The sequence below is a fragment of the Cololabis saira genome, chromosome 13, assembly GCF_033807715.1.
Source record: "Cololabis saira isolate AMF1-May2022 chromosome 13, fColSai1.1, whole genome shotgun sequence".
NCBI lineage: Eukaryota > Metazoa > Chordata > Actinopteri > Beloniformes > Belonidae > Cololabis > Cololabis saira.
The window spans coordinates 8,873,833-8,995,728 of NC_084599.1; the positions used below are offsets into that span (position 1 = coordinate 8,873,833).

The 121,896-nt window shown below is 41.4% G+C and overlaps 6 protein-coding genes across 10 annotated transcripts; 5 read left to right on the plus strand and 1 right to left on the minus strand.

Moving 5' to 3' along the window:
* Window positions 1-7,839: 7,839 nt before the first annotated feature.
* Window positions 7,840-21,884, plus strand: sap130a (Sin3A-associated protein a). Its single transcript, XM_061737584.1, has 21 exons — window positions 7,840-8,105; window positions 8,616-8,743; window positions 9,591-9,856; window positions 10,197-10,364; window positions 10,456-10,567; window positions 12,061-12,176; window positions 12,274-12,395; window positions 12,506-12,653; window positions 12,756-12,846; window positions 12,940-13,044; window positions 13,154-13,295; window positions 13,379-13,494; window positions 13,685-13,975; window positions 14,296-14,467; window positions 15,100-15,198; window positions 15,285-15,646; window positions 16,456-16,701; window positions 16,788-16,913; window positions 16,995-17,098; window positions 18,912-19,025; window positions 20,658-21,884. Exons 2-21 carry the CDS (start codon window positions 8,632-8,634, stop codon window positions 20,814-20,816), a joined length of 3,171 nt encoding a protein of 1,056 aa, XP_061593568.1. The 5' UTR covers window positions 7,840-8,105; window positions 8,616-8,631; the 3' UTR covers window positions 20,817-21,884.
* An 800-nt stretch (window positions 21,885-22,684) lies between these two features.
* On the plus strand, window positions 22,685-61,934 carry LOC133458067 (unconventional myosin-VIIb). The gene is made up of 48 exons (XM_061737585.1): window positions 22,685-22,755; window positions 23,073-23,110; window positions 23,216-23,317; window positions 23,407-23,559; window positions 27,337-27,521; window positions 28,654-28,775; window positions 29,495-29,637; window positions 30,545-30,658; window positions 30,739-30,892; window positions 30,981-31,057; window positions 31,138-31,257; window positions 31,469-31,608; window positions 32,221-32,431; window positions 32,516-32,651; window positions 32,733-32,908; window positions 33,494-33,634; window positions 33,727-33,885; window positions 33,973-34,065; window positions 34,186-34,280; window positions 34,362-34,446; window positions 37,938-38,156; window positions 39,246-39,455; window positions 39,532-39,744; window positions 39,840-40,004; window positions 40,457-40,741; window positions 40,830-40,990; window positions 41,735-41,861; window positions 41,950-42,069; window positions 44,048-44,221; window positions 45,294-45,521; window positions 45,602-45,769; window positions 45,879-45,996; window positions 47,009-47,135; window positions 47,234-47,400; window positions 48,146-48,327; window positions 49,337-49,458; window positions 49,546-49,700; window positions 54,985-55,138; window positions 56,104-56,259; window positions 58,064-58,169; window positions 58,281-58,394; window positions 58,502-58,589; window positions 58,682-58,788; window positions 59,102-59,287; window positions 60,002-60,118; window positions 60,297-60,380; window positions 60,479-60,598; window positions 60,685-61,934. The coding sequence occupies exons 2-48, from the start codon at window positions 23,093-23,095 to the stop codon at window positions 60,778-60,780; spliced, it is 6,693 nt and encodes a 2,230-aa protein (XP_061593569.1). The 5' UTR covers window positions 22,685-22,755; window positions 23,073-23,092; the 3' UTR covers window positions 60,781-61,934.
* Window positions 61,935-68,761: 6,827 nt separating this feature from the next.
* Window positions 68,762-70,191, plus strand: gpr17 (G protein-coupled receptor 17). Its single transcript, XM_061737011.1, has one exon. It carries the CDS (start codon window positions 68,762-68,764, stop codon window positions 69,776-69,778), a length of 1,017 nt encoding a protein of 338 aa, XP_061592995.1. The 3' UTR covers window positions 69,779-70,191.
* A 3,572-nt stretch (window positions 70,192-73,763) lies between these two features.
* inpp5d (inositol polyphosphate-5-phosphatase D) lies at window positions 73,764-96,545 on the plus strand. 2 transcript variants are annotated; one of them, XM_061737586.1, is made up of 27 exons: window positions 73,764-74,097; window positions 74,597-74,660; window positions 77,373-77,508; window positions 77,604-77,745; window positions 78,688-78,828; window positions 78,920-79,010; window positions 79,123-79,200; window positions 79,847-79,924; window positions 80,014-80,137; window positions 84,529-84,635; window positions 84,750-84,852; window positions 84,934-85,130; window positions 86,281-86,398; window positions 86,481-86,577; window positions 86,948-87,086; window positions 87,208-87,316; window positions 88,888-88,976; window positions 89,082-89,163; window positions 92,678-92,767; window positions 92,849-92,959; window positions 93,045-93,124; window positions 93,217-93,304; window positions 93,381-93,527; window positions 93,628-93,691; window positions 95,156-95,356; window positions 95,445-95,875; window positions 95,946-96,545. In XM_061737586.1, exons 1-27 carry the CDS (start codon window positions 73,958-73,960, stop codon window positions 95,984-95,986), a joined length of 3,288 nt encoding a protein of 1,095 aa, XP_061593570.1. In that variant the 5' UTR covers window positions 73,764-73,957; the 3' UTR covers window positions 95,987-96,545. The 2 variants fall into 2 exon arrangements, with proteins under 2 accessions (XP_061593570.1, XP_061593571.1); XM_061737587.1 differs by having other exon boundaries at window positions 95,445-95,857.
* Window positions 96,546-99,664: 3,119 nt separating this feature from the next.
* Window positions 99,665-105,674, plus strand: smx5. The gene is made up of 5 exons (XM_061737012.1): window positions 99,665-99,727; window positions 99,899-99,966; window positions 102,351-102,381; window positions 102,473-102,532; window positions 105,149-105,674. The coding sequence occupies exons 1-5, from the start codon at window positions 99,725-99,727 to the stop codon at window positions 105,272-105,274; spliced, it is 288 nt and encodes a 95-aa protein (XP_061592996.1). The 5' UTR covers window positions 99,665-99,724; the 3' UTR covers window positions 105,275-105,674.
* Window positions 105,675-106,969: 1,295 nt separating this feature from the next.
* Window positions 106,970-121,076, minus strand: bcl6aa (BCL6A transcription repressor a). 4 transcript variants are annotated; one of them, XM_061737589.1, is made up of 10 exons: window positions 120,598-121,076; window positions 114,499-114,591; window positions 110,918-111,089; window positions 110,585-110,806; window positions 109,546-110,505; window positions 109,160-109,341; window positions 108,878-109,045; window positions 108,652-108,782; window positions 108,341-108,478; window positions 106,970-108,253 (listed from the first exon to the last, which is right to left on the minus strand). In XM_061737589.1, the coding sequence occupies exons 1-10, from the start codon at window positions 120,623-120,625 to the stop codon at window positions 108,110-108,112; spliced, it is 2,238 nt and encodes a 745-aa protein (XP_061593573.1). In that variant the 5' UTR covers window positions 120,626-121,076; the 3' UTR covers window positions 106,970-108,109. The 4 variants fall into 4 exon arrangements, with proteins under 4 accessions (XP_061593573.1, XP_061593574.1, XP_061593576.1 ...); XM_061737590.1 differs by lacking the exon at window positions 120,598-121,076 and adding an exon at window positions 119,795-119,850; XM_061737592.1 differs by lacking the exon at window positions 114,499-114,591.
* Between the last annotated feature and the right edge of the window lie 820 nt (window positions 121,077-121,896).

Here is a 121,896-nt window from a genome sequence, read left to right on the forward strand (position 1 = left end):
TTTACAGGGGGGATGATTTTTATTTCAACGTGGGGGATGCCATCCCCCTTCATCCCCCCTCAACTCCAGTACTGCCAAAGCTACATCCAGTTCAAACTCCTCCTCATCACCTAAAGGCCTAAATAACTTGGCTCCCTCCTTTTTCGCCGACTTTCTGCACCGCCATTACCACCCGATGTGTCCGATCTGCTGATTCCAACCTCCTGACACCTCTCATCATGACCGAGATGACCTCAGAGCCTTTACCTTTACATGCTTGACTACTTTTATTTTTCCCGATGTCCTTAGACAGCTCTGTCCTTTGTGTTCTCTGCTCCATGATCAGTGTGGTCAACACCATCATATCAAACAACACACTGACCACTTTTCAAGAGATCAGATTTGATTGCAAGGTTAAAAACACCTGTGATGCAATTTACAGTAACTTTTGTTTAGATTTTTCATCAGTAAAATTCCATTTTCAAATAATTTCAGTGACTGATGAGGTGATGAGCTGGAAACTTGAGTTGCTTAGCTCAGCTTCACCTCAAGCCAAAGGCTGCGAGCCACGAGCTCTGGCTATCACCCTGGATTCCTCCAGGCGTACTCCAAACCAGATGTTTCAGTCTAATAGTGCAATCAATGACAAGTTATATTAGAAATAATTAACAAGGATGATCTCTTTGCTTTTAATTCACAACTAAGAAGTCATTTAAGTGACCACTGCTGGCTTTTATTTCTTTAACCGAAGGCTGTCACATTGAGTGCCTTGTTCATTTGTTCCATGTAAAATAATCTGAGTCACAAGCAATTGGAGATTTTTGTCAAAAATAATAATGGATTCACTTATGTCAGTTGCAAGTTATTTCAGAGAAATGTGTGGGTTTGCACGTTTTTTTTCTTCTTTCCAACAAAAGTATCCATGTCTGTAAGTACCATTACTCAGTCAGCTGGCGTTTGCTGATGTTACCAGACTGAGCACATGATTTATTCTGATATGATGATGCCAAATTTAGCAATGCAAGGTTCATTCAACAGGAGAGAGTTTGTTTATATTCCATGTTTCAAAAGTTGATCTTTATTCAGTCTTATAGTCTCAACCAGAGATTATTTGAGAGAAGAAGAGGAATTCATATTTCCATCAAATACTGAGAAAGGATGGTGGAGCCGGCTTGAATCCAGGATGGACATGATAAATGAAAGCAGATGTCTACATTTCTATACTGGAAAACTTACCATGTGCAGATGTACCCCCAAAAACCACTCTGGCAGCCAGAAATTCCTCCACAGGTTTATACTTGCATGAAAGCTCCAATGTGCTGCTGCGTATCTACCGTTTTCCTGAAATAGTCAGCTAATGTTAAATGTTAGACTATAACTGTAACTATAACAACGTAGATAGGGGACTCCGTGGGGGACTGGTAACCTGTCTGGAACAGGGCTGAAGTGTAGATGATGGATGGATGGAAGGAAGTCAAGATCATTGCCTGTCAACTGAAACGTTTCAAAATCATACCTGTCAGTTTTATGAGTCTTGTATTAGATTTGTCTCAGCCAGGCCAACACAAAAACGGGTCCATATGCACTGTGGGATTCCAGCATAGTTCTTTTATGACATAGTTTTAAAATGTTCAAAGCTACTCTTAAATGTTATATAACCCTCAAATGCATCTGTTTAAAAAAAATAAAAATAAATGAAGGGTGACAGAGTTTCTAATGACTTGCTTTCATATAAAACACATCAGTTTTACAAAACGTCTTTAGAGACATTATGGTGTGAAATATAGCTTGTCTCTGCACCGCACGTATTTGCTGTTCATTCATCCTTCGACTCCAGTCAGGTTTTTCATTATTTTTGTGTGTGAATGTCCCAGAAAAAAGAAAAGCCCATCCATCCATCCATCCATCCATCCATCCATCCATCCATCCATCCATCCATCCATCCATCCATCCATCCATCCATCCATGCATTTTCTATACCTGTTGTATCCTGTGGTCAAATGGGCCAAAACGGTATCAATGTAAAAAATACAGTTACATATCTATAAAAACATACTTGTAACAATTTTTTTTTTGATTTTTGTAACTTAAAAATGACACAACCTCACTGCAGTTTTATTAGGGATACACAAAAGGTAAATGTATGAAACTATGAATACTTTTTGACAAATGGCCGCATCATTTTATCGAGTAATTGATTGCATATTTATAACCTTATGCCATTGTCGAGCATTAACATTAGTCACCCCTTGTTACCCTTTTTGACAACATTTATGCAAGCAAACACTTAAGAAGAGCCTTTTAAAAAACACTTGAAGTGTTTTCCTGCGATCACAATGTCTCCATGACGTTCCCCAGCCCTGAAGGTTTGCATAAGCATAGCATTGTTTTATTTTATTTTCTACTTGTGAGCCAAAGTTTCTTATGCTTTTTTCATACGTATTTACAGTGTTTCAAGTCTGAAACTCCCTCTGTAAACTTTGACTTTTCAGTGTAAATATTTTTGTCTTCCTCGTTCCCCTAACGAGCTCGGAACGGCATTCCAGGGATGCCACACATTTTCCTACAGCTGCCTCTTCTTGTACCCGAGTGGCACTTTTCTCCTCTGAGAAACGCTGGGATCATAAATCCCCATCTGTTGACTGCCTTTTTCAGCAGAGACACATGTGGCACCACGGTGTCTGTGATTTACCAGTATTCTGGTCCCGTCTGTGTTCACAAAGATCACGTTTCAGATATTTCATCCCGTGTCTGATGTCAGTACATGTTAAACACGGACCCCCACCTAACCGTGAGTGACGTGAGGGGGGCCCCGGAGGGGAAAGGTTAGGATTATGTGACTCCAGATATTACCACGTTTCAACTGCTACAAAGATTCATTCTTGACTGAATGTCCGCTGTCCTTAACTCGCAATCAGTCAATCAAGATGATGAAAAATTCTAAATAAGTTGCATTTCACATACATCTTGGCATTTTCTTAAATCACAGTGCCTGCTGCCAGGTCAGATGCATTTATCATCTTTATTTCATCACCGGCAAAAGTGATTGGTTCTCACTCAACCACAACATCAGTCATGTAGATCAAGAACAGATATCAGACCACAAAGTGATGTTTTTTTTAACATTTATACACACACTCACCCCTTTATTAGGTATACCAGGTGTACCTAGTAAAGCCAGTGAGTGTATATGTACTATGCTTTTTTACACCTAACGTTGAGTTAGAATATAAGTTAAAAACACTATACCAGTATGTGAAATGCATTTAGTTAATGTGGTTTAAATGAATGTGGAGGAGACAGCTGAAAATCGTCCCACTCCTTCTGAAACTGCTGAAACGAAGTTACTTCTTAAAGCCTGTGTGCAATAATAGGAAAATAACTCTGCAGTTCTTTGTTTTGTCTTAATTTCCATGGAGATTCCAAAACTTCCTGCCCTCAGAGGTTATGGAATTCAACCCCCACCTTTTCCACATAAATGAGAGCACCGTTTCCTAAGTTTAGGATCGTCATTTAGACGTTACTATTGAATCACTGATGAAACTAAAACTGATCGTTCAACGTCTAGGATTTCAGCAAAGTTGTAGAACTTTATGACCGAACAATAAATATTACGCCTGAGAGCTGCGGAGGAGGACGGGAATATGACGGCCAGCTTCATGATCAACCCCGAAGTGCCTGGGATATTTGTCAGGCAACAGTCTGGGTAACCCAGTGTTTATAGTGAATCAGCTGGGCAACACAATCTGGACAGACTGATTCACCGTGTGAAACGAAAGACGAGATGAGTCAAAGGAATGGGTGTCTGGAGTAAAACTGACAGTGGATTACCTCCAGACCAATGAGTCCAATGACATAAAGTCACTGATGAGTGTCATGTTTCTCTACAAGAAACAACACATTCTTCTTTATTGTCTTTTTAAATGCTTGGTGTTTCTAAGCAACACTACAACTTCAGCGCCTATGAGTAATGGCCAAAAACCACAAATGAGTTGGTGCTAAATGAGTGTAAGGATAAAAACCATTAAGAGGCGGGATAATAATGACAAAGTGAGAAAAAGGCTGAGTAATAGATGCATAAAACCTCATAAGTATAAAATTCAAAGGCCATGTGGCTTTCCTTTTTCTCATGAGTCTTGAAAACTTCAAGTTAACATTTTCCTGTAGTTACTTCTCAGTGAACAGAAACTGCATATCGTCTACATCATATGACAACCCACGTCATTTTCCTAACAAGTAAGTAATAACATCCGAAGAATGATTGTCATGAGGGTTTCACAAGCTCCAAGTCAAAGCAACATACCAACAGGTGAATGTCTGGGAGTTTGTGAGCAAGGCTGGGGAATTTACTGGGCATGCTCCGGCCTGCAGGAATGCTTTATATAACCCTTTATGGCCCAGATGCATGTAAATGATGGCCTGCTTCACGTGCACGGAGGGATTATAGAGGGAACAGTGTTCACCCAGCTGAAAGAGAAATCACAACAACTTGCTTGGGAACTTGGGGTGCAGGACTTGAATGTTGACGTTTAGCAGCTGTATTTACTATGTATACCAAGTTGGTATATTAACTCTGTGCATCATAAGAATCTAGTTGTTTTTTCAGTTATTTTGTGACACCGTCAGTCAAAAGCGTTGTTCCTATTGTGGTGTTAATAGACATAACAGCCTCATTTGAGTTTAGCTTTAGTTTATTTGTTCAGCACATTTCAGCAACAAGGCAATTCCAGGTGCTTTACATGATAAATATATGTAAAGTGAATAGGAGGGTGAAAAAAACAACAACTATGGGGCTATGGACTTGATAAGCAGGCTGGGATGTCAGAAAAAGGCATCTAACACTGAGTAAAAAGATAAAAAAATGAGAAAAAAAAACACAAAACTGTAAATGGTGCGTTGATAATGTAATTAGTGTTGATGTGTTTCCTGAAAATCCTTTTGCATTAGTTGGTAAAATGTGGACAACACAAAAAGTCACTCCATAGAATGTGACGTTTCATATGGGCCATAATATTATAATTCTTGAAATGTGTGCCGTTCAGCAAGAAGCAACCAAGATCTCACGTTTGTATGATTTACTGTTGGTGACAAGACTGCATACCATCATAAAGTACATCCAAGTACAACTTGTCCAAGTCACTCTGTTGATGTACTGGTGTGGCGTTCCTCTTGATAGCATGCAGTCTGTTACGAGTTACAAGTGGAGGTATTTATGTGAAAGTCTGAGGGCTGTTTCTAAAGTGAATTCTTCATTCTTTCAAATATATGAATGTAGCAGTGTGAGTGCCACGGGGGCCCGACCGACAGGATGGAGAGACACAGAGTTTTGTGCAGACCCTTTTTTATTTGTCGCCCAGATCACCGCCACACGTGCAGAAGCACCGCATCACACATCAGCATGCCAGCAGCTCCTCCGGACCCCTTGCTGCTGTCCAGCTCTGCCTTATAAAGGCAGGCAGGGTGGAGAGCGGCAGCCACTCAGGCGGATGGGACACAGGTGCGTGTGTCCCATCAACCTCTCCACCCTGCCACAATGAATATTTCATTAATATCTTTAAATATTCTGCAAATAAAAGTCTACCATATTTTAATTGTAGACCATAACCATTTTAGTAACAGAAAAAAGAGCTTACGCAGTAATTGTGAATGCAAATTTCCATTTATCATCTATACCTGCTCCTATTAAGGTAACTAGGATCTGCCTGAGCTTAACCCAACTCTGTGAAGGAAAAAAGGCAGTGGTCGACCCCAGACACCAATTAACCTAACACACATGTTCTTGGAAAGTGGGAGGACGCCAGAGAATCTAGAGAGAACATACACAAGCATGAGGAGGACCTGTTGCTGGGATGGCAACCAGGAACCTCTTAGCTGTGAGGCGACAGGGCGGACCACAAACTACATTAAAGGTGATCATAGTCGGTTTCTTTAAAACCATGTGCTCTGAGAAAAGATATAGTGCACAAGGCATCTTCTAAGGGTAATATGAATTAAATTGCACAGGAATGTTGATGCAGTAGTTACTGAGGCGTCTTAGTAAATGAAGTGGTCTTCTGACATTTAGAAAAGACAGCATCACATGTTTAACTGACTACTATAACCTGAAGTCTACAAAGGCACTGTCTCTTCCACAACACCATAAATCATATATCTTTAAGACTGGGTGGATGACTTGTTTTAGAAGACAATTTATATTTCTCTATGTTTTTTAACACCTTAACTTAAGTACAATGAACATATTTTTTAATATAAAACTTGTTTTATTGGTACCATTTCAAGAGCCGTGAGCCCAAAGTAAGTGTACATCCTGAATCACTATATATGTTTTAGTAGAAACAAGTAACAATGTGTTACAAAGGTTTCTAACGTCTGTGGGAGAACGGTTAACCCATGTTTAACATTTATTTGACTAGTAGGTTCAAATCTTCTTGGCTTATTTCAGTGGTTTCCAAACTTTTCTGCCATGCAACCCTTTAGGAAAACAGATTTCCAGTATTTTTTCAGTAATTTGCTTTGTTAATAATATTAACAATAATAAACACTTTTGGAACCCAGAGATACATAGGACTTATTAGGTTCTGACATCAGCATTATTATTAAACCTTTGTTTTACAGGGTAAAAGTATGAGAACAAATTCTCATTTACTAACCAGACTAGTTCAAGAGGCTGCTGCCCTCTAGTGCTTCAGTCTGGGAACTGCACCAAAAACTGTCTCGCAGTTTTGGTCCGCGGGTTCTTGTGACCGCCTTAAACCGAAATAATCTAGTGTATGTTGCACTGCACTATAATGAATAATCAAATTTATTCCATGAAAATGTGTGATACTTTATTTTAAGTTACTAGTAATATATGGCTTCTTTGTGTCATTTTGTTTTAATTGTTTGCAATGTAGGTAGGCTGTAATGCCTTTAAACATCCGTAATATTCAAACTAATGCACATTATTATTTTACATTGCTCTGTGACTGGCTCTTTGTGTAATAAAGTTGTAAAATTAAACGTTTTAAAACTTTAAATGGGATGCTTTAAACGCTGAGGACACCCAAAGTGTATTTGCAGAGAGATGTACCTTTAGATAATTTACGGTACATATTGGGGAACAACATTAGTAAAACATTATAATTCAGGGATATGTTAAATACTTTCCAGAGTTGTACTGGGGGTAATTGTACCCATTTAAAACATTGAAAATGTATTTTCTCTTGCCGTGAATGTCTCGACATCTTGCTCTGCGGTGTTCTGCCAATTTCTGCTCCTTTGCCAAAAAATGCTCCCTAATGGTTTTCTACCTTTGTAGAGCTACAATTAAACCACTTCCTTTTCCCCTCCAAGTGGTCCTTGTCTCTTGCCAAGCCGTCATTGTAAATAAGAATGTGTTATTAATGACCTGCCTGTTTAAATAAAGGCGAATGACTGAATGAATATCAAATTAAGCGATAGAATTGTAGTCTTTTTTTTCTCTTTATCTCTTTATGTAATGCAATTCATGTCATGGGTAGTGTATTTTGAAGGATAAAATACTCAACATCCCATATTATCAATTTTACATCGTTATAGAAATGATTGGCGTGGCAATCAAACTTTGAAAATTCACTGTGCGCATGCGCAGAACCACAAAGTAGCATTTCTCGGCAGGTAGCAGAAATTGGCAGAACACCGGACGTTTCGGTCTGACTTGTACTGAACGCTTTTTGATCATATTGAGTAAATGTTTGAGCTAAAAGAACCAGCTAAGTTTAATTGTAAACCAAATACAACATTAATTTTATTGAATTAAATGACACGTATTTCCCTGTCGCTGGCCTGTGTGAGACGGGTAGATAAGGTTATTGTGATGATCATCTCCACTTTTCCCTCCACAGGGCTGGTTCATGCTCTAACCTGGAGGCTGGACGGAGCATTTCCAGAACTCTGATTGGCCACTGATCTGTCTACGTCACTCGGATGCGTCTCCTCTGATTGGTCACCGATCTGACTGAGTCTCCTCTGATTGGTCGAAAGGAGCAAAGCGCTCCGATTTTCCCCGAGCGTCCTTCCGGTTTATGTGTTGGTAGAAAAAGACACGAATGGAAAAAACAATACTTGTGATCCCCGGACCGTCTACTGCCTAGTTATTTAGTGATACGGTAATGTTTGCACACGCACATGCACGTGTTTGTTAGTTTAAGCGTGTGAAGTTTGCGCAGCCGCACTCTCCAGGAAGTAGAAACTTTAAAATGCGGCGGTGGCGCTAGCTGTTAGCAGCGCTAGCCGGCTAACGAGCTACCGTCTTAGTTTTAATGCAGAAAAACCAAAACTAGAAACCCTAGTGAAATATATCTGGCGGTGGCCAGTTCGGGTTTGGTAACTTGGATCTCTGAAGGCAGGAAGCTTTCAACGTACTGCTACCGGTACTCAGTGTTTGATCCAGTAGTGTCGGGTGTTTTGTCTTGATAATTGTCGTCCAAGAGTCGCATAATGTGTTGTTTCTGTCACTGTCACAAAGGTGTATTTGTCTTGGAGAGTTCTGGTGTTACTCCTGGCTGCTTTGCCGGGCTGTGAAGGCGGTTTATCCCGCTGAGTCCAGCTGTTTGTCTTCCTACATGTTGAATACAGAGACTGCAGCCATTCATTCACTTTCTTAACATCATTTTCAGGTCAGGAACAGTTGAAATGAGCTCGCAGCAATTCCCCAGACACGGGCTGCCTGCGTCCAGCGGGGGGACCCCCCAGATCCCTGCTGCCACCAACCTGCTGCCCGTCAACCAGCCACCAAATGCTCCTGGTAATCTATCACTCACGATGCTCATTTGATGTTGGACATTATTACATTATTATTATGGATGTTGGTGCAGAGGTGTCAAAAGTATTCACATTCATTACTCAGGTAGAAGTATAGATACTAGAGTTTAAAAATACTCCTGTAGAAGTTGAAATATCAACTCAAGTTTTTTACTCAAGTAAAAGAATAAAAGTACTGGTTTCAAAACTACTTAAAGTATAAAAGTAAAAGTAATGTAAGGGGAAAAAAGCCATTAAGGACAAAAGCCATTGAAAATGAATGTATCTTAGTATAATGCAAATATATTAAAGAAGCATATATGTGTACTATTGAGCATTAACATGTGTTTCAGAGAGCAGCAGATATGATGACTAGTTGCCTATAAGTATTGTAATGGTGCAAAAAGTCAAACTTCAGAGGCATGTTATCATTTATCCTAACCTTTATTGGAATGTACATCCAAGTTTAGTTGCAGGAATCTTAGGGAACGGATGTAAGAACAAAACTGGACAAGAACATCTGAAACAACCACAACCAAATTCACTCTATCCAGATGGAGCAATTTAACTGGATAGTTTATTTTTAAAGGCTGAAATGAAATAGAGTAACAAGGCTGTTTTTAAAATGTAAGGAGTAAAAAGTACAGATAATTGCGTGAAAATGTAAGGAGTAAAAGTAAAAAGTCGTCTGAAAAAAATTAATTACTCCAGTGAAGTATAGATAACCAAAATTTCTACTTAAGTAAGGTAACGAAGTACTTGTACTTCGTTACTTGACACCTCTGATTAGGTGAAAAAGTAATCTGTCAATGTTAAATCTAACATGTTTTTTTTTTTTGTTTTTACATCAGGTGGTGCAGATGGAGAGGGCAGTCGTGATGCTGATCATAGTCAGCAGGACCATCCACCTGTGGGAGGGGGGGCGACTTTGGCGTTCAGAGATGACAAACAGGAGACCATGGTGGTCAGACCTTACCCACAAGTACAGACGCACGGGCAGCCGCAAGCTGCTCCCCAGACCGTGTCCATACAGCCTGGGACATCTGTGACCGTACCTACACCCTCTGTCCACCTCCCCCAGGGCCAGCCTGCAGTCCTCACCGAGGGACAAATGAAGGTGATGCTACCGCTCTGTTTCTCTGGGAGGTGTGAATGATGTAAAACTATGCGGTTGTGATGCTCTCTAAATTAGGAGTTTGGAGTTTTTCTTGCCACTGTTTGGCTTAAGGTTTTTTTACCTCTACGGGAGTTTTTACCTGCTGCTGTTTATGTAATAATTGCTCGGGGGTTTATGTTCTGGGTGTCTGGGAAGCGCCTAGATACAACTTCTGTTGTAGACACTATATAAATAAATTTAACTGAATTGAATTCCTATATTAAAGGAGATAAAAAGTCTACAGAATCACAACTGACTTTGTTCTTTGTCCATTTTTTTTGTTTGTTTTTCATTTCTTTAGGCTGTCTTGAAGTCCCCAATGCCAAGTCGTCTTATTGCTCCTGCACCAGCTTCTAACCAGAGTCATATTCCCATTCCTCCCAAGGTGCCTAGTCACATTACTGTCACTTTAGAGAGTAGTATTGCTCCCTCCCCCTCAATCCCCGTGGCAACCATCAGTGGTCAGCAGGTAAGAGCACTGTACCTTACTTCCATGTCCACACCCCCACTGCTTCCTTCAATGATTATTAAAGACTTGTGCTGCTTTCTTGTTTTCTCAGGGTCACTCCAGCAACCTGCATCATCTGATGCCGGCTAATATTCAGATCATTAGGGGCCAAATTGGTGCCCCAGCGGTCCCTCCCCAGACCTTCACGTCTCATTTACCTCGAGGTATGAATAATTGATTGAGATCAGCATGTTAGTGTTTTTGGTTCTTCTTGCACTGATTTGTTGGAGTTAATTTTGCTAGATCAATATATACTAGTGGGGAAACAGATCATTGTTGACCCCTGATCAGTACGGATCCCTCTCCACGGATCGGCATGCATGTGGTCCGGAGGTGGGGGTGGGTGCGTGTTCACGTGGAGGGTGCTTGTTCAATCCACACTAGTCCAGCATCTAAGTAGTCGTGACTAACAGAGGAGCTTGATATACCTGCATCATTTAAGTCGCATGTGTGGGAGCATTTTGGCTTCCCTGTAAAATATGATGATGACGATCGAAGGATGGTGGACGAAGCCATTAGGGTGTGTAGGCGTTGTGGCACAAGAGTCATATGAGAGTGGAAATACATTGAACATGTCCACCCCTTCTGAAACATCACCCTGGCGTGTCAGTGACAGGAGCCAAGACTAAGGCTGCTCAACAACCTCTTATTACTGCAGCATTTACACAGCCCTAAGCAGCAGAATCCAACTGGGCTAAAGCTATTACAAAAGCTATTGGGGTGTTTATATCTGCAGACATGACGCCAGGTTCCGTTGTGCAAAACGTGGGTTTTAAACATGTTGAATGTGCTTGAGCATTGTTATGAGATCTCATCATGCACCCACTTCAGTGAGGAGATCCTGCCAAGTCTTTATGAGCAGGAAAAGACAAAAAGTTGTTGCTGAATTATTCCAGGCTTCCTCTGTTGCAACCACCAGACTTGTGGACCTCTAGAGCAATGGAAAGCTATGCAACTATAGGCGTTTTTAAATTAGAGCCCACTATTATCCCTGGATGATGAGTGCGTTACGTTATGTAAAGGCAAGGAGCGTTATTGCCTCCCTGGCAAATGAAGCCGAGTCCAGGGGAGGGAAGATGAGTCGAGAGGCATTAACGAGTCGTACTACTTTAACATGGCGACCCACTATCTGTTCAGTCGGTCTCCACTCCTCACTACGTCACACGACTTGAATTTTTTTATTTAATAAGAAAAACAACCCCTAATATTAAGTGTTCTACAAAATAAACCGAGAGAAAAATTATGTATGTCTTGTCCTTTTTTTGGTTGATCCGATAAAGGAACTGATCCGCGACTCAAAACGGTGATACGATCCGAACCGTGACTTTTATTTATTTAATTTATTTTTTTATCCCTTGCACTACCGATATATATATATATATATATATATATATATATATATATATATATACATACTATACCAGTGATTTACACCCACTGTGCTATGGCACACTAGTGTGTCGGGGGAAACTTTTCTATTTCACTTAATATATAAAAAGAGCATGTATAAAGCTACTGTGAATATTTTGTCATTGTTGAGTTTAACACAATAGTAGTGCATTCAAGAGGTGGACGTGGCTAAACATGCATTTTTAGGTGGCGGTGCTGTGCTACATGCCTCAAAAAATGTTTTAAAACATTGTTGTGTACTCTGCAGGGGCTGCAGCAGCAGCTGTTATGTCCAGCTCCAAAACTGTGTTGCGGCCAGCTACCGGAGCAAGTGCAGGTCCTGGCCAGCCCACAGTGCAGCACATCATTCACCAGACTATTCAGGTGCTTTTAAAATACTTAAATGTCGTAGAGGTGTCATTATTTTGCCATACATACAGAAGCATGTTTTCTAATAGACTCAACCCCTTACCGTTTTCAGTCCCGTCCTGCTGTAACGACTTCAACAGCTGTGCTTCCAACGGTGGTGGCTCCGATTTCAGCAACGAGAACTCAGTCACCGGTGATCAGCCCGACAGTAACACACTCTGAGGTGGCACATGGGTAAGTTGACGTAGCAGAGATGCTGCCGTCTCATTGGGTCTTTGAGGGTTATGGAAGTTGGGCTCTGAACCATGATCCTGTGTGATGGGGTCAATAATTTACTGTTTCAGGCGACCGGCCCTGACTATTCACCCCCCTCCTGCTACCGTCAGCATTCAGAGGCCTCAGACGTCCCGCGACACTGCCACGCGGATAACTCTGCCCTCACACCCTGCAATAGGAGCCCAAAAGCCCCAGCCTCCACACACCATGACACAGGTTACTGCTTCATGTGAATAAAGGAAAAAGTAGCTTCATGCAATGATGTAAATAGAACATCTTTCATTATTTTATTTATTTTTTAATCTCTGTTCCAAACAGAAGCCCATTTTTAGCACTGTGACACCGGTGGCTGCAGCAACTGTGGCACCAATTGTTGCCACTAACACTGTGCCATCAACAACTGGAATAGGTACGATATTTTCAGGTCACAAACTTTGTAACATCAATGCAGTTTCGTTGTTTCACACTGAATTATCCCCCTCCCTTCCTTATTAATTCTCAGGTACTGTGCCACATACTCAAATGACTAATAACACTATAGTCACCATGACGATGGCGTCACACTCTTCTCATGCAACAGCAGTGACCACCTCTACCATCCCTGTTGGTAAGTTTTCCGTTTGTCTCAGGTATTTGACAGCCGGTGTGTGATTTTGAACTTGTTCGTTCTGTGCAGCGTACAGTTTCACGTAACCGGTCTGTGGTGTTGTTTGCAGCTAAGGTGGTCCCTCAGCCCATCGCCCATTCTTCATCCCGCGTTCAGCCCGACTACCCAGGAGAACGAGCCAATCTCATCCCCATACCGGGTCACAGGTCTTCTCCTAATCCCGTCACCATGGAAACCAGAAGTGACAACAGGTGAGCTCAAAAGCAATGTTGTGTTTGTACATTATTTGTTCTTTGCACTTGATGACTTTCTATACATTTTCCATCTTTTGAAGGCCGTCTGTACCAGTTCAGTTCCAGTATTTTCTACCAGCGTACTCCTCGTCATACCCGCTGACACACACTTACACCCCCATAAGTAGCTCCGTCTCCACTATCCGCCAGTACCCAGGTAAGGACCACTCATCAGTTTTTTCTCTTGCTGGCTAACAATGTTAATCATTGTATTGTAATGTTAATCTGTCATGGTTAGAGGTGGGGAAAATGTACAATTTAAAGAAAAATAAATAAATATAAAAAATATTAGTTTTTCAAGACGTATGTATTTATTAATTAATTAATTTATTCCTAACTTTTCTAAGTGACTCCTCAAGCCCCGAGTTCAGCCCTGCCCACCCAGGCTGGAGTGGGCGTGGCCACCACTGTCCACCTGAACCACATGCAGCTGATGGCCGTGGATCGGATTGGTCTGCCATCAGCGCAAATCAGCACCCAGGGGATCCAACCAGCACCCATTGCTGCGCAGGGCATCCAGCCTGCACAGATAGGTGTCCAGGGCCTGCACACGTCTGCGCCGATAGCAACGCAAGGACTACAACAGGCCCCGATAGTTACACAGCAGCAACAGCAGCCACAGCCTGAAGCAAAACCAGGTAGTGACTGAATTCATTAGACAGGAACGCGGTGCATGGAGTGCTGCTTGGGTATTAGCAAAAATAGTATCCCTCAGGTGCTCTTCAGTCAAGGGAGATCCATAAATTGTTGAAAACAGAGAACTGAGGCACTCATGAGGGTAAGGTTAATAAAATGCCTTTATTATTGCATGGCTAGTCTCTTAAAAGCGTGTCTACGCGTTTCAGCCAAACTGGCCTTCGTCAGTGACTGAATTCATGTTTATGAATTGAAAACTCAGTTTTCTTTAGTATTTAACTGTATTGTAAGCTGTGGTTGATCCGTATTTTATTCTCTTCAGGGGTTGTATTGGCCGACGGGTTTGTGGCGAGCCCCATCAGCAGCACTTTCGGCACAACGCAGCCAGTGGCTACGATGGTGCAGGCCCACACTCAGGGAGGAGTAGGGGGAGCTCCCACGCTGGTCTCCTCCCCCAGACCCAGCATCCTCCGCAAGAAGCCTGCTAATGAAACGTTAGTGGAACACCAGCACGCAAAAAAAAATGCAACATGAACTTCTCAACATTGTTTAAATTAAAGAAAAAAGAAAAAAAAAGCAATGCTGCAGATTTAGTTTTTTATTATAGTCTTGAAAATATATCAACCAGTGAGCCACAAAGATCTACAGGTTTCCATCAGGTGAAAAGAAATGTATAACTTCAACAACTTCAGGTTATGCGCCTTCGCGGTACCTCTGAAGTAGGAAGTTGAGACTGAGACTGAGCTGCTACTAGCAGCAGCTTCTAATCAGCAGTCGTGTAGTTCACTAAACATAAGAAAAATTATTGGTTGGTGAGGCTTTGTCAGTACTTTGTTTATCCTGTCTAGGAAATCAGATTTTTCATCAGTGTTGCACCGAAGCCCATTGTTACATGCATGAATGATTAGAAACACTGGTGTGTTCATCTAAAGAACAATTATTAACATTTAATGAACGGTTCCCTCTTGAACAGACTGTTCAAAAGGGGCCTTATGTACTGAGATGTCTGTTTTTAGAATTAATTATTATCTACCAAATTATCTCTTGGATGCAGTTATAGAGTCTCCAACAGGTTGGTGAAATGTTTACTTTAAACAAACAACCGTTATCTTCCCTGGTGCTTCAGGTGTGTCCGTAAGAACCTGATCCCTGCCCAGCCCAGCGAGTCCAGCAGTGGCAGAATGGAGAGTAGTGTGAGAGGAGCAGGGTCTCCCCGACCTGCAGGGTGAGTGTCTCGCATCAATTCATCCTTGTTCTCATCCTCCTCTACTGTGAAACACTGAGGTGACACTGTTAATTCCTTTTTGTCAGTGTAAAACCCAAAGCCGAGGTGCACATGGCGATGACCCCTCCGGTGATGGCGGCTGTAGAAGCGTTGCCTGCTCAGGGAGGAGAGCAGCAGAACGTGGCCTCAAACCCTCAGCATCTGGCCCAGGGCATCCCAACGGTGCTGGCCAGCCCCGGACCGGTTCCTCCCTCCCAGGCCTCCACCGTCCTCTCATCCCTGCCCTCAGCCATGGCCGTCACCCCCCCTGTTCCTGCTTCCATGGCCAACACCGTGGCGTCCCCCACTCAGCCTGCGGCGAGTAGCACCGCAGCGTGTGCTGCCAGCTCCACCTGCCCCGACGTGAAAATCAAGCAGGAAGCAGAGGCCATGGACACTTCTCAGCCAGGTGGGGGGCTTGTTTGTCTTCCATGTGTTATCAGTAGGAATGGGCGTTATTTTACCGTTCATGATATACCGTTAAAAAAAAATTACCCACGGTAAGAATTTGTCATCTTGCGGTAAAAACGATAAATTCCCGTTGATGACGTTTTTGTGTAAAGCTGATTTATGGTTCTGCGTTAAATTGACGCAGAACCATGCGACGCGCAACGTACGGTGCGCGTCGCCGCGTACCCCACGCCGTAGGCTCTGCGTCAAATTAACGCAGAACCATAAATCAGCCTTAACAAATATGGCGGAAGGCGGCTCTGAGAGAGAGGAGCTCGTTGTTAAACGAGGCTCGAGCTCCATTATCTGGAACTGGTTTGGATTTAAAGAGTGACGAGGAGCAAACATCATCTATTATATGCAGAGTCTGCGAAAAAACAGTGAGTGCAGAGGATGGCAATACAAGTAATTTATTATATATTTTACATATATATATATATATATATATATATATATATATATAACATGTTATTATATATAACAGCTGCTGCTGAGGTCTCCACCAGAGTGGTGTAATAATTGGTGTAGTTTAGTAGCATTTAGTATTATTTTAGAGCAGTGTTTTGGGGGCTCCAAAGACTGAATGTGGTGATAGATTTATAGTTAAAAAGATGGAGTTGAATTGTTTTTTTATCATAATTTTTATCGTTATCGGGATAAATGCCAGAAATTATCGTGATAAATTTTTCAGTCCATACTGCCCTTCCCTAGTTATCAATCTGCTCTGAACATTCAGTGAGTCCTAAATGAATGCTTGTATCCCCACAGATCCCAATGCAAATATATCCTCGGCACAGAATCTCCCCACCCAGCCCTCCACGCTGAACCCTCCCGCCACGGGAGATCTGATTCCAGGAGCCTCCCCGAGGAAGAAGCCCCGAAAACAGCAGCATATCATCTCAACGGAGGAGAGTGAGATGGTGGAAACCAACAGCACTGATGAGGAGAAGGTCCTCGGCAGGCCCATCACCGGCAGGGCAGAGCGACGCGAATCTCCACCAAAGGAATACATCGGTATGTTTGACATCATAAACAACACAGTTATGGGTGCTGTTTGCTCTATCACTAGTTTAAATGTGGGTGGTTGTTTTGTCTTGAAGATGAAGATGGGGTGAGATATTTGCCCGTCAGGCCTCGCCCACCCGTTACCCTCTTGCGGCACTATCGCAACCCTTGGAAAGCTGCTTACCACCACTTCCAGAGATACAGCGACATCCGGGTCAAAGGTGAGGCTCATTACAGGCTCTAACAGTTATTGTATAAATTCACTGGCATTTCCAAATAGCAGCTTGTTTTGTCTCTTTCAGAGGAGAAGAAAGGAAACTTACAGGACATGGCCAATCAGAGGGGGGTGGCGTGTCGAGCACAAGGCTGGAAAATTCACCTGTGTGCTGCTCAGCTCAGACAGCTGGTGAGTCCTGGATCCAGACGTTCACTCTGATTAAAACTGGCATTTTATATACAGGACTGTCTCAGAAAATTAAAATATTGTGATAAAAGTTCCTTATTTTCTGTAATGCAATTTAAAAAAAAAAAAAAAAAAAAAAAAAAAAAAAAAGTCATCCATTCTGGATTCATTACAAATCAACTGAAATATTGCAAGTCTTTTATTATTTTAATATTGCTGATCATGGTTTACAGTTTAAGATTAAGATTCCCAGAATATTCTAATTTTTTGAGATAGGATATTTGAGTTTTCTTAAACTGTAAGCCATGATCAGCAATATTAAAATAATAAAAGGCTTGCAATATTTCAGTTGATTTGTAATGAATCCAGAATGTATGACATTTTTGTTTTTGTAATTGCATTAGAGAAAATCACAACATTCTAATTTTCTGAGACAGTCCTGTATTTGATCAGAAAGAGAACTTATTAATAATCCTCCCAAGGACGGCCTGTTGGTTCAGACCCAGAACCTTGCTGGGTTAGATACATTACATTAAAGGCGAGAGGAAGGGGCACCTTTCCAACCAAAACACTGACAACTATTGCAAAAAGCCCATCATTCCCCTGTACTATGTGACAGCAGCGGCAGAAGTTTTAATGTTTTCAAACTGGCGATCTGAACGTTCCTCAGTGTGTAGCAGAACATAAGGTTCACAGTGGCTTGAATTTATAAACTGTTTGCATCTTCACTAATAGACATTGCTGGGTGTTTCAGTATCACCAGCTTGTTTTTATGGATGAACTGTTCAAAAATGGCAGTCAAGCGTAATTGATCGCTGTCCAGAGTCTTCTGCAGCTGGAGAGTCAAAATCTAAAAAAATAGACTAAAAAAAAAAAAACAGCGTTTGAATTGTTATTACATTGCTGGATATTTCAGTATCACATCCTGGTCTTTATGGGTCTTGTTTAAAGAAGCCGATATAAATCATGTTTTATAGCAGTGTCATAAATAAGGTCAATATTTGTAAATGGTGGTCAGCCACAGCAGTGAGCCTTCACAAACACGGCTACAAAAACCTTTTATAAAGGCCAACTGGCTGGTTTTGAAGGAAAACGCTGTTATCAGTGCCCTTTTGTGAACTGTGGTCCTCCTAAAGAAATTCAGAGTACAGTAAAGAGATTGAAGCTCAGATGAGAAGGAGGGATGTAACGATGCGGCTCTGTGCAGACCGGGGCTTAAAAGGTTTCAAAGTAGAACCAGCTCTGAACTGGTTGTAGCACCAGTTTCAGTTTGGTAGAAAAAGGAACCAAGCAACTTCCGGTGCGTGTGTGTTTTTGGTCATTGTCCTGTTTCATTATCAAACAAATGCCAACTATCCAGAGATTAACTGCTGCACTGAAAATCTCCTACAAAAAAAGTTAAGGAAACTTCCCCAAACTTTGGGTTGCAGCTCAACAAGAGTGTAGCGTTTGCTTTAAATGCATCATTTGTATTTTGTACACTTACTTACCATGCGTTCTTTTGTAGACTTATCTTTGTTTTCTCTGCATTTCCGTAATCTTTACTAGTTGTACTTCCAGACTTGACTTCCAAAAATTTTTAATAGAAGATGGTTTGCACACTTTTCTTTTTTTTTTTCCACCTTACTGTTAATTACTCTATTTAATAAAGACTTAAATCTTCCTTTTTAAAATAAATATGTTATTGTTCCGTCCTGATATGCTCTATTCACTCACACTGCTGACTCACAGTAATGATGAAGGAACATGAAGATATTCAGATCATTCTGTTCATTCATGTTTTGACTAATCTTGTCTTTTGTCCGTGGTTCTGTAGTCTAATCTGGAGCATGACGTGTACAGCCGCCTCTCCACTCTCCAGGAGGGCTTGATCCCAAAGAAGAGGGCGGGTGCAGACGATGACCTTCATCGAATCAACGAGCTCATACAGGTATTGCCGTTACCGTCAGTGGAAACTACACATGCAGGCTTCAGACATCTGAAGATAGTTTGTGAAACTTAACAGACATCCTCCACAACAAAATGATCCAACATTGTCCTGTTTTCTGAGCAGTTGTCTGAGACTCAGTGTGACGAGTTACTACACCGTCGTAAATGTTAACGGCAGTTCGTCTCAGATGACTGTTCCAAAATAACCTGGAGTCAAAGTCACCGGTCACCCACTGAAGGTGTTATTTTTGCTCAAGAAAGGAAGGAGGAAGTGGTTAACGGTCCTTTTTTAATGAAAGGTCTTGCAGAAAATCGTGCATGCGTTAGTTGACGTTAGTTCATAACTAGTTAACTGTTTGTTTAACCCGTGCACGGACTGCAGATTTCTTCCTAAACTGGAGAAAGTGTCTGAACTGTCACAATAACAGAAGGAAGCGCATCGTTTATAGACAAATATATTACTGCAGTTTAACCTCACAAAACTCTATCCCACAAAGTGACAAAAACTGTAAGGTGCCCAACCAGCCAGAGTCACACCAATGTCTATCTTTCCAGATTTTGTAAGGTTAATTCTGGACACGCAACCCTTTAAAAAGTTGAAGGGCAAAAACAAAATATGTGTACTCTTTGTGTTGGGGCCCTCCGTTTCCCAAAATATGCACCAGTATGCAGTATTGTCAACGTGTCTGAACGAACTGTGGCGCCGGTCGGACCTAAAATGAAGCCGCGCCGTCACCCTTACACTATCTGACCGTTCTGATCCATCTCACTTCATGTCTGAGTTCATAGTAAAATAAAAGTACTTTTATGATTTTTCTTTGACTGTGATGCAAAACAATTTTTATAGCTCCAACAATAACACTGTCACATTCAAAACGTTTTTACATATTACATTTTTGAGTAGGGTTGTAACTCAAAGGTAGTTGTCGCATGTTCACTTCAGCGTGTGAAAACACCATCACACCAGAACTCTGTGTGTGTTTTTGGTGTTTAAACCAGCGGGCCTCGGGGGAGGGGGGTCATTTATTATATTCGAGTATTCTTCACAGCAAACTTGAGGACACTCGGAGCAAATAAATGAGACAACATTTTTTTTGGAACTTAATTTTTATTTAGTTTTCAACAACAACACACCATATACATTTTCTTCTTTCTTTTTCCCTTTTTCAGCTGCATACAACATTTGTACACATTATGCTTAAGTATTAAGCAAATAAAACAAGAGAAAACAACAACATAATTATTCACTCCAAAATATACGTATATAATAACAAACCCATAAATTAAAATACTAATAATTGTCCACTCCAAGGTACAACGGTGTGTATAGAAAAGCAGGCACCATATTTACTCTAGGAAAATGAGACAACTTGAAGTCCCGTTCATGATGATAGTGTTAAAAAGAAAAGAGCGCCAGTTTGTCGAAAGTTGAAATGAGTTGTTGAATCTCCACTGCAGAATATTCAGAAATCTGTTTTTAAAAGAGGAGACTTGAAAAGCACGTGCTACATGACTGCAAGAGGAAATAATTGTTTTGTACATCAGTTTAATGTTGTTTTTCCACCTTTTTCAGAGTATTATGCCCTTGATGATGACATCCACAGTGACGCCAGTCTGCTCCTTTTGTTTCCAGGGTAACATGCAGCGCTGCAAGCTGGTGATGGACCAGGTGACCGAGGCCAGAGACACCATGATGAAAGTGCTCGACCACAAGGAGAAGGTGTTGAAGCTGCTCAACAAGAACGGCGCCGTCAAGAAGTCCTCCAAACTGAAGCGTAAAGAACGCGCATAAGTGTGACTTTCTCATCAGACAAACCACCTCTGGCCCCTTCCTGAGGGGGTGAAGCAGCTGCTCTTATTTTGGTGCTATGATTTGCTGCATACAATCGTGCGCACCCTCCCAACTGCCTGAGAGATGTGACGGGGAGGATTCAACAAGCTGAGACTCCCGTCCAGAACAGGCTCTTTAAAAACAAAAACAGACACAATGCAGGCATGAGTGTGGAGCGAATAAGGCTGCATTCATGTGGCCAACCGAATGATCGAACCCCCCTGCCCCCTTTTTATTATTTTATTTTCTATGGTCATTTTAGTGACTGAGATTCTGCCTCTTCTCTTTGGACCATTTGAAAGTGACTGATTTTGAATCTCTTGCACTAAATGCAGGTGAAGTGAATCTGAAACTGAGCGTGTCCTGTAAGAGACGAATGAGTGATGGACTGACCGTGTGTATACAGACTAATCTCAGTTGTGCTCTTTGCATCAGTCTGTGCCTTTTTATTTTGTGAGAGTACATGAAAACAATATTCCAAGTTTAAAATGTTTTTTCCCCCTATGTGGCACATTGTTAACTTTATCAGCCACATGTTTAGGAGTAATTAATCACTTCAGTGGGTTAGCCAGAGAACCTGAAAGTGATCATTTTTTTTAATTGGTTTATTGTAGGAAAAAAAATGCTCTAAAAGGAGAACTAGTCTTTAGATGTGAAAGTGGGAATGCCAAGTTGATGTTGAACTTCTATCTTTAACCCACTTAAACAGATGTTTTGATGGTGATACACTGCTTTGACTCTGACCGAAGGTACCGCGCTCGACACAAACGGGGAGACTATATTTGTATAATCACAATGACGGACTGAATTAATGTAAATCACTGTAAATGTGCGTTTGGTTTCCATTGACCTGGGTCTGGTTCTTTTCAAGTTTTGTACTCGATGTAACAACCTGTGCTGCGTGTGCCGTGCCGCTTCGTGCTGCATCGTGTAACGATTATAACTGAGCAGGATGAAGTGAGCCTGAAACGTCTAGTTATTGTATATTGTTTTTGTCTGTGTAATTATAGTAAAGATACTGAAAGATTACCAGAGACATTGTTGTCACTTTTTTTCATCATCTCTGTTTTCAATATTGTTAACCTTTTGTTGTTGTTTTTCTTATCTCAATGCAATCTGTGTGCTCTCAAAGATATAAACGGGCCTCGCTGGAACTCAGTAAGATTAGACCGGTAATGTTACATCACTGATCCTCTTTAGATGCAAATCAAGCAATATATTTCAGTTTTTCTACATATTAGAAATAAATGGTTCAGCCCAAAAATATACCGGTTGTTCAGTCCTTTTTTTTGTAACTATGGCCTGAGGCACAGATTAATTATGTGTAAACGCCCATCTTCATTCCTGATTTCTGCTCTTTCCAGCGTTATCTCCGGTTGCCTTTACGAGGTGTTAGAATTACAGCCACCACCTCTTTACTATCTACTCTTTACAACATAATTGTCTCCATGTACATGACGACACGTTGGCAGTTCTGGACTCATGACGACAGTTCAGGAATCAGGAAAAGGATTTACTGGCACTGCAGTAATCGGCCGCTTGTGGCACGCTTATCAGCTGATGTTTCGCTTTGAATACTGGGAACAAGAAAAATGTAGTTAAAACAGTTTTCTTAACAGTGGGACTGTGTTTTCTTCATCTAAGGTGCCAAAGACAGTGAAGGTCTGTCAAGCTGCTCAGCCTCATATTGAATAGAAAGCTGGGTTATTACCGTGTTTGAAAACAACAGGTGAAAGCTCTGAGGTGATGGTCGGCGCTGGGCGGCTCTACGTTTACAGGAGCAAAGTCAAAGGGCCATAAACGGAGAAAACGCTGGGAAACCTTCCAGTTTCATTGTGCTTTAAGGAAGTGTTCCATCAGAAGTAGCGAGGACTGCCAGCAAAGACACACCTGTTCTCAGGTAAGAGCTGGCATAACACGGATTACAGAAAATTATCAGATACTTTGATTATTTATTAATTTTTTTAAAATTATTTTATATAATATTTTGCCCGTTTTAGGGCTTGATATGGTCTTTGTGACAATAATCTACCTAAGCATCAAACATCCTCATACAAACCCGCGTTAATTTAGTACAATGGTGTTTTTGTGGTTACTTTTTAAATAAGTGGGCTACAATTCAGATTTTAAAAAAAAATAGAAATGGGCTCAATAAATATAAACTATAGTAATGTTGCTGAATCCAAATGAGAAGAATCTCTTTCGTTTCCTTTTCAGACTTCATCCACTCGTCCGCCATGCTGCATTTCAGCAAGGTATAAATGTGCTTTTCCTGCACATACTGTAAATCTTGAAGTCACAACGTTGAGACAGTCTTGTTGAAACCTTCGGGTCTTTACATGTGTGCCTTTGTAACCCAGGGGGATTTCGTCTGGCTGGAGACGGGGGCGGGGGTGCCGCTCGGGGCAGAGGTGCAGGTCACCGACACCGGGCAGCTCCAGCTGCTGGATGATGATGGGAAGGTACCACACCTAGAAACATTTACCTCAGTCATGTTGGAGACATTTAGGATCCACCCTGTTGTGTAACTGCTGTCCTTTCACGTGTGTAGAAGCACAAGATCAGCAAGAAGACTGAGGGTGGGATCCGGCCCATGCACCCCACTTCTGTGAAAGGAGTGGATGACATGATAAGGCTGGGCGACCTCAACGAGGCCGGGCTGCTCAGGAACCTGCTGGTGCGACACAGAGACGGCATCATCTACGTAAGTTTCTATTCCAGTGATTCACGCCAGATGCACCTTCTTTTATGACGTCCATAACGTCCATAACCTGCTGGAAAATGCTTACTCGTCCATGTTTTCTCCTGCTGCAATCAGCCTTCATTCGTAGACTTTGCCCTGTGGTTTATCACTGAGGCGTTTGTCTCCATAGAGACGAATAAGCCTCTGTTGATGGGCGTCCCGGTGTTTGTGTCACTGCATCAGTGTGTGGTCGGACATGAATCAGGCCTTTTTATCATTTTCAAACGCAACACTGTTTTAAAATGTAAACAGGGGCAGATGTCAACGGTTTGCAAAGGATTTAGACTCCAAGATCAAGTTAAACGAGGATAAAACGTTCATATCAGATGTTAAAACTAAGATATGCATATATTCTTTTATATTTACAGGACTGTCTCAAAAAATTAGAATATTGTGATAAAGTATTTTATTTTCTGTAATGCAAAAATGTCATACATTCTGGATTCATTACAAATCAACTGAAATATTGCACGCCTTTTATTATTTTAATATTGCTGATCATGGTTTACAGCTTAAGAAAACTCAAATATCCTATCTCAAAAAATTAGAATATTCTGGGAATCTTAATCTTAAACTGTAAGCTATAATCAGCAATATTAAAATAATAAAAGGCTTGCAATATTTCAGTTTATTTGTAATGAATCCAGAATGTATGACATTTTTGTTTTTTTAATTGCATTACAGAAAATAAAGAACTTTATCACAATATTCTAATTTTCTGAGACAGTCCTGTAGTTCATTTTCTGTTTAAGTCAGTGATGAATAACATGACAACGGACAGCTGAGGTCAAGTTTTTAGTGGTATAAAGTTAAAAAAGATTCAGAGAATCTCTTGATGCATCAAACAAAGTAGAGTATAAACATTAAATGGCTTTGAGGCTGCTTTGCAAAAAAAAATTCGATTGAATCCTATAACTGCTGTTGTTGGTGAACACAGTTGTTGTTTAACCACACCCTGAAACGGCAGCGCCCGCCTGGACCCAGGTTAAAGAGGGAAGTAGGAACTTGAACTTTGAGAGTACACAACCCACACGCTCAGCCTCTTTCTTCGTACGCACAAACTTCCACGTTGAAGCCAAGAGAAGTAAGAAAAGCTGCAGTTCATCCACTCACCACTGGGGGCAGAAGCAGCTTAGTCTCCACTGTTAACAGCTTGAGCCCACATTTTAACCTGTCTCTCATGTTAAAATGTCCAACTGTGGCAGAGAATTAAAAACATATTTAAAGTCTGTTTCAAAAGACCTTTTAATGTTTATATCCGTGGCCAGAGGTGGGTAGAGTAGCCAAAAATTGTACTCAAGTAAAAGTAATGTTACTTCCGAATAATATGACTCAAGTAGCAGTAAAAAGTAGTCATCCAAATAATTACTTGAGTAAAAGTAAAAAAGTACTTGGTGAAAAAACTACTCAAGTACTGAGTAACTGTTGAGTAACGTCTGATTTAATTTTTTAACACAACCATTCAAACAGAATAAATGACAAAATAATCATCTTCAGGCAAATTAAATCAATAAAATAAATTAAAATTAAATTAATAAAAAATAAAAAATAGCTTAAATTAAAATAATCTTAAAGTAAATTCAAGTACTTAAAATAATAACAGAATAAAAATAAAAAATAAAAATAAATTAAGCACAAGTAGCACAAAATTTCCAGCCTTTGTACTTTTCTTTTTTAACCAGGCAGAACTAGAACAAACATGAACTCATAGAAACTCTGTGTGTGTTTGAGTCTGTGTAAATGTGACAAAACATGCAAAAACAAACATTTTTCCCAAAGAATCACCCAGTGATGTCATGAGATTGACGCGTACGTGGATAAAAGGGATAAAAGAAAAGTAACAGCTCAACGTGGCCTAATGTAGCGGAGTAAGAGAAACAGTTTCTTCTTCACAAATCTACTCAAGTAAAAGTAAAAAGTATAGTGATTCAAAACTACTCCTAAAAGTACAATATTTCCCAAAACTTACTCAAGTAAATGTAACGGAGTAAATGTAACTCGTTACTACCCACCTCTGTCCGTGGCTATAACAACTGTACAACGGGGGAATGTCTGCCTTCTGACCTCCATAAAAATGTTGCCTTCAGAACATATGAACATATGGACACGCATTACCAGCAAAGTACCTGAGGCTGCTCGCACTTCAATTCAATTCAATTTTATTTATATAGCGTCTAATACAACAAAAGTTGTCTCTAGGATCTTTCCAGAGACCCAGAACATGAACATAAACCCCGAGCAATTATTACATAAACAATGGCAGGTAAAAACTCCCCTAGTGGGAGAAAAACCTTAAGCCAAACAGTGGCAAGAAAAACCCCCCTTTAGGGGGAAGAAACCTGGACCAGGACCTGGATCATAAGGGGGGAAGAAACCTGGATCATAAGGGGGGAAGAAACCTGGATCATAAGGGGGAACCTCCTACTGAAGGCCAGACTGGTGGTCAGGGACGAGCACACAACAGACATTACATTACTGACCCATTCTACGTGAGCGTGGACTACCTGCAAGTTATCCATGACCTCTGTCCTCATTTCTCTGACTGTCAGGAATCACAAAACGTGGATGGTCTGGAAGGATAAAAACAGTTACCTGTTCAACAGAAATATCACATTCATGGCATCGCTTTTTTGAAATCACTCATCGCAGTGAGTGTGGATTTTTTTGTCCATATGTGGCCCTGCAGTGAACTGTCCAGGGCGTCCCCTGCCTTTACCCCGAAGAGAGCTGGGATAGGTTTCCCCCGGTAATGACTGAACGGATTGCATTCTGCTTTCTGATCCCTCAATCGTTGCCATCAAAGAAACCCTGCACTGTCATTTTACTTTCTGCGGCATGAAGTTTTGTTTGTTTGTTGTTGTTTTTTTTTGGCTGTAGCTGTCTCAAATACAGACCTTCATTCTTGACTGATCACCTGCTCTGCAGGCAAAGTGGGGATCTATCCTGTGATCTGATGAACACCAATCTTAAACTTTTTTTAAAATGTATTTATTTTTTTAAATCATGACTGTCTCGCCACATGATTCAACCAGGAGAAGAACTTGTCAGTATTTCTGGGAGAATAACCCGATGGTATTAGTGGACGTGGTTTAGCTTCCACTCCTGTCAAAGCACCATCAATGCTAGAATGATGCATAAGAGTACTGGAACCACATACAGTATGCTGCCGTCCACGTATCCTCTCTTTGAGGGAGACCTCCACATTTGAACGGGACGACGCCAGACTGCTATCAGCATGATTTACAACAGCAGCATGTCTCAGTAGTAAGAGACGGGACGGTGAGCTGGCAGGACTGCAGAGCCGACCCGTTACCGTTACAAACATTTGGTGCATCATACAATGAACAATGTAACTGTTGTGCTGCAGAAATGGGAAAATGTTTTGCTGCGTTTAATGAAAGCAGTCATTCGTCATCCATATCCAGACTTGTTTTGAGACATGGTGCTGCCATCAAATTAAAATCAGCATTTATTTCGAACAAAAAGCAGTTATTTTACTATTTCTTTAAACCCATAAATGCTGAAAGCTATATTTACAGAGACAAACACTCCTCTGTCTTGCATTCATCAATCATCTGGCTAGTGTCCGTGTGCAGCATGACTACGACGAATCAGGGAAATGTTTGAACCCTTTCAGTGAGGCGTCAGTGCTGCTGTGACTAACAAGGGTCATGCTTGCTCCGTTATAACACTCATCAAGAGCACTGTTGTTTGATAAGCATGTTCTCTCTATCTTAGACGTACACAGGATCGATCCTGGTGGCGGTGAACCCGTACGCGGTGCTGCCCATCTACACCACCGAGCAGGTGCAGATGTACACAGATCGACGGCTGGGGGAACTGCCGCCGCACGTCTTTGCCATCGCAGACGCCTGTTTCTTCAACATGCGCCGCAACAAAAAGAACCAGTGTTGCGTCATCAGGTGTGACTTACAACAATGTTTGAAATGAAAACTTCAGGTCTTTTGTTTGAGTGGCCTGATTATTTTACAAGCAAGAACTGTGACAAGTAGTACTTACATGGTAAAACAAAAACAAAAAAAATGCAACTTTACCACAGAAAGACACGGTCTGTTAGTTTGGGATGCATGCTTTTCTGATTTCTGTTGGAGAGTTTGATTAGATGATTTAACCCTTCACAGAAAATATAAGATGCATCCAGCAGCAACTTGGCTTAATTTAGCAGCAAGAAACCACCAGTTTGTTCAAAATGTGTATTTTTCTTTTATTTATAGATATTTAGATATAGATATATCTAATAAATCTAGCTCTTTCTTTAGATGTGTATCACAAACATGAAGGCTGTCATCTTCAAATATTCTCAGACCTTTTATTTTTCAATTTTTTGTATAAATGATTGCTTTTAAAGGGAAAAATGGTAATTCTTCACAAAATATTTCTTTTTGTAAGAAATAATAATGATTTAAAGTTTGAGAGTCATACTTTTACCTCTGGGTATTAGGTGAATATGCATTTGTGTGTATAGTTCAGTCCATTTCAAACTTATTTTTTTATTTATTTATTCATTTAGAGTCATATATATATATATATATATATATAAAGTATATTCTGTGTAAAGATAAAAGGGTCCTAAAACTGATCTCTGTGGAACCCCTTTTTCTTTAAGAGGCTTAGGTTATTATGCCCATTCAGCCACAGCAGACTGATAATAATAAAGAAAGTAATACGCCAAAATGATTTGAAAGAGAGAGAGAGGGTGAGAGTAAGAGATAGATTGTGAAAAAGGGCTGATACCAGGAAATGAGACAAGAAATCAAAAATAAAAGCTGGAAAGCCACGACTTGATGACGAGAAGTCACACATTGGAAATCAGTCAGTGGAACAATCAGGCGAAATTAGTTTAAAAAAGTGATGGGCTTTTATGGAAAACACACAAGACAATCTGGCAAATAGGAACTGGAGGGGAGAGAGTACTTAAAAAGGGTTTTCTAAATAAATAAATAAATAATAAAAAGGGAATCATGATCACAAAAGCACAAAGAGCATGAGTGAACACATCTCAACAACACTGCTCACGTCTGTTTCCTGCATCAGTGGAGAGTCCGGAGCAGGAAAGACGGAGAACACCAAGCTGATGCTGCAGTTCCTGGCGGCCGTGAGCGGCCAGCACTCCTGGATCGAGCAGCAGATCCTGGAGGCAAACCCCATCTTAGAAGGTAAGAGAGTATGGAGGAAGATTTGTTTCTTAATTATTAAATTAAAAAAAAAGATTGCTTCAGTCAAAAAATATATTTTCAATTTAAAAAAAAAAGATCATTTCAATCAAAAAAATGTATTTCAATCAAAGAAAAAAGTGTTTGAATGCAAAAACATATTTGAGACTCAAAAAAATGCATTTGAACACTGTTTTTCTTTGATTGGAAATGTTTTCTATGATAGAAGTGAAGTTTTTTTTTGTTTGAAGCAACTTTTTTGATTGAAGTAGTGTTGATTTTATTTTATTGAAAATATTTTTTTCTTTTTGAAGCAACTTCTTTTTTGATTAAATGATAAAGACACAAATGTCCTACCCATAATATGACCAAACACAAAACAACACTACTTCAATCAAAAAAGTTGCTTCAAACAAAAAAAACTTCATTCTATCAGAAAAAAGAAAACATTTCCAATCAAAGAAAAACAGTGTTCAAATGCATTTTTTTGAGTCTCAAATATTTTTTTGCATCTGCACTTTTTTTCTTTGATTGAAATCATTTTTTTTGATTGAAGTGAATTTTTTTTAACAGAAAATATATTTTTTGATTGAAGCAATCTTTTTTTTGATTGAATAATTAAGAAACAAATCTACATCCATAAGAGAGGACCGTCCATATGAGTTCTCTTCATCAAATCCACATCCATGTTCCATCATTCTGCTTCATGTTTTATATTCCAGCCTTCGGTAATGCCAAAACCGTCCGAAACGACAACTCCAGTCGGTTCGGAAAGTACATCGACATCAGCTTCACCAAGGACGGGGCCATTGAAGGGGCCCGGGTGGAGCAGTACCTGCTGGAGAAGTCCAGAGTCATCCGTCAGGTGAGGAGATGAGTGGTCTCGCTGATGTGGGAACGAGGCCGGGCAACAAGTCACGTTTCTACAGAGGTGTCTTCAGTATTCACATTCATTACTCAGGTAGAAGTATAGATACTAGAGTTTAAAAATACTCCTGTACAAGTTGAAGTATCAACTCAAGTTTTTTACTCAAGTAAAAGTATAAAAGTACTGGTTTCAAAACTACTTAAAGTATAAAAGTAAAAATAATGTAAGGGGGAAAAAGCCATTAAGGACAAAAGCCATTGAAAATGAATGCATCTTAGTATAATGCAAATATATTAAAGAAGCATATATGTGTACTATTGAGCATTAACATGTGTTTCAGAGAGCAGGAGATATGATGACTAGTTACCTATAAGTATTGTAATGGTGCAAAAAGTCAAACTTCAGAGGCATGTTATCATTTATCCTAACCTTTATTGGAATGTACATCCAAGTTTAGTTGCAGGAATCTGAGGGAACGGATGTAAGAACAAAACTGGACAAGAACATCTGAAACAACCACAACCAAATTCACTCTATCCGGATGGAGCAATTTAACTGGATAGTTTATTTTAAAGGCCGAAATGAAATAGAGTCACAAGGCTGTTTTTAAAATGTAAGGAGTAAAAAGTACAGATAATTGCGTGAAAATGTAAGGAGTAAAAGAAAAAAGTCGCCTGAGAAATATTTAATTCAATTTTTAATTCAATTCAATTCAATTTTATTTATATAGCGTCTAATACAACAGAGTTGTCTATAGACGCTTTACAGAGACCCATACCCAGAACATGACCCCCGAGCAGTTATTACATAAACAACTCCAGTGAACCAAATTTTCTACTTAAGTAAGGTAACGAAGTATTTGTACTCGTTACTTGACACCTCTGCGTTTCTACTTTCTGAACAGGCGGCGGAGGAGAGAAACTATCACGTGTTTTACTACATGCTGGTGGGCATGTCTGCGGAGCAGAAGAAGACCCTTTCCCTCGGGACAGCTGAAGAATACCAGTATCTCATCATGGTACTATCATTGTTTTCCCTCTCTGTTTCTTTTGAAGAGGATTTGATATGTTGTGAATGAGAGGTGTAACGTTTCTTCAGGGTAAGTGCACCAGCTGTGAGGGCCGTGATGACATGATGGAGTACACTCACTTCCGAACGGCTTTGAAGATCCTCATGTTCTCGGAGGCGGATACCTGGGAGATCTTTAAACTTCTAGCTGCAATCCTTCACCTGGGCAACGTGTACTTCAAAGGTAACAGCAACGATGCTGACACTTTCTCAAGTGCTACAAATAAGTGCATCTCCATAGCAACTCGCTGTCATCGTCTGCATTATTTCAGACACCACAGAGAATAACCTGGAAGGCTGCGAGCTCCTCCCGTCTGCACATTTCAACATGGCCAGCAAGCTTCTGGAGGCAGGTGTCATCTGTGTTTTCAACAAAGACATGACTTGATGAGATCACATGACCTGACCGCGTGACCTCTGTGCTTTCAGGTGGATCCCAAAGCTCTGCAGAAGAGCCTGACTCAGCGCACCGTCATGACCACCAAGGAGTCCGTGTCCAAGCCGCTGAACTCAGTCCAGGCCGTGGACGGCAAGGACGCCTTCGTCAAAGTAATACATGGCACCAATGACATGCAAAATATGAGCGGAAAGTGGAAAGTTGACAAAATGAGGAACAGAAGGGAAAATAAGATGAAGACCTCTCATGTCATGTCTTTTCACTTCCGTGCTGCCTTTTGCTGCCTTCTCTTGCAGTGTTAAACTTCCCAGATCACTACTGTTTGACTGCCCGACATCACTGTTCTCTTTAATATCTGTCCAGGCGCTGTACGGGAGACTTTTCATTTGGGTGGTGGATAAAGTCAACGGTGCCGTTCACAAGCCGCAGGAAGAGGTGATGGAGTTCCCACAGGCGATAGGCCTCCTGGACATCTTTGGCTTTGAGAACTTCACCAAAAACAGGTAGACAATCCCACTTTTGATGACTTTAGAGCCACTCGACTGCTGTTTCTAGGCTCACATGTAGGGCTGGGCATCGATTCAAATGTCAAGAATAGATTTGATTCCGATTCTTAATATTCAGAATCGATTATCATGATTCGATCCGATTCGATATTGATTTGGCTTAGTGTTATTTAAAATGTTTTTTGAGCTGTTGCCTGAATTATATGACTGTAAAATAACTAGTGACATAATAATTTCACAATAATTATTGTGAAATAACTAAGAAATAAATAACTCAAACAGGCCTTTCAATATCCATTTAAAGTGCAAAAAAGAAAGAAATTGCAACAGTTCATGCAGTAAACAAATCATTCTAGCTTATCTAATTTATTCTGTCACCACGCACACATATTGCCATGAAGCACCTGTCATTTTTCAGAAGTGTCGTGACAAACTGTGTGTCCGACTACTGGGATTAAAGTTCACCTGGCAAAAATGATGAAAAAAAAAAAAATCGATCTTTAGACATAAGAATCGATTTTTTAGGAATTAATATGAGAATCGATTTAGAATCGGAAAATCGATTTTTTAAACACAGGCCTACTCACATGGTCCCACCTTCCTCTGCAGCTTTGAGCAGCTGTGCATCAACTTTGCCAATGAGCAGCTGCAGCAGTTCTTCGTCAAGCATGTCTTCAAGCTGGAGCAGGAGGAGTACACTCGTGAGAACATTGTTTGGAAACACATCGACTATCAAGACAACCACCACACTCTGGACGTCCTGGCATGCAAACCTCTGAACGTGCTGGCGCTCATCGACGAGGAGAGCAGCTTTCCCAAGGTCTCTGTTCTCTCCGTACCTCATCAAGTTGTGCTGCAACGCAGAAAAAGACGTTTTTAATTGCGTTGTTTGATTCATTTTCAGGGAACAGATGCCACCATGCTCCAAAAGATCAATACGATTCATGGCAAAGGGGACATCTACATCCCCCCGAAGAACTACCACGACACCAAGTTTGGAGTCCGGCACTTTGCGGGAGTGGTCTACTATGACTCCATAGGTCCTGTCAGACTTTAACAAGAGCAGATCACGGCTTTGCAGAACTGTCTGCAGTGTTCTCAAGATGTCTGTCTGGTTCTAGGCTTCCTGGAGAAGAACCGCGACGCCCTCAGCCCGGACCTGTTTCAGCTGGTGGAGACGTCGGCCAACAAACTCCTCAAGAAGATGTTTCACAGCGAGCTGGCCGCCAGCTCCAACAGCATCAAGAGGACCGGCAACCCCAAGATGATCATCACCGCATCCAAGAACACCGTCCGGGTCAGTGAGATTTAGGGACTAAATTGTGGAATGATTTTTCCCACTTGGCAAAGAGCTCTTTCTCTTTGACATGTTACAAAAGACGATTGAAGGATCACTTGACTGCTGTTTTGTAACTGTTTTCCCAAAGTAAGGTTGTACATGTATCCATGTTTTTTTTTGTTTTTCTTTTGTATTTCACTCATAGTGACATGTACCGTGTCAATATAAGTAATATATAAGTTGTAAAACCAATATCCCATGCACACTTACACACACTTATTTTTTTTGTCTTTATTCTTTATTATTTATATATTGCATTATTAGTTTTCCATCACTTTTGTGTAGTTATACTTTTTGTTTTTGTATGTTAATCTTGTGTTCTTTATAACACATTAAATTTGAATATCTTCGGTGGAGGCTTCAAATAAGCCCTTTGGGTTTTTTGCCTCTTCCTGCACCTATAGTATTTATATTTGATATTTCCTGTATATTTTTAAAACTGTGCAAAATAATAAACTAAACTAAGTGTGGCCTGAGAAGACTTGCACCTCTATTTCTGCACACTGTAACTTACACAATTTTTTATTTTTTTTTGTCTGGCAGCAAGCGTCTGAGGGCAAGAAGCTTGTGGCGACTTTGAGCGGCCAGTTCCGTCAGTCTCTGGACTCCCTGATGAAAACCCTGACAGCCTGTCAGCCTTATTTCATTCGCTGCATCAAGCCTAATGACTTTAAGAAGCCCGTGGTGAGGAGACGAGCTCCGTTCACTTAAGCAGAGTAAAACAAAAACACGAGCGTATCACACCTGAAATCACATATGTGGGTTCTCTGCTTCAGCTGTTTGACAGAGAGCTGTGCTTGCGGCAGCTCCGATACTCCGGCATGATGGAGACCATCAAGATCCGGAAAGCCGGGTATCCTGTGCGTTACACTTTCAGCGAGTTTCTGGGCCGCTACCGCGTTCTCCTGAAGTCTTCACTCTGCGATCCAAAAACAGTGCGTTGAGCATGAGAAAATCATTATTTCCACCTTTTCTTGACTCCCTTTTGCCTCTATGGCTGATGATTACTTTGTTTTTAACAGGAAAGCAAAGAGAAATGCTGTGAGAGCATTTGTGAAAGTGTGCTTGCTGGAGAAGGCGACTGGAAGACGGGCAAGACAAAGATATTCCTCAAGGTGTGCAGCCTTGACAATAGGCACAACAAGTTATTTGAACCCTCATTAATCTGTGGATACCCTGAATGCCGTGATATTTAGCAAAATAATAAAATGCTGACTGCTTCTGATATCCCTCAGGACTACCATGACACAATGCTGGAGCTGCACCGAATGACGGAGCTGAACACCAAAGCCCTTTTGATCCAGAAGGTCATGAGGGGTTTTAAATACAGGTACAGGACTCAAGTCTGCAGAATGAGCTTCTGTGTTTTTAGGTTGTTCTCAGTTTAATGGCTGTGTGTTTTCTTCTGAAGGAAAGAATTTCTGAAGAAAAAGACAAGCGCGCTTGTTATTCAAAAAACCTGGAGAGGATACAAAGGCAGGAAACTCTACCGAGTGGTGAGGGATCTTCTTCTTTTTTAAATTTAATAATTCAGTTGGTTATTGAACATGGACATGTGATGTAAACCAGGGGTTCCCAACCTTTTTTGTGCCGAGGACCAGCAGAAGTATAAACAAAAAGCTCAGGGACCGGTTGACAATTTATGTCAATTTTAATAAACATTTTAGAAAAAAACAATGCATTTTAAAATGCAGGCTATCATTGTTTTACTAACTTTACAATGGTTTCAGGTGCATATATTTATCCACCAACAGGTGGCGACTCATTTTACGAAAATAACAGCCTATTTCAATTGCCAGACCGCTGCGAAACTTTGCCAGCTGCTTTTTCCCCCAAAAGTTCGAGGCAGATGTCTTTTGCAGCGGGCAGTATTAGCTCCTCTCCAATTGTAAAGGGCTTTTTAGCTTTTGCAATCCGGTGAGCAACGAGATATGAAGCCCTCGTTGCAGCGACGTTAGCTGATGTTGTGGCCTTTAAAACTTGCTTCTGCAAATCTAACTCACGTTTTTTCCTTTCGAAAAAATCCACTGGTTTGTCTTTGAGAGAAGGATGTTTTGTATTTAAGTGTCTTTGAAGCTTGGATGGCTTCATTGCTTCGTTGCCGAGCGTTTCTCCACATAAAATACATAGTGGGTTTGGCGCCTCCAAATCGCCAATTGCAACAAATCCATATTTTATATACATAATGTCGTACTTGCGATTAAAGCTTTTGCTTTTCTTTTTGGTAGGATTTTCCACTTGTTCATCACCATTTCTTTTACTCGAACAACCAGTAAAGAAACGGCTCATGGAGGTTTGCTGAGGTGCGCTCATCTCTGCAGCTGACTGTACCTAACCTGCATACAGCACCTGTGCATGGCGCTGTTCAGTCCAGTCGGGTACCAGAACTTATTGTCCGCCAAGCCATGACAGGGCTGCCACTCAAAGAAACACATTTAGATTTAAACAAGTTTTGGCTGAAATTATATGACAAAAAAATGCTTCAGGTGAAGAATATGGTGTAAAAGTTAACTTATTTCAATAATTTAACTAGAATATGGTGTAAAAGTTAACTTATTTCAATAATTCAACTAGAATATGGTGTAAAAGTTAACTTGTTTCAATAATTCAACTAGAATATGGTGTAAAAGTTAACTTATTTCAATAATTCAACTAGAATATGGTGTAAAAGTTAACTTATTTCAATAATTCAACTAGAATATAGTGTAAAAGTTAATCTATTTCAATAATTCAACTAGAATTTGGTGTAAAAGTTAATTTATTTCAATAATTCAACTTAAAAGGTGAAACTAATATATTACCTAGTCTTATTACATGCAAAGCATGATATTTTGAACCTATGTTATAATTTTGATGATGGAATTGTTTATTGATTTCATAAAATATTCTCTAATTATTTTTTTATTTGGGGCTTTCATAAACTGTGAGCCATAATCAGAGCAGCGTCTTGCTGCTGCAGGTAACTGCTGCACGCAGTGACGGACACTGGCTGATTTATGGTTCCGCGTTGCACCGACGCAGAGTTTACGGGGTAGGATACGCGGAGACGCGAACGTACGGTGCGCGTCGCACGCGTACCCATCGCCGTCGATTTAACGCGGAACCATAAATCAGGCTTAACGATTTTTTTCTTTTCTTTTTCTTTTCGTCTTTTCAACTGAGCACGCAAACACAAACTGAGGGTGCAATGCTTGCTTATGCACCCTCGTAGAACCGGGCCTGGCATAATATATGTCCGTATTGGTTCAATACGGAACTTTTAATTCCAATTCCCAACCCCTACCTGGAAGTGAAGCCCGATTCCTCCCCGCAGCGCTGTCTGGCACATAGAAAGATCTGGGCACAGACGTGGCGGACCTGCTGGCGGGTCCGCCACAAAGATTTTGCTGGCCTTAATGTTTCCTGTGTTTTATTTGTGTTATTATTGATCAATTTAGTGTTGATATGTGTGTGTGACAGACGTGTGTATGGGGCGTTAATGAAAATACGGGACAAATCGCAACATTTTCTTCTCAAATAAAGGACAATTCCGTATTTTACTGTAAGGGTGGCAACCCTACTTGCAAGTGTTCTTTTATTCGCCGTATCCAGGCTAAAATGCTCCCGAACATTTGAAGTTTTGTTACCCGCAGCTGCGCTGGGAGGGCGCAAAAAAAAAAAAAAAAAAAAGGCTCCGCTGAGACGTCCTGCAGCGCGGCTCTGGGCAGAGATTGTATGAGGTGAAGTGAAGTGAGATGCCTCACTCCATTGGGAAAAAAAACGTCTGGTGACAATTTTGATTATCGCTTTTTTGTCGACGAATCGTTGCAGCCCTAATTATGATCGGAACACAAGCCATTCCACGGCCCGGTAGTAATGGCTCTACGGACCGGTACCGGTCCGGGGACCGGGGGTTGGGAATCACGGATGTAAACAATCAATATATGCAAATATATGCCTCTTTGGCTTAGAAGGATGTATTTGATTGTCTGTAGTGTCTTCCAAATCAGACAAACATTAAACGATCCTATCTCTTTGTCTGTGGCCAATGAAGTTGGGAAAGATGCTGTGAAAGAGTACAGTGATGTCACAGACCCACACTGAAATAAAAACGGTCTAAATCATCCCCCTCTGTAAAACTGCCATCCCCCCTTTCCATCCCTTATGTCATTTCATCAATGAATGTGGTTTTACTGCTATTTCAACATTTAGAGTCATCACCAGAAAAATAACTTATTTGACAATTTTCACTTGTTTCAAGTAAATTTTCACTTGAAATAAGTAGGAAAATCTACCATCGGGACAAGATTTATCTTCTTATTACAAGCAAAAAAATCTTGTTCCACTGGCAGATTTTTCTACTTATTTTAAGTGAAAATCTACTTGAAGCAGGTGAAAATTGTTGTTTTTTCCAGTGATGAGTCTTGTTTTAAGTGTAATGAGATTTTTTTTACTAAAATGAGACATTTTAACTAGAAATAAGACAAATATTCTTGTTAAGATTGTGAGTTTTTGCAGTGATCCATGTTACTTATCCTGTGAAGGACAGAGTCATATTGATAAGTTCAGAAAACTGTTTTTTATTGTTGTGTTTTGATGTATTTGATGTAAGCCCAGTGGATATTTAAAGCTTACAGAAGGCTGCATTTAACTGCTGCTATGTCATTCCTGCAGTATTTCTGCAGGTGTTTTGGTCACTGCTATTATTTGTAATATATTATATTATTTGTAATCAGCACAAATTATCTCTTCCCATATGATAAAATCCACCATCCCACCTGATTTTTTTTACAACTCGAGTACTGGGCACAAGTATCCAGTGTTTCCCTTGTTTCAACTTCATCATATGATTTAGTTTGGAGGTGTACGTTGTAACATTGATTTCAGAAAAATGCACACAAGGTGATGTGGTCCCAGAGCCGTGTCCTGGTTAAAAAATATGTCTGTCCCTTAAATGGACCATGGGCCTGGCTCGCATCAAACCTTTGCATGCTGTTTGATCCAATAGGTGCAGCTGGGCTTTGAGAGGCTGCAGGCGATTGCTCGCTCTCGTCAGCTCCATCTACAATACAAGAAGAGACGGGAGGCTGCTCTCGTGCTGCAGACTCAAGTCAGAGGCTTCCTGGCCAGGAAGGACTGGAGACGCAAGAGAGATGCAGTGATCCTGCTGCAGGCACAGACCAGGGGCATGCTGGCAAGAAAAGCCCTCAAAAAGAGGAAGAAAGATGTAAGAGCCCGAGATAAGCTGTTTTTTCTAGATGCCACTTCTTACTTAAGTCTTATAATAATAGATTGAACTACTTTTAGCTGATTATTCCAGTTATTTATATACTGACTTTACTGTTGTCGGTTATTCAGTCGCTGCTGATCTACGTTTTATTCTCGTTATGTTCTTCTCCATGCAGCAAACCCCAAACTGGACGTTGCAGTGATTGTTGACGTCATGCAACCCCAGTCAGGGTGTTTTTGAGCAAGACAAACATGTTAAACTCCTCTCATACGGCCACTTTGCAGCCAACAGCAGAAAACTACCGTATTTTCCGCATTATAAGGCGCTACAGTAGAGGCTGGGGTTACGTTATGCATCCATTAGACCAAGGGTCGACAACCCGCGGCTCTTTCATCCTTATACTGCGGCTCCGAGTGGCTTCGGAAAATAAATTACAAAAAAAACCAAAAAAAAAACTAAGTATTTAATTGAATAATTGAATTGTGTATTTTATTTGTGTTAGTTCTTTAATATTTTAGTTCTAAATTGGAAGATTATTGTGATCTTGACATATTAGAATAAATATATTTTATTGTTTTTCGTTGCTCAAAATAAACGTCATACTTGCAAAAGCCGGTATTCCCGCCAAAACGCCATCCATTCATCGCGACTTTCAACCCCAGCAAGGCCAAGTATGGAGAAATGTAAGAAAAGAAAAATATCTGAAGAAAATGGAACATTCAATGATACCTGGGCAGATTCATTTGCATTTAGCTCTGATGAGAGTGGCCTACCAGTATGCCTCATTTGTGGAGAAAAACTGTCTAACAATAAACGGTCAAATGTCGCAAGACATTTCAACAATACACACAGAGCCTTTGCTCAATATTGATCCATATATAAGGCTCACCGGATTATAAGGCGCATGGTCAGCTTTTGAAAAAATTGAAGGCTTTTAGGTGCGCCTTTTTATGGCGGAAAATATGGTATTTAAAATGTGTAATTCTCCACGTCGAGTGTGATACAATATGTAACTTGGAATTGTGCTGTTAATCAGGACGAGGTGTGTTTTTCTTTCCACTGATCCCTTGTCTCGTGGTCTCTCAGATGTACCTGTCTGCCAAAGAGAGGGAGGAAGAACGGCGGACCATTTTGGAAAAACAGAAACATTTGGAGGAAGTGTTGAGGCAGAAGAGAGAGACGGAGGCCAGAGCGCAGGTTGAATCCCGGACCGATCAGGAGCTGGTGGACGACGTCTTTGGCTTCCTGCCCAGTATTGTCGGAGGGCAGGAGGGGCAGGCGCCAGTGGGATTTGAGGTTCGGGAATAGTTCTAGTCTGGTAGCATTGTCAGATAAAAACACATTAGTTTAAACATATTTCTTCTCTTTGCAGAACATCGAGGGGAAACGGACGATAATTGAGGAGATAGACATTGATGAGATTCCCATTGAGGAAGATCTTCCCAAAGAGGACTACGATGACCTGGATGAGTACACCTTCTCCAAGTTTGCCTCCATGTACTTCCAGGGCGCTGCCACCCCCACCCACATCCGTCAGAAGCTTCGAGTGCCACTTCTCTACCACGAAGATGAAGGAGATGTTTTGGTGCTTCTCCCGGACCTCTTTAGTTTCTGATTCCCACCGTCATCGCTTCACCAGCTCCACGGTTAGCAGTAACCTCCGTGTTGTGTTTTCACCAGGCTTCTCTCACGGTGTGGTGGATCATCCTGAGATTCATGGGAGACCTGCCCGAGCCCAAGAGACAGGCCCGAGCCCAGAAGACTACCCAGCAGGAGAGATTCATGCCACAGGACTTAATCTCCAGGAAAGACAGACGTCTGAGCCACATGGTCGGACTTGATCAGGTATCTGTCCTCAAAATGTAGACTGTTTAATTACAGGACTGTCTCAGAAAATTAGAATATTGTGATTTTCTGTAATGCAATTACAAAAACAAAAATGTCATACATTCTGGATTCATTACAAATCAACTGAAATATTGCAAGCCATTTATTATTTTAATATTGCTGATCATGGCTTACAGCTTAAGAAAACTCAAATATCCTATCTCAAATAATTAGAATATTCAGGGAATCTTAATCTTAAACTGTAAGCCATGATCAGCAATATTAAAATAATAAAAGGCTTGCAATATTTCAGTTGATTTGTAATGAATCCAGAATGTATGACATTTTTGTTTTTTTAATTGCATTACAGAAAATAAAGAACTTTATCACAATATTCTAATTTTCTGAGACAGTCCTGTAAATTAACATTAATTCTTTCTAAAGGTTTTTATTTTCTTACTTTATTTTAGAGGATGCTCAGGAATAAAAAAGAGAATAAGCCTCCCGCAGTAGCCGAGGAGCCACCACAGAAGAGAAAGGGCTCTGTTTTCACAGACCTCCTGACAAAGACCAGGAAGCCGTCTGCTGTGCCCAGTGAGATAAACCCGCGGGCCTACACCGTACCAGAAGGAAACCCTCGAACAAGAAAAGGATCCACATTCACCGACCTTCTGTCCAGGAAGAAATCAACCACTGTTCAAGAAACTGGAAGCCCAAAGTCCACTGCAAGGAGGCCCTCGATGATCATGGAGGAGGTGAGCTGGAGGTCTGACCATATTTCAGCTGAACGTTAAAGGACTAAGTGATACCATTTCACAATGTTTTTTTTTTGTTTCCATCCAGTCAGATGATCTGACTGAAGTGTCAAAGCCCACCACTCTGCAGACCGTGAAGGAGGACGGTGACACCATGACCAGTGAAGAGCCCACCCTGGACCGGCCGCTCTCGTCTCTGGAGAAGCTGCACATCATCGTGGGATACGCCATCGTCAGACGGGACCTGAGGTCGGTACAATCCTGCTGTAACCATAGTGCTGTCTCTGGGTCAAAATGACCTCATTCTCCTATCCTTCTTTCCTCCTGCTCTCTCCTTCCTTCCTTCCTTCCTTCCTTCCTTCCTTCCTTCCTTCCTTCCTTCCTTCCTTCCTTCCTTCCTTCCTTCCTTCCTTCCTTCCTTCCTTCCTTCCTTCCTTCCTTCCTTCCTTCCTTCCTTCCTTCCTTCCTTCCTTCCTTCCTTCCTTCCTTCCTTCCTTCCTTCCTTCCTTCCTTCCTTCCTTCTTTCCTTGTTTTCTTCCTTCCTTCCTTCCTTCTTTTTTCCCTTACTTCCTTCCTTCTTTCCTCCTGCTCTCTCCTTCTTTCTTCCCTTCCTCTTTTTTCCCTTCCTTCCTTCCTTCCTTCCTTCCTTCCTTCCTTCCTTCCTTCCTTCCTTCCTTCCTTCCTTCCTTCCTTCCTTCCTTCCTTCCTTCCTTCCTTCTTTTCTCCCCTCCTACCTTCTTTCCTTGTTTTCTCCCTTCCTTCCTTCCTTCCTTCCTTCCTTCCTTCCTTCCTTCCTTCCTTCCTTCCTTCCTTCCTTCCTTCCTTCCTTCCTTCCTTCCTTCCTTCCTTCCTTCCTTCCTTCCTTCCTTCCTTCCTTCCTTCCTTCCTTCCTTCTTCCCTTCCTCCGTCCTTGACCCGAAGACAGCACAAGTGTTAAAATCCCACCTCCATGTTGGTTTCTGAGCCTCCTCCAATGCAGTGTCGTCTGTGCAGGGATGAGATTTACTGTCAGATCTGCAAGCAGCTGCAGGAGAACAACAATCGCAACAGCTACTTCCGTGGTTGGATCCTGCTGTCACTCTGTCTGGGTGTTTTTCCTCCCAGTGAGCGCTTCATGAAGGTACGGAAAACCTGTTGCTTCAGTCTCATGGATGAACCGCTGCATGCTGCGATGCTTCACACACTTCTTCTGCTTCTTGTCTCTCCAGTACCTCCAGAGTTTCATCCGTGTTGCTCCGGGAGGCTACGCCTCCTACTGCGCCACCCGGCTACGCCGCACAGTGACCAATGGAGTGAGGAGCGAGCCTCCCGCCTGGCTGGAGCTGCAGGTGCTGGCCACAACTCAAAGAGGGATTTAACTATGTCAACAGCACTTCATCTGCAACTCACTGTGATGGGGCAAAATTAAATACATAAATAAATACAAATGATATACAGGTTAGCAGAGAGGCCTATGGTTTCAAGCTTTTGGCCCTGTCCCAATCCCCCCACTACCCCTACTTTTCAGCACTACCCCTAAATTTTGCGCGTTCCCTTGAGGGTAGTGGTGTCCCAATTCCTCTTTTCATCTAGGGGGAGTTGCCTAAATGAGGGTTAGTGGGTATAAATCTAGCCCTTCAGAGCGAGGGCTTTCAGATGCTCACTATTTGACCGAGGGCTAGAAAAATTTCCCAGAATGCTTTTCGTCGTCATTTGCGGACTGAATCAAAAAAAAAAACATGGCGGACATTTCTTTTATTTTTTAGTGAATAAAATCTATATTTTGAGTTAGTTTCTGCATAAAAATGTGCTTTGAATACATTTTCTAGCGATAAATATATATTTTACTTTCATAATATTCACTCACTGGATGTACATAACCACTCGCCAGAATGAAGGCTGATTTATGGTTCCGCGTTACACCAACGCAGAGCCTACGGCGTACGTTATGCGGCTACGCCGTACCCTACGCCGTACCCTACGCCGTACCCTACGCCGTACCCTACGCCGTACCCTACGCCGTACCCTACGCCGTACCCTACGCGTCGATTTAACGCGGAAATCGGCTCCCGAGGCGGCAAGCAGTTTTGATCCCGAAATTTCCGGAGCAAATTTCTTAACAGGCGTAGCTGCAACTGTTAGATTTCATCTATTAAACCAACATTTATCTTCCTAAATGATTTATTTCAGCCAGCGGTAATTCTCCACAGAGCTGCAGGTTTCTCCCCAGGATGACGGCGCAGGGCGATCACGTCTGTACGTGAGCTGCTGCTGCTCCGAGCCGGTGGCTCTTATCATCCCCGAAAACATCGGATCAAATTTCTTAACAGGCGTTATTTGGATAAACTAAAGCCCAGGTTGGGGATCTTAATGATTACTTTTACGCCTGAAAAAATATTAAAACTTAATAAAGTGGCATATTAACAGCGCTACAGCGGAAATTAAAACAGCTTTTAGCTCTGGGCTTCCTGATATGATGTGACGTATGTGCAAACGTAACTACGCAGTCGCTTACGTACCCGAACGTAAACCACGCAGTGACGTAGCACGCAAAATTTAGGGATGGTGCTGAAAAGTAGGGGTAGTGGGAGTATTGGGACTGGGCCTAGGGAAGATTACAAGTGCCCTAAAATCTGTGGCTTCTTTTTTAGGGCTAGTGGTAGTGAGGGAGGGCTTGTGGTAGAAAGTAAGGGGTGTATTGGGATTGGCCCTAAATGAGAGTTGCACTTCTCAAGGTCACTTGACTTATCTTGAGAAACACTGATAACACTTGAGATCAGTAGATTAAAACCAGTATTACGTTTATTTCCAATAACCACCTCAGTTTAGTCAGTGGTAGTGTGTTTTTCTACTGTGATGGCTTTTCATGCCACCGGTGGAGGTGGAATTTCCTTTTATGTGCTTACATTTTCTTTAATAAAAGCTGCAAGTTTGTCATTTAGAACAGCAAGTATATTATAATCCCTCTCAAAAGATGTCATTGCAACTACATTTTTGGTGGAACGACACTGAGGCTTATTGATTTATCGTGGCTGCAGAGCATTGTTTCTGGACAAATATGTCATTGTTGAGTTATAAAACAGCAACTTTCCTCTGTAAGCACCACAAATCTGTTTATCTTGAGTTATATTTAGGTAGCAGATGAGGTCTGAAAGAAGCATATCTCAGAATCTGGATTATCTGAATTTAAACTAAATCCTCATTTTTGGTAATTTGAGTAGAAAAATGACCATGTTGTGTCTTTTTCTTTAAATTGAAGTTCATTTTTAGCAACTTTCACATGCAGAATGAGTGATTTTTGTTGGTCTTTCCTCTGTACTGTGACAGGCCACCAAGACTAAAAAGCCCATGACCGTGTCCGTGATGCTGATGGACGGCCGCCTCATTAACCTCCCCGTCGACTCAGCATCTACATCCAAAGAGATCTGTCAGATCGTCGCCAACCAAATCAAACTCAAAGACACTTTCGGCTTTTCCATATATGTGGCTATGTATGAGAAGGTAAGAAGAGCGGAACGCATATCTGTCTATGATAGATGGTGAGTTGATTTGTCATTTAAAAAAAAAACTGTTAAAACAGTCAGATTCAGATTTTTCCCTGAAGAAAAAGGAAAATTAGAGAAAAATCACCATCCCATTTTTCAAAAAAGTCAAAATTTTGGCTCATTTTCAGTTCGTGATGAGCTTTTGCCTTCAGGGCCACTCAAGTGACATAAGTTCCTGAAGTTTGAACATCCCTTTTAAACAGGACTCGAGTTGTAAAAAAAAATCAGGGGGGATTGTGGATTTTATCATATGGGGACAGATAATTTGTAAATAATATAATATATTACAAATAATAGCAGTGACCAAAACACCTGCAGAAATACTGCAGGAATGACATAGCAGCAGTTAAATGCAGCCTTCTGTAAGCTTTAAATATCCACTGGGCTTACATCAAATACATCAAAACACAACAATAAAAAACACTTTTCTGAACTTATCAATATGACTCTGTCCTTCACAGGATAAGTAAAATGGATCACTGCAAAAACTTAAAATCTTAACAAGAATATTTGTCTTATTTCTAGTTAAAATGTCTCATTTTAGTAAAAAAAAAAATCTCATTACACTTTAAACAAGACTCATCACTTGAAAAAACAACAATTTTCATCTGTTTCAAGTAGATTTTCACTTGAAATAAGTAGAAAAATCTGCCAGTGGAAAAAGATGTTTTTGCTTGTAATAAGAAGATAAATCTTGTCCCACTGGCAGATTTTCCTATTTATTTCAAGTGAAAATTTACTTGAAACAAGTGAAAATTGTAAAATAAGTTATTTTTCTGGTGTTATTTTTCTGGTGATGACTCTAAATGTTGAAATAGCAGTAAAACCACATTCATTGATGAAATGACATAAGGGATGGAAAGGGGGGATGGCAGTTTTACAGGGGGGATGATTTGGACCGTTTTTTTTTTCACGGGGGGATGCCATCCCCCCTCATCCCCCCTCAACTCCAGTACTGCTTTTAAATCAGAAAAGCAACGCTTGATTAAATGCCAGAGGCTGATCAGTTGTTTTGTCCGTTGCTGAAGGTGTGGGCTCTGGGCAGCGGCCGAGGGCACGTGATGGACGCCATCTCCCAGTGTGAGCAGGAGGTGAAGAGGAAGGGCGGCCAGGAGCAGCACGCCCCGTGGCGGCTCTTCTTCCGCAAGGAGGTTTTCACCCCCTGGCACGACTGCAAAGACGATAAGATGAGCACCGAGCTCATCTACAAACAGGTCATCCATGGCCTGAAGCTTGGGGAGTACCAGACTGAAAAGGTGAGCTCACGGTGATCTGCAGAAACTCCCCCAGAAAGGTCCAGACTCACAGCTGTTCACTGCACACTTCCCTCTCCCAGGAAGACGAAGTCGTCAATATCGCTGCGAAGCATTTGTACATCCAGCACGGCTCGGAGAGCAGCCCGGCCCACGCTCGGGAGGCTGTGCAGGACTGCATCAACAGCTCTCTGCTGGAGGCCAAGTCAGAGGCCAAATGGGATCAGATGGTCAGCACCGCTCACGCTCAGGTCAGTAACGGCACGGAGGTGATGATGGAAATCATTAGAAGAAATCCCACTAATCTCACTATCAGTTCATTAAACGTGTTTTATCTGTATCTCTTGTGAACCACCCCAGAGTTCGTTTGTGAGCTCGAAACAGAAAACAGACAGAGTGAAGGCCGAGATAGTCGACTACGCCAGAGAGAAGTGGCCCATGTTCTTCTCCAGGTTCTTTGCCGTCACCAAGTTGACAGGTTGGTGTCTGGTTGCAGAAACCTGCTGCTGTGTTGTGTTGTAAATGCAGAGATAATGTGCTAACTTCCTTCATTTAAAGTCGGAAAGCAACAACATTTACAACTTAGGAAGGTGAATTAATGACATAAAATATGTTCAAGAACTTCGAAAGCAGTTTGACGGCAGTCGGAAGCATTTCTATATTCAAAGAACTTGAGCAGCAAACTTATACCTGAAGTCTTGTTTGAATCTTACGAAAGAGTATTAGGGCCAGGCAGGAGAAAAATAAAAATAATACTGGAGAGGAGGAAGATTTTTTTTTCATTATGCACTTCAAGAAAAAAGTCGAAATGTCGAGAAAAAAGTCGAAATGTTTGGAAAAAAGTCGAAATGTTTGGAAAAAAGTCAAAATTTCATGAATAAAGTTGAAATTGTGAGAAAAAAGGTGAAATTTTGACTTTTTTCTCAAAACTGTATTTCAACATTATTCTCGACATTTCGACTTTTTTCTCGAAATTGTATTTCAACATTAATCCGGACATTTCGACTTTTTTTTCGACATTTCGACTTTTTTCTCAAAGTGCACAATAAAAAAATAATCTTCCCCTCTCAAATGTTTTTTCTCCTGCATGGCCCTAATACTCTTCCGTAGAATCCACATATATTGAAAATACATTTTATATTCTTCATCAGTATCAGGCTGAAAAAAATCTGAAGGTTTGAGCATATAAAAAACATTGAAAGTTAGTGTCATTAATCTCGTCCAGCTGGTGATGGTATACGGTACATCTGTTTGCATCTTTGTGGAGGGAAAATTCCTCAAAGGCCTGAATCAAGCCCACTGGACTTTGCTTTGGTTCATGAAGATTTAATTTAGTGAATAATTTCAGGTCTTATTCCTCTTATTCTCATTGATATTTTATTTATTTTGGCCAGGATTAAACAGCTGTTGCATTTCTTTCTTTGTAACTTTAAAAAGTCTTCCACCTAACTTGTTGGCCTTGTAACTCCCGCTACTATCGATGTTTCCAGGTCCTGCGCTGCCAAAGAGCCAGTTCATAGTGGCCATCAACTGGAGCGGCATCACATTCCTGGATGAGAGGGAGAAGAGGCTGCTGGTGCTCTCCTTCCCTGAAGTCACTGCAGTCAACACCATAAGGTCAGCGCTGCTTCGTACTGGTGCAGGGGGCTCAGGGACACAAGCAAGGGGACTGGAAAGTGTTTAAAGTCTTCATTGTGGTGTGGTTTGTTGCTTAGGGATGGTAAAGCCTCTGGCCAGAAGGTGAGTCTGCTGACCCTGAAAGGAGACTTCACCCTGAGTGGACCCACAGCCGAGGACATGGCCGAGCTGGTCACCATGTTCCTCAGTGGAATGACGGAGCGCTCTCAGTACGCCGTGGCCCTGACGGAGGTCAACAGTCAAGGTCAGAGCCCCGACTCCACTACAACTGGCAGTTGGCTCATCTCTTGAGTTTTCTTCCACTCCACTCCAGATTTCATTTTCATTTTTCATTTTATTCTTTATTTCATTCAAAAAATAAAACAAACAATTCAATACAAATATAAATGTTCATAAATTGTGAATGAAAAGGGAGCAGAAAGAAGTAGAATCTTATCTAATCTGCCCCTTTTTCCAAGAAATAAATTCACAAATAACATAAATTACAAATTTAAAAAAACAACAACTAAGTGAATAAAAAACTAAAATAAAATAAAATTACCGCCGTCTATGGGTATGTCAATCAAACTTAACTAACATATTTCATTATATTTACTTAACATACACGCTTTAATTGTTCTTTTGAATGTAATGTTTGATTTGGATTCTTTGTTTTCTTTATTCAGATTGTTCCATAAACTGATTCCTTTCACAGAAACACAACGTTCCATCAATTTAGTCCTGAATCTTGTTTTTTTTTTTAAATCTCTGTTCCTTTTAAGTTATACTTGCTTTCTCTTTTTTCAAATCTTTTCTGAATGTTGATTGGTAAAGTTTTTTTATGAGCTTTAAACATAATTTGCAGAATACTATAGTCTACTAGTTCATGAAATTTCAACAATTTTAACTGAAGGAATAATGGATTTGTTGGATCTCTATATCGTTTTCTACTGATTATTCTTATGGCTCTTTTTTGCAGAATGAAAATTGATTGAATATATGTTTTGCAGATGACCCCACACTCCTCAGCTTCAAAAAAGGAGAGCTGATTGTGCTCATCAAAGACGATGAGTTCTCTCAGAAACACGGCTGGTTCAAGGGTCAGAACAGCAGCACCAAGAAGACGGGAGCCGTCCCCAGCGAGGCCATCCTAATACTGCCCACGCTCAGCAAACCCACCAACGAGGTCATGGTACGGAGTTGTCAGTCCCTCGTCTCATTCAGACACGTTCTTGTGCCCCAGTTATGTTGAATAATCAGTGTTGGGACTAAGGCGTTGTTTAGTAACGGCGTTAGTTTTGCGGTCACTAATACTCTAACGCATTACTTTTTAAATTCAGTAACGTAGTTACCGTTACCAAACGGTGCGTTACTCCGTTATTTCTGGCTACAGTGAAGCTTTTTTTCCCCCACACGGAGACCAGAGGAAACGTAGTGTGTGTGTGTGTGTGTGTGCTTTCAAAAACATGACGGTCATGGCGAGCCAAGAGAAGGCGAGTTTCGCAACGTGGAGATATTGTCATTACAGTAATCTCTGGTTTTTCGCAGCGGTTACGTTCCAAAAAGAACCCGTGATAAGTGAAATTCTTTTTACAATTATTATAGAAGGCTTCAAATTGCAGAGATCAGCACCGCCTCGCACGTATTTCCCTGCTCTTCTGAGCCGCTGCATCCCGACGCTGTAGCGTCTTTTTCTCCTAAAGCCGCGGTGCAGGTGTGTTTTTTTTTAAAGAAAATAGTTATGGGTCGTTGTTTTCGCTCTTTTTTTCTTCTGGGCAAAAAGATTCTTATAAACCGACATGCTACCATTGGTTATATCTGAGACTGTAATGAATGATTCATCAAAGGTTCTTGAGCTGCTGCTGAAGCTCATTGGCCGTTCTCAGCTTGTTGCTAAGCAACCAACGTTATTGACACAGGAAGTGAAGAAGCGGGGAGACTATTTAAGTGAAGAACACGATGCACAATGCAAATCCATACAGAACCTGCTGAAATGAAGGCTAGAGGGGCATTAATGGGAGCATTTAAAATAATGTTTTTATTTAAAGTAACTAAATAGTTACTTTTCATAGTAACGCATTACTTTTTGGTCTAAGTAACTGAGTTACTTTTTAATGAAGTAACTAGTAATAGTAACTAGTTACTATTTTTCAGTAACTAGCACAACACTGTGAATAATAGATGATAACCTTTTATTTCAGACCCTGTTCAGCCTGTCACCAGTCCAGAGGAAGAACCTGATCCAGGAGAGCCAGAAGGAAACGGGGACAGTTACCAGGGTGGCTCCGGCCACGCTGAAAGAATTCTCTTCTGAGTTTTTCAGGTCAGACTCCACTTCACCTCCATCTGCATTGACCAGGGGAGCATGAATAATATCACCATTACTTGTGCTGTTTCTTTGGTCCAACAGGCAGCCGGCAAAGGATGTGAACCGCCAGGTGATTTCTAGGAATGCTGCTCCTGAGAGACTGTGGGCTCATTCCAGGGAGCCGATCAGACAGCCGCTCCTCAAGGCGCTGATAGGAAACCCGGAGCTCGGGCACAAAGCCTGTCTGGCCTTCACTGATATCCTCTTTAAACCCCAAGTAACACTTATTTCTATGTATGTTTGCATGTTTGGTTGTGTGTGTGTGTCAGTGCACATGTGGATTATCATCAGGTGCTTCCATACCACAAGAAACCTTTAATAGTTCTTGTAACTATCATTTTTGAGTCTGCACTGGCAGGAGTTGTCCCTAGCTCTTCAAAGAGCAGCTTTCCATCTTTTTAGATGCTACTTCCGGGGAATGGGTGAAAGCCCAGGATTTATCCAGCTGATACGCATTCGGAAGAATTACCATGTGGCTTTAAGTCATTCACAACACAACGTCTGGGTGTGACATCACTGAAAGCGCTCGTATCTTGGGCACTAATGCATACAGTACCTATCTGTGAGGGGAATGTGACCAGAGAAACGGTCTATGTTGTCTTTTGATGAGGTCCTTGGTCCTCCCGACCTTCAGAGAGACCCTGGAGCTGATCAGATGACCAGTGTGGTCCACAGGGGTTGTAATGTATTTGTGTGTTCCCACCTACACCCCTCTCCCCAGCTGGGCGGCTGCTGTCGACGTTGCTCGTACAGGTTTAGGCAGAGTAACGTAACTTGAGAGGGATAGTGGCGATGGTTAGTGTCTGTGTTGGGCTCCACGAGTATTTGAACAAAAACCGTTTTCATGAATTAGCCTTTATTCACCACCATAATGAATTTAAGGCCCAATCCCAATTCTCCTTCACTCGCCCTTCTTTTCTCCACTCGCACTTCTTTTCTTCCCTAAGCCCTAAAAAAGAAGGGGGAGATTTTAGGGCACTTGAGATCTAGGGCACTTGGCCCAGGTGCCTGTCCCAATTCTCCCCCTACCCCTCGTTTTCATCCCTACCCTGATCAGGAAGCTGAGAGCCAAAAGCTGTTTTAATTTCAGCTGTAGCGCTGTTAATATGGCACTTTATTAAGTTTTAATATTTTTTCAGGTATAAAGGTAACCTTAAGATCCCCAACCGGGGCTCAGTTTATCCAAATAACGCCTGTTAAGAAATTTGACCCGATGTTTTCGGAGATGAGAAGAGCCGCCGGCCCCGGGGAGCAGCCTCAGCTCACAGCCCGAGAAGAGACGTCTCCGCCGGGTCAGGCTGCTCCGTCAGCCCCGGGAGAGACACTCTCTCCCGGGACGCAGCTCTGTTGAGAATCACGCCGGCTGAAATAAATCATTTAGGAATATGTTGGTTTAATAGATGAAATCTAACAGTTGTAGCTACGCCTGTTAAGAAATTTGCTCCGAAATTTAGAGATTTCTGTCTGCCGGGTCCGGAGCTTGGGTCCGCGTTAAATCGACGCAGAGCCTACGGCGTAGGTTGCGTAACCTCCGCCGTAGGATCTGCGTTGGTGTAACGCGGAACCATAAATCCCTTTATTCTGGCGTGATCTTCCGCAACTTTATCTGAAAGTGTGTAAATTACCCAGATAACAGCTGGATTACTTTGTGGTTTCTGAAGACTATTATATCAGAAACATCCAAAACAAATCTGACGAGTCACAGGATTATTTCTCTCTATTTCTCTGAGACCAGTCTGCCTGTTTGCTTTCGGTCGGCGAGTCAAATCGACGCAGAGCCTCTTTTTTTCATACCCCCTCGCTCGCCAAGTCAGCATCTGAAATCCCTCGATTTGAAGGGGCTATTCTCAGCCCCTAGCCCTCGTTATGCCCCCTCCCCCTAGGTGAAAAGAGGAATTGGGACACCACTACCTTCACGGGAACGCGCAAAAGTTAGGGTTAGGGAAGAAAAGGAGGGCGAGGGGGAGTATTGGGACGCACCCCTAATATAAAAAAACAATATAAAACTGTGAAGCAGGTAAAACGTCTGGAGTTTGAGTGGAGCTACTGATACGAGGTGCGAATGAAAAGGCCTTCATTCGGCTGGAAAAAACAAAACTAATACCTCCAGACCAAACTGTGAATGATTATTGATACAGTGACAAACCTTCTGACATGGAACACTGATCAGATAAGACTTTGGATTAAAAAAAAAAAAAAACAGCTCGGCTCCATTAGCTAAACCAGGGGTCGGCAACCCACGGCTCCAGAGCCGCATGCAGCTCTTTAGCGCCGCCCTAGTGGCTCCCTGGAGCTTTTTAAAAAATGTTTGACCTTTTTTTTTCCCTTTTTTCTTCTTTTGTTTTTCCTTTTTCCTTTTTTTCTTTTTTTTTCCTTTTTTTCTCTTTTTTCTCTTTTTTTCTTCTTTTTTTCTTTTTTTCTCTTTTTTTCTTCCTTTTTCCTTTCCTTTTTAATCTTGACATGACTTTTTTTCTCGCCATTTTGACTTTTTTCTCGACATTTCGACTTTTTTCTCGAGATTTTGACTTTTTTCTCAACATTTCGACTTTTTTCTCAACATTTCGACTTTTTTTCTCAAGATTGTACTTCAACATTAATCTTGACATTTCAACTTTTTCTCGACATTTCGACTTTTTTCTCGAAGTGCATAATGAAAAAAAAACAGTTATAACTATTATAGATACAGCATGTGTTGTCTTCATTCTAAGGCTTACACAAGACTTTTCTTTTTTTGCGGCTCCAGACTTGTTTTTTGTGTTTTTGGTCCAATATGGCTCTTTCAACATTTTGGGTTGCCGACCCCTGAGCTAAACCCTTTCTTAAATGAAGTAAACTATACAACTGTATGATGAGAATTTGTGTTATTGGTGACGTGAGAAACAAGATCGAACCATTTATCCCAAATCTGTGGTTCAGCAAATGCAGCCTGACATGAGGTTTGGGTTGGAGATGAGGATGAGGGGGCGGGATGATTCCACTGAGCTGGGTCTTTGACAAGCAAACTAACAGGATGTGTAATGTTGGATTATTCAAACTCTTAATCGCTTCAGACACCAAAATATGTGCTCTTGAGTGCTTTTAAGCTGTCTTTGAACCATTTTCCAGGCAGAGTAGATATTGATCTGCTCACATGTTCACCTGCTTGACAGAGTTGATTCATCTGTTTACAATCCCCCTGGGGCTTCACACCTTATCCAACAGGATTCATGCCACTAAGAGTGACTTACAGAAGACCTCCAATGCTGGATATAAACTGGAATCAGCCAACTCTCCCACAGTGAGCATCACTTGCTCTCATTTCACAAGTCTAATTTCTAACAGAGCAGTTTTCCCCTTAAGTCAATTTACACCAAACTAGTTCACTGTCATTAGAGGCGGGGTTCGTGACGGTGCCAGAACGCACACTCTTTTATTTATATGCGTCTACAAAGTAGCCTGACCTACAACAGCAGGAGCTTAACCAGCTCTTTAATATCGGCCTGAATACAACACCCAGTAGTATTTATTGTCTTGACTAAAAATCTTATAAAGTCTTAAATAAATATAGAAAATCAAAAAGTGTGCAAGTTAAATCACGACAGCTGATTTCTGTTTTATATTCAAAAGTAAACTCAGTTTGAACACAAATTGCTTGCAGGACTTCTCACAGGTTTGTTGAAAGATTGCGCACTATTAAAATGAAAGAGTGCAGACATGTGTACAGAGTGGAGGAGTGCAACAGGCAGCCCACAACACACAGGAGCTCATCTGTGAGCTCCAGCCCCTCAAGAACCCGCTTAGAGCACACAAACCCACCACAGCCCTGCAGCAGCCTCTCCTTCATACATCTGTCCTTACATCATGAGTTCCTGCCTGATTTTGCCTGACTAATCAGAGGTGCAAAGGCAGCAAGTGCAGTCTGTGCAGAATAAACAGTATATACAGTCAAGAGTATGTACAGAAGGGTGATATGAAGAGCTGGGATAAGTTAGCTATATGTACTATATCAATATACAGGTGGGTAATATACAGGACTGTCTCAGAAAATTAGAATATTGTGATAAAGTTCTTTATTTTCTGTAATGCAATTAAAAAAACATAAATGTCATACATTCTGGATTCATTACAAATCAACTGAAATATTGCAAGCCTTTTATTATTTTAATATTGCTGATTATGGTTTACAGTTTAAGATTAAGATTCCCAGAATATTCTAATTTTTTTAGAAAGGATATTTGAGTTTTCTTAAGCTGTAAGCCATGATCAGCAATATTAAAATAATAAAAGGCTTGCAATATTTCAGTTGATTTGTAATGAATCAAGAATGTATGACATTTTTGCATTACAGAAAATAAAGGACTTTATCACAATATTCTGATTTTCTGAGACAGTCCCGTAAGATGTAGTATGAACAACATATACAGATAAACTAAATGTATGTGTATCTACAGGTGTACAGTATAGATATGCAATGATGACCAGGAGTGCTTTGTAGAAGCAGTGATATGAGTGATAATTAAATACAGTCCTTGCAAATGGAGCTATCCAGGAAGAAGTGGTGTGGGGGTGTGGGATTGAGGGCTCATACCCAGCAGATCCACCTCATGGTGCTAAACAAACACTTAACAGTCAGTGCATGAAAAAAAGAAAGAAAAAGAGGATGTCCTGAGGCATCTGGTATTTGACACTGGCAGTGGGTCCTGTGGGTTGTGGGCTCTTTGTGGATTGGACCAAAGACAACTCTCAGATCCCCATACCATAGGTATCTGGGAGTTTTGGTGGCTGTGAGAACACTGTGAACACTTCCTAAGCTGTTTTGGCAGGTTCCACTGCTGGGGGGGGGGGGGTTGCAGTAAGTGTAGGTTAACATGCACGTCAGCGCCAGATCACAGAGCATTGTTTCTCTCTAGTTTTAATGTTTCAGACTATCAGTCTACATGTGCAAGAACATGATAATAGGCTGATGATAGGCCTGTTGCATACAGGACTGTCTCAGAAAATTAGAATATTGTGATTTTCCAAAAACAAAAATGTCATACATTCTGGATTCATTAAAAATCAACTGAAATATTGCAAGCCTTTTATTATTTTAATATTGCTGATCATGGCTTACAGTTTAAGAAAACTCAAATATCCTATCTAAAAAAAATGTAATATTCTGGGAATCTTCATCTTAAACTGTAAGTCATAATCAGCAATATTAAAATAATAAAAGGCTTGCAATATTTCAGTTGATTTGTAATCAATCCATGACATTTGTTTTTTTAACTGCATTACAGAAAATAAAGAACTTTATCACAATATTCAAATTTTCTGAGACAGTCCTGTATATAAAAAAAATAAATACAGAATTTTAATCTTTTGACACCCTTTCCTATCAATTTACCCAAACAATCTTAATCAGCTACATCATCTCAGTGCTAATATCACCCTCAAATAAAAAAAAGGTTCTTTTTTTGGGTTCAAGATGCTTGTCTTTGTTGCTCCTTAACTGTTGTGTACCGATCCTGAAGTATATGGGAGATTATCCCGCCAGGCAGATGCAGAGTCCTCTGGAACTCACCGACATGATCTTTGGTCCGGCCACTCAGCACGAGCCTCTCAGGAATGAGATTTACTGCCAGATCATGAAGCAGATGACCAGCAACAACAACAGGTAAACATGTCACCTCTTCTCAGGCTCTCTGATTTATCATTGCATTTGTACGATATTCAGTACTGGAGTTGAGGGGGGATGGCATCCCCCCTGAAATAAAAACGGTCCAAATCATCCCCCCTGTAAAACTGCCATCCCCCCTTTCCATCCCTTATGTCATTTCATCAATGAATGTGGTTTTACTGCTATTTCAACATTTAGAGTCATCACCAGAAAAAGAACACCAGAAAAATAACTTATTTCACAATTTTTACCTGTTTCAAGTCAATTTTCACTTGAAATAAGTAGGAAAATCTGCCAATGGGACAAAATTTATGTTCTCATTACAAGCAAAAAAATCTTGTTCCACTGGCAGATTTTTCTACTTATTTTAAGTGAAAATCTACTTGAATCAGGGGAAAATTGTGGTTTTTTCCAGTGATGAGTCTTGTTTTAAGTGTAATGAGATCTTTTTTTACTAAAATGAGACATTTTAACTAGAAATAAGACAAATATTCTTGTTAAGATTGTGAGTTTTTGCAGTGACCCATGTTACTTATCATGTGAAGGACAGAGTCATATTGATAAGTTCAGAAAACTGTTTTTTATTGTTGTGTTTTGATGTATTTGATGTAAGCCCAGTGGATATTTAAAGCTTACAGAAGGCTGCATTTAACTGCTGCTATGTCATTCCTGCAGTATTTCTGCAGGTGTTTTGGTCAGTGCTATTATTTGTAATATATTATATTATTTGTAATCAGCACAAATTATCTGTCCCCATAAGATAAAATCCACCATCCCCCCTGATTTTTTTTTTTTTACAACTTGAGTACTTACGATACCATTTTGGTCATTCTTTCACATATCTGTGACTTAAGGAATTATACTGTTAACCTCCTGTAAGAAATGTTGTTTCCAGGGGGGGTGAGAGTAAATGTGATGCATAATCCCGTCCCACGTCCTTAAACCCCCTGGTGTTCCTGCAGGTTCAGCGTGGAGCAGGGCTGGCAGCTGCTGTGGCTCTGCTGCGGTCTGTTTCCTCCCAGCCAGCCTCTTCTCAGACACGCTCAGCGCTTTATTGAGACGCGGAGCAGAGAGTCCCTCGCCCCCGACTGTCTGCAGCGGCTCAAGAACTCTCTGAGGTTTGACCCCCGACACGCCACCAACACAAAAAAAGTTGCTCGGGCCAAACATGAATGCTGTCTGTGTGTCCAAAGCTTTCAGAGCCGGGTCCATTTATAGAGCAGCTCATGAAGCTTTTAAAAAAAAGCTCAGTTGCACCATGTCGGGTTAGTCATGACTATCAGATAACGAGACAGTCTGCTGTGCTGTCATGATGTGATACCTCAGGATTAATCTGGTAACCCTTGTGCTGTCTTTGGGGGAAGGAAGGAAGGAAGGAAGGAAGGAAGGAAGGAAGGAAGGAAGGAAGGAAGGAAGGAAGGAAGGAAGGAAGGAAGGAAGGAAGGAAGGAAGGAAGGAAGGAAGGAAGGGAGGAAGGGAGGAAGGGAGGGAGGGAGGGAGGGAGGGAGGGAGGGAGGGATGTGGTGTGTAACAAACCACATCCACATCAGTTTGCTTCTGTTTTCAACTCCAGCTCAGCCACGTCCACGTTTACATTTCAGCTCTTTTCTGCAAAAGATCCCCACCCACAATTAACCACCAATGCATACATACATACATACATGACCATGCATACATACAATGCACATGACCGTGCTCACACAAACGACAGCAAGCTGAGAGACACAGCTGGAAACAGTCGCTTGCTTTTATGATTTTTTTCTCTGTGTGTAGCAGCTTCAGTGGGTGTTTTTCTATTACGGAACGGATACTTTGAAATACCGATAAAGCTCAACAGCAAATTTACTTTTTTGTTAACTTTTTAGTTACCTGCGATGGATGTCCAGAACCTCTTGGCAGGTTCATTTCTATTCCTGCAACGACTCCAGTTGTCATAACGTTTACTCAAAAGTTGCGTAGATGTGTATAACGAATTGTGACAAAGTCAGCTCATCACAATTAGAGCTGGTCTAATCTCAGCTATTTCTTCACAGAGGAGCAGTATTTTTAAAACTTTGGGCTGGCTTACGCATCCTAACAACATCTGTGTATATATTTCTTGTATATTTGTGAAAAAAGTGTGTGCAGTTTTAAGCATTGTTAAATACAGAGTTTAGTTTTGGATTGAACAATGTGTTAAGACCTCATGTCTGCTAATTTAGGGTTTGACCACTGCTACTTAGGGATGGAAATCGATAAGATTTTTATGATTCCAATTCCATTTTCGATTTTGCTTAAGGATTTGGTTCTTAATCGATTCCCTTATCGATTCTCACTTGGGCAAAAAAGGACAACAATGAGGACATGCTAACGTTGCTGCTGCTGGCTTGAGAATTACTGACGTTGGCCCGGAGCAGATCGAAAACACAACATTATTTGATTGTTATTGCCTGTTGTGTGCGCAAATGTTATTGCATGTTGGCAGTTTTTCCTCCCTTTGATGAAATATTCACTTAGGAAGTATTGCACGTTGCCCTGTTGTCATCGTCTTTACTGATATGTAACCAGACTTTTGGCCGTTTGTATCGCTTGGGCACCATGTTTACTATTGACTGCTGGCTTATGCACGTTGCCCACTGGAATTGAAAAGGGAATCGAACAAGATTCCAAGAAATGTAAACACTGTGAACCAGTTCTAAACAAGAACCGGTTCTCGATTCCCATTGCTGCTACTAAGTAGCGCTTGAATTTTGCTTTTGGTTTATTTTACGTCTTTTTAAGTCTTAAATGCAGAAGGCATTTGAGGAATGGCTCCGAATGAGAGACTAATATCAATAGTTGTTTTTACTGACAGAAACTAACCTTTAAAGCTTCAGTTCAAACGAGGCTCAGCGTAAAGTATGCACTGTGACATGTGACTGAGCGCTTGTGCATCTGCTTTAGGATGGAGCCCAGAAAGCTGCCGCCACACCCCGTGGAATTAGATGCCATCCAGCAGAACAGCACCCAGATCTTCCACAAAATCCACTTCCCCAATGACACAGATGAGGTACGAACAGCGTTTTCTTTCATTCGCAATAGGGTGACATAAGAAACTACCAATAAAAAGCTCACTGATATTCTTCCAGTAATGCCGGTGACTGCTCTCATGTTTCTCCAGGTATTTGAAGTGGCAACCAGCACCAAGATCAAGGATCTCATCCAGAACATTTCCAAAAAACTGGGCCTGATGTCAGCAGACGGCTTCAGCATGTTTGTCGTCATGCAAGACAAGGTTCATTCGCCGTTCTCCATTTAGATTCAAGGATTTTTCAGCATTTGTTATTTCATACAGAATCTTTAATGAACAAAGATGGAATGTTCTTTGTATTTTCTTGTCAGGTTCTCAGCTTGAATGACAACGACTACTTCTTTGACAGTCTGAGACAAATCACAGACTGGACCAAGAGATCCCGGCAGAGCAAAGACGGTAGCAGCGCGTCACCTGCTTGTGGACACATTTTCACATTTGACAGTAGTTTATATTTAACCTGTCAAATCTTCCTTGTGTGTTTTTTGCAGGTGGAATAGTCAACGTGTCCTACAGTGTGTTCTTTATGAGGAAGTTGTGGTTCAGTGTGGTCCCCGGCAGAGACACGGAGGCTGATCGTATCTTTCATTTCCCTCAGGTGCATTTGAATAAAACCACTCACAAATTTTGAGAGCAGCTTTGAAAAGTGCTTTTTTTTCCCCTTTTAAACGTGATGCAAAAACCAAATATCTTCATAGACATGATCGCACCAGGCGCAAATTATATCAAATTATATCACCATCATTGTGCTTAGTCAACTGGGGCAGATGGAAAAAGTTGTTGATACGGGCCAGTTTTTATCTGCAGGTCTATTTGATAGATAATGTAATATGGTTTAATGACCAATCTTCAGCCCAGGTCTGTCGAAAGGTCCTGAAATAACAAACACAGTTTACCTTTCTGTCTTCCAGGAGTTACCCAAGTACTTGAGGGGCTGGCACGTTTGCACGAAGGAGGAAATGGTCAACATTGCAAGTCTGCTCTTCAGGGTGAAGTTCGGCAGTGACAAAAACCAGCTTGTCACGGTTCCCAAGATGCTGAAGGAGCTGGTGCCCGCCGACCAGCTGAAGGCCATGTCTGAAAACGAGTGGAAGAAGGTAGGAACGCTGAAAGAAGGAAGCTGAAATAACTTTGTTGCGTTTTTTTTTAACATAATTGACGGAAATGCCAAGATCGGCACTGTACATTTAAATTATTTACAACCTAATCCTGTCTGAAGATTAATATCATTTAATAAAAAAATTGGGTTTGAGAGCTGAGCGGTGCCATCGCTCCGTCTCGGAGCCTGCATGACCTGCAGGCATGAAGCCGCACTCTGTTTTCCACTATTACTTTACAAAGATCCGGAGCAGCCGTGCAGCTGTTTATAAACGGATTATTGGTAATAGTAGCCTCACTGTCGACTGTTAACTGGCCACAGATTATTGATCGCCTGGGTCAGTGGGGGATGATTAACGCTTCATATCAGCGAATGTGCGACTGGTGTAATATTAACCGCGTTGTGTGGGTGTTTATTTGGTTAAGGATCGTGTGACGTCCTGTAACGATGGCGCTGGTCTGTGTAGTAAGCAGCAGACGCTCTCTGAGGAATAAATCTTATTACATTCAGTGTTGCTTTCCATCCTTACGATGATAAAAAATACACAATGTCATAAGACACATCCTTTTAATTACCCAAACTCTATGAACAAGGTCACTATTATAAACTTCCCTCAGCATAGAGGGCAGATGCCCCGAAGGAAAATGATTGACTTCATTAAAAATACTTTTTTTTTTTTACTAACAGTGATGTGTATGTTTTTATTTTTCAGAATATCATCAACTCTTACAACAAACAAGCTGCTATGACCGTTGAAGAGGCCAAGATCGCCTACTTGAAGGCGGTGTACCGCTGGCCAACGTTTGGCTGTGCTTTCTTCGAAGTGAAGGTAACTTTATCTCCCCACCGGTGACCCGTCTGGGCCACTGGCTGGTTTATCTGATGCGCTCGCCCTTCCCCAGTCGTGCACAACCCTCTGTCACCAGGGCGGCGCCTGCGGGACAAAGCACCTAGTCACAACTACTGTAAAGAGCATCTAAGTCATTTGCCTCAAATTTTCTTTTCAGCAAACATCAGAGACCAGTTTCCCAGATATCGTGCGGATAGCCATCAGCAAGCAAGGATTCACAATCATCCACCCAAAAACTAAGGTTGCTTTTGAACAAAGACATTCTAATAAACAGTCTTTATTTCAGCATCTTGCTCTTTCTTAGTTTTAACCGCTATTACTCTTTTTTTCTTTTGCAAGGATGTTCTGGCCAGTCATCCTTTCAACCACATTGCTAACTGGTGCAGTGGCAGCACTTACTTCCACATGACCATTGGGAGTTTGGTCAAGGGGACCAAATTCCTGTGTGAGACGTCACAGGTAAGGTGTCACTGTACAAGAGCCAAAGTAGAAGCTCTCCAGTTTTCTTCTCTTGACTCCTTTTGCTTTCTTTCCCCCCCCCAAAGGGTTACAAAATGGACGATCTTATAACCTCCTACGTCAACATGTACCTGAGAGAGCGCAGGCCGGCGCAGGCCAGGAACCGACACTTCAACATGTGAAGTGGAGCTGACGTCTGATTGCAGCTGCACAAGTTATTTCTTCTTTTCAAGGAGCAATCAGCACGCTGTGGAAATAAGATGCCATTTGATTCCTCGGATATCATTTTTATATGAAGCAAAATTTCAGTTTATGTCCAAGGAGCATAATAACAAAGGAGGAACATTCACACATTTACTTAAGCTCTTATAATGATAATGATTTCTTAAAAGTGTTCACAGGCGTGCTTTCCTAAACAAAACTACGACGAAGTATTAGGGCCAAACTAAGACAAAAAAAAATTTGAAATTACGAGAATAAAGTCATAATATAATGAGAATAAAGTCGTAAAATTACCTGAATAAAGTCATAATGTTGCGAAAATAAAGTCGTAATAGAATAAAGTCGTAATATTACGAGAATAAAGTCGTAACATTGCAAGAATAAAGTCGTAATATTACAAGAATAAAGTGGTAATTTATGAGAATAAAGTCGTAATATTACGAGAATAAAGTGGTAATTTATGAGAATAAAGTCGTAATATTACGAGAATAAAGTGGTAATTTATGAGAATAAAGTCGTAATATTACGAGAATAAAGTGGTAATTTATGAGAACTCTAACAGGAAGAGCATCTTCTCCCTGTGTTAAAATGAGGAATATCTTGTGAAGTTATATTTATATATTATATTATATATTACGACTTTATTCTCGTAATATTATGACTTTATTCTGGTAATTCTACAAATTTATTTTCGTAATTTCCATTTTTTTGGAAAACTCCTCTGAGCTGACTAAATATAAAACACATCCTGTTGTTGTTTGTTTGCACGAGTGAGTCAGGACAGTCGCTGAGCGTTTTCATGACAGAATTGAGACCAGGGTTTCTTTCATGACAAGCCTGTGACTCAAATCCTGTCATTTTTCCCGGTGAAGCTAAATTCAGCCCTGACAACCGGGAACAAGGTTTATCAATGCTTACATTTACAAAGAAATTATTCTGTTTGTGTTTATGGGGTCAAATCAAAGGCTTAAACCTTCCATATGGATGCTTGTTTCATTCAGTCTCTTCTGTTGTTTTGCTGCTCTCTATTAACAATTTCACGCCTATGTGTCTCAGCTACTACTGTATACTCAGGGCTGTGCAGCTCCAGCCTATTAAACATGTTTAAACCCAACTCTGTGGTCATTCTGTCTTTTTACTCTACACACCTGGTGAAATGAACAAAAACAGGAAAAGGTATTTTAGTTTGGTTATGTGCTCGGATCAATCTTCCATTCAAGGAAAACAACAAAAACAAAGGAAACAAATATCAAACGGGACACTTAATAATTTGTGGAGAATTGCCAAGCTTGGGGGCATTTGACCAAAAACATCCCATGAGCACAACTACGTCCAGTCTGCGGAGCTGCCGTCATTCAACCATGCAGTCAGATTTAATTTGAGTTATATCCAGGCCCCTTTTAGGCATAAAGTGATTATCATTAAAAAGCAAATTAAATTTGTAACTGTAATGAGCAGTGATTGGTTTTTATGAGTTTAATCAATGCCCGTAGCAATACTAAAGAGGCCACTGAAGAGCGTTTCTTTTGATATGCTGCTTGTGTGCAGATGTTGGCTTAATTGCATTTGTTTTTACAGCCTTTGAGACCATTTCCTCTGTTATTTGATCTAAAAATGTAATCGTCTTAAATTCTGAGGTTGAATTTACCTCCTTTGGAAAAGAAAAGGATAAAAAAACAAGTAAATTCTCCACAACACATTGGTCACCTGTTGCAAGTATTTAGTGCCCTTCACTGCCTTTATTAGGGCGTTGTTAATCTTGTTTGAGCACGACGGCCTCCAGCTAGTGAAAGTGGGAGTGTATGAAGCCAGGGTGGGTTTATACACTCCCAGGGCGGGCTGGAGGGCCGCGTCGGCCTTTGTACTCCTACTAAACACAAGACGGGGGCCCAGTCACTGCAACGCTGCTTCATACGGCTGACGGCACGGAACAGCTCCAATAAAGCTGATCAACAAACATTTAGTGGGATAATTCTAGCAAAGGAATGATTCTGGTTTATTCCAGACTGGTGTGTTTTCCATTAATGTGTGACAAACATTCCAGCTTTTAATAAAGAAAATAAAGAGTAAAATGTTTTTTAAAGGAGCTTGAGGCAGGATTTATGAAAAAAATGCGTATACGTTTTAAGTTTTCTAGTAATAATGTCAGATGAAGCGTTCCAAACCAAAACGAACGAGTCCTTTAGTGTATCTCTCCGTTGCCTTGAACAGGCTGTGTGCTGCAAAATGTGCTGCAATTCTGGGCCTGAATTTCCCGCGCTGTCCTGCGGATGTGACGTCAAATGACGCTGCATGCGCGTTCTCCCCGTTCTCCCGTGCCGGTGTTGTGCCAAAAATTGATTGCCTGCCAGAATCTGATTTCTACTGATTTGTGGCCGCGGGAGCGCGCACAGCAGCCCGTTAAACGATAGCGCAAAAACGTCAGATTTTCAGATTATGAAGCTCAAGAATGAGATCAAGTCATATTTAGGCAGAAACAACCTTTCATTAACTGTATTTGGCCTTCAATCAATTTTTGGCAGGTAAAAAGACCCATTTTCAGGGGAGAAATCAGATTCTGGCAGGCAATAACTTTTTGGCACGACACCGGCTTCGCTGTTGGCTGCAGTACCCCCGACGGCCGTCGTGGCGCTAATGAGTCTCATTTCTTATTCTTGCCTCAAGCTCCTTTAAGTGAATTATCAAATCGGGACAAAGTAAACAGAAAGTATGGCTGTCGTGCTCCTTCCAGTACACAGTGGATTAACGAGGTTATGTCCTTTTTAAAAGTAGAGAAAATTAGATACTCAAGAAGGGGAAACTTGAACAAATTATATAATAAATGGCAACCGTTTATGGACTTTTTTGCAACAACGTAACCCCCTCCCCACACCCTTTTTATATATTTATTTATTTATTTATTTATTTATTTTTATTTTTTATTTTTTTTACTTGGGTTTTCTTTTTTTTTAAGATCTTTACTTTTTGTCTATCCTTATGTTTATGTGCCCAGTTAATTATTTCATACTGACTATGTCTATTTTATTGTATTGTTTATCTACTCTTGTTTTTTATTATCGTTATTTGTTCTTAAAAAAATATGTAAATTTAAATTCTCTGGTGCATACAACCAAGTCCATTGCTGTCACCAATGTGCCCTGGCATATGTAAGTGCCTTTGTTACTTTTGCATCAATAAGAAATATGAAACAGAAAGTATGGCTGTCGTGACTATCCTCAAGGGGATACTTACGTCTGTGCACGCTGGTTTGTTTACATGTGAGTTTCCACGTTTCAGCAGTTTGATGCAACGATGCAGTTCAAATCCAAATATTACATTTCCTTTGAAACTGTGAGCAGCTTAGTCCTCTAAGCAGCGATAAGAATGATGTGTTTTTGATATTAAACTCAAGTTCAGTAGGTCTAACCGCACGCACGGCAGACAAAGACAAGCTAAACAAAGGGGAGGGGCGGCCGGCCCAATTAGCAGTTGGCAGTAGATTAACAGGGTAGCGATGTCAAAGCCTCTCCACAGCCCCGCACACATAGTGGCTGCATTCAAGTCTACAGAATACCATTTGCATATCGATGATACAGAGGAGAAAAAGGGACGATGTGTCTGAAACACAGCTGTGAAGTCTGTGTTTGAAAGAAATATTATCCCCCCGCAACCAGAGGGTGCTTTCTCCACATCTGTCCAACGGCTATGTGACTGATTATTTTTGGGCATTCCAATTCCAGATGCCCCCGGGAGGCAAAGAGAGCAACAAGGGCCTCTGTTTCCTCCGAGCGTCCCCCCCTTCTCGAGCTTGTTTTTTTTTTTTCCCCCTCCCTGGCCGTCCCATAGAGAGTGGGGCCCTCCTTACAATTTAACAGTCTATCTACAACAGATCATCTCTGAGACTTCAGTCATAAACTTCACAATCAACAACACAGTCCATCTTCTCTCAGCGGGGGGGGGGGTGTTCATGGTGAAGGCACTCGGTACACCACTGGGCCCGGTTTCCATGGAGTCATACCCGACAACTCATTGCGACTGAGGCATGCCATTCTTCTTCCTGCTGCTAAAATGCGGCGCTTATTCTGACTCAAGCTATTGTAGAGCGCACAAGTGGCTCTCTGAGGAGAAGGGATGGAGAAAGAAAGGGTGGGGTCAGGGTTCAAACGCGAGGCTCCCATCGGGACCCCTTTCTGTTATCAAATTTGTTGAGAGACAAAAAGAGCTACAGTCTCATTCCTGAGGACATCTTCAGGGAGAGGAGAGGGGTTATAGGACAGCACTCCCTGTGTCAGAGCGCCAGTTCCTCCAAACCGCAGCGGAGAGACGCTCCAGACGCGACTCCCTCATCTCTTAATTGTTGTGCACTTTTCCCACAAGCAGCAAAGTTTTCCTCACAGGAGCGCTGGTGAGTCTTCTTTGTGTTAAGGTTGTTGTTTGTTCATTTGCATGTTTTGTTGGAGTAGTGATGCATAGTGAAGCTGCAGAGTCAAAATAAATTCCTGCCTTATAATTAAAAAGATCAATTTTTTATCTACAGTAACTATTTGTCAAATAAATAACTTTTTTGCAACTTTTTTCCCCTATTTTATTCAATTAAGTATTGTAAATCCATTCATTTTAACATTTTATATTTGAAGTAATATTATTGTATCACCAGCTTTCAAGGGTATACAGACAATTTTTATTTAATCCTCATTCTTATTTCTGCTCTTCCAGTTAAGAATAGTGAGCACATAATGCTGCTGTAGCAGTTTTGAAGGGGGACCGATGCCAGGATGCTCAGTGTCCTCTTGTTGTTTGAACGCCTGCACACATTTGTTAAATCAGATCGCCGTGATGACGGCAAATTTCACGATTGTCTCTTACTCTCGAGGATTATCCCTCAGAGAGCCGCATTTATGGAAGCTTTTCTATTCAGCTGGTGCGCTCCCGGTTTGTTATCCCTGCTGGGACTGCAGCCCTCTCTTTTATTTATTTCTTTCTTTAAGGAGGAGTGAAAGCTCCGAGTCTGAACCTTGGCTGAGAATTATCTTTGGTTGCGGGTCTCACACTACTTACTAAGGCGTACCGCTACATCTGGCTGGCTCCTAATGGGCTGCAATTCTGGCTCGTGAGCTGCTGAAAGAGAGATTAAGCCCAATTCAAAACAGACAATCCTTTTGTGCATTGCTCCTTGATTACATTTCTCTTTTTTTTTTTTTAGTTATCAGCATGCTATGTTTGAGAAACTCCCCTCGGCTGCAGAAATGGGATACGTGATGACAGGTTCATGAGTTACACATGTTCCAATGTTAGTTTTGGAGCTTTTACAAACACCAGAGAGAAAGTTAAAGAGAACCCATCCCTTCGATTATTTAAGACTATGTCAGCGCACCCTCGTGAGTAGTGTTTAGATGTCCAGCTAAGGCTACAGAAAAGAGGATGGGAGGGTCGGAGCTTGCCAAAGTTGGACACCACTGTGGTTTTTCATTTCTAGGTGTGTCTGAGGAATGTTGATCTGAACCATCTTTCTCACTTTTACCAAGAACAAAAACAAACAAACCCTGGCGTGTTCTGTGATGAATGCAAAGCTCATTGGGGGGCAAATCAGCACATGATTATCATGTAAAATGCATTATATCAAAAGGATTTGTTTGTCTTTTTAAATAGGGGGTTGGTGTCTTAGATACACCAGACCAACCACACAACTCAGTTTGAAGAATCCAGTTCATGGTTGCCACTGAGGATCAGAATTGTGCCGTCTGAAACAACACAAACCTCATAAAAGTCATAACCGTTTAAACAAACGCCAGACATCGGATTTTCACATCGCTGCACTTTTACATCAGACAGATACATTGTGTTGCATAACTGAGGTCCTGCAGAGGATAAAATGTAGCGGTGATTGATCGGATCTTACTGCAAACACTGCTTCATTATTAACGTGACCTTCAGCACTTGTTGGTCAAATATTTCTCACACTGGAACAAAAAAATCTGAATGTGAGAAGATCCCATATTTACGGAAGAAAAAAAGAATTTAGGGAGGGTTTTCTTTTTCATTTCTAAAAAAAAAAGTCAGAATTCTTACTTTTTTCTCAGAATTATTATTTTTTTCTTCATTGACCCTTCATTGACCCCAATACTTTTGCATAAGAAGATTTTTCAAATGCTTTAAGATCACAAATAAAGGACATAGAAATTGTAAACTTGCACCTTGTTTTCTTACTCAGCTGTTTGGCGGTCTATCGCTCTGACAACAAGCTCCTTATCCTTGTTTGTTTGACGCTGTTACAACTTTAGTATCCCAAACAAACTGATGTTTGTGGAAGATTTTAGACTGACAAAATCAAACTTATAGCAGCCTTATTGAAACACTTCTAACGAAAAAGGTCAAATAAATATTTAACTAAAATTAGTAGGAAAAGCTGAAGCTTAGACTGGTTGAATAGGCAAACAAGACACAAACTACTGATGTGAGTGTTTGTGACAAGCTAGGCTGGATATTTGAATACAGGAATGAAGATAAAATAACTTTTCTGCAGCTTTCTGAAACATAGAACACTTTTTTTTCTGAAACATCAAGTCTGTAAGAAGTTAAATGAACCACACAGATATCATCTTATTATTCAACAACTCTGAACTGTTCGGCTGGTCTGATTTGGTCTTCCTCAGATGCATAAAGGTTTTAAAAGTCTGCTCATTAAACTTTGTCTTTCAGTTGACATAATTCAGTTGTTGCGAGTCAGAGAGCTGGGTCAGTCGAGCTGTGAAGACGAGAGCGAAGAGCGACTGATCCGGTCTGACTTCCTGGACTTTGTAGAGGAAGTCCAATGGTCAGAATGAAGTAATTACGTGCTCTGAGGGCTTTGGCACATTAAGCAGGGACACTGACATCCATTGTTACCTTTGGAGGCTGGCGTGGCATCAAACAGTGTTCCTGCCTGTTGTCTGTTTTGTGTGTAGGCCGGGTTGAGCTTTCCTGTTACTGGGGTAGTTCTCAGAATACTAACAATTAAGGTTTTTTGTGTTTTTTAATCAGTCCTTGACTCACATGCAGGTCAGAGCTGCACTGTAGGTGCACCGCCGTTATAAAAGCTGTTTTTATCTCTTGCAATCATGCATTTGTTACCTAATTGATAATACAACCAGTACTGGAGTTGAGGGGGGATGAGGGGGGATGGCATCCCACCTGAAATAAAAACGGTCCAAATCATCCCCCCTGTAAAACTGCCATCCCCCCTTTCCATCCATAATGTCATTTCTATGAATGTGGTTTTACTGCTATTTCAACATTTAGAGTCATCACCAGAAAAATAACTTATTTGACAATTTTCACCTGTTTCAAGTAAATTTTCACTTTAAATAAGTAGAAAAATCTGCCAGTGGGACAGAATTTATCTTCTTATTACAAGCAAAAAAATCTTGTTCCACTGGCAGATTTTTCTACTTATTTCAAGTGATAATCTACCTGAAACAGGTGAAAATTGTTGTTTTTTCCAGTGATGAGTCTTGTTTTAAGTGTAATAAGATTTTTTTTACTAAAATGAGACATTTTAACTAGAAATAGAACAAATATTCTTATTTTGAGTTTTTGCAGTGATCCATTTTACTTATCCTGTGAAGGACAGAGTCATATTGATAAGTTCAGAAAAGTGTTTTTTATTGTTGTGTTTTGATGTATTTGATGTAAGCCCAGTGGATATTTAAAGCTTACAGAAGGCTGCATTTAACTGCTGCTATGTCATTCCTGCAGTATTTCTGCAGGTGTTTTGGTCACTGCTATTATTTGTAATATATTATATTATTTGTAATCAGCACAAATTATCTGTCCCAATATGATAAAATCCACCATCCCCCCTGATTTTTTTTTACAACTCGTGTACTGAATACAACAATAACAGCAACAACTGAGCCTGTTCTTGCTTTCCAGAGAAATTAATCTGCATATATCTCTTATCATTTCTGTCTCCTCAGCACCATAATGGAGTCTGCTACCGTGGACGTGCAACCTCTGCTCTCAAATCAGTCATCTGGCTGTGCTGCCGCAGACAGGACGATGGAGAACCAGTTCTTCGGCTGGTTCTACATCGGGGTGTTCGTTCTGGCGCTGAGCGGGAACAGCCTGGCTCTCTGGATCTTCTCCCGCCAGCGAGGGGTTTCCTCTCCCGCTAACGTCTTCCTGATCCACCTGGCCGTGGCGGACCTGTCGTACGTGGTCATCCTCCCGCTCAGGGCCACCTACCACTTCACGGGGGGCCACTGGCCCCTGGGCGAGGTTCCCTGCAGGGTGGTGGGCTTCCTGTTCTACGTCAACATGTACGCCAGCCTCTACTTCCTGGCCTGCGTGGCCGTGGATCGCTACCTGGCCGTGGTTCACGCGGTGAGGTCGCTGAAGATCCGCCAGGGCCGCTACGCTCACATGGTCAGCTTCTCCCTGTGGGCTCTGGTGACCGTGGCCATGGCGCCGCTGCTCGTCACCCACCAGACGGCCCAGGTGGACAACACCACCGTGTGCCTGCAGCTGTACAGAGAGAAGGCCTCGCGCAGCGCGCTGATCTCGCTGGCCGTGGCCTTCACGCCGCCGTTCCTGGCCACCCTGTCCTGCTACCTGCTCATCATCCACAGCCTGCACCGCGGCTCCCGGCTGGAGCCGGCCCTCAAGCTGAGGGCGCTGCGCACCATCGGCGCCGTCATGCTCATCTACATCGTGTGTTTCCTGCCGTACCACATGAGCAGGGCCACCTTCATCCTGGGCTACAGCCAGCCCGGGGTCTCCTGCCGGGCGCGGCGGGCCCTGAGCACGGCCAACCGCCTCACCTCCGGCCTCACCTGCCTGAACGGAGCCATGGACCCGCTCGTCTACCTGTTCGGGGCCGAGAAGTTCCGCGGCGCTCTCCGGCGGTTGTTCTGCAGAGATAAGACGGGAATGTCCGCGGCCACGAGCGGAGAGTTGAAGGGAACGCACGAGAGCTCCGTGAGCGCCAAGTCTGAGTTCTGAGGGACTTTAACGAGACTTTTCCAGCAGAGCCAGCTCTGCTCGGACTCTAGCGGACTATTGATTTGGATTGAAAGTGGAAGATGGACCCGGGGCCTAGTTCTCACGTCCACCCTGCACTCTAACACATAAACCCACATGTACATATAGCACTTCAGTGACCAGCGGAGGCTGGCGGGAGCAGATTACATGAGAATACTATTTAGAAGGAAATGTTGATGATGATGTTTATTACGCTGTAACGAAGGTTCTGTAACCTTTGATCTTGTATGTGTTCTGGGTCTCAGTGGTTCCTCTTGGTTCAAGCACATCAAATGTCCCCTATGAGCTCATTTATCTTCGAAGCAATTACAATTTACATACTTTATAGATACGATAATTACAGGACTGTCTCAGAAAATTAGAATATTGTGATAAAGTTCATTATTTTCTGTAATGCAATTAAAAAAACAAAAATGTCATACATTCTGGATTCATTACAAATCAACTGAAATATTGCAAGCCTTTTATTATTTTAATATTGCTGATCATGGCTTACAGCTTAAGATTAACATTCCCAGAATATTCTAATTTTTTTAGATAAGATATTTGAGTTTTCTTAAGCTGTAAACCATGATCAGCAATATTAAAATAATAAAAGGCTTGCAATATTTCAGTTGATTTGTAATGAATCCAGAATGTATGAAATGTTTGTTTTTTTAATTGCATTACAGAAAATAAAGAACTTTATCACAATATTCAAATTTTCTGAGACAGTCTTGTATATACCACAATATTTTATGGGTTTATGATCATGACAGCAAGAAGGCTCCTAATTCCAGCCTCAGTTGGGGTTTTTCAGGGTGGGGTTTGCATCTTCTCCCCGTGTTTACGTTGGTTTTCTCAGAGTTTTGAAAGGGTCCTCAGCGATGAGCGTGTGAGTGGATGATGGTGAGCGTCTGTGTGGTCTGTGATGGACACCCCACCTCCCCCGACCCCACGGTCTTTGGACAAACTCCAGCTCCCCCACAACCCTGAAAACAATGAAGCCATGTAGATGATGGACAGATAACTTTACATCGTAGACTATATAAAAGACGTAGGCGTGGCCACAATGACGACACTTGTTTTTTTGTGGACTTGAAATTTGTCCTTCAGCTGAGGCTGTTTGGCTTTCTTAAGCCTTAGTTGGACAAGTGGTGGGGGGATGTTAACCATGGCGGTTTGGGATGGAAAACACCTTTCTCTTTCTTTTATTACCCCAAAGGTCAAGTCAAGGTCAAATGTATTTTTAGTGTACTTTTACAAAAAGTGTTTACCAAAGGGCTTTACAGTCAAATGAATATAAGAAATAAAAAGAAAAGGCAATAAAAGACGATACAAATGGTGTATTTGGGCTTCAACTCTGATCGAGGGGAGCGTGAGGGAGTTAAAGTTAGTGAAGAAGCAGTTTAAATGTGTTGTGTACGGTGGCCGACAAGGGCCAAACGCACTGCAACGGCCTAATGCGTCTCACTCAAGGAAAACGGCTTCAAGTTCACAAACTCAAAGACACACATGGACAGACACACGGGATGTAGAGAGACTATATCAATATGTGTACCCTATTATGTGCAGCCTTGTATCGTCTGGTGTAAAATATAATAAAGAAACGTCTCGTAATGTGCAGCGTTGTACAGTGATATAAACATCGTATATAAATATAGTCGGATAAAAATCACATTACCGTTCCCGCTGTATGTTTAAACCATGGATGTAAACACTGTGTGTGTCTGTCCATTGAGCTGTTACGCCGAAAGCGCCCCCTGCAGGTTTGGAGCACTTCCTGTTGTAGTGACCGGTTATGAAGCGTTTTTCTTTTGAAGATGGTTTCCTGTTTTATATTGTTTTGTGCTTTGCATCGTTTCTCTATTTGCAGTTCGTTTGATGATGCTGAATTTGTCTTTGTTTTTTGCAGCACGTTTTTTCATTTGCACCACGTTCCTCTTTTTGTACCTCGTTTTGAGTTTGTGAATTAGAATCGTTTCTGTACTTGAAGCCGTTTTCCTTAACTGAGACGCATTAGGCCGTTGCAGTGCGTTTGGCCCTCGTCGGCCACCGTAGTTGTGAGTATCAGTGAAGAAAAAGATTTCACTTGTCTTAAACTTAGACGTACTGTAAATGAGACTATTTTATTTTCCAAGATGATGAAGGGGGGTGAATTTAGCAACTTACCCTGCAACAAATCTTTTGGAGCCAGAAACCTTTTAAAAACTGGCACCAATCGGTGATCAGTGATATAACAGGTCGTATTACCAAAGTTTGCTAACTTGCTAAGTAAAATCAGGTCTTAGAGCTGAACTCAGGGGGTTCACCGGGTCATTATTACAAGCCAGTGGATTTGTAATAATGGCGACCCCGAACCCTCGCCAAGGTCACTGTGGGTCTCACTGTTCTCTCTCTCTACTTTTTTCTCAACAAGTTCTTGTCTGACAAACTCCACCTAGTATAAAACAATCTGTGTGAAAGTCTATGAATCTAACAAAGACAAGTTTTTAGGTGACAGTGATTTTGGAAAAATGGTTCAAATGTGTACATATTAAAGTCTAACTCTTTACTTTCCAGCTGCAGTTTCCATTGCAAGGCAAATGTGACAAATACTCACTAGTTATTATTGTGAACAGTCTGGCTTTCATTTATGTTGTATTTAGCAGTGCTGGCACCATAACTTTAAGACAGAGCTGCCATGAATTAAAACATAAATGTGATGCTGATGGAAAGTATGACAACTTTTACATTTCTCTGTTGAACTATTACATCAAAACGTTTGTTCAGTACTGTAGTTTGTGGTCGACGATTTGAAGCTGTTCACAAGACAAAAGGATTGTCTGTTCTGTTCATGACCACCAGTATCAGTTCTGATTAATGCTGATTATGAAGTGTCCAGGATCTCAGTATCAGTCGTCTACGTGGAGCAGCAGCTGTGACAGCTGAGCTGCAAGACTTCACTGTGATGTGTCCTTTTCTTGTCCTGGACGAATCTATCTTGTACATATATGTGTCATTATCCAGCTTTCTAACGCTCTTCTGCTATACGTGTCAGGAGGATGAGTGGTTTTATTTGTTAAAAAAAAAGAAATGACACAGCTTATAACCTACATCAGGATGTATTTACTTTTCCTCAGTATAAACGCACCCTGCTCTCATTAAAACTGTGCATGTCAATAATCTGACTCATCATTTATTAGCTCTTTATCTTGTGCTGATATTATCTCCCTTTCTTGTGCTGTTATACAAACCTTTGAGTTACGTGATGAAAGCAAAAGTTTGGTTTAATATCCTTCACGTCAGCGTTGACATGCATTATATGAAAGTGAAAACTCTATTTTAAGAGTGAAGCCAGAAACATCCAAGGGTGGAGTGTCTTGTCACTGCGTACTTCTGTTTTCGAATCATGTGACCCATGTTGCGGTTTGAGAGCAGCCTTTTTTTTTTCCTCCCCTTATTTCTGCAGAATTTCCTGTCCGTCACATGAACGCAGCAAGTCACTCAGAGCATATATTTCCTGTATGTAAATACGTTAAAGAGCTCGCAAGCGCTGCTGATTCACGTGATTAAAAAGCATCATAATCAAAATTGGGCCAAATCCTGGGTGTAAATATGCAATGCTAATGACTGCATTAGAGTTTATACAAAACAACACTACTGGCAACCAAGTTCAGCTTCTAATCCTGTGAGTTTTAACTCATTTAAAACTAAGAATCTGTAGATTTGACTTTTTTCCCAAGTTTCCCTTTTTGCTCAGTTTGTACGTGCGGTTTGACATTTCTGTCTCCAGATCGTGTAACTGGTGACATATCTAAACGTGTTGGTTAATCATTTGAATAAGGTGATGAAGAATGGCCTAGTGTTAGAAAAAAAAAAAAAGAAAATCAGCATTTCCATTTTACAGCTCTGGGGATCTGTCATGCAGCAGCACCAAGGCCCTCCTCTCCGCTCAAATGAGGAAGTTCAGACCAGAGCCTGCAGCAGCTTCCTTTAACAGCTTCAGGGGACAGGGGATGATCAAGTAAAAGAAAGGACTTGACGAACGCACCGGAGGAAGATGAAAATAGCCCGATCGACTAGCTGAGAGTACACTGTTTTGCTGGAATATACATACATGCACATGGTTTTTTGAGAGCTGATGCGAAACCGTTGAGGGGCTCTTGGGTGAGAAACAGGATGCCAAGTTATCAACCTTGGTACCATGGTAATATAACTCGAAGCAAAGCTGAGGATCTACTCTCCAAAGCTGCAAGAGATGGAAGTTTTCTCATCCGGGACAGTGAGTCCGTACAGGGCGCGTATGCCCTCTGCGTTTTGTAAGTGCCTTACATTTAACTATTGCGGACGTAGCTTGCAAGTAATTTTAATATGTCATGCAGCTGATTCATTTCCCTTGTGCAGAAAACTTTCAAAACATGAGCATATGAGCTGTAGATTGTCACTAATGAAAGCAAATAGGACTGTTTAAACATGTGTTTTGGTGTGCACCATTAAAGTTACATGCTTAAAAGTAAAAATTCCCCTGCTGTGTTGCACTGTTTCACATCACATTTTTTTTTTGCACACACACACACACACTGCAACCCAAAACTAGTTCCCCTTTATTTTCATTCTAAGCCACAAAGCACCACCCTTTGCTGTCTGCACCAGTCTTTTGCACATTTTTCACAGAGCAGACTTCATTTAGAAACGCTAGGACCAGTCCGGTGGCTTTACTGAGTGCAATGAATGCATCTGCTAACACGCTTCCTTGTCCCTCCTGCTGTACGTGTCCTATTCCAATGACAGGCATTTGCATTTTATTCCTAACCGCAGATACCAGAAGTGCGTGTACACATACAGAATCCTGCCAAACGAGGACAAAAAGCTCTCTGTTCAGGTGGGTACCGGTGTGACCCGAGCTGCCAGGACTCTGGTGGAAAGTGAAATGTGTCATCTGAGTTCAGCTGATGTAACTTTAACTAAGAGTTAAGATGTCCAAATGCAATCTTCTACATTTACTAAGCAACAGATTGCTATTTCAAAACATTACAGTCATGGATGGGAGGTTGAAGCCTAATAATTTGGTAGCTTCCGTTATCTTGAAGTTTACTCTTGTACTGGCTGAGATGCAGCTGATAAAGCTTCAAAGATAAAACACTAACATGACAAAATGTCAGCTGGAGATGGTGCAGTCGGACGGCAGACTGTCCCAGGTGAATGAGGTAGATGACATGAGCATGTGCTGAAAAGGAGGGGAAGAGGATGATCAGGTGAACAAGGTAGACTAAAATGTTTTGTCAGAACCGGTTTTAGAAAAAAGTTTCAAGAATAAAAGATAAATCAGAGTATGCACAGGTGAAGCAGAAGCTCTGAAGGTACTGAATCAGTGAGACACTGCTTTTTTCATGTAGGACTTTGCTTCTTTTGTCCATTGCACAAAGGAAATACTTCTGCAATTTAGATGCGTGATCTTCACAATGAAACAAAGTGTTGAATGTTCAGCGCAGCAGCAGAGCAGCCGTTCAGCTTCAGGCCTTCAGTTGTTCTCTCTGCTTTGCACAAATGTGTGGGTGTTTATTTTCTACGACCGACTGCACTCCAGCAAGCGAAGGCCTTCATCTGGTCGACACAGTCCCGCGCTGCATTTCTAAATATTGCTAAAGCTCGGTTTAGGGTTAGGATTAGGTTAAAGGTTAAGGATAGGACGAGGAGCCAAAGAACACGATGTGTCTCAGGCTGCTGCCCAGAAATGTCCCCAGACAAGAAGGACCAGGAAATGCAAGCGGAGAACAGGACCTCATACAAAGAAAGTGATCATTACACATTATAAATCCATTAAAGAGGCTTTAAATATTGTAAATTCTGGTTTGCAGTTCCAAAAAAGAGTAAATACTTCAAATATTTCTATTTGTTGTATTTTCTATTAACAAAGCTGAGGTGTCTATTGATATATGTATTTTTATGAAACATAAATCCTGTAATGTGAGCTATAATGAGATGCAGTGTGGAAACACCTTCTTATGTTTGGGAGGCTCCTGACGCCAGTGTGGCCCTTCATTTTTAGATCCGGCTGCACCAGACAGACCTTTTGAGGAACTTTTGAGGTTCCAATAATTTCCATGTTCTTCACAAAAGTTCACAAGCTAGATAAGCTTCATAGGCCCCATATTTACCCCGGCTACATGTAAATCACATGGAGTTTGCATTCATATGTAGGAAGATAATGGTTGTCATCGTTCTTCTGATATGAAACATGCTGTATAAAGCATCACATCAAAACACGTGTGAGTAAAATGAGCTGAGGGCTGGAGCGTGGATGGGTTCAACGGCAGGAAGTGCCAGGATGCCGAGATCCATAACAGCGGTCTCCACAGGCACAGAAGACCTGATTAATAACAATGTTGACAAAAACACTGAAAATATATGTAACACCTACAAGACCTGAACATGCACTTTATCTGCTTCCATAATTAATCCGTCTTGTGCAAACGTTATCTTGCATATGCATAGGCTAGGCCTTTGTTTAAGGTCTCGTTTAAAGACAATCAGATTCAGCAGCTGACTATTGGTAATGAGGAGACAAACACCCTCTCAGAACAGCTTTAACGAGTCATTTATGAACTCAACCTTCAAACATGCCAGACATAATGACACAAAATGTGTCCGTCATTATAGCGACTATCCTGGCAAACAATTAGCCACTCGGCTGGGTGCGGGACTATGGAGCCAAATCAAGGCCAAAAGTTTTGCTAATTTGAAAATAAAATTATAATTGAAAAACTAAGATTTGAACCTGAAAATTCAAGTTTTGATCATGAACTTATTTTTTTACAGTTTCAATTTTTTTTTCAGTATCAGATCTTTTTTTTCAGTTTCACTGGAATAAAAAGATCTGAAACTGAATAAAAAGATCTGAAACTGAAAAAAAAGATCTGATACTGAAAAAATAAAATGTAAACTGTAAAAAAAAAAAGTTCATGATCAAAACTTGAATTTTCAGGTTCAAATCTTAGTTTTTCAATTACAATTTTATTTTCAAATTAGCAAAACTTTTGGCCTTGATTTGGCTCCATACGGGACAGGACTTATTTTTTGACACGCTCAGCTGGATGGATGAGTGAATGAATGAATCTCCACAGCGACGTCCACTGTGAGGTTCCCATTTATTATTGTTACTGTTAATTTCAAAGCATGTTTATAGTGTAGTGTTTATAGTGTATAGTATAGGCAAAACTGTTTCTGGAGTGATCTGAATAATTGTGATGGTTCTGGCTGGTAGAAAAGGTGTCTTACAGAGCGGTAACAAACCGTGCGGTCTCCCCGTCACCCATGCATTAATTGGCCGCCCAGTACACCTGCGCCTAAATACCAATTTTACCAATCATGACGTGGACCCAAACCACCATAAACAAAACAGACTGAAATACGCAGACAAATAATGGCTCCTACAGTCATCATATGGGAAGTAACATTCAAAAGATAAGTCGTATTGAGTAAGAAAAGACTTCAGCAGGCCTTTCAAAACAAGAGGAACACATGACGTTTCATTTTCTTTTTTGCAAAGATATGAGGAAAAAAAGTTACATTTTCATTGTGATCTGCTCTACAGGCGTCCGAGGGAGTCCCTATTAGATTTTTCACAATGCTGCCTGAGCTGGTGGAGGCGTATTACAGCCCCAACCTGGGTCTGGTCACACATCTGCAGTACCCCATCCAGAGGGAGGAGGACGCAGACGAGGATCCAGGTCGTAACCTCCTCTCATTCAGGCAGAAAATACAACTGTTCAAATAAATAGATCAATAAATAACGTTGAATCTCTTCCTTGGCTTGGTGTTGCAGAGTCCAACCACCATCCGCCGCAGCTCCCCCCCAGGAACTTCACGGCTGATGCCAAAGAAAATGAATGCAAGACTAGTGAGCAGAGCAGCAAGTCTTTATCAGACACCTACCTGATGAGACTGCAGCATATGGACTTGTCTATGTACGGTCACTTTTGAAAGCTAAAAGAATCAATGGAGTAAAACGTAAAAACTTGGATAGTGAGTTACAACCAGTACTGGAGTTGAGGGGGGATGAGGGGGGATGGCATCCCCCCTGAAATAAAAACGGTTCAAATCATCCCCCCAGTAAAACTGCCATCCCCCCTTTCCATCCCTTATGTCATTTCATCAATGAATGTGGTTTTACTGCTATTTCAATATTTAGAGTCATCACCAGAAAAATAACACCAGAAAAATAACTTATTTGACAATTTTCACCTGTTTCAAGTACATTTTCACTTGAAATAAGTAGGAAAATTCTCTGCCAGTGGGAAAGATTTATCTTCTCATTACAAGCAAAATAATCTTGTTCCACTGGCAAATTTTTCTACTTATGTGAAAATCTACTTGAAACAGGTGAAAATTGTTGTTTTTTCCAGTGATGAGTCTTGTTTTAAGTGTAATGAGATTTTTTTTACTAAAATGAGACATTTTACCTAGAAATAAGACAAATATTCTTGTTAAGAGTTTGAGTTTTTGCAGTGATCCATTTTACTTATCCTGTGAAGGACAGAGTTATATTGATAAGTTCAGAAAAGTGTTTTTTATTGTTGTGTTTTGATGTATTAGATGTAAGCCCAGTGGATATTTAAAGCTTACAGAAGGCTGCATTTAACTGCTGCTATGTCATTCCTGCAGTATTTCTGCAGCTGTTTTGGTCACTGCTATTATTTGTAATATATTATATTATTTGTAATCAGCACAAATTATCTGTCCCCATATGATAAAATCCACCATCCCCCCTGATTTTTTTTTATAACTCGAGTACTGGTTACAACTGACAGTACGGGAACTTTGGTAGCCAGTCCAGCATCAACAGTACAATTAACATCCTGGCAAACATTTTGGCACCTGCTTACTTTCCACTTATGTCGTATTTCCAGATTATCGGAGGAGCATCAAATGGTCATCCAGGAATATTTCAGGTCATCCCTCTGCTTAGATGCCGAGCAAGCACAGAACGGCAACCCTAACCTCCCTGGCCTGAAGAAGCTGATCATTTCAATCTGCAAAAATCTAAACAGGTACAGTTCACTCTGAGATATAAGCATTTCCGTACAACGTTTTTCAGACCATGGAGCACTTAACAACGCACTGATCTTTGTTGCGAGGCAGCGAAATTTGCCGAGTCATGCCAGCGCTGGACATCCTTCACCGGGCGTTGGATCAGCAGCTCTCCCCGGGGCTCGGACCCCTTTGCAAACAAGTCGGTGGCAGCCCTGATCCTTTGTAATATTATATTATAGACTCTGTAAAAGCAGAGAAGAAAAAAAGGAAAAGCAAAACTCTTCATCATATATTACTTCCTTTATTTTCAGATTTTAGCCAATTCAAGTCACTCTATATCCTACAGACTTGAGGAGCTGACGAAATTGCTTTACTCGATAGAGGATAAGGTAAAGTATAAAGTGTTGCTATAGTGATAGTAGGGCTGGGCGATATATCGAGATTTTAATATATATCGATATATTTTCAAACGCGATATGGTACGAGACAATATTGTTTATATCGATTTAAAAAAATAAAATAAAATATTATTTTGATATAACTTATTTTGTGACAAATTGACTTGAATGTTTTATTTGAGATTTGCACAAATGTTTTGTTATTTGCACAACTGTCAACCTCAGTGGAAAAGTCTGCCTGTTACTGTCTACATTGTATTAATTGCACAGTGTATTTTAATTTAATTGTTATGCAGGAGAGGGATATTATATATTTTTATTTCATTTGTTTTATACATTTTGATATTGTACAGACCTTGACATTAGGCTTTGTTTTAAAACTGACTGTTTTTTTAAGGGTTTGCCTCAGAAAAAATGAAGCTAACAGAGATGCTATGCTATAATGCTTTGGGGGAAACCCCAATTATGGCACAGAAAAAATATCGATATATATCGAGTATCGCCATTCAGCTAGAAAATATCGAGATATGACTTTTGGTCCATGTCGCCCAGCCTTAAGTGATAGTCTTGTTATATGAGATACCAACAAACGTGGTCCGCCACGGATGATAAAACTCTCCTGTGTTTCTGTTTTCAGGCTAAAAGTTCTGTTTTTGAGTCAGTTGGATACGACGGCGGTCACAGGAACTCTCTTATACCTGTCGTTACGTTTGAGGTGCCTCCCTTCATTTGTGATTTCACTACAAATTATAAGAGATTCACAGGTTTGCAGAAGATGTGATCACATTCCTCTTTTGCTTGAAGGCCAAGCAAGAATCCCTTGGTATTTCCACAAAAATCTTCCTGAAAGTTGATGTCGAAGGTGGAAAGCTGTACTTCAAGAAGTCCAAAGATGGGCCAGAGGACAAGTACTTTGTGCACAATAAAAGTAAGGAATCTATAACATCTTTATTACTATGCAATTCTAATGATTTTTTTCTGGCAGAATGAGCTCGTTGGTGGCAAAAACGGTCTTATAGTTTAGCTGCATCTCCAGGCTTGGCCCCCCAAAAATGTTGAAAGATTATTTCTTACAACCAAAACTCAAAAAATGGAAATATGACCCAAAAACAGAATGATTTGCACACGTCATAAACCCATATTCTGATTACAACAGAACATAGCACACAATTCAAATGTCAAAGGTGAGACATTTGACCATTTCATGAACAATATTAACTGATTTGTGCATTTTATGCATCTCAAAACTATTGAGTCGTGGGCAAACGGAGGCTGGAGAAGTAAATTGTACCAAAAACAGAAAGGCATTTACTTACACCCTGAAAGGCATTTACATGTTTCAGAGCAACATGGGCTCCCATCCAGACAATCATGTTCAAGGAAATCCTTGCAGACATTCAGCAAGGTGATGCTAAACCACCTACTGTATCTATTACAACAGCACAGCTTCCTGCTAGAGCCTGGATGCTGAGCTGACCACCTGCAATCCAGAGCTTTCACTAAATAAAAACATTTGCTGTATCATGAAATGAAAAATATGACAAAGAAGACAGAGGACTCTTGAAATACTTAAATACTACAGTACATCCGACAAGGATGGGACCGCCCTCTACTCCCACACTCTGTTCCCAGATGTGAGTGGATCTGTTAAAGGAATAGGGGTCAACATCAGCCCGAGACTGGATATGCTGCTGCCATCAAGTCAAATTTGTAATCATTTATTTTTCTTTAAATGCCCAATTTCCTTAGTATAACCATTTGGTGTCTTTTCTATATTCCATGTTTATGAGGTTTACCAATCACTGCATTGTGTTTTTATTTACATTTTACACAGTTATTACGGCTTCTTTTTGGGAAGCAACAAATTGTGCAAGTTTCTCATTAAACCAAACACAACCTTCAAGGTGACGTAAGTCAGCGTTATTCATGCTTTTTTTTGTTCGCAGATACGACAGGAGAAAGAAAACAGATGTTTAACTTATTTTACGCTCTTCATGTATCTTAGACTATCAGAGTTAAGTGCCTTATAAATCAACAAGAGAAATTAAATTAAAAAGCTTAAATCAAATAAAGTCTGAAGTCAAGAGTCAGACTGGTGTCTCCCGGAAGCTCGTCTGTTAATGTCCCTGCCAAACTCTCCGGCCTCCACGTGTGGACTTCTGTCCCTTTAAAGCAAAACGCTTGTGGGTGTAATTATTTTAAGATAAATTTGAACTATATTTTTGTTAATAGAAACAAATCAATAGATTTAGTGTCACAAACGGCCTCGTGGTATTTTTAAAGCATTTAGGAGAAGTAAAAACTGGGTCATCACACACTTTATGAAAGTAGCTCGGTGGTGCAAACACCAGAAGGGGTTTCATGCTTCTGCTTCACCCAAAGATGTTGTTTCAAAGGGTCTCCACATGTTTTAGTACTTTGCATTTTGTCTCTTTATTGTAATCTGTTGTGACAGAAAGGCATTGAACTGTTGGAGTGAGATGAGATGTGACGAAAGGTCTGCTGAACCATAAAAACACTGACAGCAGAAGGTCAGGTAGTGGCGGCGGATACACAATTCCCCATGTTTAACTATCCAGTATGAAGAAAAGTGCACATTTTACAGGCAGAAAAGTGTAGCTGTCTTTATTTTTGCTTTCAGTTTGCATTTGTGTTGTTTGCGCTTATTTCAAGCAGTTCCATCGGACCTAACTGGTCCTGGGGAAAGGAAGTAATCTGCATGTATCAATGTCCCGTCATATTAGAGAGGTCTTGGGACCAGACGGGAGAACTACATACAGCCTCTAATCAGACGCTGGAAATATAGAGAAAGAAAGAACAGTGTAGAAGGTTTATTCATTGATTTGACTTTGATTGACAGTATCCTCCAAGATATGACATTTTGTCCTCATCAGCTTTATTTCATTTCCTCAAATACATCCATTCCTGCATTTTCAGGCTTGGAAATGAAAAAGACAAATAAAAAACTCATTCTCATTTTGTCATTTTTGCCTTGCTTCCCATAATATTTACTCGAAGACGTTTTGGCACCAAGCGATGGAGCATCAGTTGCTGCATTTCTCCATTTCTACTTTAAATATGTTTTAAAGTGCACAAGAATGCAGGATCATCATCACAGCATTTTTTTTACTCCTTAATTCAGAAAACATTTGCAATTGCCAGGTATAGACATGTGGAGATTCTTAGGCAGGCCAGTGCGGTAGCTGGACTAGCGTGCACGAGTGCAGAATGTGGTTTTGCACTGTCTCACCGAGATCTGGAAAGCCTTGCTGAAAAAGCCACATTTGTGAAAGTGGCTGTCCTTAATAATGATTGTCAGAGAGCATGAGGTTACAACTAATGCTTGCACCTTTGCCCTTTATGTGTTGATTTCTTGACTCATGCACTGTTGGGGGAAAGAAGTGCATTTCCTTCTTTAACAGGAACTGTGAGAGGAATAATTTGCATTTTATTTAAACGTTTCAATGATTTTTCAGAAGCTTTAGATGACAAACTGGACATCTTCTGCCCAATTTTGCTCCTTGAAGACTGAGGCGTGTTTGGAAGATCATCCTTTCAACCAATTTTTAAACTTAGTTGGTAATGAAACAACCTCTATTCAGACCTCCTCCCCTTTTTGTTGCATGAATTACCTTTCTGAAATAAGGGATTAGATGTATATTAAGGCCCAATCCCAATACACCCCCTACTTTCTTTCATTAGCCCTCCCTCACTACCACTACCCCTAAAAAAGAAGGGACAGATTTTAGGGCACTTGAAATCTTCCCAGGGGCCTGTCCCAATACTCCCCCTACTCCTACTTTCAGCACCACCACTAAAATCAGGAAGCTGAGAGCCAAAAGCTGTTTTAATTTCAGATGTAGCCCTGTTAATATGCCACTTTATTAAGTTTTAATGTTTTTTCAGGCGTAAAAGTAACCGTTAAGATCCCCAACCTGGGCTCAGTTTATCCAAATAACGCCTGTTAAGAAATTTGACCTGATGTTTTCGGCGATGATAAGAGCCGCCGGCTCGCAGCAGCAGCAGCAGCTCACGTACAGACGTGATCGCCCTGCGCCGTTGTCCCGGGGGAGAAACCTGCAGCTCTGTGGAGAATTACCGCTGGCTGAAATAAATCATTTAGGAAGATAAATGTTGGTTTAATAGAGGAAATCTAACAGTTGTAGCTATGCCTGTTAAGAAATTTGCTCCGAAAATTTCTGGATTTCTGCCTGCAGGCTCCGGAGCTGATTTATGGGTCCGCGTTAAATCGATGCAGAGCCTACGGCGTAGGGTACGGCGTAGGGTACGGCGTAGGGTACGGCGTAGGGTACGGCGTAGGGTACGGCATAGGGTACGGCATAGGGTACGGCATAGGGTACGGCATAGGGTACGGCATAGGGTACGGCGTACGTCGCCGCGTAACCTACGCCGTAGGCTCTGCGTTGGTGTAACGTGGAACCATAAATCAGCCTTTATTCTAGCGAGGTTTGAAAAAGACTTCGCAACAACGGGCAAACAAGTGATTATTTACATTCACTGAGTGAATATTATGAAAGTAAAAGATATATTTCTCGCTAGAAATGTAATCAAAACGCATTTTTATGCAGAAACTAACTCAAAATATTGATTTTATTCACTAAGAAATAAGAAATGTTCGCCATGTTTTTTTTTTGATTCAGTCCGCAAATGATGACGAAAAGCATTCTGGGAAATTTTTCTGGCCCTCGGTCAGCTAGTCAGCATCTGAAATCCCTCGATCCGTAGGGCCAGATTCATAGCCACTACACTCGTTTTCTCCACTAACCCTAGATGAAAAGAGGAATTGGGACACCACTACCCTCACGGGAACGTGCAAAATTTAGGGGTAGGGCTGAAAACTAGGGGTAGGGGGAGAATTGGGACAGGGCCTAAGAGTATATTAGGTTCATATTATCAGGAAATATAACTGTTTTTAAAAAAAAATCATAATAGTTTTGTGTTGTTTGTATTTGTATTAAAAAATAGTTTGGTAGATGTAGAGATGCATGCAAGAGTTATTTTTCCATGATAGTATGAACACCCAGCAACATCATTAGATCACCGTATCATCTTTTTTCTAATGCTTGATGACTAACTACCTGATGTACTAAAAGAGGGCCCCTCCAACTGGGCCAAAATAATCTACATGCCAAAACCACGCATGTCAATGTTGTCACTTGAAGCATGTGAGCACGCACCCGTCAGTCTTCATCACCACTCACGCCTCTCCTCAGTAGGTCTCACAGAGCTACTAGCATGGCTGCATATTCCTAATCCTGCTTGACACCTGTCCTTAAAAGTGCTGTGATTATTCCTCAGTCCTCCAGCTGGTGAAGTCCCACAAAGTGCATGCCAAGCTTGTGATTGTGGTAGAGACGGAGAAAGAGAAGATTTTGCGTAAGGAGTATGTGTTTGATGACACGAAGGTAATTACGCTCTTCCGTCTAATGGCGGGGGATTTGTCTGACAGATGTCTGTCAGTGTGCTATCCTGTTTGACCCTCATTTAGAAGATGTGATGCTCTTTTCCTCTGACTCCAGAAAAGAGAGGGCTTCTGTCAGCTGCTTCAACAGATGAAGAACAAACACTCAGAGAAGCCTGAACCAGATATGATCACCGTGTTTGTTGGCACATGGAACATGGGTAACGCAAACATCACATCTGACTCTTGAATACATTTGGACAAACTGCACATGGCTTGACTGCTGATATCCAAACCCTCAGGAAACGCCGGTCCTCCCCCCAACATGGACTCCTGGTTTCAGTGTAAGGGCCAAGGAAAGACGCAGGACGACACCGCAGACCACATTCCACATGATCTGTATGTCATCGGGTCTCAGGAGGATCCTCTGGGGGACAGGGAGTGGACTGAGACTTTGAAAAGTGTCCTGAGGAACATCACCAACATCAGCTTTAAGCAGGTGAGAGACAGAGTCACAGAGCTGGAGGTAGATTGAGGTGCAGAGCTACGGTGGCCGACAAGGGCCAAACGCACTGCAACGGCCTAATGCGTCTCAGTTAAGGAAAACGACTACAAGTAGATAGAGCTGACTCAACCACAGTGTTTACATCCATGGTTTAAACATACAGCGGGAACGGTAATGTGATATAATTTGGTTTATATCACTGTACAACGCTCTACATTACGAGACGTTTCTGTATTGTATTTTAACGTTACAGTCAGCTGTGCGATCTCTCTCTACATCCCGTGTGTCTGTCCATTGAGCTGTTACGCTGAGAGCGCCCGCTGCAGGTTTGGTAACCGGTTATGAAGCGTTTTTCTTTTGAAGATGGTTTCTTATGGAGCTAGAACAGTCTCATAATTCACAAATGCACACGTCGATCCACAAATGCACAGGACAAAATTCACAAATGCACAGACCAATTCACAAATGCACACGCTGATCCGCAAATGCACAGGATAAAATTCACACGTGCGTAGGACAAGATACACAAATGTATTTTTGATGCACACACTAATATAACTTGATTTACAAATGTATTTTTGTCTGTGAGCTGCGCTGGATTTGCATGTGACTTTTGAGACTCCCCTGACGTGACTCAATCCACAAATAGGTTTTTTTTAACACTGAAGGATCTGCAACCAATCAAATGTCTTCCAGCGCAGCTCACAGACAAAAAACGTTTGTAAATCAGGTTATATTTGTGTGTGCATCAAAAACACATTTGTGTATATTGTCCTACGCATTTGTGAATCGGTCTGTGCATTTGTGAATTTTGTCCTGTGCATTTGTGGATCGGCGTGTGTATTTGTGAATTATGAGACTGTTCTAGCCCCATAGTTTCTTGTTTTATATCGTTTTGTGCTTTGCATTGTTTCTCTATTTGCAGCATTTGATGATGCTGCATTTGTCTTTGTTTTTTGCAGCAGGTTTTTTCATTTGCACCACGTTCCTCTTTTTGTACCTCGTTTTGAGTTTGTGAATTGGAATCGTTTCTGTACTTGAAGCCGTTTTCCTTAACTGATACGCATTAGGCCGTTGCAGTGCGTTTGGCCCTCGTCGGCCACCATACAGAGCACATCAGACACTCGTATCTCCAAACATCCAGGTGGCGATTCACACGCTGTGGAGCATCCGGATCGTAGTGCTAGCCAAGCCCGAGCACGAGAACAGGATCTCCCACATTTTTTCCGACAGCGTGAAGACGGGGATCGCCAACACCTTGGGTAGGCAGTTCCACTTGTCCATAGGTCCTGAGGGTCAGCGTGAGCGTCCGAGCACACTGTGATGGATGTGAGTTGTTTGCAGGAAACAAGGGGGCAGTGGGAGTGTCGTTCATGTTCAATGGTACGTCTTTTGGCTTTGTCAACAGTCACTTGACCTCTGGCAGTGAGAAGAAGCTGAGGTGAGCAGCAGTTCACACTCCCACTAAGATTACATATGGATATAACTTCACTGATTGATGGAGATATAAATGCCACCTTCATGGGTCATTTTAATCTCTGCTGCGCCCACTAAGCTTTGAGAGCGTGAGGGACCAGGCCATAAATACAATGACAGTGTCAAAGCTCCTTGTTCACTCCTTCAATCATGCCTCAATAACAAATGCTGTCGCTCCCTCAATAGCTCACAGTAACAGCTATAAATCACCTTTCTGCATCAATGACAGACGTTGAATCCATTTTTGCATCTGTAATACACACACCTACGATTCAGTAGTCAGTCAGAAGAACATGTTTCCTTTCTTTCGGGAATGATTTTACTTAAATTTGCAGACGGAATCAAAACTACACCAACATCCTACGCTTTCTGAATCTGGGAGACAAGAAGGTCAACCCGTTGGACATCACGCATCAATTCACGCACCTCTTCTGGCTTGGAGATCTGAACTACCGCGTTGAATTACCGTCTACAGTAAGTTGTGAATATTCCTACCGCAGTGCAGCCACCGCCGCCTCAATGAGCGTCTCAGACCTCCGCTGCTGGCGCTTTTTAGTCATGAAACGAAACGTCTCTGCACTGTGATCTTTTACAGGAAGCTGAGAACATAGTGGCGAAGATCAAACAGCAGCAGTACCAGGAACTCCTCAGTAAAGACCAGCTCAACATGGAGAGGAAAGAGGGAAAGGTCTTTTTGCATTTTGGTGAGTGCTGTTGACTACAAATCAATAGACACATACGGTTATGTGAAGAAGAAAGTGGCTCCTGTTTCAACTTAAAGAAAATCAGGACTTAATTAAGAAGACGTACCTGGTTCTTACCAGATCAAATAACGACGTAGGCTACAACATTTGGTATTACATAATGCCAGTATACGCGATGTCATCATTCAAAACTAATCTAACAAAACATATAGGTAGAGGCTGAGTATGAAAAAGTAGACCACACACCTCGAAAGCCTGTAGAATCATCTTATCATGAATAATACTTAAAGGAGCTTGAGGCAGGATTGAGGCAGGATTTATGAAAAGAATTCGTATACATTTTAAGTTTTCTAGTAATAATGTCAGATGAAGCGTTCCAAACCCAAAAGAATGTTTCCTCTAGTGTATCTCTCCGTTGCCTTGAACAGGCTGTGTGCTGCAAAATGTGCTGCAATTCCAGGCCGGAATTTCCCGCGCTGTCCTGCGGATGTGACGTCACATGACGCTGCATGCACGTTCTCCCCGTTCTCCCGTGCCGGCTTCACTGTTGGCTGCAGTACCCCTGACGGCCGTCGTGGTGAAGGGTGGCGCTAGAGAATCTCATTTCTTAAAAGGAGCCTCATGCTCCTTTAAATGCAATGTATTATCAATCTCTCAAACAACAATGTTGTTTCATTTAAACGAGTCGCAGCATTTCAGTTGGACTGAGTCCCTGACTTTGACTGGACCATTGCCACTCCTTGATTCTTTTGTAGATTTCCTGGTGTGCTTCAGATTGATTGATTTATTTGTCATTTGACCAAATTTCAGCCAGTCAGTCAGGATTTGGCTCTCAGGCCGACGTTCGACTCTTGAATACTTTGGTATACAGAGCAGTCCATCGTCCACTCAGTGGCGTCAGCGTTACAGAGTTTCAGTCCTGTGGCTGTAAAACAAGTCCAAGTCAACATCTCTCCACCTGCTCAACAGCTGGGAGGAAACTCTTACGCATGGTGGTTTCATGCATTTTGAATTTGCACTATAATTTTATGAACTGGATAAACTGAATCCACTCAACTGAATCAGAATATCATTGACCAGAACTAAATTGTTCTTCAGCAGACTGTATTGAAAACTTTTTTTTCTTTATAAAGTGCTTTGAGATGGTTTTGAGTGATTGTACTGTGTTGTACTTGTTGTACTGTGTTTGGTTTTATATCAATTACAGACAAATACAACTTAGGCCAAGTCTTTCATAGCTGATATCTTTCCTCGTTGGTATTGAGTTAATACACACCCGAATGCTCCACCAAAATGTACCCTCTTAGGTCCTAGGGTTAGGGTTAAGGAGTTAACCCTAAACCTATGAGTTAAGGTGGACTTCATTTTTTTTTTTAAACAATGCTTTTTCAGTTTGACTCTTTTTCTAGATAAACCGAGGCCTGAGAAGGAACCAGGAACTGATTTATTTTAAGCAGAAGCATTAAAAAGAAGTATTGAAAGAGGCTGCACTGACTTTTTCCACACAGCTGTATATTTGTTTCCTGTGAGAACATATCAGCAATAAAAACAGGATTCTGTCTTGATTATAGAGGAAGAGGAAATCACATTTGCACCCACATATCGTTTTGAGAGGGACACACGGGAGAAGTACGCCTACACGAAGGCTAAGGCCACGGGGGTAAGCCCATGTTCAGATGCATGTTTCTCATTTGGCCTCTGTCCTTCTTTAAGTGAAAACTGCTATATTCTGATTTAATGTCATTATCACAAACTCAATCCACAGACAAAATACAACTTGCCATCATGGTGTGACCGTGTGCTGCGGAAGTCCTACCCCCTGGTTCATGTTGTCTGCCAAGCATACGGTGAGCAGCTCTCTTCTAGCCTTTACTGCTTCAGCATTTTCATGAACACATGAATTTATGTTTTTAATCAGAAAGAAAAGAGACCTTATTCAGTCAATTCACTTCATTACATCCAAATAATTGTCTCACATGTGGAATGAATGGATTAAAATGTCACAACAGAGTATATAATAGTTAATCTGGTCCAGTGGTGTAAAGTAACGAAGTACAAGTACTTCGTTATTGTATTTAAGTAAGATTTTTGAGAATTTGTACTTTTATTGATACTTTAATTTTTCTGTACTTTTACTTTTACTTCGTTACATTTTCAAGGAAAAATCGTACTTTGAATCCGCTATATTTAAAATTGGACACGTCGTTACTCGCTACAAATTAAAGAACAGCACAGCGGGGTCTGATTTATGGTTCCGCGTTACACCGGCGCAGAGCTACAGCGTAGGGTACGCGGCGACGCGCACCCTACGCCGTAGCCTACGGCGTAAGGTGTGCGTCGATTTAACGCGGAACCATAAGGCGGACGGGAAGGAAGGGGGGCGCGTGAATATACCGAGAAGGAGCCGCAGCTCCCGGGAGAGTTGCGCCGCAGAGGCGGGCCGGAAGGCCGGAGGAACCGCCGTCGCGTCAAGGACCGATGAGGACTGAAGCCTGAATTATGGTTCCGCGTTAAATCGACGCAGAGCCTCGCCGTAGGGTACGGGCCTGCGTTGGTGTAACGGGGAACCATAATTCAGCCTTGAGCGGCAGCCGACGCGTGTCCATGCGCACCATTCTTTGATTCCACCCCTTCTAAGCTGGTTTTGGCATTTAAAAGTTCAAAAGTCTCATCCTTTATCAGCTGGGGTTGCTTAATGTTGTCACTGCATACTACAGGCTGGGGGTGAACCTGTCAGCGGGGCCACTGGGGTACAGCAGCAGTGATGAGCAAAGGGAGAAATTAAAATGGGGTAATGGAAACAAACGCTAAAGGGGTCGGAATAATATCACCATTATTTAGAGTTGTAAGCAAATTCTTGGATTCTTCATTTCTTTGCAATCCTTTTGAAAATAATTTTGTACTTTGAATTTTGTACTTTGTACTTTGTACTTTGTACTTTTTACTTTTGTACTTAAGTACATTTTACACCATGTACTTTTGGTACTTTATTATATTTAAGTTGAGGTACTTTTATACTTTTACTTAAGTAATGTTCTTAACGGGTACTTTTTACTTTTACTTAAGTAATTTCCAAGCAGAAAATTTGTACTTTTACTTAAGTACAATATTTTTGTACTTTTTCCACCTCTGCTCTGGTCCACAACACAAAATATTGTAGTATATTACTAAAAGCTTATAAACTATTTAGTGATTACATTTTAATTACTTGTTTCCAACTGTAAATATGGAGAAGCAGCTCATGTGTCAAACTTCCAAACCCAACTTTGTGTCTACTATGATGTGTATTTTCAACGTTTGGCTGTTTTCGTCCTATACACCGTTGTTTACGAGTGGCATCTCCCCATGTGTGTCACTACTTATTTCTCAGTACCGAGTACACCGAGTTTGAACTTACATGCTGTACTTTGCGGTTCGGGTTCAGTTGGCAGGTTCGACTCGGGAGGTAGAAGGATTGTCTGCTTTCCTGACAGCAACCCAACATGTCTTTGAAAACTTCAGAGGAATTTTTAAAACAGGCTCTAACCATTTATTTGAAGTTAGAAGAGTCAGTCTCACTGGAAAACATTTTAAGATTACATTCTGCTACACAACACTAGTACCATTTCAGATTTGTAAGTCACATGTATGTGCTTTTTTTTCCTCTGCCTTTACTTTTGCACACACACACTATGCACGGGCCATTTTCTAAACTCCATACTATACTACTGCCTAGGGTTTTTGCCCAAATGTAAGATATAGTATGTAGTATACAAACAATTGCATACATGTCTAGTGTGCAACTGACCAGTCTCTAACCAGTCTCCTTTGCATATTACATCCCATAATCCAATCTACTCCTACAGCCACTGAGTGGTCACGTGACCAGCATCCATTTCTGCCATAGCATAGTTGTTTTTACCGTGGTGTACTTTATACTAACCCTCCACCTCACACATTGGCAGTTGAAGCCTTAACAATGTTGCCGTCTATTGACTTTGAATGGGGTGATCATCAAGCATTGCCGAACTGCATTGTGGGTCTATTGCGAAAGCAACGTTCCCATCACACCCCGTTCACACAGCATCACAGCAGCAACGCTTTGATCTGTTTCCATCAAACTAATAAACAACTACATTTTTCTCCCACTATTGCTACACGAGTGGGATTCTTTGATCCGGTCCCACTTCCCCATTTACCATTTCCTTGGCTAGTGTTAGCCATGTAGCCACAGTCTGACTGAGGGTGACGCGGGTGTTGGGAGATGGAACAGCTCTTCCACCACCACAAAATGGACCCTCATCTCAGTTCAGCAACACTTGTTGTTGATTTCAGCCAATGAAACTGCAGCTATATAGCAAGTGACACCCACGTAATCATGTGGTGCAAGCTTGTGCATGTAGCATTAAGGAATTTAATCGGTTTGTGTAATGTTTACTGGTATGATGACGGCGCGTCAGAAACTCCCACCATCAACCGTAGTCGGGTGTACTAATGATGTTTCACAAAGCCAAAAGTGCATGACTACAGAAAAAAAGTATCTTATGAAACACTCTTATTACACAACTGCCTACATTTTTGACACTGTTGATTTAGATACTTATATAATAATTATCTCAAAGTATGACCAGCCACCAAGTGACACACCGGCCTATTTCACAAATTCTTTACTTTTTACTCACCTTTTCACATTAAAAACACGTGAAATGGGCCGGGTTGGTGGCTGGTGAGGTGCCAGTGAATGTGGTTTTGATTCTCTGTCCTGTTTAAAAATCAACAATAATCCAAATAGGCACAAGCAAATATGCTGATGTTACTGTGTAGCACCACGACACCGTTAAGGCCTATAGACACACCACCACGCTTCCTGTCACTACTGATGCTCCTTTGCAGTGGAGCAAACTCTTCTATTACCCATGAGCATCCATAAGCACCAACATCCGCTGAGAGTTTGATGATTTGTGTAACAGTACTTGCTGTGCAATTACAAAAACCATACTCATCATTCTTAAAGCACGTCCTTTACAATAACTGAAACCAGCCGCAGGTGACACGCTCGTGAAGCTGCTTATGTTTCCTTTGCAAAGCTGTCATCAAAACAAACAGCAGATACTTAATATGATGTGAAAAGCAAAATGTATCTTGGTTTTTGCTCACATTTGTTGTTCATGTCAAAAGTATGTCAGTTCATAGTTTTGATGTCTCTAGTTTTTTTTAAGAAAAATGTAAAAGTAAAGAAAAAATTTCAAATCAGCCCTCATGCTCATATTTGAACTAACTGTACTTCAGTGAGCTCACAGGGCTTTTTTCACCATTTTTTATACTAAAGAGTATGTATCTGATAACATTTGATGTATTAAAGTCCATTATTTTCCCTTGTAGGGTGCAGTAATGACATCATGACAAGTGACCACTCACCAGTTTTTGCATCATTTGAAGTTGGAGTTGCCTCCCAGTTTGTCTCAAAGCAAGGTGAGAAAGCCACTAAAGCCCCAAGCACACATAAGGACCTTCAAAACTACATTAAGACGTGTGTTTCCTTTCATTTCTCAGATCCAAACAGTGCATCACAAGGCGGAATACAAATCATGAACTGCTTGGCCATTTTGTCGACAAAATCAAAGACCAAGTTCTTCATCGAATTCCATTCCAGTTGCTTGGAAAGTATGTTTTGTCTTTTTGATTGACTTTGTGTCGTAGGATTAGAGTTTAAATGGGCAACAACTATCAAAGCAAATATTTCCAACAGAAACTATGAAGACTTCAGAAGGGGAGAACACAGAACAATCGGACGGCTCCATAAAGGTTTGGTTTGGCAACCAAGTTGAGGTAAGAAGAAAAGATGTAGCTTTCAGGGTAGAAGATCATCTTTGTTCTGGCTTCAAGGAACCATTCACATCATTGTCTTTCATCTTTCCAAGCTCACCCCGATCATCTCTGACCCTGAGTACCTGTTGGACCAGCACATCCTCATCTGTGTAAAGTCAACAGATTGTGATGAATCGTACGGTAAGGAGATGTCGTGCACTCTGTGCAGTTTTGTGCCAAGCTCAATGATGCTTACAGTCTGCTGTTGGTCTTGAAGGAGAGGGCTGTGTTGCGCTCCGAGCCGCCCAGTTTTGCTACAGAGAGTTTCAGATCACACTGACTCATCATGGAGAGAAGACGGGCACGCTGACAGGTGGCATCCAGTTACGCACCTCTGAGGGCACGCCCACCAAGAAGTTGTATGGTGAGAAGTGAAATCTGCTCCTGAATGACTTGTTGAACACCTTCAGGACTTTTCTTCTTGGCTTCTTTAAACATCTTTTCCTATTTTATTCCACTTTCAGATTTCATCAAAATTGAAAAGGATGACCCCATCCCCTCCACAAGCAAAGGTGGAGACCTCAAAAGGTAAGATTTCTATTTCTACATGTTTGTAACTTTATGATGTGTCACAGTCAGCATGTTGTGTTTAGTTGAAGCCAGCTCTGGTGGGGTTGCCATGTTGGTGCAGTTCACTTGAACATGCGTGAACACAGCTGGCCAAACGTTGGTGCACACCAAACAACGGGACCAGACCCCTTCAGAGACCATTAGTCCAGTCCAGTTCTTTTACCAAATTTCTTCTGGTGTATTTTGGTCCATCTGATATGGAAAGGCCTGTGTAAAGCCTGAATTATGGTTCTGCGCAACACCAACGCAGAGCACACGCCGTCACCGTGATGCCGTCGTGAACCCTTCGGACTTCTCCGTCACTCCATTTCGCCGCGGTGCAGTACCCCCCGCGACCGCTAGTTCGCGATCTTTTCCTGAATGGTTTATCCGACTTTTCCGGTCACAGTGAATCAAAGAGATAAGGACAACCATTGTGCAAAAAAAAAAAAAAAAAAAAAAAATCACACATACACGAAGAAAAGAGCGCTGAAAGTTCACGACTGCTTCAAACCAAAAACCGGAAATGCGTTGCTACCAAGCGAACCAATCACAGCCCTCTCCTTCTGCGTTTGGTCTGCGTCGCCTCGACGTGTAGTTACAATTTTTGGGAGGTACGCGTCAGCACGCGTGGGCTACGCCGTAGGGTACGCGTTGACGCGTTGACGCGTACCCTACGGGGTAGGCACGGCGTCGTTTTGACGCAGAACCATAACTCAGCCTTAAAGAAGCTTGAGGCAGGATTTATGAAAAAAATGCGTATACGTTTTAAGTTTTCTAGTAATAATGTCAGACGAAGCGTTCCAAACCAAAACGATCGAGCCCTCTAGTGTATCTCTCCGTTGCCTTGAACAGGCTGTGTGCTGCAAAATGTGCTGCAATTCTGGGCCCGATTTCCCGCGCTGGGCTGCGGATGTGACGTCACATGACGCTGCATGTGCGTTCTCCACGTTCTCCCGTGCCGGCTTCGCTGTTGGCTGCAGTAACCCCGACGGTCGTCGTGGCGCTAATGAGTCTCATTTCTTATTCTTGCCTCAAGCTCCTTTAAGGGTTGTCCTATTCCCGTCCTCCAGGGCTGCTGTCCTGCATATTTTAGATCTTCCCCTGATTCATGATCTTCACCTGATTCACTTCAATGGATTATCATCAGCTTGTCATCAAGGGCTACATAGGTCTAGTTCTAATCAGCTGTGTTGAAGCAGGGAAACATCTAAAACATTCAAGACGGTAGCCCTCTTGGGCCAGACCTCTTGGGCCTGCTGCAAAGCAACGCTGGCCTTTGTGAACGTCAAACAAACAAACCGTTTGCAGACCAAACTAAACGTGTCACTTTCTGCTTGTGTCCAGACAGAAACTAACAAACGCCAATTGTAAATGCAACCTAAAGTATATCTGAAACATGACACCCAAGCATGATAATTGCTTCTGTTTTCTCATAAACAGGTCTTCTGCCGCCCAAACCCATGATATTTCTAACCCGAATTACATGGGACTTTCATTCAAAATGGGGAATATAATGGATAAGGGATGGAGTTACAGCATGCCACCACGAAACCTTCCTGGTCCTGTGCAAGTGGGTAAAGAGTCAAAGAAGGCCGGGTATGATTTCGGCACACGCAGTCCCCCAGCAACAGTGGGCACACCGTAAGTGGCTGATAGTTTCGATGCAGAGTAACTGCAGTTTCACAACAGCTGAAAAATAATATTTACCGTGTGATTCTATGATTTAAAGGGGTGAGGATGAAAGGTCGTCAGAGATGTTTGACAATCCGCTGTATGGTGCCATGCTAAAACCACACGGTCGGGCCAAGGATCAAGACCAGCAACAGACAGACCATCTTGCACCTGCAGATGCAGCATTTTCATCCTCCAAAGCAGCAGAAGGAGAACCAGAACGTCCCCCGTTGCCCACTCCACGCAACCGCTCTTTCACCTGTTCTGACAGCAAACCGCAGCCCCCTGTCACCACGCACCTCTCTGCTCACAAGAAACCAGTGGTGCCCTCTCGTTCGGAGGGTGCGATGGGACACGCCCGGCCTCCTCTGCCCGCTAAGTCTCGGCCAGAGACACAGATGACCAAACCAGCCAGAGACTACAGAGAAAGCTCGGAGCTCCCCAGCAAACACAGACTGCCAGCAAGACCTGGTCAGCCACAACCTCACAGTAAGGAGCACTTTTAGGTTTACAGACAAATTCAATACATGATGTGATTTCTTTTTTATTTTTTCATTAGTGCATCCAGACGTCCCCAAGACTGGTCGTCCTGTGAACTGAGACTAGTCTCCAGCGATGGTCAGCTCTAACAGAACAGCTTCCAGGCATTTCTTCTGGAAAAACAACAAGACTGAACAGCTATTATTTTGCATCACTGATGATTACCAACTCATTGTTTCTTCCACTTGGGGAAATACTTTTATTTTGTTTATAGTTGAGAGTGCGCTGTTTCATGCTACTAAAGCAATATAGTTACCTTAGCACTGGCCAAGAGGCAACAATATCCTCTTACATCATTGGAAGTTTGGAGAGGAGGTTTTTAACAGAAGCTATTTTTGGTTGCTTTCTGCAAATTTGCCACTAGATGTCACTAGACTGCGATTTCTTTTTTCCTTTTTCTTTTTTCATTGCATGAAAACCAGGGACAAACTTTCAGACTTGATTTCTGCTTAGCTTGTCTTTAAACCTAGATTAGGAAGTGATCTCTGCTTGCAAATGATTTTGACTTCTCGTAAAATTTTACACTATAATGTGGCAAACGAATGTTAAGTGCATCGTATCATTTTGCACAGTTATTGTCATGTTTGCCTTTAAAATGTACAATAAAGGTCCAAACATGCTCAATCTCAGATCTTAACCAACTTTTATTTATTTAGGAAATGTGTTTTTAAACAACCTATGTGATGATCAGGACCTGTGAAACTGACTAAAACACCTTTTCAAAGTAGATCATCAGATGGCCATTTCTGGTTATATTCTCTGTATTTCTACATTAACTTTGCACTCACCATACCTCCAAACAATTTTTAATTATCTTATAATGATAAAAAAAGGATAAGATATTGTTTTCTTCAGTGTCTTCTGATTGGTCACTTTTTGTACGTTTTTTATGCTTCATAAATGCACACACACAACAACAGAACACAGACCTTTAAACCAAAGCGTAATAAACAAAACTTTGAAAAGTCTCATATTTTCAAAAGTGACAAGTCCACACACCTAAACATACATGTTTGAGCCAGAAATGGATAAAGACTAGGAAACTTGTCACTTTGGTTTCACCATCGACTGTAAATAATGGATGAAGCATCAGTCACATGGCACTTGGGTTTTTGAGGACCCGTTCTGAAGCCTCTTGTTTCCTCATACTCCCGCCATGTTGCTCAGCAAGCCAAGAAGAACAGACCCACCCTATGTCAATAAACGTTAGCTGTGGCTACCATGTCCTTCACCTGAAGGCCGAAATAGCGGCAGAACTGTGGAATATCCCATTTCCGAATTTGTTTCTGTTGCTATATCAGGAATTACAGCCGTCCTTAGCCAAAGCGGGGCTGGTATATGCTGATTGCTTCGCTTAGCTTCAGAGCACGATGATGACTGATGAGGAAATGATAATGGCAAGTCATTGGCTGAGCAGACATCCCCTTCAGAGTTTTCATGAATGAGAACTCAAACACACACCTGTGGGAGAAGTGTTGTAAACTTTAAGGACTTCCAGATGTATCACGAGTGCACAGAAGCAAGTGGAAACAAAGCGTTGCACAGAGGAATCGCAACTACAAACATGACACGCTGACGTCTGTTTGGGACAGCAGTGAATACTATAATACAGTCCAGCCAGACCTGGAACTTGGTTGCTGCTTCCACACAACCAAATACACATTTCTTCCAATACATGAAGGAAACAAAATTAAAATAAACATGGGCAAATCTGGAACTGATCATTCCCTCTTAGATGCGCTGTTGAAAACTTTTGCTTTTTAAATGAATGCTGTCTACCTTTACCTTAACTCTAGAGAGCTATATTCTGCTTCCCATTGGCTGGACTGGGGACATCACGACACAGCTGGAAACTACGCTTTTCCTGAATGTGCTTTGACCTCTATAATTTGGCCAATCAAGGCAGAAAAGAAAAAAAGTACCACAAATCCTAGTACATTTCTTCTTTTTTAGTTTTTTTTAGTTTGCAACACATCTAAGGTAAGAATTGATCATTGCAACATTTTAGATAAGTCCAAAAACCTGGAGAAGCATGACATGTCTACTTTAAGTCTGTTGTGGAGACCGCTCTGGTACTACAACATACTAGTAAAGTACCACCATCTACTGCTGTCTGAAAGAATGTCATGCTTTAAGGCAGGTTTGCCTTATCCTGGTCCTCGAGGGCTGCTGCCCTGCACGTTTTGAATGATTATCTGCTTCAACACAGTTAATTCACAGGAATGTGTCATTAACAGACTTTTGCAGACCCTGATAAGAAGCTGGTGATGATCCATTTATTTGTATAAATCAAGAGGGGAAACATCTAAAACATGCAAGACAGCGGCCCTCGAGGACCAGAGCTGGGCAACCCTGCTTTAAAGAAACATTTAACTTGACTCCTTTGGAAATATAATATTAAATCATGAACTACATTCTATGTATACATATATATATATATATATCATGTGTGTTTTGTATGTGTGTGTGTGCGTGTGTGTGTATGTGACTGTCTGTGGTGTACCTTTTATTTGTAATCAGGCATCTTCTTCCTGGTCATCTGGACAATATTCTTCATTGCTTCCCAATCTTTTCCATAACAGGGCCTTGGTTTCCAGTTCTTGAGTCAATGTTTCAGTTAATGATCATCTCCCGACGCCTATAAAATATAACTTACTTTTTAGGTGACGTATAGCCAGTACTCGAGTTGTAAAAAAAAAATCAGGGGGGATGGTGGATTTTATCATATGGGGACAGATAATTTGTGCTGATTACAAATAATATAATATATTACAAATAATAGCACTGACCAAAACACCTGCAGGAATACTGCATGACATAGCAGCAGTTAATGTATGTAATGTAGTTATGTAGCCTTCTGTAAGCTTTAAATATCCACTGGGCTTACATCAAATACATCAAAACACAACAATAAAAAACACTTTTGAACTTATCAATATGACTCTGTCGTTCACAGGATAAGTAAAATGGATCACTGCAAAAAATTAAAATCTTAACAAGAATATTTGTCTTATTTCTAGTTAAAATGTCTCATTTTAGTAAAAAAATCTCATTACACTGAAAACAAGACTCAAAAAACAACAATTTTCACCTGTTTCAAGTAGATTTTCACTTAAAATAATTACAAAAATCTGCCAGTGGAACAAGATTTTTTTGCTTGTAATAAGAAAATAAATCTTGTCCCACTGGCAAATCTTTCTACTTATTTCAAGTGAAAATTTACTTGAAACAGGTGAAAATTGTCAAATATTTTTTTTATTTTTTTTTATTTTTCTGGTGATGACTCTAAATGTTGAAATAGCAGTAAAACCACATTCATTGATGAAATTACAAGGAAAGGGGGGATGATTTTGACCGTTTTTATTTCAGGGGGGATGCCATCCCCTCTCATCCCCCCTCAACTCGAGTACCGCGTATAGCCTATATCAACTTGTGGTGAAAATGGTAAACAAATAATCTACAATATTCAAAGATGTTATTACATTACAATTACACTTAGCAGACACTTTTATCCAAAACAAAAATAGAAAAATGCCACACTTACTATAGTAGATCACAAAGTAGGTGCAGGTGTCAGCATTTAGGGGGAGTTAAGTGTATTCAACACTGTTAATTCGTGTCTATATGTGTTTTTCTAAACAACGTGAATGGTTAAAAATAAAAACTAAACTCCAACAACCACCAGCAGCAGCAGCAGCAGCGCCCCCTGGCGGATCTGGCCATAATTACACCCGGAGCGGCGCATAGCTGGGACGTCATCAAGGGCCGACGCACAAGCACAAGCAAGCAGCCGCAATAATGGTGAGAAATAGAAAAAAGTGCTCGAATATAATGAATTTGTTTTGCATTTTTCTTCAAATGTGTTTGAGTTGAGGCAGGTATTTGCGTGCTCGTAGTTTCTGCGGTGCAGCGCGGTCTGCGCCGCCTGTAGCCGCCATTAACACACCATTAACACACCTGGCTCTGTTCCAGCTCTTCTACTCGTTCTTCAAGTCCCTGGTCGGGAAAGACGTGGTGGTGGAGCTGAAGAACGACCTCAGGTGAGTCCAGCCCTTCAGACGGGCTACGGCAGCGCTGGGGTGAAGGAAACTCAGAGGAAGCGGTGAAACTGGTGGAAAGCATTGGATCGGAACAGGAACAAAACCAGACAATACAAGGCACATTTATTTATAAAGCACATTTCACACGACGAGCATGGACTCAATGTGCTCAAATACATAAACAACCAAAGTTACAGGGTTACAATAACAGAAACAAAACAATACCAACCATAATTCAATTTTAACAAAAGTGCGATCACTCAGCCAACCATGTGCAGGACTGTCTCAGAAAATTAGAATATTGTGATAAAGTTCTTTATTTTCTGTAATGCAATTACAAAAACAAAAATGTCATACATTCTGGATTCATTACAAATCAACTGAAATATTGCAAGCCTTTTATTATTTTAATATTGCTGATCATGGCTTACAGCTTAAGAAAACTCAAATATCCTATCTCAAAAAATTAGAATATTCTGGAAATCTTAATCTTAAACTGTAAACCATAATCAGCAATATTAAAATAATAAAAGGCTTGCAATATTTCAGTTGATTTGTAATGAATCCAGAATGTATGACATTTTTTTTTTTTTTTTTTTAAATTGCATTACAGAAAATAAAGAACTTTATCACAATATTCTAATTTTCTGAGACAGTCCTGTAGAGTTTACTCAAACGCCTGTGCAAAAAGGTAAGTTTTTAGTCTGCTTTTGAAAGAGGGCACTGTTGGTGCAGACCTTAGTTCCTGCGGCGAGGAATTCCAGAGAGTGTAGTAGTGACTGAAAGCACCATGAGCAGATCTAGTGTGAATTCTAGGTATAAAGACTCTTATTTGATGATCTAAGCCAGGGGTGTCCAAAGTCGGTCCTCGAGGGCCGGTGTCCTGCATGTTTTAGATGTGTCTTTATTAGCACACCATGATACAAGGAGTTTGGTCATCAACAGAACTATCCAGACTTTGATGACAAGTTGGTGACGACTCTTAATTAGAATCAGGTGTGTTGATGCAGGGAAACAACTAAAACATGCAGAACACCGGCCCTTGAGGACCGATTTTGGACACCCCTGATCTAAGGGATCTGTCCGGTATGTAGTCAGCATGTCAACCATGTAGGAGGGAGCTAAGCCGTTCATAGATTTAAAGACAAAAAGAAGTACTTTAAAATCTACTCTTTGTTTGACAGGGAGCCAGTGAAGAGAGGATAAAACAGGAGTGATGTGTTCATACCTCCATACTTGCTTTGTTAGTCCTGCAAAAAGTGCATTGCAATAATCTAATCTACTGGAGATGAAAGCATGAACCAACTTTTCAGAGTCTGATTGTGACAGAAAGCATCTTACTTTAGATATATTTCTGAGATGATAGAAGGCAGTCCTGGATATATTAGCTATGTGTTTCTGGAAGTGTCTGGAAGATCAGCATCTAACATAACACCCAAGTTTTTGTAGAAATTAAGTGCAAGTGGAAATTTAGTCATGAATTACCCCCTATATACTTCTAATCAACTGAAAGGAATATGCTCAGTTTATTATGGAAATTATGGGCTGCCGTCATTTATTGGAGTCTTAACACGGATATAAAAACAAATGAAAGAGGGAAGGTGTGTAAAGGGCAAAGTAAGATAAATGTGCTAATATACTGAATCTCATGAACCCATGTTTTGCTCACAATAGAACATATAAAACACAAATTATGAAAATGAGCTGGAGCTGGAGATGGAGCAGTCTGAAGTGTTTTTCCACTTTTGAGTTTGACTTGAAATCCAGACCTCCATGGGTTGCTTAATTTGATTTCCAGTGATAATTTTAGTGTGATTTTGTTTTAATTCATTCAGATCACTGGTGTCTTGTTTTTGTGTTCCCTTTGTTTATTTCAGCAGTGTATAACATCACTGTAGTTAGTTTTAATGCACAAACAAATTATATGGAATTAGTGTGTTTCTGCTTTGCTGCAGGGGCTTAAGAAGAGATCACCAAATAACAATAAAATGATATATTTATGTTTTAAATATGAAAGGACTGTTAGTGTCCAACTGTCCAGATATTGATCCCCAAAATGATGGTATCCTCTATTACCAGACATGTTGCCTGTTGCAAAGAGACTAGAGGGTTTTGCAGGGTGGCAAACGGTAACCCTTAACTTTTTTTAAGACATCACTTTTAAAATAAGAGATTTTTCATCAGAACCAAAATATCTCACTTTCAGCACGTGGTTTATGTTCTGTTGTGAATAAAATGGGGAGTTTTTCAATTCATTGCATTCTGCTTTGATTACATTTTGCTCAGTGTTGCAGCTTTTTTGTATTGAGCTTGAATTTTAAAACGTTTTCACCCGTTTGTCCTTGAATCCCGGTAGTCATTTGTGTTCTCACGTCTGTTTTCAGCATCTGTGGAACGCTTCATTCCGTTGATCAGGTTGGAAACATTTTAAGATTTCACATTTTCTTCTGTTTATTTAGTTGATGGTGTATATTTATTTTTTTGCTGTCACCATTCTGTGTTTCAGTACCTGAATATCAAGTTGACAGACATTAGTGTCACCGACCCAGAGAAATATCCACACATGGTGAGTTCTACGTCCTTATTCAGCGTTCTCTTGATGAACTGATCTTAATATTAATGCTGTCTTAGGGGTCTCTGATCATCCTTGAACCCGCTCTTCACAGTTTTATCAAAAGTAGAAAAGGTAGCATGGAAAAGGTAGCCGAAGGCTATCTGACAGAGGAAAAGTCCTTATTCATATAAACAGGTGGAAGTGTTGATAGTTTTCCTGCACTGGCATGATGAGTAATTACAGTTTTCATCTCTACCACAGTTGTAAGTCCCAGAGAAAGAATTAACCACAGAAAAACGTCACCTCTCAGCTTTAATTTGGTTCTAAATTGGGACATTTTAATTCATATTGGTCCTCTGCTGATTTTAAGACATTTACTTCTAAACGTAATTTGTTTTAAAGCTGATGTCTGGCATATGCGACATCCTCTGCTCACCCTAAATCGCTGCTGATATTTTATGTTTTTAAGACTCAGGCTGTAAAACTCCTAAAATAATTGATTCTCCCAGACTGAGCCACATATTAAACATCCACCGAAGTGCAGCAACATTTATCTAAAAAATGCCTGAGAGATCTCTCATTTGCTCCTCATGTCTGAGGGACACAAAGGAAGCAAACAAAAGGGAGCGCTGTAGAAAAGGGCCGGCAGCGCCACCTAGCTCTCGGTGGGATAATTACAGAGCAACATAAACTGCAACAAACAAGAGTGAACAGCAACTATTATAGACCACCTGTGTGGCTGCAGCGTAGAAATATTAATGTGATGGAGACCAATCAAATGCGCTTAATTACTTGAATAATGTGAGCATCTCTTCAGCATCAGGAGTTTTTGCAGTTTGCTCGTCGGCAACAGTTGTGTTAACACAATGTAAAGGAGGAAAGACATCAGCAATGATTTTTGATGGGCAGCAACAATTCCTCCTTTATACGGGAAGGGCTATTAGTAAGGCTTTTAATCATAAATGTGCTTTCCTTTCTTGTAAGATACTGAAATTTTACTCAAATGCCTGATGCCTTAAATCCATCTGTGCACTATATCAATATAACTGAGCATAGATGTTTAAGAAAGTTGTGCTGTTGACTGAATTGTATAATGATAAATAAATGGAGCACAACAAATCCATACCAACACAGGCTATTGGCTTATTTGTAATAAATTTGAGGTATAGAATTAATGTTGCAAACCAGGCTGTCTGAGATGCTGAAGATGAAGAGCTGTGATGTTTTCAGCTTCTGTAAGTTGCCAGGTCTTTTTTTTTTTTGTGGAACAAAGCTAATTAGAAATGGACATGGGGAAAGTGCTCCGGAAAATCAGAACTTTAAATTCCTTCTGGAAACGACAGATGCCGTGTCCTAAAGCGGGGAAATTCAACTTTCATGGAGGAGATCTTAGTTTATGTTCTGGAAACAAACTGTAAAACGACAAACATCAAAGCTTTTGTCCCGGGCTTCAGTAAAGATTTGATTATTTCACAGAGCATTTCTGAAAATATTAAATGCACTGATTGCAATTTTTTTTCTTTGCAAATTCAGATTTTATATATATTATAGATATATATACTTTTTATACTGATTATATATTTTTTCTTCACTAGATTAAGGTCATTCAGATTTTTGCCATTTCCAGTTTTCTTTCAAAGAATTGTAATCAATGGCAGATTAAATCAATCTTTAAGCTGTAAATATACTGGTATCAAATTTCAGAAATTTCTATTCTCAAATTCAGAAAACAGCAGATCCTCCAATTTCAGGAATCCCAAGGTTTTCTCCTCGATGATTTTCCTTTTATTAATAGGTGATCAGTGTTTCCACCAGAATCAGGTCGCAGATGCAACAGTCATCATTTCAATAGAAGCAACAGTTATATCCTTGAAAGCTGCAGGCTGCCGTTATCCATCCATCACATTTTTAATCATTAGTTATACACAAATGTATGTCTGAAATTTATTATTATTATTACTAAAGATATTTCCTGAAAGGCCCGGAAGGAAAGTATCTCCTTTTGAGCTGCAAGACGAAGCCTCATTTCTGTCCACAGCAGTGGGTGGGAGAGGTGATAAGTTGACGTGAAGCTCTGGATTTCTTTGGTCTTTAGGTCAGGCTTTAAAAAAATAAAATCAAATCGCCTGATTAGTCTTTCACTCGAGCTGCTATCAAATGTTAGGTTTGTCGAGTACATGACCGTGACCGTTCACTCAACTCAGAACAAACCAAAGAAAAGAAATCCCTGTAAGAACCATATTGTTTTTAAATCATTGATACAAAATCCTTTTAACCAAGACAGACTTAAGTCTTATTAAGCAGCGTTCACATACATCAGATGTGCGAGCTTGTCTGTGGTACAAAGAGGATTACCACACCCTACTTATAAATGTTTAGTTTTACTGAGGTTCAGGTGTAACACAAATTGAGAAAAGTTTTAGTATTTCTTTTAGAGTATTTCTTTCCCCCAACAGTGTCTCTGCACCCGTCCACCCTCCGCTAGTGTTATTGATGTGTGAAGTGAGGTTGCAGTTCTACCGTCAGCTGAAATGTTATTTCTTGTTGATGACTTGCATCATCTTTCCATCATCATTATCATCTCTGCCTTGTCTTTTTTTTTTTCTTTTTCTTTTAAATCTTCTCCAGCTGTCTGTGAAAAACTGTTTCATCCGCGGATCGGTGGTGCGATACGTCCAGCTGCCAGCAGATGAAGTGGACACTCAGCTGCTGCAAGACGCTGCGCGGAAAGAAGCCATGCAGCAGAAGCAGTGATGGGTCGGGGTCCGGGCGGGGCGGGGCTTTGTCATGGAGTTAGGATTAGTTCTAGTTTTGTGTTCCCTTTTTTTAAAGACGATAAATGTCAACAGCCCATGCAGCTCTTGTCAATAACTTGCCTGATCACAGAGGATTTAAGTACATTCCCCATATTATTGATCAGTGATTTGTAAAGCAGTTAGGATTATTGGACTTTTTCTTTATCTCAGAAGCAGTTTAAGATTCTTGATATGATCCAGGTTTTTTTGTTTGGTTACGTGGAAATTGAGACGAATGCAAATGAACATCCAGAGAAGATGGATGAAAATTTGATGTTTATGTTGACTGTTTTGTCCTGTAAACGATTCTGACTTTTTGTTTTCATGCCACTTGGAAATAAAGATTATTTATATTTTCATTATGGTGAGTGTTTAAAATCTGTGAGGCTGAAATGAAGACTTGACCACACAGTCTCCTCTTGCTGTGCAGTTTTAACATGTATTGATGGATTTTAATAGCAGACACAGAACCACTTTTTAAACAATTGCACCATTTACCAGTTATCCTAAACTACAGCCACAGCCGTGCTGCATTGATATCTTCACTGTTTTCTACCGGCACTTACCGGATGGCTGAAATCATGACCGTGTCACATTTAAGAGCTGAAGTAGTGCATTTTCTACATGGTGCAGATAAAAGTTAGATTTTGACGTGCTCTGCAAATCTCTGTGCACTCTGGCGTTCAGCTGGAAAAGCCTGGAGGCTTCAGTGTGACCGGGGTCTCACGGGGAACCCATGCCGCTTTTCTCTCCAGTGTTACATAACAGACACTTGTGTCACGTGACAGCCCGAGTTGTCAACGATGTCAGCGGGCAGCAGTTTTTATAGGTTTTTAATGTGCAGATATGTGTCAAAACAATTTTCACAAAATGTACTTGACTTGAAAATGGTAGTTTGTCTGTCGTGGATTTTAAAGCTGTTCTTAAAGCATTGAAAATAAATATCTTCAGAGGTGTGTAATGTTTTTGTCTCATGAAAGTAAAATGAGATTTGAAAAAAAAAACAGCTCTGTTTCAAGGTTTAACTATGATCAGAAAATAAAATAATTCCCTCTTTGTCATAGTTTTGTTTACTGACTATAATATGAAATTAATAGCTATTTTAATTATTTCCCGTTTATCAAGTATGGAAGATTTACAGTCAGATGTTTCATCTTTCCAGAGATGTTGGATGCACAAAATATGATATGTTCACATGACCGTTCAGTTCATAATTGATGAACATTTCTTCAACTTTAAAATTTGTTAGGAAATACTGACACTTGTGTATCTTCTGATGACATGTAATACTTGGCCACTATTTTAGTTTTTTGATATATTTGATCCATAATCCTTGTTAACGGCACTGAGTGAAGGTTTATTCCCTCATGCTAACTCGGCCCTTTAAACATCCCTTTCATGTCACAATTTATAATAGAAATACTGTCAGCTGCACTTTGTTTTGTCCAGCTAATGATCCTCTGCAGGGAGGCTTTGCCCCGAAAGTAACTCGATTAAAAAGTTGCATACTTTGATATCAATATTAGATTTCAGCCATCTAGTATCAGAACAATGTTTCAGGAACAGAACAAACTGTTTTTGTCACATGCCGTATTCTCGTAACTGTCCCCCACAAATGTGACAAACTCTGGTTTTTCATACATAGAAATCCAGTACCTTTATTTTACATTCATACATTTATAACATTATACAATAATTTGAATGCAGCTTAAAAAAAGCCCAATCCAAAACTCAAGTCTTGAAAATGTACAAGGATAAAGTTGCATTTTCTAAGGTTACTGACAAGCATTTAGAAATATATATTCACACGCACGCACACACACGGGGATCTAAAACGAATGATGTCCTTGAGTTGTACCTTAATAAACGTGGGCTGAATGGAGAGGAATTCAGTCACCACGGAGAAAGGCACGTTGAATACACAGTGTATCTACAAACGAAAACCTCAACATTGACACAACTTTACTGCAGGATCTAGAACAAAGAGCAAAAACTGTAAACGTTCACTTATTAAAAACAAACTGACGAAAAAACAGAAGTCACATTTATACAAATGTATCCGAAGCAAAAATGTTTTCTTGGTCATTACAAAGCAGTACCTTGAAATGCAACTCAACACTCGGGCCGGCTCTGCCTGCAGAGAGCAGCCCCACAGATATATAACACAATATGTCACAATATTTATGCCGTCGCCCATGTTAACGTATGCTGGCAACGGTTAAAAGAGTTCCTCATGCACATCTTCATCAGACAGCAATAGTCAACGGATATGTTTTAGACTCAACCCAATTACAATGTCGCTTTTTTCCCCCCTTCCTTCATGTGAATATGGCAACATGTCTGTACATTTACATAAAAACCTATTGACAACTTTATACAGCGGCAAAGCCCGTTATCTTAAAATATATGTACCACCCGTCAATCAAAATGTTCAATACTTTCAGAAAAGTAAGTTCTCTGATATAAAATACTTTGTTTTCCAAAAAAACACATTTACATTCCAACCTTCTCAACAAAATAAAGCTTTATGTACGTACCTCCAAAGCTTAAAAACACCCCCAACATACCTGTGTGTGTGTATATATATATATATTTATATAGAAACGATAAAGTGACTAAGATGCCGTAAGCGGCTCTACGTTCACATGTAGTGGAAACCCGTTTAGGAAGGCATACACAGCCAATTTAATTATCCAATGAACACAGTGTGGCACTACAATTTTGGATGATTGTACAAGTTGGGGTCCGTAAATGCCAAGGTCGAGACTGCTCCCGTCATTTCCCCCCGTCCAGCTCAGCAGGCTTTTGTTAAGTCAGTCGGCATCTCTGCCGTGGACATGCGGTACTGGATCTTGGTGTTCGTGATGGCGCCGTGCTTCTGTCGGAGGTGCAGTCGGAGCTGACTTTTGTGGCGGAAATGCAGGTTGCATTTTTCACACTGAAAGAGAAGAGAGGGGCAGGGTTAGGCTCGGGTCAGGCCGGCGGAGGGTTTACGTCAGCAGGAATCGACTTTACAAAAACGTACATGGTAGGGCTTCTCTCCCGTGTGAATGCGGAGGTGGCTCTTCAGCGTCTGGAGGTGGCGGAAGCGCGTTCCACAGATCTCACACGGGTACGGCTTCTCGCCCGTGTGGATCAACACGTGGGCGCGGAGATGAGCAACCTGGTGAAACAAAGACCCGGTGAATTCAAATGTTCCGACAGACGATAACAGTATCAAAGTAAAGAAAACTTTTACACAGACTCACAAAACTATTATACAAAAATACTAATACATCTAACTTAGGCTACGATAATAAACGTGTAACACTTCCTCGTACACAGAAGAGGTCTTACCTGCACAAACCGAGCGCCACATGTCTCACATTTGTATGGCTTCTCTCCTGAGTGGATGCGAGTGTGAGTCTTGAGGTTAGCTGGTCGGTTAAACTGAGCACCACAGATATTACAGCGATACGGCTTCTCTCCTAAAAAAAAATAATCAGGAAATCCCACGTTACACCTCTGCATCAGAGACAACCAAGCTGGAGAGGCGGTGAATGAGCCGGCGGCTCTCGCATACCTGTGTGGACAGTCTTGTGGCTGGCCAGGTTGCCCTTGTACCGGAACGCAGCCTGGCAGCGGTCACACTTGTATGGCTTGTCACTGTGCACCTGAAGCATGTGTTGTTTCAGAGCCTCGTCCTCGGCGAACTTGGAGTCGCACTCGTTGCAGAAGAACGTACCGTTTTCTGCCCGGGGGGGAGGGGGGGAATAAAGAAACAACGGTGGAAATGTTAAAGGCTGATCCACTGAGGGAATTTCTGACGTGGCAGGAAAGAAAGAAACAAGCACACAAAACGTACCACAACTGGAGTCTGAATACTCTGAGTGCAGCTCGGCCATGTCCTCGGACAGGCGGGACCGGGAGGAGTTGGGACAGCCCTCGGAGCGGTGTGGGGACCGCGAGCCACACGTGGAGCAGCTCAGACGGTTCAGGTAGTGTGGAGGGTGGGCCTCGCCGTTCCTCAGTGACCCCTCAAGAGTACTGTAGGGAGAAGTTTAAGGTCATTTAAACAGCCATCATTTTAACTCTTGAGCCTGACATTCACAGCAGCAAATTTTAACTCAGTGCTGGTTTGTTTTGGTCATAAATGCATTAATGAAATGGCTGTTTGACATGCTCGTTAGCTTTTTTGTATTAATTATTTTGAAATAACATATCCAGCAATGTATCTTGAAGGAAGCTGACCTGTTGATGATGTTGTTGAGACGGCTGGCCTGCGGCACGGGCAGGTCCTCGCTGTGGTCGCTGCTCTTGCTCGTGGTCTGGGGGTCGAGGTTCTCCGAGTCGCTGGGGTGCAGGTAGGGCTGCAGGCCGAGGCGCTGAGGCGAGCGCAGCCCGGGATCCCTCAGGCCCACCTCCTCCTCCTTGGCGCTCTGGTTCAGCACGATGAACTTGTACTTCTTCCAGTTGCGAGCTTTGGGGTCCGGCGTCCCCTGCTGGGCCTGCACCCCGCTGGCCTGGGAGAGGCCGGCGTTCTTGCTGCTGCTGGACTCCGTCGGGGAGTTGGGCTGGCAGTCAGACTTGAGCGGGCTCTGCGGGCTACTCACGAGGCTCTTGCGTCCGGCGGAGGAGATGCCCAGGGGATAGTGCTGGTGGATGAGGTCTTCCTCCACCTGAGGAGCGTGCTCCTTGCCAGACTCTCTCTGTTGCTCCAGGGCCAACACGGGAAACGCACGCTTCCTGGACCCGAGCCCCACGGCCTGGGGGACGCTCTCATGGCTCTCCTTCCTCATGTCGTCGTCTCTCCCTACTTCCCTGGAAGCGTAAGTGGTGGAGTGGATGATGCTGGAGGAGCTGCTGCCGAACGCCCGGCTGTACTCGGCCCTGATGTTGCTGTCGTGGGGGGAACAGTTCTTGTGGTGGATGCCGCTCTTTGAGAAGTCAGCAAAAGCGTTTTTGGTGTCGGTCAGCTTGCAGAGAGGGAAGGGGAATCCTGGCATGGGAAACTGCCCGTAGAGGTGGTAGTTACCGGGGGTACTGACCCCGCCGAACAAGTTTGTGCCGTAGGGCCTTCCGTCCCTGAACGGAGCTAAGCGGCCGTGCAAACTGTCAACAACATCGTGGGGCCGGTACGCGTGAACATCCTGAGGTAAAACCAAGGGACTGATCAGGAATTCATCTCTTGGTAGCTTAGCTGCTGGATCACTGCGGAGGGAAGGAGAGCGTTAGAAACGCACGGATAATCACAGATCTGTACTGAGGTCTGACGGAGAGTTCTACCAACCTAGATTTGATGAATCTCTGGCAGGTGTCCACAACATGGTCCATCTGCAAGTAGATGGCTGTATTCATGATAGCCATGATCAGGCTTTCCTTTAGTGTGAGTCGGGAGGTGTACATAAACTCCAGCAGGATGGCAAAGCCTTCTGGGTCCACCTTTGGGTCCAGACTGATGGCATTAAGGTTGCACTTGTGGGAGTCAGTAAAGATGGTGTAGAAGAGCCCACTGCAACCAGGAAAAAACATAAAAACAGACACATGAGCATACAAAGATCAGTCTACACATCTTCAAAAAAGCAGAAAAGAAACAGCTGTGAACTTGGAGAACGTGTCACACCTGCAAGCCATGAGAACAGTCTTGTGTGCACGAAACTGCTGCCTGTTAACCAGGATGGTCACGTCTGTGAGGATGTCTCTGCTGCGCAGCCGATTCAGGTTGAGCAGAACATCACTGGCATGGCGCGTGAATTGTATGCAGCTGTCTGCTGCGCAAGCCATTTTGTCAAGTTCTGCAAACGGAAAACACAAACCCCTCAGATTAGTTTTCCTTTTTACTAGAAACACAACAATCATTTCTGTGTGCAACAACAATCATCTGCTAGTTTTAACAGCACGGTGCAGATCTCGGATAAATTAAATGCACTGAAGTAAAGTAAATTCCACCAAGGAGGTGATTTGGAGAAAGAAAAAAAAGAGAGAGAGAAAGAAGACAGTTCGCCAGAAGGCGGCGCCATTTATTAAACAAACAACCTCTAGACATTTAAATTTCTCCATTCAGAATCAATTTTCTCCCTCTTACTTTGTCTTTCTGAGAGTGGTTGACAGCTTCATGCAACAAATGAGGTTAATATTACATTATTTATAAGAATAAAAAAAACAACAACACAGCACTTCTAATACGAACTGACAGTTTCTTCTGCATATAAATATGTAATAACTTCTTAAATGCAGAACTCTATAGTTTAGAATCGATTTTTTTTTTTTTTTTTAAATAACAGCATTTCTTAAGTGATGATTAAGAGATTGCATGAATAAAAACAAAGAAAACACCACCAAACAAAAGCACACAGCCCGTTCATTTCTGCGATGGTTCTGCAGCAGAGGAAAGTTTGGTGTCTCCTGCACCGCGACCTCGGCTCCTCTCAGCTCTCAGAATGAGGGGGAATCATTTCCGCCAGCAGCTGCTTGATAACTTCCCCCCCGTCTTTAGCGCAGACACCTAAAACCCTCATTTTCACTTCAACCGCAAGATGTCATTGCCCTGACAGAAATCTCCCCAACAACCCGGGCAGGTGACAAGTTTCTGAGTAACAGTTTGCTGGAGTCCAGCGCGGCTGCTCGCTTTTTCCTGCACATGCATTTCTGCCTCAATCTGCTTTATGTAAAAACTAATAGTGAATTAACCAGAGGCAGAAGTGGCGTTAAAAACCCCCAGACGGATTTATGACGGCTCTGCAACTGGACCCGTCCGTAAATAGACCCGGGACACCTGAAACGGACCGGTGATAAATAAGAGCCGCCCTGGTTAATATTTTTACTTCACTTTTAAAGAGTCTTTCATTCACAGCCTTTTAACTAGGGTCGTCCTGGAGCCCACGTTTAAAATGACAATTCACAATTTACTCAAGTTTATAAATCATAACATTTAGTGTGTTTCTTTTCCTGCGCCCTGATTATAAACAGTTTTCCACCTTTTTCCATCAACAAACACCTCATCGAAACTGGTCTGTGAGAGAGTTGCGCTGATACTTTTTTCTCGACTGTTGCAGCGGAAAATTAAGAGACAACCTGCAGCCTGAACCGTGGAAACACACACACACACACCCGCACCCCTGCACACACACGCCCGCACACACACGCCCCTCGGCGGCGTGTTTCCGCCGGTGTCCCGGTGCCGGGGCTCCGCTCCGGAGGATGCCATGCTGACAGCGGCTTCTCCCTAACACCTGAGCCGCCGAGCTGACAGCCCGACCCGCGCTCGGAGAGGCTTTAAAAGCCCCCGTTTCTGGTCTCGGCAGCCCCCCCGAGCCGAGCTTTTTAGTCGGGTTTACAGCGGCATGTGTCCGCTCCGGCAGAGCGGGGCGGCCGCCGCCCCCACGCCGGCCCCCGCGCCCCTCAGCCCGGCCAGCGCGGCCGCGCAGAGCCGGGGGAGCGCCGCTCCGCTCCGGCTGTCAGCCCCGCTCCAAGCCCGCACAGCCCCGGCGTTTACACCAGCACAACACGGAGAAAACATGTCTAAAAACATCAACAACACATAGTAGATAACAACTTGGCGCGAAATAAGAGTAAAAAATTGAATTAAAAAAAAAAATCACCTGGTAGCGCTTTCCTAGAAACTTCTTGCATCACCACTTCTAAGAACCCCAGTTCTAAGAATCAGACGAGCACAATTCTCGGAATTTGAGCCCGAGACCGTACCACTCTCCCGGAGCAGGGGAGAGACGCTCTGGTCACAAGTGACGACCACAACCGCTCTTAAAAGCGGCTGTTTTAGGAAATATTACGCTAATATTTTTTCACAGTAGTCACAATAAATATTAATCGCTTAAATGACCGTAAAAGTGGTTGAAATAGTCAAGAATTGCATAGTTTTGTGCTCGGCGAGCCTCGGAATCCCCCCGCTGTTGGTATCGTCCGCAGTCACAGGACGTCGAGCTGTCGACGTCACCGGCTCCTCAGACCCGGCCCCCGAAATTCTCAGAACTAATTTATATTCCGTGACTTAGGAAATGTATCGTGTCGTTACGTCCCGTCACACTTAACACACAGACCGTTCATGAACTGCACAAAGACCCGCATCCGAGTCAGGTCCGTGCGGACAGGTCGATGTGACAGACTTATCACTCTGTAGCCACATTTCCCTGCAGGTATGCCACTTTCATAGACGGACAATGCTACGAATTTGCCATCGGGTGATTTTTTTTGTGTTTGTTTTTTGTTGTTTGTTTGTTTTCTTGGCTTTGGAAAAAGAAAATATGTGATTTATTTATCACTCACGAGCCTGTCAGAAGTCAGTGCAGCGTTTGCATGGGACTGTTTTATTACAGCGCACAGTTATAACTGGCACTCGGTTTGTTGATCTTTGCTTTAAATGAGATTCTCATCTGCGCGTGCAGCGGGGTTTTTATTTTACAGATGTGTTACAGCTGTTAGAGAGGGATAGGTTTAGGTTGATTGTTGGACATCTGCAGTTGTCATTTGAATTATATGGAGCTTAGTATTGTTTATAAGACTTGTTGCATTACAGCTGTATAACATAGGGCTGAATAAGTGAGCCTGTGTGAGTTGTAAATCAGTTCATATTTAAAATGCCGCGAGACCGTTTGCAGCCTAAACATTGTAACATTTAATGCCAAGGTCAGGTCTGCTTAGTTTCTCAGTTTGAGTTGATTTCTGCCTCCTTTTTTTTTGGCTTAGTGTGCTTTCCCAGGAAAAATCTTTTAATTTGGGTTTACACAGATACAGTTTAAGCATGAGGAGTCTTAGGGAATTGTCAATGTAAATGGATGAATACGTTTAAAAATACAAAGTGAAATGTTTCTGTAAAATTAACTGAGTGTGTTGCTGTATTTTCCCCTCATCTACCATTTAATTTAAGGTGTGCATGCTCCATGTTACATCATTTCTCAGAATTGAGAAATAAGTGATTAAAAACACTCATCTGAGCCTTGTGGTGTTGTATTGGTTCTCTACAAGTCTGAAACTCTCACCAGCCAGGAGCTTGCATGATATTAAAGCTGAACTGTGTAGGTTTGTTTCATTCCTGCATGGAGGAGAGAACTGGTGGGATTTTTTTTTTTTTTTACATTGTTAACCCGCTAATCAGAGGCTTTTTATTCTTGTTTCATAAGATGCAAATGACAACAAGTTATTTTTATTTCTTGAGATGTGGGCATGCATTTTCCATCAGTGACTCACCCTGGAAACCTTGTTTGGGGTGATTCCAAACCACAGGTACCCCGTCTTTTCTCATCCCGTTCGCTCCTTGGCACAGCAGGAGAATCTGCTGGGCTGGAGAACATAGAACAAGAGAGTTGTGTGTGAGATTCGTACGACTGTGTTTGGCGGTGGAAGCGTCGGCCGAGCTTTGAAACTCTCAATCCAAAACAGAGCTGTAATCTCTCGCAGTTTAACATTAGAAAGAACCATTTCCTCCCAAAATGTTTGCGTTTGGTTTAGTATTTGTTGAGTAGGTGCACAGTTTCAGTTCAGTATTAAAATCTGAAGCACAAACATGTGTAGCTGTAAAAAGAGAAGAAAAATAGTGTCTGAAACTCTGTTTTGTAATCAGTGTTTGAGCTGTTAATAACCTGCACATCCAGCCTGATGTGATAGAGCGTTTTATTTTCAAAACTTTTACAGAGAAACAAAATAATCAAGTGCATTTGTCCCTGTGTGTGGGGAATGTCTTAGAAAATTCTGATAATCCGATTCTTTCCCGTAAGAATTTAAATACCAGAGTGATGATTTTCTAATTTTATGAGTCACGTTTTTTTAAAAGGAAAGTAGCTTTAGTAAGTTTTCAACATCTGAATCCCATCATCATTGCACACTAATGATTACCTGACGTCTGTGGCATTTGAACTGTCTGGCTCCTTCATCATTTTGTGAACAACGGACTGTGTTTCTTTTTCCTCTTTTCTTTCTGTTTCTCACCCGTTGTATTGCAACAAGATCTGGCTTAATGCAAGTGACATTTCCCTGTGGATTCCCCAAGTATCCCCCCCCTCTAGATCCAGCATCCCACTAAAAAAACACTTCAGGTGTTCACAAACCATTGGGAAGGGGGGGAGAAAAAAAATAAAAGGAGTCTCTATAATAATTAAGACGTACGCTTTTACAGCAATCTCCGATTCAGCACTGCCAAATAAAGACTGTGTTGAGCTCCAAACAAAGAGCAGCGTCAACTTTATTTCAATCCACTTGGGGGATGTTTAAGACGCTCCAGCTCCAGTTATGCATAATGCACGGCCATAAAGCATCCAGGAGTTAGGAGAGAGAAGTGTAATTTACCAAGGCCTCATGCTGTGCCCAGCTATAGAGGGTGAGATAATTACTGCAAATCCTTGGCAAACTTTTACTCAACCAATTTCTTGCAAAAATAAATGACCCACTTACAGAGGGCAGGGAAAGAGTGCCGAGCAGCTGATCAATATTCCCCCCGTCTAAACCGACTGGGGGGAACATTATCACACTATGAGCAGTGTATCGGCTAATCCCGTGATCTCCATTCAGGGTGCATAATCAAACAAGCGGTCATGACAAGAGGGTCTTGCTCTCTTTGTCAGAGCGGCACGCCATCCAGAAACAATCGCAGCCAAAGCAGGTTGGAGCGATGATTCCAGTCTCGCTGGCTGCTAACAGCTGCACGTTAAAAAAAAAAGAGTATCTAGTACACTTGTGACACACTGTGAAGCACCTCTTAGCCGTGTCACTGCCTATACTTGGTGCATGATAGGTCATTGAATAGAAATGCCCACTGACAAAAGCCCGAGGCCCGGAGGTTGCCTCACTTTTTCTTTTTTTTTCTTCTTCAGAAACTGCACACTTTTGTCTCGTTTCACAGCAAATTTCTGCCAACTTCAGTGTTCATTGTCAGCAAAGATGTGAGTGTGGAGTTTTTTGTTCTGAGAGGCATGATGCAACCACGCTGTAACACCAAACAGATAATGCTGTTAGCTACAGAGGTCTTTTTAGTTCCTTTCTTTAAAAGAATTTCTTTTTATATTGTTAAGTTTCACTTTTTTAACTCCACGCATCCCAGAAGCCTTTTTTCTTTCTTTTTTTTTCTCTTCTTGCTGCATTTGTCCACACTTGTGTTTCTCTTTGTCAAGTACCATCACCACTGCAGGTGTTATTTCTGCAGCAGCTGGAGCATCTGAATAAAATGATTTATTTCCACATTTTGTCTTTTGCATTTGTTAATGTTCCTTGATCATCTAAACTAACAACATGCATCATTTATAATGACTGTTAAAGAACACGAGGTGGGTTTAATAAATGCAGTGGGGGGACACACACACTTCAAAAGATTTTCTGCACAGGAGGGTACTTTCTTTGGGAGCGCGCCTCTTGGGTTTTTAATTTACAGACCAACAAGTCATAATCTGACACAAAATCGTGTCTTTTCGCGGCAAAGCTGCTGTGTCTCTGCACTCGTACACGCTCCGGGTTGAACGGGGTCTTTCATCCCACTTGAGAAGGTTAAACACGCACACAAAGATTACCAGCAGCTCCGAACGATAGCGGTAAAGAGCTCGCTGAGGTTCACACTTGTCTGAGAGGGTTTTCGTGACTACAGATGCTCATTTTGACACTTCATTCACACAGTTTCAGGGCCTATTCCTTAAACTATGTATTCATAAGCTGTACGTGAATTTTAGCAGCTCTGTTGATCATTAACAAGGCTCTCTGGAAATGTGTAAGCTTTGTTAAAGGTGGTTTCATTCTGCTTCATCAGGTACTTCAAAAACACACACAAAAATGACTGTGGAGTCAGTTTCTGGAGCGCACTTGTGTGGATGATGTAGAGTTCAGCGGGGTGCTTGTGCGAGCCACATGCGCAGGTTGCAGTCAGAGCAGAGATGCTACAGTGGATAGCCGCAGCAGCTGAGTTAGGTCAGAGCATGTAGGTCCAGGTCTTTCTCAAGGCCAGGAATGCCGCCTGTGGAGTCCGGCGCGGTGGAATTTTCCACGGATTCCACAAGCTGTCCCTCGCCAGTATGCCATCTGCAGGACGACGGGTCAGTTACGACCACAAAACCATCGCAGGAGAAGAATGAAAGCATGCAGCAGGCATTGCTATCTCTGCAAAATCTTCACAACCCTGGTGTTCTCTCTGCCCTCTTTTTTTCCTCTCTAATGCTCCAGGCCTGGAAAAGCGGGAGCTCCAAGCACGTACGAGGAGGCGTTGTTATATTTGGGACAACTTCCGCACAGACGAGGTTCAAAGCGTTGTTAATGTGCCTACACGTGGGTTGTGTTTGGTGTCTTTTAACCGCGGCGTCCTCGTGTTTACAGATTCAAACAGAAGACTAGTGGCTCTCATTTCTTCGCACCACCTTCGACAGTCATCCAATGAGAAGCTTCTGCTTGAAGCGACCTCCCTTTTTTTGCATTTCTGTCAAAACATCTACCAGCCAAAGTCAAGCAGTCGATCTTGATAGTGTGGTGCAGACAGAGGAAATCTTGCATGAAAGCAACTTTGTTTTTGTCTTTGAACTTAGCCACATCCATAGTCCTATTTACAAATGTGCCCTCAGTGCAAAGAGGAATGTCCCGCTGAGACTCTTCCCTTAAATAGTTGAAATAATTAGCCAAGGAGAGCTTTTTAAGTTTGTTGGGTTTTTCTATTTACACTGCCTGGATAGAGTTGAATCATTGTCAAAGAAAGAAAATACTAACATACTTTATTAGAAAATCCCATGGAAAGATTTTTGTTTCTCAGATTCAAAAAATTCTTTGTGTTAAAGGTAAGCTGTCTGAATGTGTAACATCATTTCTATATCACCATTTGCACTGTTTAGGCAACGGAGGTAACAGTTCTCATGTGTTTTCACAGAAGCTGTGGAAATTTCCACCTCCAGCAATTTTGCTGTGATGCAAACGGTCAACATGTAGCTGCGAAACCAGTTTAAATGCATTGTTATGTCCGTCAGACTGCATAATGACAATGTTTACCATCTGAAACTGTGGGGGACTTCTGTCGTGGCTGCTAATAATATCAGACTTGTGGGGAGTTTGCACTCCACGCAGACCAAGTCGTCGGAGCGGTTCTGGGGTTGCATGTGATTCCCCTCCAGTTAACGGCTGCAGCGCTTCACTTGCTACTTTCCCTCTCTCTTCGCCTCGTGCTCTGTTTCTACTGTGCCCCAGTTTTGATCTCGACTATATCTAATTCTACCATGTTGCACTGCATTTTCTGTCAGGTGAAAGTAGCTTCCTGAATCTAATGCCATCTGCTGATACTGGTTAAACAGGAACTACACACACCTAGCTCCAGGCCACTCTGCACATCCACCGGTTCAGCACTCTGTCTCGGGTGCTTCCGTATAGGGAAAAAAAAACCTCAAATATGGATGTAATCCTGGTGAAATTATTACCAAACACACCTCACGTTCCGACGCGAGGGGTCAGATCCATAGGCTATTTTCAAGCATGCAAAATATAGAAACTCTTGAAGAGAAATGTGGTTCAGCCCTTTATATTCCCATCAAGATTCCTGTGCATCAAACGTTCCCAAGCTCCACTGGTGCATAGGTGCATTTTCATGTCAGCTCTTTGGTGGTGTCCTCCAGCCAAAGCAGTAAATGGATTTAAATACAACAGGGAAACATGAGACTGGTTACGATGAAAGCAATCTAAACATGCCCCAGAAGTATAAAAAAAAAAAAAAAAAAAATAGAATGAAAACAAAATGTAAAAAAACCAGCAACAACAACCTCAACCTCTGTGTGCTCCCATGTATTCAAGAGAAGAACATTACAGCTTATTTAAATAATATATCAAGGAAAATATCTGCATAATGTATTAACTCCACATTGATTTGCAAACCCAGATCATAACCTTCTTCCTATTTTTTTTTGGTTTTATCCCAGATTTACCTAAAATGCATCTATTTCGGTTTAATCTTCTCTCTCATCGATGCCTAAACCCTTATTTCATTTATTACATAGGCCCATACACAAACATTAAGCTTTCTCTTTTTTTTACTCTATCCAGAAAACCTCCCTTAGTCTGTAGTTGCTAGAAACAAATTAACTTGAAGAACCATCAGGCCTCATTAACCTGCAGTTTTGTGCTGGGAAATGCATTTTAATTGTACAGCAGTCTCACTAACAGTGGCCACATCCCTCAGTGCTTTCATTAAAAGCATCTCTGCAGCCCAGGAAATGACAGGGGGAAAGTTCAGACCAAGCCAGCTCCTACACCTTCGTATCGCTATTATCTGTGCTACGTTGTGCAGACAATCACTTGTGATACCAACTTGAAAAATATTGTGTTCTGCTTGCAAAAAAAAAAAACAACAAAAAACCCACAAGCAATCTTTCATCTGAACCTCTGAATTTAGCAGAAAAACAGTCGACAAAAGATTTCTATCCAAAGCCTGAACCAGAGGGTGAATTAATGAGCTGCTGGTTGTAAATTATAACATAAAAAAATGAAAAAGCTTCTGGCTTCTGATTGTAAAAGGACTTTTATCTAAAGCACTCACCGTTGTTTGTGGTGTCCTTTGTGAGCATGAGATAAAATTCTTGTCATCTAAAGCTGCCGCAAAATCAAAAGTGAATCAGAAAGTTCTCTCAAATTGCTCCTATCACGTCCTGGCTCGTCTTTACAGTCTTTTTTACATGTTTTTACATACAGAAGATAAAAACGTATGAGGATATTATTTGGAGGTTTCAGTCCTGCTATTTGCTTATCAGATAACGGTTTTTCTTTATCATAAATGTGCCTACTGTTTGTCCTTTACTCTTATTTTGCATGCTTGTTCATTCTGAACAAGTGATTCAGTGGTGTGTTGATCAAATCTAGATTAGCTGACAACACTGAAGTTGTATGGAAATACATCGATTTATCAATGCAGGTGTGAGCGAGCCTGTGTTTCTGGCCTTTGCATGAAATGTTTGGCAGTCAGCCATCTTTATGAGCTGTGATGTTCCTGCTTTATAGGAAAACGGTTATAAGAAATAGGTTTGTATGTGATATTTCACAGATATCCTAAAATCTAAGACAAAAGGATGACATTTATAATAGCATAACAAAATAAAATTGCATTTGTGATGCAAAATTGATGTAAAATGATGTAAAATAGTTACATTTACAAGGCCTTGTGCCTTGACATAGGACAAACACTGGCACGGTATTTCAAAGTTGCATGTGTCAGAAATTTAAAATGCACTTTTGTTTACTAAAGGCTTTTTCCTGCACTCCACATGTATGCATCCTCCATCAGGGCATGGATTTTGCTAGGTGTACCTTTAACTAATGCAGAAAAACATAATAGAGAAGTCTTACCTTTTTTGTGCTGGAACGAGTGAGGCATGATGGGATCTGCTGGGGCTCAGGTGCAAGTGCTGAATCTTCAGCTCAAAGTCCAGTGCAGGAACTGCTGCGACCTCCAGAAAGACTTTTATCTGTCTGTAAGTAGCTTGATGATCCGAGATGCAGAGGCAGACCGGTGCCCGAGCTTCTCCAACTGAGTGGCAGCGTAGAGCTTGGAGGGATGAAGCTGTTCCTCAGTGAAACAGGGCACTAGATCAGTGACTGGCGGTGGCGGAGCAGCTCTGGGTGACGCCACTTGTCTGTCCTTGTTGAGCAGGATGCTTTTGGAAAGGCGGGCACAGCGGCCGGGCTGAAGTAAGTCAAATCGACTGAGCACGCTTCACGTTAGAGAAACAGTCTCACGGGGCATCTCTCTCTGGCTCTCTGAGCTGATAGGCCGCCTGCACTCTAGCGTTCATTGACTGTAGCACTCACAGCTATTCCACTTTTTCCACGAATGCTAAAACCATGGGAGAAGCTCAGTTTTGAAAAAAAAAAAAAAAAAAAAAAAAGAGAGAGAGATTAAACAGTCTGTAAAATAATCCCAGTTTTTCTATACAGAACTCATTTCAATGTAGAGTCTAAAATCCCATTAAGCCACAGGAGCGCAAACCACAGACTAGCAGTGCCTTTAACCTGGAGGAACTCTCGGAGCTCAGGCCATCTGCCACATCCGACTTTTTCATACACGGCAATAACACATTGTTTTATAAACAGAGCTTTTATACAACAAACATTTCAGTGTCCTCAAGCATTAATCTACCTAAGCTGATCTCAATCCATGGAACTAGATATTGCTCTTTATAACTTGTGCGGTGGAGGGGGTGATATTACATCACACCAGCTGTCACTTCATCATGTCCCAGCCAATAGGAAGGTCAGCAATGTTGCTGCTGGAGAGAAAATTAGGGAGGAAAATCCTGACTGTAGTAAAAGAATATCTGATAGGGGTGGGGGTAAAGCTAATATTACAGTTGAATGATCATTTCTGTAATCTTGTTGCATTATTATGCAATTTAAGTGGCTGCAGAGCATCACAATGCCATCAGGTTTAGTATTTTATAGTAAAAACAAAACAACACCAGTGCTTTTTACACGTGCTCATGTGAATCTGTGGTGTTCGTAATAATAATTAAAAAAAACTGTTTTGCTGATTGCATGTGCATCAGTGTGTAATTGTACTTAACACCTGATGTTGGAGTCAGATTAAATGAATACACATGCTGTCTGTGCAGATAAGCTCGTCTCACTGGGAATGAACTCCCAAAGCTT

Bases quoted from the DNA above. Each gene is read 5' to 3' on its own strand.
- inpp5d (XM_061737586.1), top strand. From the start codon at position 73,958: ATGCCAAGTTATCAACCTTGGTACCATGGTAATATAACTCGAAGCAAA. The intron at 86,399-86,480 runs GTAGGCAGTTCC...AGTTGTTTGCAG, and splicing joins GGGGATCGCCAACACCTTGG to GAAACAAGGGGGCAGTGGGA. The intron at 93,528-93,627 runs GTGAGAAGTGAA...TTCCACTTTCAG, and splicing joins GCCCACCAAGAAGTTGTATG to ATTTCATCAAAATTGAAAAG.
- gpr17 (XM_061737011.1), top strand. From the start codon at position 68,762: ATGGAGTCTGCTACCGTGGACGTGCAACCTCTGCTCTCAAATCAGTCA.
- sap130a (XM_061737584.1), top strand. From the start codon at position 8,632: ATGAGCTCGCAGCAATTCCCCAGACACGGGCTGCCTGCGTCCAGCGGG. The intron at 12,177-12,273 runs GTGCTTTTAAAA...TACCGTTTTCAG, and splicing joins TCATTCACCAGACTATTCAG to TCCCGTCCTGCTGTAACGAC. The intron at 15,647-16,455 runs GTGGGGGGCTTG...GTATCCCCACAG, and splicing joins CATGGACACTTCTCAGCCAG to ATCCCAATGCAAATATATCC.
- bcl6aa (XM_061737589.1), bottom strand. From the start codon at position 120,625: ATGCCTCACTCGTTCCAGCACAAAAAAG. The intron at 110,506-110,584 runs GTTGGTAGAACT...TTCCCTCCGCAG, and splicing joins CAGAGATTCATCAAATCTAG to TGATCCAGCAGCTAAGCTAC. The intron at 108,254-108,340 runs GTACGTTTTTGT...CTTCTCTTTCAG, and splicing joins CGGGAGAGAAGCCCTACCAT to TGTGAAAAATGCAACCTGCA.
- LOC133458067 (XM_061737585.1), top strand. The intron at 28,776-29,494 runs GTAAGAGAGTAT...TTTATATTCCAG, and splicing joins GGCAAACCCCATCTTAGAAG to CCTTCGGTAATGCCAAAACC. The intron at 31,609-32,220 runs GTAGACAATCCC...CTTCCTCTGCAG, and splicing joins GAGAACTTCACCAAAAACAG to CTTTGAGCAGCTGTGCATCA.
- smx5 (XM_061737012.1), top strand. The intron at 99,967-102,350 runs GTGAGTCCAGCC...GTCTGTTTTCAG, and splicing joins GAGCTGAAGAACGACCTCAG to CATCTGTGGAACGCTTCATT. The intron at 102,382-102,472 runs GTTGGAAACATT...TCTGTGTTTCAG, and splicing joins CGCTTCATTCCGTTGATCAG to TACCTGAATATCAAGTTGAC.